Raw genomic sequence first — 108,483 nt, 5'->3', positions numbered from 1 at the left:
GGCTGATTATCTAATTAGTAATCTAGTGTAGAGAAAAACACCCACATCTCTCTCCTTTTCTCTCTCTCTCTTTCTCACCCTCCCAAATGAATGGACTGGAAAGTCAAAGAAATTCACCCACACAACTGTAAAGACATATATTCAGAAAAACTGAAACATTGGTTGTGCTTGCCTAACACAGCATGTGTTGTTATGAAAAACAACTCTGCAGAAATTAAATTAGAAATTTGATTACAGCCATGTTGAAAGTGTTACAAAGGATTGGATAACCAACCAGCAACATAACTTCCTGTCCCATTGAAGTTCAAAGAGTAAAAAGGCAACCTTTGTTGCTATAAAGGTGATGTTGGATCAGCACAGTGTTGGTCATTGTTATTTGAAGCAGAAAAGAAAGGAGTGGAATGAACTAGAAACTTGATCACACTGAAGCTTATCATACAAAAGCAAATACAGTGTTTGAGAAAGTTTTAGAGTTAATGTTTAGTCAAAGGCAGCTGTGCTTCTTGGGATTTGAACAAAGATTAGCTGCTTGTACTGTTACATAAAACGTGTGATATTTGATACCAGCATTGTTGACAAGAATGCTGCTTGACAATTGTGTCCTCGGCATTTCCAAACCAATGAACAGGAATCAATAAAGAGCAGCAGCCTATTACAAAACAACTATAAAACCACAGACACCATGGCTGTGATGCAGATCTTGTTAAGTTATCCTCTGCAAAGCGTTTAAGAGCAGATTTTCTCAGCAACAGTGGAAGCATGTGGGCCTGCACTTAATGTTGCCAAAGCCGTTGAAGTGTGTGAAGCGTGTGAAGCGTGTCTTTGCTTGGCTCCGGGTCCTGTGGACTACTTTCTCCCTCTCAATATCACTAGAAAAGTTTTTGTTCCCACAGTGAATCACCTTCCAGATCCAGGTCAAGACTTTAGCAGGAAGGCAGGCATACTAAAGCCAAAACATCAGTGTCCTTGCTATAGTTCTGCTGTGCTGAAATGTGATCACTCAGATCAATTGCTGCCCACTGGTGGCTAAAAAGTGCAATCCGTGAAATTTTCCAGCCCCAGTGTTAACATCTGGTGCTATCTTTTTAGTTTAAGTTTAATTTCGTTTTAAATACAACTCTCAAAAATAATGAATAATGTTTAACAAAACACTTACATAATTTTATTCTCTTTCCTTCCAAAATTACCCATCAGCTCTATTTTATTGATTTCTAGCCATGCTGGTATTAAAACAAATGCTAAAAATGTTCACTTATATCCAGTGGAATATCTTAACAGCTACTAGAACAAACCACATCTGCATTCTTGGGAATTTATTTGACTTTTTTCCTTTTTCTGTCGTACAGGACTACGAGTACCCCAACCACCCCCAGTCCACACAGCACCAGAAGAACGACAGGTGTCCACCGCCACCCCAGATGCTGCCAGAGAGAGCCTGTGAGGTGCCAGGCTGCCGCTCAGACTCAGAGTGTGAGCGCCATAAACGCTGCTGCTACAATGGATGCATCTACGCCTGCCTGGAGTCTGTCCAGCCTCCACCAGGTCAGCAGAACCAGCAGACAGATTGTTACACACAGTTGTGTTTGGGCCTCAAACTACTTGGAAATGAGTCCGTTTTTGTTTCTCTCTTAAAAACATTTATTAAGCATGGCTGTGGATCTGTTTGCGTTCTGAACAGTGTTGGACTGGCTCGTGCAGCCTAAGCCTCGGTGGTTGGGGGGCAACGGATGGCTGTTAGATGGCCCTGAGGAGGTTCTGCAGGGTGAGTACACACAAACACCTGAGTCACTGAGGTCAGCGGAAACACTGGCAGCTCCAGATGGTCAGCTTACATGACTAGAAAAAAAAACTCACCTTACTGAAATTCTCACTGATCACAGTGTATCTTAGCCTTCACGAAAATCCTTCAAATGCTAATGAAATCCTGACTTTGCTTAGTGAGAACGACACCAGGTTTCGTTCAGCCCATTTTGGTTTGATTTCACCATAGCTTTACGCTCCTGTTGTATTGACGATCAACCGGGTGGTAACAACTTAATAGGAAGGGGCAAAGAGACCATTTTACACTATCAATATTCTCCGTAGACTCAAATTAAATGCATTCACAAGATCCATCACAGATGGACATTATTATAAAACATTCTGCTATTCATCAATGAATATAAAAAGTTCCTGGAGGTTTTCTGTAGTTTACGTGGTAGGTTGAGGGAGGACAAGTAAACAAAAAACAAAACAGCCTAACAATATTTCATGTTTTTGAGTTCTTCTCATGCAAAGTATGTTTTCTACCCACTAGCTGAGGCCTGCAGCACAACTGAGGATGGAGACGAGCCTCTTCACTGTCCTACGGGCTACGAGTGCCACATCATCAATCAAGGAAACCCTGCTGCTGGCATCCCAAACCGGGGACAGTGCATCAAGCAACGTGGCAACTCTGGTATGGCTAGGATACTTCCGTTCACTAATATCCAGGCCTTGGACATAAATCATCTTCCATCTTATTCCTATATTTAAAACTTTTTTCTTGCTTGTTTGATTTAATGGAACTTCTCTGCAAAGTCTGGTTCCTTTAAATGTGCCAACAGCTGACTTTGAGTGTGGCCTGGTATCTCTTGGCACATCACATGCTGTTAGGTTCCAAGTTTCTCATATTAAATAGATCTAAAAATATACAAATTGGAGTGCTCAGTCAACAGAGAAGATTGCCTCAACATATGAACTGTGGCTAGAGCGGTTGGCAGAAATATTAAACTAATGATCTAATCAAAAGAACGTAATGTTTTTACTTTATGGATCATATAATTGCATTACAAGCCATAATTCAAAGTGCAATGTGGTGATATGGAGATCAGATGTCAGTCTTCATTATTTTAGTCTTTTACATCTTGGCAATTTTATTTACAGAAGGACGTCTGAGGCACAAACACTTCAAGGACTACAAGGACTACTTAGGTAAGTGAGGTAATGTGGACAACCTGAAAACCTGCACCATTACTGAATCAGAAATCAGTGCCAATCTGCCTGACACGTTGATGGCTTTTTCACTGACAGGTACCAGTTCCAACAATGCAGTGGGCTACGAAAAAAATCATCAAAAGGTCCTGGGATGAAGTACGTTTTTAGTCACGTTGAATTTTCATGTCGTATTAAAAACCAAAAGACCTCTGCGCCTTTACCTCCTTTTAGACAAAGCCTTATGTTTTCTGTTCTGCTCTCAGATCAGCCTGACCTCAGCCTCAGTGACGACCATAACACAACCTCAGACATCAGCCCAGTCTTGTTTGATCTGCTCTCATCACCACTGAACCAGGATCAGATCTGACATTTTTACCAGAACTTCAGCTGCTACCTCCTCTTGCAAAGCCCCGTAGTGCAGATTGTCCTCACAATTTTTTTTAATCTCTCTATCTGAGTGTTGATGGTGAAGCAGGAGTGTGCACCAAAGCTGTTCATCATATGTCTCAAAAGGAAATATTTTTTATTTCTTTACAACCCTCTCCTTCCCTGCAGCTCATTGTTATTCTCACAAACACACTCTCTAACCTTAAGGCTGGTCAGCAGAGAAAAGCAAGACCATGTGGCCGTGAAATGCATTTTGTCTCTCTTGTTCTGTGAAGGACGGCGCTCAAATTTCTGAAATCTGGAAAGTTTTACAGACAAATTTGAGAAATTCCAACTCCAGTGGTTCTCATCTTTGAATCAAATCCAAATGTGGTTTTATGTTCAAATGTATAACTCTGACTAAAAGAAATGAATGCCATATGAGTGTGTGGATTGTGTCAGTTTTTAAATATTTGGAACAGCTGTATATTAGTTCTAGCCAACAGATGCTGACCGTGATTTCAACGCTATGAAAGCAAAAGCAAATTAAAATTTGCTTTATTTGAGAGAAATTAAGATTTAAAGAGATACTCCACCTGTGGAAATATAGACAATTCGATACTGTAAAGATTGATTTACAGTGGATTATCCTTTCAAAATCAAACTCTGTACAAATTATATCTGTAATTAACTTCCTGAAAAAAATTTAATGAAACAAGTCAATTATCTACCAGTGCAGTATGATTGTTCAAACATTTCATAATTTTCAATAATCATACTGCCTAATTTTAAAATAATGGTCTTTCTGGTGGACTTCACACTATCACGTCCCCTGTTGCAGTGCAGACATGAAAATAAAAAAGGGCTTTTGCACAAATCAGATAAATTAAACTGGTCAAAAGATCTTCTGTGTCGTTCTCCATTTTAGCTTGCTTCGGTCAAACTTAGGTTGTCTTTGTTGTCAATTCAAATGGTGCTCAGTGTCATTACTGCCTATAATAACAGGAGAATAAGCTGGTCACATGATAAGCTGAAGGTGTCAAACAAAAAGCTGTAACCATTCTCTAAGCGCAGAGCTAAAGTGGTGTCTGAATGTCACTATCTGACTGGTGCTGCAATGTTGCCTTGTTGATTCCATATAAACTACATTGTTGAAATAAATTTGAGTTTTGTGCTGTTTTTTTTCTGTTTTGGTGATCTTAAATCTCAGGACAAAGTTAGAAATCATTTTGAAAAAACATTGACAAGTCAGGTACATATCATTATGCAATTGCAAAGGCTACACCACAGACATGTGTTCTCTCTGATAATATCTGTTTTGTCAACTTCGTTAGTAGTAGATTTAGGCGAAACAAATCCAAAATGAATACAGGGGTTTGTCTACATTTGCAGTAACTTCTAAATAAGGCCTAGAGAGTTTTCTCTAGTTTTTCTGACAGTTTTAGGATATCATCAGTAAAATTATTAATTGATTCATTTAACTGCCTAGAAGTGAGCACAAAGGAAATATGACTCTTTTAATTGTTTTTTCCATCCTTTGCTTGTTATATCTTAATTGTATTTCATATGGGTCCATTTATATTTCTTATCTTTTGTCAAAAGCACCTTTGAGTGTCTTGAATGGTGATCTACAGTATAAATAACAATAAATGGAATAAATAGTTAGTACTAACTAAATAGTTAGTTAAGAAATATATACGAATGGATACATTCACATGTACATAATCATAAATGCAGCATCCCAGCATATCAGACGTGCACTTTTTGCTCAACCAAATAAATTATTTACAGTATAAGTAGAAGATAATGGGAGACAGATGGTTCACATTAGGGTCGGAATAAAGCACTACACCAGGTGCTAATGAGCGAATCAACGATAGAGAGAACAGGTGTTTATCTCCACTTATCATTGGGATGAGATTTGTCCACCATAGCCTACAGGAAATACATTCAAAAACAAAAGATACAATTGCACTTATTTCAGAACAGCTTACAACATTTAACATCTGCATTTACTTCTTTTTTTTTTTTTTTTTTTTTTTTTTACAGATTTTAACTTTTTAAGAGAACTTCTTATTCATCTTATCATAATGTATTTAAGCATCTATATCTAGAAGTTTGCATTCCTGATGTAAAACGAATATTTGTGCTGTTAATGGTTTGTTAATGCAATGCTACACCTATGAGGAGAATGTATAGCCCAGTGGGTGGCTGTCCCTCCCTTTGTCTCTCGCCCTCTCTCCCTCACCCCTCTTTCATACACGCGCGCGCGCCCAAGCACGCACGTAATCACCTGCCTTAAAGCTGCGTCAGAGCAAAAAAAAAAAGGCAGAATCAAATTGTCAGTGAGCACTTAGTGTGGCGAATGGAACAGCCATTGTGTTTTGGATAAGCCGGTGGTGGTAACGCTCCGCGGCACACAGGCTTGGAGACCTCCAGCTCACTGTTGGGCATGTCGCGCATGACCGCTTCATCACTGCCGCCCTGTTGATGGGTTTCACCATGAGCGCGCCGAACAAATCCTCAGTGAAAAGGTTAGTGCGTGCTTGTGGACAATAAGTTACTGTTTGTTGCTTATATTATGTTTCACATAATACATTTGCATACTTTCTAGTCTTCGTCGAGAGGCCTGTCTATAGATTTAAAGGGTCAGCCTAACTCTTCTACAGTATCTGGTTTTCGTCAGGTACTATCATCACGTGATTAGGTTAGGGATCTTGTTTAGAAACTTAACTCTTTTGGTAGTTTAGCACCGGAAACTTTCTGAGTGACTTGACACCTCCATAAAACAGGCAGAGCTTGATGTGCTGAATATAAGACAAACCAAATATTATATGCCCAGAAGGTGTCAGTGTAGTTTAATGCAAAAGGCTGCCGCAATGGAAAAGGCTCTTGATCTTTCAGCTCTGACTATCAATAAGAGATATCAGCTCATGGATTCATGCTCTTTTAATATATGGGTCTATATATTTTGTTGTTGAAACATGGACCAATAGGTATTGGCTTCCATGAATATTAGTTTCCATGCTTATGCAGGATGTGCAGTTATATTAAGCTCAGGTTTTTCCATTGGACAGAATCGGCTCCAAAAATAAGCTGGAAAAGCTATTAAAGGAGAGAAAAGGCACCTTTCCACTTCTGATCAAGGTAAGAGGATAGTTTTGTTTATTCCATGTGTATACTAATTCGTTTTGTTTTTTGTTGCTTCAGAATATTACCATAATTCATAGCGGTGGCCATTTTTTTGAGTGCTTCCAAGCAACTCTACACCCCGTGTTGATCTGCAGGCCATTAAATAAATGTTATTTAGGTGATTGTGTGCGCTCAGCAGAAGTGATTTATTAGGGAACATACTCTGCCTGTTGATGTTCTTGGCCTGGACCAGTGAACCATCTGAGAGAGGTGCCCTGCTGTGCCTTATTGCAAATCTTTGGAGAGCAAAACTACCCGATCCTGAGCCTTAATGAGGTCACATACTGTATCGGAAGTGTTCCAGGACATCACTGCTTCATGGAAAGTTCCACGATAAATACGTCAAATTCATGTAGCATTGGACCCCCGCCCTTCCCGAGTGGAGGGATTAGACTGTTTCAAAGCCCTCACTGAGCACCTAGAGTACACTTTTCTACTTACAGTTGTGTGAACTTTAACAGCTTTAACAGTTTTAAGTGGGTAAAGGCAAATTATAGAACAGCTAAAACAGTCTTGTTAATTCAGAAATAAGCCTTTAAAAATCAGAAAAGTCACTTATGCGATTCTACCATTCCCAGCCTTAGTGCAGGGTGTGTTGGCCAAACTCTTTAATGCATAATTCCATAACGGTACTTTTATTTGCTTTGCTTTCAGTGTTTTAAAAACGGCCCCTCACACAGATATTCTTAGAAGAAGATAAGAACGCTGAAAATCTTTGAACATCAGTGAGAAATTGGAAAGAGCTGCATCAGAGGCATCGTTTGAAGCTGTTTGGGTTTATACTGTTTGGGTTTATACTTTATACAGGGTGTCAGTTCAAAAGATGCTCTCTTTTTCAAAGTTAGTCTATCAATAGAGAGCATTTGCGTCATTACAAATAAAAGCAGCTGCTCTCAGCAGATGCACTGTACCCTTTCAAGATGTGAACTGCCCTGAGACTGTAGCAGGCAGCGTGTTTGTAGCTTTGACATGATATGAGTCATTACTGCATTTTAGCCCTCTGTTCATATAATAAAATGCTTTCAGGTCCTTCCAATAAAGTGGCACAATATACTGCATGGCCATACATGACTTACTTTTAGATATACTTCCCCTCATTGAAGACTAATCATGACATATTGGATTCTGAATGCCAGATATAATATTCTGTCCAGGGATTTTAGAATATTCTAACTTCAGAGTTCCTGAACCTTTTTTAATCTGATGATTATTTTCTCAATTTATATATATATAGTTGGTCAAATGTTATCAAAAAGTGGAAAATGTCTGTCGCAGTTTTCAAGAACCAAGTTGATGTCTTCCAAAGTCCAAAACCCCAAAGTTATTCAGTTTATAATTATATAAAACAGAGGAAAAACAGGAAATCCTCTCTATGGAGAAGCCGGAGACAGAGAATGGTGTCTTTTTGTTTAAAACAAATGATATTAACAATTAACTGATAATCACAAATAGTTGTAGATTAACTCTCTATCGACTAATCTTTATAAAAAAAATATGTCCCCACACTTCATCATTTGTTATGCTCTACAAGACCTGCTTCAGAGTTTTAGAGCAGAGCCATGCACCCAGCCAATGACTGCGGAATAGGGAGTGTGCATCCCCATTATTCTGATGAACCCTGCCCCTGATAGGGTTTCTCATCACAGCTTTGTCCTTTGTTGACACCTGACCCCCTGAAATAAAAGTGGCCATTAAGAGAGAGAGCTCACCTCTGCTGATATCAGTGTCACCGAGCAGAGTATTATAGCCTCTTTAATGCTATCCTTTCTAATAGCCTCTCTGCTTATTTCTACTTCTGAATGTTTGTGCATACGATTGTGCATAAGAAGTTAAGTCCATGTTTTTGTGTGTTTGCAAGAATTTGTGTTTGCTAACCGAAACAAACCTCTGGCTTGCTATCAGGGCCATCACATGGCCAATGCTTATCAACATGTGAATGCATTTAGCAGTATCAACTCTGCTGTGGATGACTGTTATCCCTCCCACTGGTTGTGCACACAGGACTGTGAAAGCCTGATCTGCCTTTGGCCTTATACTGCCAAGGCTGAGCCTGTTTATTTTTTTTGCTGCCACAGCTGCAGGCTTCAATGGTGAGGAGGGGCTCCAGAGAGGACAACCTGACTGAGAAACTCCTCAAGTCTGATAAACATTAATAAGATTTATAAAGAATGCTGGGTAAACAGCCACCCTGGGAGTTTTGTTAATGAGTGCCTGGCTTGGTTGCATGAAGCGTCTGTTTTCCTTTAACGGTGAGTCATGCAATGCAGAGCAGCTAAATAGGGTATGCCAACGTCCTCCCCCGTCGCACCCTCTCCTTCCATCTCCTTAGGCTCAGGAGCATTGTTGCGTAATAATGTGTGAGGTCTTATCTAAAGTATTGTTATATAAGAGGATCGGTTGTTGTCACCTTGTCAGGCGCACTTATTCCATCATGCATGAAAATATCATAATAATATTTTCATTTTTGTGGTCAGTTTGCACACATTACAACCGCTGTGTCTAAACAAGCAAATGCTGCAGCTTATAAAACAGGATAATTAAACCGTTAGAGTCTAAGACAGGATCTTCTTTTCAAACTGTCTCTCCACTGTGTTTTGATGACACCCTGTGGCACGCTATAGCCTCTTGTATTTGGCACCCAGAGACAACAAGCGTTCCAATCCTCATTGTCCACATCTGCCAAACATGTCATCGGATTAATCCCTGCAATTTGCGCTAATTGTTGGAAGGCAGTGTATTGTCTGTGTCAGTCTAGCTCGAACATCGGGTCTTTTGTATCCAGGTGCCGACAAAAGGGGGATCGCCTTGCGAGGTTGTTGTGGAAGGTGACAGGAGAGTCCGTGCTTATGGGGTCAAAAGAAGAGCGGACAATGCTCATCTTACCAGGGTGACAAAAGCTCACTTTTGCCCATCACCCCTGTAAGAGCAAGGTGTCAGGCAAAAGGTTGCAGAGGGCAGGATGGTGGGATAAAGGCAGTGACTCAGCGTTTCTTGGCTGGTTTTAGCAATGGCAAGAAGATTTGAAGAAAGTAAAAGAGAGAGGGGAAAATTCCTGGAAAATTAAAAATGGATAATGAGATATAGTGGCTTGTGTTGCCTGGAGGTGAGCAACATCAGAGTCATTTGAGGACGAGGTGCGTGGCCCCCGAGATGCCAGGCCATCATCACTCACACAGACCTGGCTGCACGAGTGCAACTGCTCCATCCTCAGGTTCTCAGAGCTGGCAGTGCAGTCTGGGGCATCCAGGTCAACACGCGCACTGCACATGATAGGAGGCGCAAGCCTGTAGTGTTGTAAGAATATATAGCACCGAAACCTGTGACACACACGTTATGATTATGGAGGTAAACTAGCAGGCTTGAGAAATCTCACACACACCTGCACTTGTCCAAGTTTTACGCTACACCTGCCTCAGCTGTCCGGCAAGTGGGCCAACTTTTTATTTTAAACGGCCTTATTGAAATAACAGTCAGGTTCGGAGGCACGAGCAGATCCAGACATGGGTCCCTGGGTCGGGTCGCATTCCAGGGATGGGAAGGAGCCGAACTTAGATGACAGAGGGATTACTGAGGTAAGGCTTCCATAGCTGAGCAATTGTGAGAGAAAGACTGATTATGTTGCTCTGAAAGGTATAGATGATTAAAGTTGTAGTTGTATTTGGAGCAGTTGAAGAAGCATTCTGCCTGTTAATCGGTGTGAGTATTGATATTTAATATTTAGGAGAAATGATGAAATAGCAAATGTAGGAAGACAGTTTTTGTAGTGACTGATTTGAGGACAGAACTATAGATATGGTATGGCTGTGTGAAAAAGGTTTGTTTTTGGTGATACCGTAGTAGCTGACTAGAGTACAGGAAACGTCGCTTGTGGCTTAATTCTGATGAAGGTTGACACAAATATGAAGTAGTAGGTCAACCTCCATCTCCATTTACCACCCCCAACAATAGCACTTGCAAATACAAAAAACTGGTTATAAATGAAGGTAAAAAATGTGCCTATGACAATGTATGTGACAGATGTTATTGTAGACAAAGGATCTCAATAAGAATCACAAACAAACAAAAAACTATTTAAATTAGCCAAGTGTGAAGTAGATCAGATGATGATTCTCGAGATATGCAGAGGAGATACACATACACACAGATGGAGATTCCTTGCTTTATAGTTAGATGAAGACTGAGAAATGATTCTGTGTTGCTTATTGAGTCTTTTATTGATAGCAGAATTCAATTGTGATAATGGATGATTTTATTGATCTGCAAATTTTTGTTATCCAAGTTATTATTTTCATTAATATATCATCCTTTATAGTCAAGCACTACTTGGTTGGCTCAAAATGACTATAGAGGTAATAATTATATGATTTTATGAAGGCATTTTGACTGTTTGTGATCTATATTTTCAAGGGGTGTAGTGAGCCACCATTTTTACCATGAAGTTACAGCATGTAATATCAAAACACAACTTGCCGTCACCCTCTGCTCTAAAACACAGTCGCTGCATGTACATAACACTCAAGAGCCATATGTATATATATATATATATACATCTAACACCAGTACAGAATGTTCCTGACTGAAGCTACGCAGAAAACATATAATGTTACTGATGCAATAGCTCATTTAGACTTTGACAGGGCTTTAATACAATCAGATATTTGCTTATTTTAGCTGTTGCTGGACACAAAATGCATTAAGGAGATTGTTGTTTTTTTGTTTCACCGCCCTGCTTAATTTTTACATGTGTCAACTACAATCACACACAAACACAGAGACAAACACACATTGATTTACTTGAACAAAGAAACACACAAAATCATTAACGATTCCTTACTTTGCAATAATAACAGCTTATTGGATGTTATATTAATACACTGACTGTGTGCTGGTTGTTCATCAGCTAGCATAGTTACAGTAGTTGTAGTAATGGGATTTACATTCTCTAATGCCTGTCAACGCTCCAGTTTTCCGGTGATTCTCTGGTATTTTACCTGTGACACGTCATTTTTTTTTTGGGCGGGACAGGGAATTTTTAGGGGGATATAGCAGGTCAACAGTGTATGCAACATAGAAGAAGAAGTTTGTACATTTGGAGATTTCTGCAAGAATTGCATTTATTTGGTGATTGGATGGCGAGCACATTTTTTCTTTTCTCACAACTGCTCAGAACCCCTTAATTGTCCATAAACCTACAAAAGCCATACACCCTCTGAATGCCATAGGTCTCTGGTTTTGTGGTTGTAACGTTCCATGAAGCGGCAGTTATCCTAGAGATGACAACAGGTAATTTTATATAGTGACATCAAGTTTCAAAAAATGGTTTCACTACAAAGAAATGGCTACAATCAGGAAATAACATCATCACACATGAATAGAATTCGGCTCATTGGTTCCACAAGAGTCTCAGCTTTCCACGATTGTTTAGGAACCCCAGCATGCAGAAATAGTCAAATTCACCATTTTAAGAATATGCAAGAAATAATTTGCATGCAAAAAACAGCATGGTGTTGCCCAAAAATGTATGGGATTACCATACAGTTGGTATGCCTGTAAAGGGGTAGTTTGTGGGTAGCAATAGATCCCATTTTCATTCAGATTTCTTCAGGTGAAAGGGCTTGAAAATGTCCCCCTTCTCTTCAAGCTAGCATGACATGGCTGGTACCAATGGATTCATTAGGTTGTCTTGTTTCATATGAAAGCTTTAAGACTAAGCCCGCTACAGCCTCTTAAAGACAGTAATGTGGGCCAGGTTCACCGGGGTCACTCAGAGGGTTAAAGAGCAGTGTCCTTTAAGTCTTTGTTCACTGAATTTCCATTCATAGATGGATGAAAGACTGAGGGAATCACCTGAAAATGCTATACTTTTGTTAATCTGTACCAATATCTATTGCCAAGTCCCATTAACGTGTCATACATAAGCCACAGTTGAGCCTATAATTGTCTGTATGTCTCTGAGTGTGTCTATGTGTATGCACTCGCGTCAATCTGGGAACTCGACCCACATGTTGCAGAGAAGCCTGCTCCCCGTCCAAAACTGCAGATGATGCAGTCCACCTGCCAGCCAGGTCAAACTACCCTCACTGTTCTCTGCCAAATGGAAAGAGATTCTGATACTGTCTGTTTTGGCAGGCAGCTCACCTTGCTTCAGTTTGCCACGCCTGGCACCTGGCACAATTAGCCAGGGCCTAAAAGCATGTAGGGCACCGGGTTGTGATCCTCTAAGAGGAGGTCATTTGGCCTGGTGTAGCTTGTCCAACCATCTGCTGTTCACTCTATCCAGATCTGGCCTGATGGTTCAAACAGGTGGACAAGGTGTGTCCCTGGAAGGCCAACAGTCGGTCAAATGACTGTTATCACTGGGATTAGAGCAAATTAAATCAGATTAAAAATTAAACCCCAAAGAAGTGCAGGAAGAAAAGAGATACAGCAGCCAGCTAACACTCTGTGTCATATAAGCATGAGGAATGGCTGACAGGGCAGTAATGAAATACAGTAGTCTCATGCTACAGAAATAGCAAATATTTTCCTGTCACTAAAACAAGGTGATGTATGGATTTTATTTTTGGAAGAGGGACAGAATTTACCTAACATATGTGTGGTTATTAAAAGGACGTGTCCTTTGGTATAATAACATTTAAAAATGGTTTGCTGCACTCTAACTTGAGATAGAGAGCTGGCATTTACTCACTTTGTAGTCTCTTACAGTAAATCATTTAATCATCAAAAATGAAAAAATGAAAAAAGAGATACAGGAAAGTAATTGCAACACTTTGTTCCCCCATGACTATCTGCAGTATAAAGCTCATACTCACTCACTGTGTCCTGTCCTGCTGCGGACTCTGCAGTTCCCTGCCGATGTGTGCAGCAGGCAGGAGGCCAGGGGCAGCCAGGGTGTGGTGGGATAAGCTTTCACCTACGTGCTATTTGTCAGCAAGACTGTAGCGTCCCGCAGGGGTTTGTGCTAGCAGCAAAGCAGGTTGAGAACGGTAGAGGAGTTCGAGAGGGAGGGGGGGATTGGAGCCCATCTGGCGTTGTCTCCAAGATACAGTGGCAAATGTGAAGGCAGAGGAAAGTTGCGGATGTCTGTTGAACCACATGGGAGGCCCATTAGAGCTGCACCACCTCCCTGTCTGACTTCCTCAGCCCCATGAAGAGAGCCACCAGGGAAGATGATGTGCTTCTGTATCTACTGTAACCCCCCCCACCTCCATGGACCTGCACTCCCACAGGCCTCCTTTACAGGAAGCAAAGTGCCAGGCCCCTGCTGATGTGTCTCCGGCTCAGGATGGGTCCCTTGTTGAGTCGCATCCATACGTCACTGGCAGCGGCAAAGACAGAGAGCACTCCCCTCACCGACTATAGCAACAGCACAAAGCATCAGCATCCTCTCATTGTCTGTCTTCAGCCTGCCTCTCTCCTCTGTCTGTATCCCGGAGCAAAGAAATATAGTTTGGATGAACCTGACGCCGAAGAAAACGAAGGGGCCTCGAGGTCTTAAACAACCAGAATGTAAGCATATATGAATATATGATGCGGAGTCCAGAGTGTAGGGGGACCACAGAAAGTGACGTCAATCATATTTTCAGGATCCACCTCTAAAGACGACAATGGAAAGTCAGCGGAACTGAACTTAGTAGCATTAAAGCTCTGTTAAGTTCAAGAAGAATTTGATTTCGTCATATGGAGACGAGGAGCAACACCATGACTGACAGTTTCTAGACTACAAGCAGGAGGAAATGCATGCCTGATATTATCATCATCATCATCACCATCCTTCATTTTGCTTCTGAGGGCATCTATCTGATCTCTGACTTGCAGAGTGACTCCCCCCCCCTCTAAATTGATATGTTTAGAGGCTGAGGTGGGCTTCAGGGTGTGTTTGTTGCAGCATGGGGGAGATTTGCTATGTGGGAAGACGGGACCTCGCCTGCCTGCTGTGGTTTTAGCCTCCTCCAGGGCTGTTGCTGGGGCAGGAGTAGGAGGGTCCAACCTGAGGTATGTTTGGACGCAACAGAGGCAAGACAACTAATTGTTTCAACACTATCACACTCTTTCTTTCTCAATCCTTTGTTTTTTATATCCTGTTCAGTCTCTATTTTCACAATCGCTCACTGGTATCACAGTCCTCCTTCTTTATGTTTCGTCTATTTTTGGTTGCCATGGTGAGATATACTGTATCTGCATTGTTTTGCTCACCAATGCGTTGTCACCTGGGTGACAAAATGCACACAGCCTAATGAATCTCCCAGGTGAACTGTTGGAAGGTTTACGGTGGCTGACTTGCCAGCAGTTTGATGATGTACTATTTGGGGGGGGGTCTATGGGCGTGTCAAAGATGAACTCCTTGGTCTTGGTGACCTTGAGGAGGAGCTGAGTACTGTTGGTGGGCTGTGGTTGGGCCTCTGTCTGTAAGGAAGGCCATTATAGCTGTGTCAGGAGAATATTTAAAGTTTGTTGCGATGGGGGCGGGGATGAGACAGTCATTTATGTAGAGTTTGTGTAGAAAGGGACTCAGAACAGAGCCCTGTGGGGTTCCAGTGTTAACAGTGGAGATTCTGTATCAAACAGATGAAGAGAGTGTTACGGGAAGATGGTAGAGTTTGCTGATTATCATATTTATAAATGTATATATATATATATATATATATATATATATATTTAAAAAATTCAAACTGTGCTTTATGTCATTTGGGTGGCACAGTGGTGTAATGGTTAGCATGTCGCCTCAATGTTCGGACCTCTGTGTGGAGTTTGCATGTTTTCCCTGTGTATTCTCCGGCTTCAATGTCAAACATTAATCTATTCTTTTAAAGTCACATCTTAAGGATCTCCGTTTTCTTCCTTTTTTGCAGCAGCCAAGGCAATATGCAGTAATTACAAGTGTGTCTTTGGATCCCCCTACCTGGAGACCCAAACACTGTTCATAAAACTGTGTTTGCAAGAGCTTTCAGAAGTGGGTCATTCATCTCTTTAAATGAAAAGCTTTAGATTAAACTAAATATTTCTGTGTTTCTATAATCATTTAATTAATCATAGTCACTATAATTTGATTGATTGATAAATTGATCTGATTATGTTTTTTCCTATCATGCTGCAGAGTAGATATAAAATTAGATGCAAATGAATGTGTGATTCCGTCTAGAATTGTACTACAAAAGCAAATATAGCCTACAGTCTGGTCTGTTCTACTCTGGTTGTAGTTTGTATAAGATGAAGGCCTCCTGCTGCAGCCCTTGTCTTTATAAATCAGGCCAGATTTAAAGGAGCCTCCAACCTCTAGGAGTGGCCCCTGTTCCCCCCTTGTCGTCCCTCTGTTTCTCCTGAAGGGTCACTCCACAAGCAGGGGCCGATCACAGCATGAGTACTGAAATTGTGTGCCAGTTCTTGCATGCATGTTAGATCTGTCTGATCCAGCTCCAGTGATTTAACCTTGTGGTTACTTAGTGTTTTATTGTAGCTATAATTAACTTCTTAAAAACAACAGAAGATTAGGGAATAGGGGAATCGATAGGAGAGTGGAATAAGGAGGGCAGGTGCAGATTGCTCGATGGCTGCTCATCCTGTTCTGAGGCTGATTACTAAAGTGGCCACTGCTGTTGCATAACAACTGCCAACTAATCATACTCATCTCCTGCAGCTTACTTGTTGTGCGCTCCTTGTTACGTGGAGCAACTGAGTTGTTTCTTGCAGTGGGGATTTGTAATGGGAAAACAATTGTCTTCTTACATATGCACCGTGACAGCAACCCAGTGTTAAAACTGTAGTGTCTGTTCTCTTGTTACAAGTTTCAGCTCTGAAACAAATCCGCACGCCTTGGCCGTCTATTAACTACTAAATGATGCATGTCAAGAAATTATAGTTGTCAGTTTAAAAGAAAAAAGAAAACAGGTTTCTTTATGTGTTTCTGACAGTTTAACATTTCAGAGATGCCTTGGCAGAGATGTCTAATGTTCTTTTTTCATCACCCTTCTTGTGGTGGTTGTTGACTCTGTGTTAGCTCTTGTACCAATAATGAAAACAGACTTTTGATCTCAGGAGACCATCCTTGGTTAAATAAAAGCTTCCTGCAGGTTGAGAATTTGTTTGCAGGGCCCCAAACCTCCAATTTGACATGGGAAGCTGCCATCTCACTGGCTGTTTTTGCATTTTAATACTTCGAAGTTATGGAGGGTTTCATAACATTTAGAAACTCAATTTCATGATTATTGCCCACCACGATACAGTAGATGACTAAACATGTCAAATGGAGCTAAGAGACAGGGAGCCTGTTACTCAAAAGCTTTTATACAGCTACATTTTATTTGATCTGGTAGTAGGATATTATTTGTTTCCAATGCATTTAAAAGAAGTCTTCGATATTTGCTTGAGACCTCGTATGTTCTGTTTTCGCTCGTTCGAGAGTTAAGACTTAATTGATGGACGAGATAATAGATTTCCAGAATGACCGTGAGACTGCAAGGCACGATTTTTACGGGTAGGTTGAGAGAGAGAGAGAGAGAGAGAGAGAGAGAGAGAGAGAGAGAGAGAGAGCGAGATCAGTCTACATAACAGTTACTGTAAAATAAGTGTAGCCACGACGTGCGTGCGTCGGTGTGAACCCTCGCTCTAAAGCGTCGGTGTTCGAGAGCGCATCAGTCACACAGCATGGTGTAGGTGGACGACAGCAAAGGGATAAAAAAGGCATCTATATCGGGAAAGCCCCAGCTGTCAGGTGGCTCCCTCGGTGTCTTAGGAGCACGCGCCAAGGAGCAGAGACCCTCGACAGCTTGTCTAATCGCCTCTCTGACGACAGCGCATTTACCCCGTGCGTAACGCCAGGAGTACGGCAGGGTTTTGGGTCGGTGGATGCGATCAGTCATCAGGATTGGACTCGTCAGTGTTGATCCAGTCCTCCTCACCAAGTTGTGGAACGTGCGTCTTGGTTTTTGAGGCTGGGGCTGACGGAGTTGGATACAATGACTCTTTGTTGGATTTTATAAACTCTCTTCCGTGTTTGGATTGTCCAGCCGCTGTAAAGACAGACACCGATTACACACAGCATGTTGCCAGAGATAAATAACAAGGTGAGGCACTTTTTGTGAGCTACTTGGATGTTTAGTAAATAGTAGTTTCCTGTGGTTTATTATAGGGTGACTGTGGTACTCTGGTTTATATTATGGTCGATTTGAAAGCAATTTATGGCCCATCAGAGTGTGACTATTCTTTTTTTTTATAATGGTATGGCTGGCCTGCTTATGGAATCAGTAACAGTTTTTATATTGGTATAACCATACTTTATCTCCCATATTATCACTTTAGCATTCATCTATAGTAAACTAACACATTTCCTATTTTTGCTTTTCCATGGAATAAGAATTTCCTTTGCCCAGATACAGGGCTTTGTTCCAGGCTAATTCCATTTTGGGAGAAACCCTCCACAGGTATCCTTTTACAATTATGAACTCAAATAAAAGTCAACCATTCACTGTGCATTATCTAATTACCTCTTTTGATTCATGCCAGGAATGTGGAGTTATTCTCAATTTGGAATTATTTGCATTTCTCCTCTACAATTTATCCCACTTGATTACTTTTTTTGTAGTCCGCCCCCCGGCGCACATGCCAAGTTATGATGAAAAATCTGATCCATTTCTATTTCAGTCGTTTAGCCTATTTATTTCAGTGTTTGTTGTGCTGACAGAATTCTATATGCGTTCTGGTGTATTTTACACACCTAACATGGAAACTGTTGCAAATTTAAACCTTGCCATTTAGGGAATTTCAGCTTTTTATTGTTTTTAATAACAAAAGTTAGATATAATGGAATGTTTGCATTAACAAACTAATTATCCTAAAGCCTAACCTTAATTCTGTGGTCACATTTGATGCCAACATGAAACAGCCTGTTGTGTGCAATAAACACAACAGAGCTGTGTGATTACATTACATTACAGTCATTTAGCAGACGCTTTTATCCAAAGTGACTTACAATCAGTAGTATATTACATATCATTCACCCATTCACACACTGATGACAGGCTGATCAACTGCCGAAGCCGGGTATCGAACCACCGACCCTCTGATTGGAGAACTACCTTGCTCTCCACTACGCCACAGCATTGCAAAACGACTTGCTGGCTTGTCTGACAGCTAGCTGATAGTGCGAGTGAGCCAAGTTTCACAGCTTGTTGACGTTACTCCTGGTTTTATTGCTTTGGTGACCCTCTGACCAACTGACCCTTGAAGAACCAAAGCTGCTCTCAAAACCCTGCTGGGATGATCCTACCTCCAGTTAAGACCCCCCTTTCACACAGAGCTGAGTCTGCATTGCTACTGACATCTGTCTCTCAGTCTTCGCCTCCATTCATCTATTCATGTATCTTTATTTATACTCGTTGGCACATTGAGAGCAAATGCCCGCTTTCATATGTGTTTCATTGTGTGTAAATGGACTGTATTCATGGCTACACAGGAATGAATTTGTATCCGACCGCTTTCTTGTGCAATCCTGGATTTTAGGCACAAATCTTGACAATGATAGATATTTCTATATATTGCTGTTTTAGATCTTAAATTATCTCATTATTTCAGGTATCAAGGACAGGAGTGAGACATACAGAAATGTGTGTACTTGGGCATATGTTATGATGTCAGTGTGTTTCCACTGGCTAAGTGCTCATTAGCCAGACTTACAGCAGATATTAACAGGTGATGTTTTAGAAGCCAAACTGCCAAAGTGACCTACATGGCTCCTGCTGTCACTCACTGTGCTCCTGAGATTGTAACATGACTACGTTGTTGTTTAAAACCTTTCTTTGTGTTCATTAGGGCCGTCCATAACTAAAGAAATTCTTAGTCAAAAACATATGATTTTGTCGACTAATCGGTTAGTTGATTTAATCAATAGATCGGTAAAACCGAGTTTCTCAACACAGAATCCCCATTTTAAATATTGTGTTTGCCAGAGATTGATTCATACATTTCTTGAAATAAGTCATTCAATATGTAAAATGCATAAAAGACGACTAACCAGCTAGAGAAGCTGAGATGGGGCAACCCTAGACTATATGTTGTTTTCTTGTCTTACTGAAGGATTAAATCAATTTTAATGTGAAGAGCAAAGCCAATGAGTGTTTGCAGGATCGTTTACTTGTATCCAGTGAACCAGTAAGATTCAGAAGGTGAGAAGTCAGTTCAGTGTCTCATCCTCTTCCTCTGGTCGATACATCCGTGACAGTTTACTGTAAGATTATGATCGGGAAGACATTAATCATCTAGCACCTGTGAACCAAACCACACCCATCTTGTCATCCCCCTCATTCCCTCCCTCCCCAAATGCAGGCTGGCAGAGTGAGTTTAACACGTATCCCCATATGGGGTGCATCTTTATTTCACCCATATGGTGTCGCCCAACACAGCTGCACACTCACCCGCAGATTAATAAGGCACGTGTAAACTTGCTTGGTGTCAGAGAGAATCACACCGAATCATTCCAAATGCGTATGCTACATGAGTTTATCCAAAACTCTGATGCTGTGGCACACAAGGTGGAGCGCTCGTCCCGTAACCACAAGGTTGGTGGTTCAAACCCCTCTCCAGTCAACATGCCGAGGTGTCCTTGAGCAAGACACCTAACCCCAAGTTGCTCCCCGGGCGCTTCTTAGCAGCCCACTGCTCCTCTGGGATGGGTTAAATGCAGAGAATTGTAATTTCCCCATTGTGGGACTAATAAAGGATTGATTATTATTTATGTATCACTTCCTCTTAACACAGTTAGGAATATGGATGTGCAGTAGGCACAGGCTTGGTGGCACGTGTACACCCACAGCCAGTCACATGGACATGCACATGTTCACACACCTGCACAAACCAGCAGGTACACAGAGAACACTGGATAGCGAGAGGGTTGTGGTTGCTGGGTTTTTGCAGAAGTAATCTATTTTAGGATCATAGTGCATTATTTTTGCTCTTCTCGCTGCAAATCTCGCTCAGCTGCCCACAGGCTGTGTGTTTCTGAAGAGACTGGAGAATCCAGGAAGCATGAACACAAGAAGCAATGACTTATTATCATTTATTAAGATTCATGACTGCTTTAGTTTCCCTCTTGGCTTAAAAGAATTCCCAAGCATCATTTCTGACTTCAGAAATGATGCTGTTGTGCATTGTGCTGTATGGAAATCATTGCAGAAGAAACATATAGTTGACATGGTTTTTAATGAATTGCTCTCATTCCTCCCACAGACGTCACGACCGGAGGCCTTCCCTCACCCTCACAGACTCCCAACAGAAGGCAACCGTCTTGGAACAAACCGACCCTGCTCACAGGTCAGCGCTTCTCCCCAGCAGGAGGCTGTAGCAGCTGAACGCTTATCCAGAACATAAATCAAACACTTTCCATTAAGTGTTTGATTTACGTGAGGTTTAAACATTCACAAAGTTTAAGAAATCAACATTGCATGAGATATAGTATTCCCCTTTTCTTATTATTTTATTTCATACACATACAGCTAGCTACTCAAGAATGCTCTCTCTACTATTAGAAATAAAAGGCTTAGATATGCATCATAGATGCTTGCAATGTTGTTTTGATCAATAACCGAGCAGCTCATTAAAAAAGAGGAGCCCCACTAAACATTTGTTCATTGTGATAGTCACAATTTATGTCATCTTTATTGGCATACAAAACATAAATGTGGCTATAGACATCTGTCTGCACGTATGTGGTTATGTGGCGTAACGCATCACAGATTTCCATTGATACGAGTGCAGCTTTTTTTTAAGGAGCATGCCCCTGGTTATGTACAGGCACGTAACTGTGTTTACTTCCTTTGCCTGTTGTGGCAGGTGCTTGCAACTATATTTAGCCCTATCTCTATGCGTCATAACCAAGTTGGCAGATCCTGCAGCAGCCCCTTACACGTGAAATGTACAAACGACCTACTGTATGGAGGGGAAAGCTTTTTTCCCTGGAATTCTGTTAATAATTAATATGAAACAATTTATTATGTTGCTAATACAGCACATTGCTGAAGGCTACATGATAGGACGCAGGTTGTAGACGCAGCTCTGTTTTGAATTATTTCACCTGAAATTTCAGTGGAATTGCAGCTCAATAAGGAAAAACATGTATGATAATATACTGCATAATGCTCCTCTTGACATAGATACTTGTCCGGGATAACTCATTTTTCCCAGAAAACTTGGCACAGGACAGAGGTCTAATTTTGTACATCATTGCCAGGGCTGAGCCTTCAAGGCTGTGACACATGTAATCATGCTCTCAGAGCAAGCAGCATGGCAGCCAGTGAAAAGCAGGTTGCTGCTCTTCACCTCCCCCGCAGAGCCACTACAGACAGACTCTTTCAGGACCCAGCCTCACAGGCTTTGTCCCCATTTCACTCTCAACCTGACCAGTAATTCCAGCCGCCGCACGCTGGGGGTCCTGGTCACCTGAGCCTCCGCAGACGATGTAGATTGCGAGCTGGAGCCCAACACATACACATACACTTGTAAAAAACGATAGGGCCCTGTAACAAGCTCGTAGCTACAGTGTAAAAAGAATAATTAATTTAGTCTTCACACTTGCTGACCCACTATTTCTAGATGCCTTTGTTTTGTGTAGATGTGCTGTTCAGTATTTGTTATTATGTTCCAGTGAAACACAGTGGGCTATTCCCTACAGGAAAATATCTGAAAAGCCTTCTAGCTGTGGAAATTGGCCATTTCTTTGTTGATTGTCCTGATTATTCATTTTTTTTGTGAATTAGACTGAGTCTGCATTCATCTAAGTCTTTAGACACTGCTTGACATTTTAGGTTGTCGGAGTGACTGAAAGATCTTGTTTCCCCCATCATCTGTCCCTATTTTAGCTGTGTCTCTGTTAAGTGTTTTCATTTAACTTTATGTATTGTTTCTAATGTGCATTTCTTTATTCAAGGCAGTTAAATTAAAACAATCCCTCTGCTTTACAGAAATTCGGCCCTGGTGTAGGGACCCTGCCTCAGCTTGAGCCACCGGTGGTCCAGGTGGTGGTCAGCAATGCCAAAAACCAACATCAGCAGTCGGAAAACATCCTGCCCCAAATTGCCAACAAAGGGGGCCAAAACAACTACCAGACACACCCGGTGAGGCTCTTATTCATCAGCATTCTGTAATATCCTACAGTGGCAGCTAGGTTTGCATTAAAGTGCCTCATGAAGTTTCTGATGGAAAGAAAACAATTGAGCATCAATATTTCTCCACAGTAGCTTATATAACTCAAAATTGCGAAACAACATAGTAGATGCATGGACTGTGAAATGTTGTTACTTTATCCCTTCTCTGCTTCTAATTACAAAGGGAATCTGCTGTCTCTGTGTGTGTTTATTGTACAGGATGAGAGATCGAAGCCCACCCAGCAGTTCAGCATGCGTATTGGTGCAGCAATGGATAAAGTGTCGATCTCCCGCAACAGCAAGATTTCCAGTAACAAGCTGGAGAAAGAGAAGGCATATGAGGGACAAAAGTTACCCATGTCCCCCATAGGTATGATATTGTTGATAAGAATACATTACAAGAGAATAACAGAAAGGTTATCTCAAATTTTCTGAATATTCGGGGGTGTTCCAAGAAAGGCTTGTAACTAAGTCACATTTAGTTTTGATACCGTATAAATAGCATGCCAGCATTGGAGTCGATTGTTCACAATCCTCTGCTCTTGGCAGAGGTGTAATCGATAAGATAGTGACTCATCTCACCCTCCTCCTCTTACTTCCGGTTGCAGAGGCACTGAAGAACTTCAAGGACCGGCTGACAGAGTTTGAGCAGGAGGAAATCATGGACTATGCAGAGATCTGGTTCCTTGGTCTGGGTTCTCAGAAGATCGAGGGTTCCCAAGGCACACCGCAGAACTCTGGATATGATGACGAGCATGGAAGCTACGTCAGGGTAAGATTGGTGGTCTGTCACAAAACATTAAGTTTGTTTTTTTCTTTCAAGTTCTGTTATTATTCTGTGGTTAAACAGTTACAAACCATTGTTAAATGTCAAAAGGCAGTACATTTAGAAATGTTGTGGCTGAAACTCAAGCCTGGCACGCAAACTTCCAAGACACATCATGTAAAAGATACATTTAACCATCTTGGACTAAAAATGTTTAACTTTCTTGCATCTCCCAAGTCTAACATGATAACATTTCCCAGAGGCACTTGAATGCACCGCCAAAGAGCTTGCTAATAACAGTGACTAAACGTTCACAATGTGTAATTTTGTACTGTATCTTTCTAGCAAATTTGAAGAAAGCTAGAACTGAGAGTCATACTGTTGTTGATTTTAAAACCACCAGTATATATTGATACATGGCCCCATGGTTATTCACAAAAGTACATACATGTGTCAATTGTGCAGAAAGATGAAATTTATATTATTAAAAAATAAGAAGATTATCTGAAAATGTGAATTCCAATCATTTCACACGCTCACACACACACACACACACACACACACACACACACACACACACACACACACACACACACACACACACACACACACATATATACTTTTAACCTGCATAAGATGAGCTGCACATGACCAGACGCCTTCGTTTGACCTTAATCCAGCAGAGGCAGACAGTCTGTTGGTCTGACTTCATTGTTTAATTCCGTACACAATAAACTGAACTGAGGTCATCCAGCACCGTGACAACAGGCTGAACTGTCTTGTATAAATCAGGTGACTGACAGGCAGTTATTTGTTAGACAATATGTAATGAATGATCTGTTTAAAGCTGAGCGACTTGACCATTGTTTAGACTTGTATGTCTCTATTGAGGCTAACCTCACTGTCGCAAGCTTGAACTGACAGTTACAGCAAAGTACAGTTGAAACTGTAGCACACAGCAGATCAGTGTGAGTGAGCATGATGTACAGCCCATCAACGGTATTGTCATCAAGTAAATAACATGTATATTCATGTTATTATTTTTAAGTGATGGATATTTTTTATTTCAGTAAAGCATGCAGTGCATAATGCTCATTTATTCACAGTGCTCTTCCTTTTGCTTTTTCAGGTGCTGCATGACCATATTGGATACAGGTTTGAAGTGCTTGAAGTGATTGGGAAAGGCTCCTTTGGGCAGGTCCTGAAATGCCTGGACCACAAGAACGGTGAACTCGTAGCCATTAAGATGATACGCAATAAGAAAAGGTATGAGTACACTCACATATTTCATTTTGATTTATTTCATTTTATTCTGATATTATTCTGAAGTCGCCTTTGATTGGCTCTTTCCTAGAAAAGATCTTTAAATTATTCATCCAGAATATTTTGATAAGTGTTTAATAAATAGATACTCCATAGAATAAGCTATTTATCACAGTCTAGTAGTCAATTTGTGGCATTCACCTGAGATCTGATACCCTGTTGTGAGGTTTTCCCAAATGCCTTAGCTGCGATCACTTTACATTTTAGGTGTCAAATTGTTGAGCTCTTGATAACATGATAGAAGTCAGAACCTGTGGCGTTATTTTACCTTTCCTCATTCACAGAGGATCACAGTGGTAGCGACTGCCTGTGAGTCCTGCGGGTTAGATGCAGGAGTCATCGGTCTTACCGCCACTTCAATAATGCAGAAAACAAAATGGTGCAAACTGTTTGCCTCAGGAGAATTCTGCTTATCTCTCCATGGAGTGGATTTTGCATGGGTGACATAAGGACATAAGGGATTGATGTGAAGGGACAAACCTCTTTGAGATAATCAACACGGGAGATGTCCATGTAGTATACCAAACATTTCCAACAAGTGCTACAATATATCACTATGTTGCATTTCAGAACTTAAATGCAAACATGAATTCATTCTGGCCCTGCAATACCTGAATTCTGAAATAACTGGTATTTAAATCTCAGGTAATATTTTTGTATTCCATTAATCTAACACCTTCTGTAAATGTGTCTGTAGGTTTCATCACCAAGCTCTGGTTGAGCTGAAGATCCTGGATGTGATAAAAAGGAAAGACAAAGACAACCTCCACAACGTCATCCACATGAAGGAGTACTTTTACTTCCGAAATCACCTCTGCATCTCCTTCGAGCTTCTCGGGTTAGTACGCGCCTGGTGACTGTGGACTTCTTCATTTTTTGATGTATTCTGCATGCAAGCAATCATCCCTGCATGTTCATAAATTAGTTTCACAGGAGAATATATAGACATTAGTGTTAATCGAAGGTACAACAGCTCGGTTAGATCACTGTACTGTCCTAACAAAGGCACTTCTAACGTGTCTCTATTCATTAATTCTAACACTACGTGACCACAGTCAATCAGGAGTTAAGTGATCACCTGTGTACCTTTAGCCATCTGTGTTTTAGCGAGGGACGCAACTGATATCTATTTGAAGGGAGATAGTTCTGTGTATCACTCAGGCTCAATGACCTTTAGAGGACGTCTGGGACTGCCACCATGTCTAACATTACTGTCACCGAATCCTTTAGTTAAGGCCTTGATTAGGGCCCTATCTCTTTCCCCTTCTTGCTTCATGGTGTGAAGGCTCAAGTTACACAGTCTGAAGAAGTATATGCTTATTACAAGTAGAAATAAATATTAGGTGGACACATTCTGTGTGTCTGCCTCCCTCTAAATGAGAGCACAATCAAGGATTATTTAAGTATGCGCCTCTCAGTCAGTGGATGTTTTATTACGGGGGATGTAAAGTGTAGAGTGACACCAAACTTAGCGACCTTCTTTTCTCGGAGCGTTTATTTTAAGGAACATGTAGAAGTTCTTCATGTGGTGCATCTTTATATCACTCTGCTATGTAAGGAACAAAGTACTTAGATAGAGATTATTGTAAAGAAAATAAATCCTATCAGTGTTTTTATGTTTTAACAGCAATATGAATGTTGTTTTTCTCATCAGAGTGAACTTGTACGAGCTCATCAAAAAAAACAACTTCCAGGGCTTCAGCATCGCTCTCATCCGTCGGTTCACCCATGCGCTTCTCAGGTGCCTGCAGATGCTGCACAGGGAAAAGATAATCCACTGTGACCTCAAACCGGTACTGACTTCCGTGTTTCTGTAATACCTGAACCTTTTTTTGAGATATAGATCATAAGACACAATTTAGAATATAGTCAACAAAACCTGCCATGGACCACTCCTTTGCACTGAATCATTTTACCGCTGTTGATGATCGATACCCCAGAACAATAGTGGGAATTTTGCTCCATCTTGTGGAACAGTATTATATTGCAGCTGCATTATTTAAAAGCAACTTGTTTGAAGGTTTTTGCTTCAACTTTTCAACAGGAGAACATCCTTCTGTCTCAGAGAGGGCCAGGGAACATCAAGGTGGTTGACTTTGGATCAAGCTGTTATGAACAACAAAGAGGTAAGAGCATAAAACTCAGATGAGAGAATATGTAATAATACTTACCATGTCGGGATATTCAAACAAATGGTCTGCAGAACGTCTATCCTATATCCCTCACAGTCTCTTCTGTCTTTTCCATTAGTGTACACCTACATCCAGAGTCGCTTCTACCGCTCTCCAGAGGTCATCCTTGGTCACCCATACAGCATGGCCATTGACATGTGGAGTCTGGGTTGCATCCTTGCTGAGCTCTACACAGGCTATCCTATCTTCCCAGGAGAGAGCGAAGTGGAGCAGATAGCCTGCATAATGGAGGTACGACATGGAAATAATTGTTTGTCCACATTTATTACATTAATTTTGAAATGGAAATGCATAATAACGTTCTAATATGGTTGTTGAGTTGCTTCAGTTTGTTAAGGTGTCCTGATATTTTGACTTACAGGTTATTGGGATGCCTCCAAATGATTTTGTTCAGTCAGCTGCGAGGAGGAGGCTTTTCTTTGGTGAGAAATTATTCGGTTTCAGATATTTTTAATATCTTATTTCTGCATTATAGCAAACAATGTAGACTATAGGATTACTAAATGTTATCAGAAGATAAATGAATAACTAGGTTAGTGTTTTCTAAAAGGTGTGAGTCTACTCTATAGGGACAATATACCAAGATAATAAATCAGTGTTGTGTTTGATAATTGTGTGCAGACTCAAAAGGAAACCCCAGAAACATCACCAATAGCAAGGGGAAGAAGAGGAGACCCAACACTAAGGAGCTGTCAGCTGCGTTGAAAACAAATGACGTTTTGTTCTTAGACTTCATCAAACGCTGCCTCACGTATGTTCACTCTCAACATCTGCTTGACTTTCTACCAGAAAAGGCTTTTCTTATAACTGTAATGGTCTCCAAAAAAATTGGATGTGACTTATTTTATTACTTCTTTAAAGATGAAATAACAATCTGTACAAGCAGACTTAAAATATTTTTCTGTGTCTGTTTTCAGTTGGGACCCAACTAAACGTATGAGTCCAGACGAGGGGCTTCAGCACGAGTGGATCCTGGAGGGGAATTTCAACAAAGTCCGACCAAGAACCAAGCAAACAGTGAAGAAGGTCTCAGACAGTTCGACCAGCAAGCCTGGTATGAGTACAGTTCATTTTATCATCCATACTATAAACTTACGATAATACCCATATTTAGAGGACATTTTAAGTAAAAGTAAAAAATGATAGATACAACAAACAGCTAAAATAGAGCAGAGACCTGTCTTACATAATATAATACATAATGAAATCTGTACAGTTCAGGTTAAATGGGTACATGCTGCTCACTCCCCTCAACTTTAAGCTACTGCCATAGCAGCGGACAGACCAACATAGTTATTTTGTGTTCACCTTTAGCTGGCATTTAATGTCTTTTGTTTCCATGGCACAGTGGAGAAGGGCAGCTCAGAAAGCAGCACTACTGACAAGCTGAAGAAAGACAGCACAGCAACAGCAACAAAGATGGCCCCTGCCGAGCGTCTGCGGCCCATTGGGGCCTCAGCGGAGGAGGAGGTGTGTGAGAATGAGAGAAAGCTGTCCACGGATACCAAGCAGCAAGAAGGAGGTGGAGAGAGGCCCGTTCACATCATCATCAAGCCTCAAGAGGAAGTGGGCCCAGAGAGAAAAGATAGCCACGAGCTGTCTCAGTATTTGCCCCCTATCATGTAACAGTCAGAGGGAATCGTGCTGCGTTCATGACATGTGGGAACTGTTGTTTAGGCTCACTGTCCAACTCAATCACTCCGACGTGTGAGTGATTGAGTTGGTGAAGTGGAAGTAAATGGACAGCTAAGAGAAAGTGCCATTTGTTTGGCCCTGCCCACACAGAACATTTAGATATCCTTTAAATCCAGTTACTACGAACACTGCCATGTTGTTTCAGTGTCTACATGATGTCATAAAACAACATGTTAGAGACGTCCAAGCCAGAGGAAAGTCTCAGTGTCTGAATTTCAAATCGGAAAGCAGTAGATGTTTCAACTGAAAGGTAGGAAGCAAACCAGTTCCCACATGCCATGAACAAAATAAAGATGTATGGAGAGGTCACACTGATCATCAGCAAAGAGGGTCATCCTCTATTTATTGTTTTAAGTATACAGTCGTAGTGTATTCTTCTATTCTGTGAAACTTTGAGTTTGTATGACCGTGAAGTCAATCAACCAGTTTAAATTTTTTTTATAAAGGACTTAAGGTGCAGTTGCAGGCATTTTGTTTAAGTGTCACAATTGAGATATCAAGCTGTCTGCCACATAATAATGCACATGTTGAATTTAGTTGGATTAAAACCAAGTTAATAGTACAGCATCAGCTTTTCAACTGTCTCCTGTATTATTTATTGAACCCAATCTTTGCTGGGCATTGAAATCTTTGATAAACAGGTTAGACCATAACACTTTTACTTTTTTCAGTTTCCATGTTAAAAAACAAAGTAGTACACACTGCATGGGTATAAAATGTATCAAATATTTGGTTTTGCATTTTATTCTTTTTTCTTTTACACATAACTTTCATAATGGTTAAAATATTTTATGAAGTGTGTGCAATAAAGGCTGAGCCAAAAAATGTTTTTTTTTTTTTAATCATGTTAACAAAGATAGAATTGTCATATACTTTTTAATTGTAGATTGCAGTTTATGACATATTGATAATAAATGATTTCACATATTTATTATGGAATATGTTTGATCCTTTGTTTCATATTTGTTTAACAATTTAATTTAACAATCACAAAATATGTAACTGTAATAGAATTTATTGTATATATTTCTGCTGTAATTTACTGTTTATGTGTAATACAGAACACATGTTGAGAAAATATTTCAGATATTTGTGGAGGGTTTAGACAAGGTTTTACTTGTTGTGTTGTTACTGTATGAAAATATTTTGTATGTTATTCATAACATTTTTTTATATTAGAAACAAAAAGACAATCCTGTTATTGATAGTTTGTGCCTTGCAGTATTAGAAATCTTGCACTTTACTATTGTTTATGTACACCTGGATTAGAAACCGTTGGATTCTTACCTGTCAACAAGGGTTCATACTACTCTGCCAGTATCCCTTTTATCTGACAAAATGATGTCTTGTCTAATGTTATAGAACATACTATCTTTTTACAAAGGAGTTATATCTTAAGTCGTCAACAGAGATTCAATTAAAATTTAGATCCGGGCCCTCACTATCTATTAGCTAAGCAACAAGAGATCCCAAGAGAGTGGATTGCAGCTGAAATAAGAAAAGTTAAGTTATACTCATAAACATTTGTATGTCTTTTTGTCTTTTATGATGAAATAAAAGGTTGTTTCAAAGAGCCTATGCTTTCTTATTTTTTCATATTTATCATCATTTTTGTGTTTATGTTTCCATGCTTTAACTTGAAATGATAATTACGGCACTGTTGGCATATTGTTCTAATGCAATATAAAGCTGTCTCTTGTAGTTTTAAGATGTAGTTCTAGTTTTCATAGCCTGTTGCTAAATAAGTAACTGATAAACAAAAAAAAATGTTTCATAAATAAGAATTTTATAATCAGGATTCAATTTTGATTATTATTTTGTTTCCCCATTTACGGATTTCTCTTTATCATATTCCGTCCTAATTACTTGTTTATCTCTTACTACATTCACTAACATTTGCAGTTTTCTCTTTGCTCTCTACTATATTCAAGCAGAGTGCCGCCTACAAATAGGAAAAACAGCAACAGGAGCTCTGATTGGTTGGCTGTTACATACGTGTGAAGCACAGGGCTGCCATCTGCTGCTAAGAGCAGGAACTAGTGGTGGCAAATTGCATGGACCCTTTTTACTTTGAGTCATTCAATAGCGTTTGAAGTATTATTAATAGGCCTAGTAATTATAATTAGAGATTGAAAATATATATTTATTCTTGGGGCACACTCCAGACCAGACTCCATAGTTTGGGACCATTTATTAACGATGTTGGCTGAAGAAGAGATGGGACTATAGCAGCTACATATAAATGTTGATGGATGGCCAAGGACGATTTAATCTAATATAATTGCCTACCGCTATCACAATGCCAGAAACGCGTCGATTTCATGTAAAGTTATTTGAAAGATCTAAAATAAAACCATGCGTCACCTTAAATGTATTAGTTCTATTTTAAAAAGCTATTGTTTATTAATTAAAGGCTAACACAACATGTAAAAACCCTCTCACGGTCACTTGAATTGTTTTTAGTGCTTATTAATGTGCCAATCGAAACAGACACAGTCAGAGAGTCAAACAGCAGTGAAACATCATGCAAACAGGACATATCGTCATTTTTTATTATGAAAACAGCGGAATAAAGTTAGATGTGTCTCTGCCATGAGAAATATATTTTGTGATCACAATAAATTATTTTCACGTTTCTAAGACTGTTGTCTGCACGCCGGGATAAACACTTGTTTCATGCGTTTTGTGGGACATCTTTCAGCTTTCGCCTTTGGTGTGCTCTACGCTTTGGCTATAACTCGGTTTGCCACTGTTGTGAATTGACTTGGGCTTCTTGGCCCATGCGGTGTGCCGTAGTCGGAAACATGGCGACCGTAGCGCTGGTTAGCCGTCCTGCGAGTGTCCTTCCAAGGATTTCAAGTGAGTAATGTTAAAACAGTATACATCTGATGCTCGCGTTGACTTCTAGGGACATATTGTTGTTATTTCAGATAATCACACGTAATCCACGTTTACCCACACTCACAGTTAGACCACACACTCGGCTCGAGTGACCTTGCTAACCGGCTCGGCTAGTCACCTGCTAGCAAGGGCTTTAGCTTGCTAGTAGCTCACAATTTGATTTTTGAAAAACTCTAATATTATCAGCTTACTGATTATATAAAGACCCGCATCACTATGTGCGTTAGTAAATGAACATTGAGTTCAGTTAGAGCTGAGCTATAGCCATGGTCCTGCCCAGTGGCCTCCTTATAGTGGCCCACTTGCTGTTTTTATTGACATAACATCAGTTACATTGACGTCACGATGGGTTTTTATATAGGTCCTGACTGTTAGATGGTTCACATCAACTCATTTTCTGTTTTGCTTAATGCATATTTTTCCACTCGCCCAGTCTATAAGGTTCCTGTCATTGATTATTTGTAATGAAGCATGCAGCCTTTAAGATGCCTTCTTGCTCATGTGTGTTTTCCTCTGTCATATTTCGTCGCCATCTTTTAACAGCTAATTTGTAGTATGTTGACAGAGAGTAAAACACATTGTGATCAAAGCCTGAAATAGAAAAAAATGATGGCATCCAATACCGCTCCAGAAGCTCAGTGTCACACTGTCTCCCTTTATAAATCTTCAGTTTTGTATGATTCAGCTATGTAGTTAGTGATGATGTTGAACTGTATTGTGTTGTACTGAAGTGTGTTTTCTGTCCACCCCATTTAAGGTTAAATCACAATAAGTATCAGTAACACCTCTCAGTATAATGCCATAGAAATGATGAGCACCACAAACCTCTATACTGTGGATCCAACACTGCCTATGTTTCTTTCCTCTCCATAGGTAGCTGCTCCCCTGCTGTACTGTCAGCTGCCTCTGTCAGCAAAGTCCAGCAGAGGAAGCTGCACCATGCTGTCGTCCCCAAAGGTAAAGGAGGACGCTCCTCCTCCAGTGGAATAGCGGCAACAGTGTTTGGTGCTACAGGTTTTATTGGTCGATACGTGGTCAACAGGCTGGGTGAGTTAAAAATATAGTGTAAATAATAACTGATGTTAAGTTAAATGCACACTGATATTTACTATATATTCTGCAAACTTGTGTATTTTGAGCTTGTGCTTGTAAACATCACATCATGTGTCCAATATCCCAGGTAAGATCTCATCTCAGCTATGAGCACAATCAGGGTAAACGTCCCTATTAAGCCCACTAAATCAGTATTTCATGCATTTTAATATGTACTTCCCCAATTTAGGTGATTTAATTTATTTGAGATATCAAAAATACGTAAACATGTATAACAGATCACACATAAAATACAAATTAATTGAAAAATATGGAGAATAACACAATCAAGTTAAGTTTTTTTTTTTTGTTTTTTTTCATTGTGGTTCATTTAAGTTTAAAAGAAATTTGAAGTGTTAATAATTAATTCATACCAATTTAGAATGTTTTATTCTTCATTATTTCCAAATATGTCCATGTCTGGCATGGGTTTATTGGGTACCTAATTTACAATTCATGCCCATGGGGGTTCTAAATAATCCCACCTAAGGATTTTTTTGATAAATATATAAAACATCTTCAAGACAAAGATGTGATTGTATGTTTATTAACTTATGATTTCCAGGTCGCATGGGCTCTCAGATTGTAGTCCCTCACCGCTGTGATCAGTATGACATCATGTACTTGAGGCCCATGGGTGATCTTGGACAGATCATTTTCATGGTAAGATGCATACAGACACACTCTTGAAGAAATCTTGCCACACTCTTGGATGGTGGATTCTTTGATCTGCATGTACTTATTTTAATGATTGATAAATTTCGAGCTTTAAATGAAATGCAAATGGTTTATCTCTGTCTTGTCGCAGGATTGGGATGCCAGGAACAAAGACTCCATCAAACGGGCCTTGGAGAATTCTAATGTTGTCATCAACCTTGTCGGAAGAGAGTGGGAGACAAGGTATGTGTATGCTGGGAAAAAAATGCTTAAAGTATCTGCTTTATGTGTTATGTTGTAGACATGAAATATAGTTTTAAGCTGGTTTAGAGATGAGGTATAGGTGAATGTTAAAGGAAATTGCTGAATGGGCGTGTAAATTGTGGTTAAGCATTCACATGCATGTATTTCTCCTCTTTTTGTGCACAGCAACTATCACTATGAGGACGTCTTTGTGACCATCCCTCAGCAGATTGCCAAGGCAGCCAGAGAGGCCGGCATCACAAAGTTCGTCCACATGTCTCACCTCAACGCTGACATACGCAGCCAGTCCAAATACCTGAGGAACAAGGTAAAGGGCTGTTTTGGCTCATTCAAACTAGTGTTTCTGTGCTTTTTGTTGAACAGTATCAACATGTTAAAGCCAGAGAAAGTTAACCTGTATATATGTAGTTAGTCATTGTATAATGTTCTTTTACCAATAGGCCGTAGGAGAGACAGCAGTGAGAGATGAGTTTCCCGAAGCGATCATCATGAAGCCCTCTGAGATCTTTGGGAGGGAGGACAGATTCTTCAACTATTATGCAAGTAAGACAGTTGTATGTGTGAGTGAAAGAGACTGTGAAATCAGTCTTTAACGATAATCGTCTATTAGGCCAACACGTCAGTTTCTGAGTGATGGGAGTGTCACTCGTGTTGGTGAACATTGCTGCGTTGCTTTTCAGTGATTTGGTTGTTGTACATTTAGTGCTCTTTCATGGACGCTCTGTACATTAATTGCACTGTGGTCTCTGCATCAACTTCTACATGCACAAGTGGAGCTATCGCTAAAACAATTTCACAACTTGTTCCACAGTATGAAAATGTTAACCAGTGAAAATGTAATGTGTGGGTTTATTCCTTTTCCAGACATGCGCTGGTTTGGCAATGCTGTTCCACTCATATCTATGGGGAAGAAGACTGTGAAGCAGCCTGTTCATGTAAGTTTGCTAAAAGGGGGCAGCTTTTCTGATATTTCCCTTATAATGAATAAAAATAATTATGATCAAATGAACCCAAATAACCCATCTCCTTTCTCCCTCAGGTGGTGGATGTGGCCAAGGCCATCATCAATGCTGTCAGAGACCCCGATGCTAATGGAAAGACCTATGCATTAGTTGGGTAGGTGGTCCGCACTCAAATAGCTGTGCCTATGATCGAAGCAAATACTGAAATTTGATAACTGTGTTTCATGCCCTGTATTTGTATCACTTGTGAGCTCAGATTTACATGACGGGGGCTCTCCTTCATGGATTGTTTTTGTCCTGTTTTCTCTTGTCGTCTAGTCCCAACCGTTACCTCCTCCATGACCTGGTGGAGTACATCTACGCCGTGGCACACAGACCCTTTGTGCCCTACCCCTTGCCACGCCCACTCTATCAGTATGTGCTTTAAAAATGTTTTTCAGCATTTTCCAGAAAAAAAGGCATCTTTTATGTAACTAACTGATGCATTCAACCACACCTAAGGCATGTTGCAAAAACAAAACAAAGGAGATGGTTTATTGTAGGTTGTGAAGTGTATACCCATGCCTTTACAATATTTATACACATGAGCAGTTTCTAGAGCTTATTCTCACTGATCCGATTTCACTTTTTGCAAAAATGTTTAACATGTTACCTCATGTTTGTAGTGTTCATGTGCTGCTTGAACACATTATACAAACAAAACACCTGCTTATCAAAATAATTTCCTACAGAGCCACTAGTCTAAACCTCAATAGGGGTATTTTGGGTGCAGGTGTTTTGTTCCCCTGTACAATCATGTGATGGTTTCTGTTCTCTACTTTCAGCCTTGGTGCTCGTTTTTTTGCAATGAACCCATTTGAGCCCTGGACAACCGCAGACAAGGTGGACAGGGTAAGACGACCAAGATCTTGGTATAACTTGAAACTATAAGTTTTGAGATCACTAGCCATTTTGATGTGCTACTGTGAAAATGGCATATTGTGCCACCAACTGTGGAGGCTCTATAGCCAACACTAATTATGTACTGCGCTTTCATTTTCCAGTTTCACGCAACAGACATGAAGTACCCAGGACTTCCTGGTCTGGAGGATCTCGGCATCACTCCTTCCACTGTAGAACAAAAAGCAATTGAGATTCTGCGTCGACATCGCCGATTCCGTTACCTGGAAGCTGACCTGGATGAGACAAGGCCAGCCAAGACTGTCAGCTATTAAACGACCAACAACTCTAGGGCAGTAACTCTGATTGTTCGGTCTTTAACTATATTGTGTACATAAATAAATAAAATTATCCTCTAAGGGTTGTCTTGTTTTTAGTGTTTTTATTAGATGTGACTTTTTACCAATACAGTGCCTCTATAGAGTTTTCACCCATTCTTCATGTTCACTCCATTTGACTTCTATTGGGCGTTTGATTGTTGTACTCCAGATCACGCAGAAACACGCAATTTTGGTAAAATCTTTATTCTGCAAAACTATTATATCTCATATTTATAAAGTTAAGCGAATAAATGTGGAAACACTGGCTCTAATGGCAGAGTAGAATTAACAGAGATGGTACTAATTTACAAAACATTGTAACTTATTCTGAAAAAACATTATTTAATTAACTCAAAAAATTAGTGCAGTATGGTGTCGTTTTAAAACAAATGTTTTATACTTATTTTACCCCACTGAGGAGAGTATGATGTGTGTAAAATTTTTGAAAATCCCGTTAAGGATTTTGCGAGTTATGGAAGTTTTTCGAGTGAGAGCAAAAGAAAGCCATCAAGTTAAATTGTTTACATGTTCATGCTTGTTGAACAGGTGTATTGATAAAGTATTGGCTTTTTACTCAAGAATGTTTATTGCCCTAACGGTGATGAACGTAGTTGTAGTGTAGTCATCTTCACTTCACCTGATTCACTTCAGAGTTTCCATCGCGTCAGCTCCGCTCACTGACTTCACTTGGTGTTTGTAGTTGGAGGAGCTCAGCCCGGACCATAGACTGAGAGCGGAGGAGATGCTCGCTGCATAACACCAAAACATTAAAAAGCACCAGTAAAATCACTGCTTATCAAAAGTCCTTTAATATCATAGCACTGGGGCCTGCTTAATAACGGGTTTCGATATGCATCCCTACCTTCAGATGACGGTGCAACATTGCGGACTCACTGGAGGTGTCCCGCTCCCTATATAAATATTATTGCTATTTCTCAGCTAACAAAAATGCAACGATTCTTTGATTCAGGCCATTATACACTAATTAAAATATAGTTAGGAATGTTATATTCCATTTCTGCCAATAAATCCCCCTAAATGTTACACGCGGTCCTTTAAGTAGTAGTGTTCATTTCAAAATGCCTGTTTATTTGTGACTGTGTGGTGGGAGTGTGTCTCTGAAACCAATATAAGAGAAAAAAAAAACAGTTAGGGGAGGCAGGATGATTTGGGATGATGGGGAAAAGACAGAGTTAACTAGAAAAAACATTTTATGAAGAAATTGGGCGTGAATTCAGATGGACGAAAGGAATTGCAAAGCATTGCTAAAAATACAGAAATCTTATCGTGCAAATGATTGCACTGCACTGCTGAAAAAACTGGATTCTGAAAAATAAAATAAGAATTCATTATATAAAGAACCTAAGAGCTGAATATATTTCTAGAAAAGCTGGAAGCTAAACTGTAATACTGTCAAAAAGTGGAAATTGAAATAATTTAACTGAAAAGGCTGAAAGAAGAAATGCTTAGCACTTTAAAAGGCCTACAAATGAAAAAAGTTAAATACAAGGATACATTTCCTCAAAGAGCTGAACGCTTTGACATTTCAATGGTTTCTTTAGCTGAAAGTATGCAGTAGCAGAGTAGTAGTCAATCACAAATTGTACGAAAGAAGTAAATGTACCAGGAAAAAAGACTCCATCAAACAGGCCTTGGAGCCTAGTGGAGAGAGAGTGGGATAATTTATGATGCAAAATAAACTCTGAAGGTGCAATAAAACAATAAAAATGTGCTCAAACCAAGGTAGTTAAACGGCTAAATAAACTGAAGTGTACTTTGAAACCTTCTTTATATTTATAGCTTGTTAGATTGTGTTAGTCCACCTCTCCACCCTCAAGTCCTCATGGTACTATCAGGCTATAGATATTAGAGTTTCCTTTAAAAGCAGTGCGTTGACTCAGTATTCTTATGCTGGCCTCATTAATCCAAGCTCCGTTGTTGATTTATCAGCATTAAACAAATGTATAAGGAAAGTCATTTATCTTTAAGATAATATTTGCTTTATTGTGCAATTTGAGCTTTAAAGTGGCTGGCATAGAGCTACAGTATGACATTGAGTTGATCCTTCGTGAGAAACGACCATGAAGACATATATTCGAAGAGCTGGAATAGTTGGAGCCTTTTTACTCTTAATTTACTTCATCATTTACATGATCGCGACTTGGAGAACAGGCAAGTCTTTTCTAGAGGGAGTCACAGATCAAGAGGTTGTGAGGAGGAAACTGGACCGTATTGAAAAGACCCTAAACAAGCTGGGTGAGTACCAATTCAGAGGCAACCATAAAAAAGCTGTAGTGTAAAGCTCTGACTTTCTAATTATGTCATATATTATTTTAAAGATCTGTTATCTAAAGTAAATGAACAAGATGACATTTTCATTTCCAACTCCTGTACAAGCAAGCGAGCGAGGTGTGTGGCTGAAAGAGATTCCAGAGAAAGTCCATCCATGCTGTAACTTTAGTTAACTGCAAGTAAATCCCCTTAAAATTTTAATAAAGCACATCTTTGCCATCTAGGTTATTTCTAAAGCCTTAGGTGGAGATACTCACATGGGGGGCTTGTTAGATCACATGTTTTCTGGATTGGTTGTGTATTTGTTGGCACTCCACACACCCAAATGTTTGTGTGCAAGCACTGACAAGTTATTTTGGACAGCCAATAAGAATGGTGGGAATTCTCCATGTTATAAATATAGTGATCTGCTATCACTACGATGTTAATGAATGTCCTCATGCCCTGTCACAGACAAACCCCGCTCTGAAACCTACCCCCTCATTCCCCTTCTTTTAATATGGTGACAAAGCCGGAATACAGGTTGGCATTACAGATAGATCTGTGTTTGAGCGGTACTCAGACCTTGGACTTACCTGCTACGGCCGTTGTAAATAGCTTTTACCTGTAGTAAGACCTGGACTGTACTTCTCTGGACTGAACTCACGTGACTCTCATCCACTTTCCGGTATTTGTTATTTTTTTCCTCCTTATGTTTGTTGAACTGAATTTAGTTGAACAGAACTGTGGTTTCAACAAAACTGAGCTGAACTGAAAATAATATTATTTTGTTTACTGATTGAGTGGAGAGGAAAACACGGACCGTGTTTCGGGGGATTTTCTTGAAAGTTCACTATGTGTAATATTTTTGCCTGAACGTGAATTACTAATGCATTGCATTTACATTGAGAGATATCTTTTGTGGTGTTTAATTGTTTGGTGGCTTGTTCTAAATATTTACCTTTGGGGATGTACTTTGGAGGGATACTTACATACTTCAAGATATGAGTACTGTGTTTATGTGTTTATTGTGCTCTATACTTGAGTCTTTTGTGCGGTTGACTTATTTAAAAATATTGACTCACAAACCTTACGGAAATATTGTTAGGTGCTGACCTAACTGGTACCCCAAGCAACCAGTCCTACTATTACAAACTACAATGGAGTTTTGTTTTTTTAAATGAACGCAAAATTATGTGTACACAAATATAAGTGAAATCCCAAGATGTTCTGTCAGCCTGAGTTTACAATGTTTCAACTTTGGTGAAAGATGTGTGCATATCCTAAGGCTTTATTTATTTTTTGCACTTTAAAAACAGACGTAAACAAGAAAGTTTTGAAATGTAACTGTCACAAAGGCAGAGACAGACAGTCGTTAACTAAATAATATTAATGTCGATCCATATAGTTGTTGTATTGTGTCTAATGTTCAAAGATTTCAACAGTTCAGCAGTCAAATCTGTGGTGGGTCTGGAGCTGGACAGTCTGGAGTCAGTGGGTGAGAGGAGGATGAAGGCCAAACTCGGAGCCATCCTGGACAATCCCTCTCACCCTCTCCATGAGGAACTGTGGCAGCTGGGCAGCTCTTTCAGCCATCGGCTGATTCTGCCAAAGAGCAGGACGGAGCGCTTCAGACGCTCATTTGTGCCCACTGCCATCAGACTGTACAACAACAGCAGAGACCACAGTCTGTCATCATGCTGACCAGCCCCCCCCCATGTGGATATACTGTACATTTTTTTTATTTGTATTCTTATTTTTTATTTTATTCTATTTTTATTTTTATTTTATTGTATAATATGTGTATTTATTATCTGTTTCTGTGTAGTTGAGCTGCTGCAACACTTGAATTTCCCCCATGGGGATCAATAAAGGAATATATAATATAAATTGTTGAGGAAAAACACCAGGTGAAAACTTTGGTGAAAATGTATGGATGTACTGTAGGTCTGTAACAGATGGGAGAGAAAACTAGGTTGTAAGATGTTTTGGACTACATTTGATTTTACTGAGGAAATGTTAGAAGAGTTTGCAGCATTGATACGCTTTCCATTTCTTCCAACTGCCAAACACATTTATACTTCTACTGTCGTCCCGTTTTACTGACAATGTTAATCATTTCTTTCTTTCATGAACACAATCAAAATCAAAACCAAATCCAATCCAAACCCAAACCCAAACCAAAGCAAAGCTGATAGAAGTATCTGGTCGAAAGCACTTCACCAATGACACTTTACCAAATGTGGATCAAGTTAAAGAGAAGATTGTGATGCCAAAGTTATATCCAAACTCCATCCTGTTCGCCCAGTGGGGCGATGACCTGTCAGAAGAGGAACAGAAGGAGGCGGAGGGTCTGTTTCAGATTTATGGATACAATGCCTTCCTAAGTAACCAGTTGCCAACAGACAGGAAGCTTTCAGATACAAGAGACAGAAGGTAACTTTTATTCATACTGGTTCTAACAATTTAAAAGGGAGTTAGAATTTTTTGTGTCCTGACCTTTGCTATAACTTGCTATGCATAGTAATCTGATGTCTTCTCCGTTTTGTGGGTGTTACTATAAACCGACTACCAGTGTTTTTATGCATCTGATCTAACAAATCATACAATATAAAGTGAAATTGGAATTTAGTTGCAGTATATTAACTGTGCCCAAGCAATATTTAGCCGGAAATACATGCACCCAAAATGGCATGACATGTAACTGTGACATAATTGGACCCTTTATCCAGAATAAGACACAGATCCACCAACCATACTTCTGCAGAGTTTATTAGGGATTTCAGTCTCTTTTCCCTTTTGTTGTCAAGCCAGATCAAACAATTACTCCTGATATCCTACAGTCCATGATGCAGGATGGAGAACATCTACGCAACATAAGCTACATGAAATATTGAGACACACTTTCAATCCGTTTCTCTGCAGTTCAGTTCTGCTAGAGAACCGATTGACCGAAACATTAACCAAATCATTTACACCTGTCTCTACATCTTACACCATTTAGGTGTCTGATGAAGAAGTATCCCAGTGACCTGCCGACAATCAGCGTGGTACTGATCTACTTAAACGAGGCTCTTTCGGTGATTAAAAGGGCCGTAAGAAGCATCATCACCCACACTCCAAAGCACCTGCTGAGGGAAATCATTCTAGTGGATGACTATAGCACTTACAGTAAGTGTAACTGTGCACTTGGAATAAAGCATGATGATGTTTCTCTCAAATGTCTCAATACATCAGCCATGTCAGTCTCATAACCCCAGCTAAGGAAATTAGGGTAAATAGCTTTCGTCAGGTAGGTTTTTGTATGTAATTTGTAAAGCAGTTGTAGTCATCTGTGCTTGTTTATTTATAGATGTAACTGCTGAATTTATTTTTAGATGACCTCGGAAAACATTTACAAGACTACATTGATCAGATTCACAAAGAGAGGCCTGGACTCATAAAGAAAGTGTGGCACAAGCAACAAATGGGGCTGTCCCAGTCCCGGATCTCAGGTTGGGAGCACGCCACAGCAGATGTTGTGGCCATTTTGGATGCCCATATTGAAACCACAGAGGGATGGTATGTACATGTTTTAAATGAAGCGGTACTGTTCAGGGAAACAACAGAATATTAACTGCTATGAAGTTCAATTCCTTCTCTAAGTTCCTGTCATAGTCCTACATAAATACTGTGGAGAATTAGTTATTTCACCTCCCTCCCTTGAGGTTATTGTACTTTTTAATTTTGGTGTCCTTACCAGGGCAGAACCTCTGCTGGACAGGATCAAAGCTGACAGGACAGTGGTGGTGTCCCCTGTGTTTGATAAGGTGCATTTTGACGATCTACAAGTGGAAAGATATAACCCGTTCGCTCATGGCTTCGACTGGGCTTTGTGGTGTATGTACGAGTCCTTTAGGCCAGACTGGCTGAAGATGGGGGATGAATCGCAGCCTGGGAAGTACGTGGAACACACAAATTTAGTCAGATCACTGTGAGTGGGATGATTAAATTAGACCCTCTCCTAGTTTTTGGAGTTTTGGAGAATTCTTCCAAGGGATTGGCCGGTCACTTTGACTTAGATTGCTAAAATTCGACTTTAAATATATGTTCTTCATTAAGTTATATTTACCACCAGTGTTCACATTCAGTTCACAGTAAAATTACCCTATGTGCCATTGTCTTCTTTCTATAAAGCAGAAATAGTGATATAAATCTGTTGACCTTTTTTGTTTCACTCACTGAATACCTTTTTAAACAGTACAAATTTTAAGCAGTTTCCTAATATAACAGACAGTAAAAGTAAAAAAATCAGGCAGTATTCATTTTGGGACAAGACTGGTGTCACTGTTTGTTTGTTTCGGACAGGAGTCCCTCTGTTATGGGAATCTTTGCAGCAGACAGATTCTTCCTTGGAGAAATTGGTGGGCTCGATGGTGGAATGACGGTTTACGGAGGAGAAAATGTTGAACTTGGGATTCGTGTGAGTAGCCAAAACTGTTTCAGTAAGAAGAATTAAACAAGGGACAGAATTTAAATCACCAACGATTTGTCTGATCTGTGTCTTGACTGCTCAGGTGTGGCTGTGTGGAGGCAGCGTAGAGGTTGTGCCTTGCTCAAGGGTAGCTCACATTGAGAGGGCACACAAACCGTATGCACTTGATCTCAACCCTGTCATGAAGAGAAATGCATTGAGGGTTGCAGATATCTGGTTGGATGAGTACAAGCGGAACGTGCTCATTGCCTGGAACATTCCTTTTAAGGTCGGCACAGTGATTTTGTTTTTAGAGATGATTTTTAGAATCTGTAGGGTATAGTATTTTAATACAGAATAGCTACCTCAATTTGTAAAACATTACATTCATAAAATGCGGATGAAAGTTGGCGTCTATAATGTTACACTGAATAACTCAAAAAACTTCCATAACTTGAACAATCCTTAAAGGGATTTTTATTTATCTTACACACATCATACTCTCCTCGTATTCATCACAATTTTGCAATCCAATGATATCCAGTTGTCACAGTGGTGAGAAAAATATTAAAACAAAAACTTCTAAAATGACACCATTCTGCACTAATGTTTTTATTTAATGCATCAATGTTTTTTAGAATAAGTAATAAGTGTAATAAGAGTTTTGTTAATAAGTAACACTTGTGTTTATCCTACTATGACAAGTCACAATGTTGTAAAAAGGCTAATTGAAAGTGGTAAAAAGACACACTGCAGCATCTTTTATCAACACTGCATTTCAGTGTTCGTTACACTTTCTCACTTTCATAAGAATTACATTTAAATCTGCCATGAGAACCAGTGTTTTCACAAGTATTTGCCTAGATTTATACATTTTAGATTTAATTGTTCTGAACAATATAGATTTTACCAAAATTTTGCATTGTTCATGCACCTTTTGATATTGCTCATGATATACAGAATCATGGAATCGATACTGGCGACGTGTCCGAGAGGAAGAAGCTCAGAGAAAAGCTGAAATGTAAACCTTTTAAGTGGTACCTGGACAATGTTTATCCAAGTCTGGACACATGGGATAACCTCTTGGGGTATGGTGTGGTAAGTGACATTTTCAGTCATGCATTTGCTGATGTAGCATGACATATTTTAGTGTGAGTACTATATTAGTAAGCCTGAAATACTTAGACTGAATTCAAGATCTGAAATCTGTATTTAATTAGCTCTTTTTTCAACGAAAACTTGAATTTTGTGATTGGACATGATTGGACATTTTTAAACGTATAAAACACAATCAATGAAGGCTCACGTAGAGGTCAAAGCAAATAAATAACTATCTTGAAATGACACTGACCTGTACAGCTGCAGAACACCCGTCTTCAGAGCTATTGTGTTGACCAGGGAGTCGTTCCAGGAAACATCCCTATCCTGTATGAATGCCACTCCCAGCAGCCACAGGTTATTTAAGAAGATGAACAGAAATACTGGTACTGAGATGTTAATAAAAAATCTGGATATTTAATCACTACCCTTTCTTTTCACCAGCATTGCTTCTACAACACAGATGGTGAAATCATCATCGGGGGGATTAAATCTCACAAATATAACAGTAACCGCTGCCTGGTTGATCCAGGCTCTGGCAGCACTCCCATCCTGCAGGAGTGTCAGCTGGCTAAACTAAACGAACTACACATGCACTGGGACTTCAAACAAGTAAGAACTCAGCTGATACCAGTATGGTAGCATTTTGTTCTGACTTCTGTACAGTGACTTCTTGAACGATCCAGCACAGCCTTTTCAGATACTACCAGTAGGAGGTGTCAAAGTCATAAATGTCCAATCCTTCACAAAGGTGCTTAAAAATATCATTGTGTTAGATGTATTCATGCTACCATCTGACTAAATTCTATTTCTTGATTAAACTTTTGCAGGGCCAATCGATCAGAAACAAAGCAACAAAGAGATGTCTTGAGGTCGCCCAGGGAGAAAGTTTTTACTTTGAGGTCATCATACAACAGTGCAGTGGACAGAGCTGGACGATTGAGAATCTTATCACAAGTTTTTAGTTTAGGGCTTGAACTGAATTTGCTAGTGTATTAACAAAGGATAACAAAAAACTGGATGTTAGTGACATTTTTTTTACTGATTAATACAATATTAAAAACAAATCTGCTTCATTTTTTTAACATGACTTTAAAAGGGTCACAGTTGCTAGCATTTGAAAATGAGCAACCACACTTTATGTTGGCAGCACACAATGTGTCATATTATGTGCAATTATCCAGAACCTTAAGAACCTTAAAGCCACGCCCATTGTTTGGGGTGTCGATGAATTCTTCAGCTGTGAGCAAATTCATTATGCAGACTCTGTTTCTGTCTTTTGTTCCTAATCAGAACAATGCATTTTTTTATTTTTTGATAGTCTCTTCCTTTAAAAGCAAAAGAAACAGGTGTTTGTTGATCTCCCTGAGATGTTTTACCACATGCCAATGACTATTCACACACTACGGACAACCCTGACATGAGGCCAAATGCATTGAGGGATGCAGATATGTGGCTTAATGAGTACAAGAAGACCATGCTCAATGCCTGGAACTTTACTCTGAGGGCGGGTCAGTGAGACCGCACACATTACAGCAAAGCCCTGGCACAATAGAGGGTAGCTTAAGTGTTAGTTTGCATTTTGAAAGGCATGCTCAGGTGAGGCTGTGTGACATGATACAATTAACATCAGTAGGAATCGTGGTTGATGGGTAAAAAGATGAAGTTAAATATCTGAAAATACCTGCAGGAAATGCGGGTGAATGCTGTTGGCTGAAATGAATTGAAATCTGTATTGCTTAAAATACAGAAATATTGAAGCGCAAATGAATTGCCCCGCACTGCTGAAAAACCTGGAAACTGAAATGTAAAATGGAAGAACTAGTTTCTGAGCTTCATTACATAAACAAGCTAAGAGCTGAATATATTGCTAGAAAAGCTGGAAGCTAAACTGTAATACTGTCAAAAAGTGCTGGAAAGGCTGAAAGAAGAAATGCTTAGCACTTTAAAAGGCCTACAAATGAAAAAAGTTAAATACAAGGATACATTTCCTCAAAGAGCAAGAAAATATTCTCTGAAGGTGCAATAAAACAATAGAAATGTGCTTAAACCAAGATAGTTAAACTGCTTAGTAGGCTAAATAAACTGAAGTGTACTTTGAAACCTTCCTTATATTTATAGCTTGTTAGATTGTGTTAGTCCACCTCTCCACCCTCAAGTCCTCATGGTCCTATCAGGCTATAGATATTAGAGTTTCCTTTAAAAGCAGTGCGTTGACTCAGTATTCTTATGCTTGCCTCATTAATCCAAGCTCCGTTGTTGATTTATCAGCATTAAACAAATGTATAAGGAAAGTAATTTATCTTTAAGATAACATTTGCTTTATTGTGCAATTTGAGCTTTAAAGTGGCTGGCATAGAGCTACAGTATGACATTGAGTTGATCCTTTGTGAGAAACGACCATGAAGACATATATCCGAAGAGCTGGAATAGTTGGAGCCTCTTTACTCTTAATTTACTTCATCATTTACATGATCGCGACTTGGAGAACAGGCAAGTCTTTTCTAGAGGGAGTCACAGATCAAGAGGTTGTGAGGAGGAAACTGGACCGTATTGAAAAGACCCTAAACAAGCTGGGTGAGTACCAATTCAGAGGCAACCATAAAAAAGCTGTAGTGTAAAGCTCTGACTTTCTAATTATGTCATATATTATTTTAAAGATCTGTTATCTAAAGTAAATGAACAAGATGACATTTTCATTTCCAACTCCTGTACAAGCAAGCGAGCGAGGTGTGCGGCTGAAAGAGATTGCAGAGAAAGTCCATCCATGCTGTAACTTTAGTTAACTGCAAGTAAATCCCCTTAAAATTTTAATAAAGCACAGCCTACATCTTTGCCATCTAGGTTCTGCTGTTTTAGAGGGTGTTTCTGTGTGTACCCCTCCTGCAAAAAAGCACAGTTTGCTCTGATTGGCTTGTGAGAAAATGATGGTGCACCTTTGCAAAGTTATTTCAAAAGACGTTTAAAAGTGAAAGTTTATTCAACGTGTATTTGTAGACGTCTATAGACCACATTTAGACGTGATTTGTAATATTGGCTTTCAACTGAGAAACGTGGATGTGGTTTCACAGTAAGCCTCTAAAATGATAATATAACATTATTAGCACCACGTAGAGGATTACAAATGCACTATATCAAATCACGTCTAAATGTGGTCTAAACGTGAACGTCTAATAGACGTCTACAAAGAGACGTTGATTAAACTTTCACTTTTGAACCATTTTTAGACGTCTTTTAGACGGAAGAATGCTCACTGGGGTGTTAATTCATGTCCTCATGCCCTGTCACAGACAAACCCCCTCATTACCCTTAATCCGGAATCCGGGTTGGCACAGCAGTACAATGAGAATTTATTGTCATCCATTATCTTTGTTTTTATAGTTAAGTCGGCATTACAGATGGATCCGTGTTTGAGCGGTACTCGGACCTCGGAACTGAACTGTGGTTTCAACAAAACTACGCTTTCCAGTTCCTCCTGCTAAGTTGCCAAACACATTTATACTTCTACTGTCGTCCCGTTTTACTGACAATGTTAATAATTTCTTTCTTTTTATGAACACAATCAAAACCAAATCCAATCCAATCCAATCCAATCCAATCCAATCCAATCCAATCCAAACCCAAACCCAAACCAAAGCAAAGCTGATAGAAGTATCTGGTCGAAAGAACTTCATCAATGACGCTTTACCAAATGTGGATCAAGTTAAAGAGAAGATTGTGATGCCAAAGTTATATCCAAACTCCATCCTGTTCGCCCAGTGGGGCGATGACCTGTCAGAAGAGGAACAGAAGGAGGCGGAGGGTCTGTTTCAGATTTATGGATACAATGCCTTCCTAAGTAACCAGAATGCAGAATTTAGAACAGAAATGATGTATGAAGACTGATGTCCCCCACTAAGAAGTGCAATACACACCCATAATAAACACAGAAAAGGTCTGAGAACAACATTAAATGTAAACTGTAATAATTCAAAAAGCTGACCTATATTTTAATAGTGCAAAGTCTTATAACCCATTGAAAGTTTAAATTAAGTCCAGCTGAAGGTATTCTGAGGAATTTCAAAGTGTAGTAGGTTTAAGAATAGAGAATATTATCTCCATTGTATTACACAGTTTAACAGAAATGAAATAAGCTTAATATTTTAGTATGCAGAAGTAGATTTAAAAAAAACAAAACGTACTGAAGAAATAGAGAAATAAAGATTTTGATAGCAATTACAGGTAGACTAAATTTCGTACAACAAAATGATGTGAGAGTTTTGACTTTAAATTCGGGACTGGAAGACCATAACACACGAAGAAGAATGGCTCCCAACAAACTATTCATAACTGGAGATAAAAGTCTACCTTTTGTTCTCACAGTTTCCTCCCAATATTTGTTCTGTATGACCGTTTTTTTTTTTTTTCAAACAGGTGACTTTACGACGTCAGCGCTGTAATTAGGAACACCTGCGCCTAACGCAGACAAACAGCAAAAAGGAGGAAGGACATGTCACGCCCATGCGTGGTCTCACGCCTTTAAACGACAGAAGTTATCACCCGGGCCGTAAAGCAGTATCATGCATGGTCTTGTTCATCATCCCAGCCTTCTGATGAAGCCCGTCAGTCGAGTCATCTAAGCTCACTGTGCGCGGTTATCTTCGGAGGGTTTTTTTTATGCTCTCACCGGGGGGATCGGTCGGTGTGTTTTCGGTATGAAACGCGCGGGGTTAAGGGGGGTCCTCCTCATTTTGGGGGGGTTAGGGCTCGCGGGCACGTTTCTTAAGATGCTCTATGAGCGCTCAGCGGGGACTGACAAAGAGGTGGACCTACCGCAAATTATCAGACGTTTTTCAGACCTGGAGACAAGCATCAGCAAGCTCTGTGAGTTGAAGCAACGGTTAATCTCTCACAGTTATTTCCAATTTCTATTTTGTTTTTTTATTGGGTTGAATATCACCTGTTCACTTCAAATGAAGATGGGAAATGGAGAAGAAAGTTTGGTTCAGTTTGAATGGGGAGGATTAAATGTCAGGTCACTCCACAACAAAAGTATTTTATGCTTAGCCTTTATCATGTGCATGTTTTGTAGACAAAATTATTACACATGCAAATAATATTGAATGTAGTAGGCCTAGGACACATAAAAATGCTCCCCTGGGGTGTTTATTCTAATGTGAAATTGCTTCTAATGGGACTTTTCTTTTCTTGCAGTTTGCTGATTATTAATGATACATTTGTTCAAATTTAAACAGAAGTGCACTATTTATGGGTTGATAAATGAAACAACACTCCATTCTTTAAATTATTGTGTTTTATGTTGTTTTTTCCCCCCCTGATGTCTTTATCTAGTCTCTTTTAATGTGCTGATGTATAGATGTAAATCTATAGTCTACTATTTTCTACAAAGGGGATCATGCCTCTAGCTCATTCTGCTCTCCCTGTCATCCTTTTATCAAGTCGATGTACTCAAAGCTTTTGAGAAAAAGCAGGACACCGTGCAGAAAATGCTTGAAGAGGACCGAGGCAGACAGAGAAAAGCTGCAGGGGTCGAAGAGCAACCTGAAGCAAAGGTTCAAGACCAACAGAAGGCCCCCGAGAAAACAAAGTCCAATAAACTGTTCCCAGATTCTGCCCTGTTTAAGGAGTGGGGGGGAAATCTGTCTGAGGACGAACAAAGAGAGGCAGAAGGTTTGTATTTGAAGTACGGCTACAACGTCTTCCTCAGTGATCGCCTTCCTCTAGATCGAGCTCTCCCAGATACCAGGGATAAAAGGTGGGCTACAACTTATCACTGTCATTTCCTATGATGCCAAACCTGCCACTTCACACACAAAAGCTTTAGATTCATTGTTGTTTGCTGATGGACGGATGGTGTTTTTTGTTTGTGAATAGGTGTCTTAAAAAGAGTTACCCAAAGGACCTGCCAAACCTTGGAGTGGTGTTGATCTACCTGAATGAGGCCCTGTCCATCATCAAGAGAGCTATGCGCAGCATCATCGACCGCACCTCTAAAGACCTGCTGAAGGAAATCATATTGGTGGATGACAATAGCTCCAATGGTTGGTTGGTTGGCTGAAAATGACTGTGCAAACACGTTTGACAACAAAAGTTAATTGACTGTTTATAGTCTACAAACATTGCTTGGAAGAAAGGATTTGCTGATAAAACATGCTACTGGTGCTCAGATTGCCACATGAAGTCTTCTAATCTATGGTGGTGTTTGTGTTCAAGGTGTGACTTTGAGATTGTAATTTAGGTTTTTAATATATCTACTTTTCTTTCAGCAGTCTTGTAAATGCTGCAGACTGCGGTTTGTCAAATGGATTTTCAGCTTTTAAGCTTTTTTTTTGTTTGGGAAATGGCTCATTTGCTTTCTTACTGAGATTTAGATGAGAAGATTGATAACACTGTTGTATCTGCACTGTAAAATGTGAAATTACAGTCAGCAGCTGTTTAGCTTATCTAAGCATAAGGACTGGACAAAGCTTCAGAAATGTCTGTCCTCTAGCACGTCAAGCTCACCAATTAAAGCTGGAGTGCAGAACTTTTGTGTCCCTCTCCAGCATTGAGGGTAATTACCATATTGGAAAGACCATAGCAACAGAATGCTACCTGCATTGGATGCTCAAAATGTAAAGGAAGACAAGCCATTTACAGGAAGGATTAAAGTAAAAATGAGTTACAAAAATAGCTGTAATTGTTAAAGCTCTAGCACATAAGCCCCGGTAAAACCACAAATGTATTAATGTGTGCAATAACCTAAAAGAAAAAAAGTCTAAAAGCGGCGAACAAGATATGTGTTAGTTAATTAGTTGGCTTTAGAGTTTCTGCTACAGGTGGACTTTGTGACCTTTGGACAGAGCAAAGCTAAGCTAATTAGGAGCTGGTGCTAGCCCTATATTTACCAGAGGGACAACATTGTTGTATAGACTTTCTTATCTAGCTCTTGGCAGGAAACCAAATAAAATAAAAAAATCAAGATAAGATAAGATGGTTTGTTTTGTCATTGTAGTGATTCAACAAAATTCAGTTTGGTAGCTCTCAGCTAGCCAGCAGCAGCGAATAACAACAATAATGATAATAACAATATACAAGATAAAAATATACAAAAGGAATAAAAAAATGTTGAACCATCCCTTCAGGTGCACATAAACCCCTATAGGATGTAACACAATGGCCCTGCATTTAGTCAATTCAAGGCTTTGGATGTGTGGCACTCGATTGCAATATATTGAATGGTTTTTCTCTTTTTTTTTTTTTTTTTTATCCATCCTAACTTGCTTGGAGACAAGGAGTACAATACAACATCTGAAACCATTACAACATCAATAACCACAACTTAAAGTCAGACATAATGTCCGACATAAACGTTAACATTTTTTTTTTTAATTGCTTACTGAAGTTTGTGAGCATGTGAGGCATGTCTATGATAACAAACTGTTAACTCTGCCTTGTCTGAACTTGCTAGGAACTGCATAACATATGCCCATATTCTCCTCTCAATTCAGACGACTTAAAGGGGGACCTTGACGCATACGTGACTATGATCAAGAAGCAGAACCCGAGTCTCCATATTATAAGAGTGAGGCACAATGAGCAGCAAGGACTTGCATATGCCAGGGTTTCTGGCTGGAGGGCTGCTACTGCTGACGTGGTGGCCATCCTGGACGCCCACATTGAAGTCCATGAGATGTGGTAAGAATGTGGCAAAAAACAATTCCTTTTATAATACGATTTATGTGTAAAAAAAAAAGTCTTGAACATTATACATTAGTTGCATCTGTGCTTAAAAAAATTAATTCTCAAGCTTTTCACCAGTACTGACAACATCACAATGTTCATTATATCTAGACAGGTACAAACAGACTCTGGTGAGGTGATGCCAAAGTTGGCTTGCCTCACATCTTAGCTCACTGTTTTGGTGTAATTACCAACCGCAGAGCAGCCCCACTGTGGCAATCAGGGCTTACCCAAGGGTGTGCTGCTCAGACATGGTAGTAGTCACAGACTCATTAGTAGTGTAATAGTATGACGAGCAGATTTTTGCAAATGTGATTGAGCAAAAACATAAACCGCTTGACCTCTGCATCAGTTTTGAATATTTTCCAGTCTTAAACTCTCTCCACCTTTCAAGTGCTGCACCAATGTTCACTTTGTTGGAAAGGAGAAACGTTCACTGGAGATCCAACGATTAAAAATAAAAACTAAAGGAGTGGCTGGCTCTTTACAACAAACGTCCCCTCACAGTCCTTTGTTACGGTCCTTTTGAGGAAAGAGACAAATAAATCTTGAACCAGCAGTTTAACTAGTTGCTCAGTAAATGTCCGATAGTTGCAGTGATGTGGGGACGTCCTCTCTTCCATTCCCCTCATGCAGGGCTGAACCCCTGCTGACACAGATCAAAGGTGATCGAACGGTGGTGACGTCCCCCGTGTTTGACAGAGTCAACTTCGATGACCTCAAGGTTAATGAATACCTTCCAGCAGCACACGCCTTCGACTGGGCTTTATGGTGCATGTATGAGGGGTTTACAGAGGACTATTACAACCTCAAAGATGGATCATTGCCTGGAAAGTAAGTTCACGTGAAATCAGTCAGTCTTGTTCCAATTTACGCTATGTGACAAACAAATATAACACCTTATTAACTGTATCTTGGATGAGGCATTCTTGATTATCTAAAAGCTTGACTTATGGTTATATTGATGAATATTATACAGTTATGACAGTTCCCTTCTTTCACCTCAGAAGTCCATCCGTCATGGGGATCCTAGTTGCCGACAGGAAGTTTCTAGGAGAAATTGGAGTCCTCGATGAAGGCATGAAAGTGTACGGTGGAGAAAATGTCGAGCTGGGAATTCGTGTAAGTAAAAATCACCTATCTAACATGCACATCTAACAAATCTTACAGCTTTAGATGGACTCCAGGCCACCGATGTTGTGGAGCTAAATTGATCCCAGATTTTTTTTTAAATTATCGGAGAGGAACAACATCAACCAAGACTGTCAACCAGGAGACCGGTGTTCGACACCTTGTTGTTGCCTTAACCTAACTGTTTGTGGATTTCTTGCCTGAACATAACCGTTCATGGATTTCTTGCCTAAACCTAAGCCCAACCATGATGTTTTTCCTTAACGTAACAAAGTGGTATTGTTGCCTAAACCTAAGTCGCCACGAAAAGAATGTTGTGTCGAGCGACATGAAAAAAAACCTGCAATTCGTGTCCCTGAGCACGAAACCAATACTTTGACGAATTGCTGTGAGAGAGTACACACTGAATGTCAAACACTTTCTTGCTGACAGTTAGATTAGAAGACTGATGCCACTTTCATGTCTGTATGGTAAGAATAACGCTTCAGCTAGCATCCACTTTGCTTTGCTTACTTGTCCACAGTTTTTAAACTTTTAAGTAGCTCTTATTTACTCTTGACTTTTGTTTTACTCCATGCTCAAACACTTTCTTGCTGACAGTTAGATTAGAAGACTGATGCCACTTTCATGTCTGTATGGTAAGAATAACGCTTCAGCTAGCATCCACTTTGCTTTGCTTACTTGTCCACAGTTTTTAAACTTTTAAGTAGCTCTTATTTACTCTTGACTTTTGTTTTACTCCATGCTTTGCATTTACACAGTTATCACTGTTGAATGATCAATGATTCAGTTATTTTGCATGAGCTTTTTCTTTGCTCATACAGGTGTGGACCTGTGGAGGCAGTATTGAAGTAGTTCCATGCTCCAAGATCGCCCACATCGAGAGGGCCCACAAGCCCTACATGCCTGACCTGGGCCCATCCATGAAGAGAAACGCCCTGAGGGTGGCAGAAATCTGGATGGATGAATACAAACACAACGTCAACTTGGCTTGGAACTTGCCATTCGAGGTAGAATGAAAATGATGATGCCCCTTTTTGGCAAACTGCATGCTTCTACACAAAGGATGCCAGATGAACATCCAAGAGTCCATATATTATTAGTTATGAGTACATTTGATTTTCTTCAGTTACAATATCACAAACCTCTCACTCCATATTCTGTGCAGAATCATGGAATTGACATCGGAGATACCTCAGAGAGGAAAAAACTCAGGGAAAGGTTGAAATGTAAACCTTTCAAATGGTACCTGGAAAATGTGTATCCCAAGTTGGATCCCTGGGACAACATTGTTGCTTATGGAGGAGTAAGTTAAGTTTAATCTCATGCTTTGTTTGTGTAGTAGAGGCAGTACAGGGGTGTGCAGGATGTGTCAAAGCCACATTAATTTATTTTTTAATGATTCACTCCCACGAGCAATAGTGTTCGATACATTTTTCGCTGGGTTTGACAAAATAATGAACTTCCTTATTTATAGGTGAAGAATCTAGATGCTGATATGTGCTTAGACCAAGGCCCAGTACCAGGCCACACACCCATCGCCTACCACTGCTACTACTATGGACCTCAAGTAAGTAAAGCAGCTTAAAAGGCTTGTCAAAATCAATGATCAATAAAGTCTCTCTAAAGATAAAAGTGGCAATAGTGTCTGTTTGCAGCTGTTGTCTTATTTGAACACCCAATCTGCCTGCTGCTTAATTTTTAATAAATATTTTTCAGATAACCTATTACCGCTCAAACGGTGAGCTTTATATCGGCGGCCTCAAGTCCCATAAGTACAATGACAACCGCTGTATAACTGACGTTGGGGAAAAAAATACAGAGCCTGGCCTTTACAACTGCAAAGAGGCTATGCAGAAAGGAATGGGGATTTATTGGGACTTCATTCAGGTAATACAAGTTCAACTATTATCAAAATATAAAGCAAAGTATATAAAAATTCAAGGATGAGGAAGATGTATCTCAGTGAAATAGTTATTAAAAACCAGTGTGTATAACCCTTCAAAATTAGCCACCTGACACCTGTCTTTTCTAGGGCAAAGAAATGAAGAACAGGGAGACAAAAAGATGTCTGGAGATTAAAAACGGCAATCTCCTAATACAGGAATGCACTGGCCAAAGATGGGAAATCCAAAACATAATCAAGCCCTTTTAAAAGTGTGTGTTTTGCCAACAAGAAGTGCACTTCTCTGCTCATAGGTCATTGGATAATATCCCCTGTATGTGTTAAATGTAAAAGAAAGTCAGTGGAATGTGATTACCGCTTTGACTCCTGTAATAATTTAAAGCTTTTCTTTACATGAAATGATTTTTGGCTAAAAACTGAACTTTGGTTATTTCCTCAACGTCTTATGAATGGACGTTAAGACAGCACGTTATTTTTGGTTTGACAATACCAAACTGAAGTGGTGTTACAAATGTCTTATTGGACCAGTGGTGTTCAGATGCCATTGGCTTTCAAAGTACAAGATTAAAAATAGATATAGTTATATTCCTTTCATGTTTCAAGATCCAAATTTATTACTACCGATTAAATTAGTATGTCTGTTGCTCCTACTGTTGTGATCGGATAAAGTGCAAGCTGCTTCCCAGTAGGTCTATATTACAAATACTGTGTGGAAAAGCACATTACTGGGACCACATGGACTACTAGCATCTTACCTCAGGCTACTTTTAAAGGACATGCCTATCATTACGCAACTTCGAGATGCACGTTAATCCTTTTTTCCTCCCTACAATTACTCCACTTCAGGACACCTATTATATTCTATTCAAGCATACAGGCTTATGGTAATGTTATTGGTTTTGTTCTTATTACAACATAGAGCAAAGCAAGAGATCAGAGTTTAATCCTTGTTTGTTTTGCTTTTTAAATCCATTTTGGGCTGTAGCCTCCCTCCATGGCAGACGTGGTCAGAAAACAATAAATGGTATTAGAAAGATGCATCATTGCTATGAAGAAATGTAACTATGGTTTTTAGTTCTATAACAATTGGCCAATTATTACAAAGGCAACATCTGGAAGCATTTTTATGCACTATTTTGTTGATATTTGGTGAATATCAGGTTTGAAAATATAATGTATATGATTTTCTTAGTAATCTTACAACTATTCTATACAAAGGTTTTTCATTTAGACATTCTATATGATGAATTTGCTACATTTTTGACATGTTATACAGTTACTTTGAACCTTTACTTTGCGATACATTATATCATGTTTCTTTTTTACATAAGATACCGTAACTCTTCTCATGAAATTTTCCCACATACCATACTTTCACTTTTGTTCCCGAAATTTTTACAACATACCGTACTTTAGTTTTTTTCTTGAAAATGTTTTGACATACTATACAATTACTTTTTATTATATACTTACAATTTTTATGACATTTTTTTACTATTATACTTTTTTCATGCCAATTTAAAACATACATATGTAAAACATACACCTTTAAAAAAAAAAAATGACATGTTTTTTTCTGACCTTCTATGCTATTATATTTTTTGACAAACTACACTATGATTTTTTTTTTATGACATTTTATGACATACAATACTCATGTCAATTTTAATTACATTTTTTATATACAATACTATGACTTTTCCCATGACATTTTATGATACACCATGACTTTTTATGACATATTTTTCATTGTACTGTACTATGACATATTTAATGACATGCAACACTGACTTAATGGTGACTTTTTTTGACAGTCACTTTCGTAACATTTAATATACATACTATACTATGAGTTTTTTATGACACTTTTTTAATAACATTTTAAAAGCATACTATACTATTAGATTTTGTGACTTTTCTTGACATACTATAAAAAGGACTTTTCCACAAGGATACAAGGTTTTGACTTTTTATTACAAGACATGTATTACTTTATGACTTTATTATTTTATGACATTTTTAGGGCATACTGTACTATGACTTGTAGAATACATTTTTCAAAACACTTTTCTCGACTTACTATACCATGCCTTTTTTTTTTCATTGTGACATACTATGACTTCATATGTCATTTTTTTTTTTTTTTTACATACAATAAGATGACTGTTTTAATGACATCTTCATGATATACTATACTATGACTTTTGTGGCTTTTTTCAACATTTCCCTATTCACTACGCATAATAAAAATGTTTCTGCTGTATTGTACTTTCTTGTCTTCTGACAACTCAAAAAGTTTTACTCTTACATGTAATTTTCAACAAATTCACACACATTCATACACTGATGGCAGGGGGTACTATGCCTCACAAGACTATCACGTACACACCCATTCACACGCCGTTTGAATAGTCTTGCCCAAGGACATCGACTGGAGGAGCCGGCCGAGTACATCGAACCGCCCATCATCCAATTGGATCAGCTCTAGCTCTGAGTCAAAGCCGACCTATATTATCTGGTATAGATAATGTCATACTACATGACAAATATTTGGCGAACAATAAAGTTGTTTTTTTATGACATAGTACACTGACTTTGATAAACTATATTAATGATTATTATTTTTCTGGACATATTATATTACTTTTTCTTAACATACAATACTGGATATTTTTGTGGCTTTTTTATAACATACTATACTGTGACATTTTATGACATTTGCATGTCATACTATACTATTACTTTTTTAATGGCATATTATATTATAACTTATAGGAACTTAGAAAGATAAGATGAATTAATACGCGAAGACATTTTTTTGAGATAACATACTGTGACTTTTTCCACAACATTTTTATGGCATATCTTTGCTATGGCTTTTTATGCCATGATTCACTTATCATTTTGTATGAAATTTTCTGGACATTCTAACATCACTTTGACTTTTTTATAACATACTATACTCCTGCATTTTTGTGGCTTACTATACTGTAATTGTTTATGTAATTTTGATGACTTACTTTACTTGACTTTTTATCTATTTTTTTATAATATACTTTGTGACATTTTAATGGCATGCTATACTATGAGTTTTTTTGCCATACTATATTTTGATATATTATATTATTTTATACTTTCTTTTCATTTCTATGGACTTTTTTGATAACATTCAATTCTTTTTATTACATTTTACGACATACTATAGTTTGACTTTTTTATGATTTTTAAATTACATACTAAACTGACATTTTCATGACATTTTTATGGCATACTATATTGTGACATTTTTATGGCACACTATACTTACTGAAAAATAATCAAAGTATCAAGGTAATATTTTGCTTTACTGGTGCTACCTCACTCAGAGATTGTCCCGCATCCTCTGCTTGTCTTAGACCACAGAGGGTTTAAATAGTAACATAAAGTGTTTTAGTATGTAGGCAGTCTTGCCTGATATAGATAGATATAAATAAAGGTATCGAAGTTGGAATGGTGTTTTTATCTCATTCAACCTTTATTTTTATGTATTTATTTCTTATTCTTCTTATCTTATAAGTTATAGAAAATTATTTTAAAAAATGATAACTGGTAACATGACTAGTGGAGCTTAGAGTATCTTGTTTTAACATTGTAAGAGGAGAAACTTTTTGAAATCCAAAGGGTATGATGGAGTTACATTTTATTTATCTTATCTCTTTGTTTGATTTTATTTTTTTATATTGCCAACGTATAAAAGCAATGAAACAGTTATTATTACTTATTTTGTTAGAATGTAACATGTAATGTATGGTTATCTATCTATGGTTACTTATTGTTCATGTTTCTGTGCAATTTTTATAATGTTGCTTTGATGCACCACTTTTGTTGTTTTTCTGTGCAAACACACCATGTTACCTTAAGTAAAAGTAACTTACTTTTAAAAATGCTACCTGTGGTGCCAATGAAAACTTTGTATTTACACCATCTTCAGAGTGGTTTTATTAAAATAGAAAATAAATTAAATTTATATTAAATAGAAATGTGGTATGATGATAGCTCTCTATATTAAAAAAAAGGTCAGGTGTCACAAAGATGCACTGTCAATAAAATTGGCAATTTTTCATGTACCTCCACTTGACTGTGAAGTTACATGAAAGATCAGGGTTTCATCAAAATCACCTACCACATACCAATTTAGTTAGAACAGTCTTGATTGTAGATCCTAACCAGCACACAAGCATGGTGGATAATATTGACTAATTTCAACTTATCACATATACAGTACTGGTCAAAAGTTTGGACACACCTTCTCATTCAACTACTCTGAAGAATCTAAAATATAAAACATATTCTGGTTTGTTGAGCATTTGTTTGTTTACCACATAATTCCATATGCGTTCCTTCATATTTTGGATGTCTTCAATATTAATCTACAATGTAGAAAAAATAATAATAATAAAGAAAGAAAAAACATTGAATGAGAAGGTGTGTCCAAACTTTTGACCAGTACTGTACATCGATGTCTGCCAATAAATAACAAGTTGCACATCGGAAATGCCAATTATATGTTTGAGGTTGCAAATCTTTGATAACCAAACTTAAGAGATGCTTTTCAAAAATGTTATAATCAAAATGTATAGGTATTCATGTAAAAAAAATATATATATATATATATATATATATATATATCATCATTGGATCTGATTAGACCACAATATAAAGTGTTTTTCAGTTACACCGGAAAAAACCGACTTCATACGAATGATCACGAACTCTGGTTTCTTAGCAACCAGTGTGTTTAAAAAAGAAGCTACGCCTGTTGTGTCTTACAGGAGATACTTTTCAAGTTTAACACCGCAACAAACTATATTCCAGTCGAAATGTTTAACGTTGATTTACTCTCAGACCCCATACATCTGCAGAGGTGTCGCGACAGAGAGACTGGAAGACAAGAAAGGGTTTTCAATGACAAAGTGAGGACCATCGGGGTAAGCTAACGCTAAGCTAGCTAGGTGTGTGTGTCTGTAGCAGGTGGATGCTAACCACATACATGATGCTAACGCGTCATGCTACTTTGTTCATGATTGGGTCTGTTTAATAGGTTGACAAGGAAGCCTTAAACACACAGATGAAAGAAAAAGAGAGACAAAAACAGGCAGCTAAAGACGAACTAAGCGCTCAAGGTAAGTTTGATGAATGTTGTTACTTAGTTATGTTATTGTTACCTGACTTCAATGATTGTGTCAATTAATATCATGTGTTTTGGTGGGACAATTTATAACAGGTAAATAACTTTTGTCAGTATCACTCATTGATTAAACTGATCATTAACATCCACACATTATTGCCAGTATGTTTTTTTATTATGATACTTTTAGACAGTCAATCAATTAACACTCACAATTACTAATGAAGTATATTGTGATGTGTGTTTGACATTTGGACAAATTCCCTGATTTCGAATTTATAAATGTGAAAATGTTGGACATAATACAGTACCAGTCAAAAGTTTGGACACACCTTCTCATTCAATGGTTTTTCTTTATTTTTGTCTACATTGTAGATTAATATTGAAGACATCCAAGCTATGAAGGAACACATATGGAATTATGTGGTAAACAAACAAATGCTCAACAGACCAGAATATGTTTTATATTTTAGATTCTTCAAAGTAGTTGAATGAGAAGGTGTGTCCAAACTTTTAACTGGTACTGTATCTGGATAAAGAATTGTTTTTTTTGCTTCTTTTGACGTTCCTCCTGTCACATTTTCTCTTGTGTAGCAAACAGGCTACAACTGCATTTCCTTGTGCGACCCGGTGTTTGCATAATGACAATAAGTTATCCTGGAATCCTTGAACGTGTACTCCATACAGATGCTGGGATGCTCCATAACAGCAAAGTAGCCTGCCTCCTCCATAGCAGAGAAGTAAAGGAGAAGCGTGCGATGGAAAAGGCCACTGCCGACTACCGACATCCGTATCAGCAGCCTCGGTGCCAGCGGGAGTTTGACCTAAAAGAACCAGACCGCAGTAGAGGAACAGACCTAGGTGATGCACAGATGATGCTCCCTGGCCTGGTGGGCGAAGACCCCGACCGTGAGAGCAGACAGCAGAGACAGAAGGAGCAGCTCAGAGAGTGGCTCATTCAGCAGCAAAGTGAGCGAGCAGCAGAGAGGCACCAACGAAAGCTGGAGGGTAGGTTTGTCTGATCCCATCCAGGACACATACACTCAGTTCACAGTCACACACGCAAAACATAACCTCACCTCGTCATCTTTGCTGTTCTTCAGAGCAGCACTGTGACCAAAGCAGAGTAGACATGGACAACAAAGCTCTGCAGCTTCAGAGCATTGAGATGGAGAGGAAAAAAGCAGCAACTATTGCCACTAAGGAGTACAATCTGGCCAAGGTGAGTCACTCTGGTAACCGCTCAGACTGTCAGGTGGAGGTGGTTAAACTTGCTATGAAAACACTGACATTGATACATCTTCTATTAACAAATCCCTAAAGCAACATGGGAGGCTTAACGCTTGGAAACACACTGAAATGCATTTGTTTGAATTGCATGTACCTTGATAGGCATACAAGATCATACAAAGGAATTTCAATCTAAAGAAAACCATTTGGTAGTCTTCGGTTGTACCAGTTTTTGATGATAGTAATGACACCATGCTTGTTTTTTTTTTTTGTTTATATGTTGCGTGCTGTGGTCTTTTTTTCAGTTTTTATATTTAAAAAAAGTTGGAGATACTTTGGCTAATTTTAGACACTGAAATGGAAGTGAAGGTGCAGTAACTACACTTTCATTCTAACCTTTTTGCTATCTCTGGATGGGCAAAGATTGAAGAGAAGGGTACTTTGAACCAGCTGCGAGGTGAGCTAACAGGCATAGGTGCTGAACCCACCCTGGGCATGCTGGGAGTGCCTGGTCTTTGTCCCAGCAGTGATAGGAGAGTCCCTCCGGAGAGCCTGCAGCAGCTCATCCAGTTCCAGAAATATCAGATAGAGGAGAAAAAGGTAAAAGCGGAACAAATGATACTCAAAACACATGCTCTTTGTTGATCATTCAAACAACTGTTCACTCTTCCTATGTGTCTGGGTTATCTGTGCATCCGCAGAGGGCAGAACTAGAGAAAAAGCAAGAGGAGGAACAACATGATCGTGTCCGTTTGGTCTCGGGTCGGACAGCTCTGTTAATAGAGAGGCAGCAGGCAAAACTGAACAAGCAGCTGAGACGACAACTGGACAACACCAATGTCAAGCTGGCAGAAATACACAAACAACAGTTAGTGGCATTATTTACTCAGTTATACATAGACCGTATATTCAAGCACATCCAAAAATAGTGTCTCACTCTGTTTCTAAACACTCTGTGTCATTTTTAAGGAAACCGGACATTGAAAGAGGAAGCATTGACGACAGCTTCTTCTCCAAATTCAACACCTGCAGCAGATGATCGATGACTGGTGATGCATCAGAAGAACATGAAATAAACTACGCAAACCGTAAATCAACAGTTGTTTTTAATGATGTCAATTTTTTATTTCAGTAGTTTTTCACATTTGAATATGTCTGGATGATGCAGACAGTTCTTCATTTAAAATAATATACCCTTAAACAGACATAATATTGTTTTTTTGCTTAGTGAGTTTTTAGTCAGCGATTATATCAAATGTGCCTTCATGAGCAAATGGTCAGCTATGCCCTTTTATATGTCCACAACAGCTAAATATCAAATTAATTACATTCATGTAAAAATACAGTAAAATTAAGTAAAAATGACACTGTCTTTCAAGAAGTGTTTCAAAGCGCACAGGATTTAACAACCATTTTAACAAGCTACGCATTACACTCTTATAAAGCACAAGCAAACCACAAACACACTTGAAAAAGAAACCTACCAACATTTAGCACCTCAACAAGTTAGCAATCCGTTACAAACATTTGCAAACCTGAATCTTAAAGTGCAAATACATTAAAATCCCCCATAGACATAACAAGATGCCTTTGATTGAAGCTATTTCATACTTTATGTGATGTAGCTCAGGCCTGTTACACACTGGCCAGTTTATTTACAGTATACAGCCAAACTCCACATTGTGGCAACGTGGAAATGGCCTTTTTCACAGCAGATATGACTTGATGTAGAAGGAAAAGCACAGGTGTTACTAATAACATTAAGAAAGGCTCTGTTCTAGGACACTCAGTGAGCATTCATTTCCCGTTTGTGACGAACCACAAATCTGCTTATCTGTGGAGCACTGTTACATTTCGCATTACCATTCAATATTCTTTGCTAAAAGCTTTCTCGAATAAGCATGAAGGCACTTGAAAATGGTCCGACAGACAAAAAAAAAAACGTTGTATTTTTCTAAAAAGCATTTTCGGAGACATACTTATCCCATCTTCTTTGCCAAAACACCAGGGCTTTCTCCTTTTGCTCTGAAGTCAAAGAACTATACCTGAAAGACAGACAGAGAGATGTCAGTGAAGGGTGTGCTGAGGCATTGGAGTACTCACGCACAGTTCAACTGTCATTTGTAAATCACCTCTCTTGTCTCCTCAGCTTAACCTTACCTAATAGAGTTTGTAGCCAGCTCTTTGAGGGAGCCTAAATCGGATCTCATCCCACCAAAGCCCACAAACGCTTCATAGAAGTCATAAGAGAGTCCAGAGGAACCGAACATGGCCGGGTCATCAGAACTAATGACCAGTGGGTGGTTTTCTGACATCAGTGCCGCTGCTGGGTGGTTTCGCATATCACTTACTAGCTTCAGCACCTGAACGAGGATGGGAAAGGAGATATTTGTTTAAAGAGGCACGATAAATTAAGTTACGGCCTTGTTGGTTCATATTCATTTATTAAACTATAGAAGCTAGGAAAAGTACGTATTTTTAGTGTACAGTATGGTTCACAAGATGATAGTGTACCTGGTTGGAGATAGGGCACACTTCCAGAGCCACCCCTCTCTTTCTGGATAGATCCTTGGCCACTGGGTGGCGTAGCAGAGCAAATCCATGGCCAATGCGGGAAGTGTTGAACAAAAGAGCATCCAACAAGTTCTGGTCCACATCTGTGCCCTCGAGGTCTATATTTAGTAAAGAGAAATTAAATTGCATGCTATTTTGGGATGTTTTTATGACGCAAAATGTGATCTTAAAAGAGTTATATTTCCTCTCCCTGAATTCCACTCTTGGACCCAAAATATTAAGTTCTTCACCCAAATCAAGAAAACATCAAATGTATGACACTACAGTCAACAAATATTCAGCTCTGATAAGGTTGTGAGTGAAGATCATTTTGTTTGATAACATGCAACAGATTAAGACAAAGTAATACAAAGAGTAGCATAGGTTGTGGTGTGTTGAGGATTAATTGAAAAGAAAAAAAAAAAAATGTTAAAAGGTAGAAGAAAAAAAAAAAAAACTGTCTAGCCCATTTACAGGCATATATATATATATATACACATATATATATATATATATATATATATATATATATATATATATATATATATATATAAAGTAGAAGAAATCAATGCAGAAGCTAGAAGTCACAACTGAACCACATATATGCATACTTTATTATCAGGTATTTGTGAAGCTAATGACCATGACTTTTCCCAAACTTTCCCACACCTGGAAATTGCTTTTTTTTCTTCCAAGTGGTACTTCAGCAGGCTTACACGCATGTATCTGGATAAAGTTGATTAACCCTAGACCTCATGTACGGATTAACCTCTGAGCCACATGGTGCAGTATATGCTGTGTAATACTGTAGTTGGTCAAACTGAATGCTTATGAGCTCACCGGTCTCTCCAGCGTGGAAAAAGAAAGGAAGCGTCACCCCTCTCTCTGCTGGCAGTGACAAGGCCTCTCTGAAGTACCACAGGGGTCTCCCTTTGTCCTCGCGGCCCACCTGTACACGAAGACAAAAAAATAAACCTTTTTTTTTTTTTTTTTTTTTTTTTTCAACGAATAGAGAAGTCATGCTTTTACATTAGACATGTTTGAGTAATGCTTGCTTTCACAGAATCAAAACGGTTAACTGAAACCTAACATCCGACAATACGTCATGCTCACCAGGTCAAAACCAGCCATGATATCTGGGAAGTCTCTCTGCAGCTTCATAGCCTCCTCCACAACTCCGGCCATCACTGATGCATTAACTCCCCTGATACAGCACAGTGTGTGATCAATGGTTATATCAGCATCCTCGTAGGTCTGATAGTGAGCAGTAAGCCATTCATACTAATAAGCAGCATCCAATGTTGGGGTAAACACCTATTGATTGTGAAGATGATCCTTGCTCCAAAGAAGTCTGGGTGGTCTGCTGTGAACTGTCTGGTGACCTCCCGGTAGGTCTTTAGAGTCCAGGCTGTGTCGTGAGTGCTGCCGTCCAACTCGTATATCTGAGTAACAAAACAACAAAGCACTTACTAACAATGATAGAATAGCGGACAAGTGAATGCATTGGGCATGACTGTAGTGTACCTCTGGGAGTAAAGCTCGCAGTTCCAGGTACATGATGTTGTCCACGTAGAACTCGCTGAGACCTTGGTAGTAATAGTCTCTGAACACAGGAGCATAAGTGACCAGGCCCCACAATGCAAGGAAGGCCTGTTCAAACTTATCCCACACTACATCCTGACTGGGGTACACCATTTCCGGATCCTGATCAGTGAAGAGCGTCATGTTGCCCATGATGCTGTAAACATGAAGACATGGTTGTGATCAGATCATCAGATGATTTTGGGGTCCATTTACCACCGTTGATGACATTTATATCCTAACATTTCTATGTGGAAGACCTTAAACTACCTGGGAAACACATTGCATAGTGCATCTGCTGTGGTGACCTCTAGCTGCTCTTGAGGGTTTAACCAAAATGCACAACCAATAAGTAATAATAATAAAATGTTTTGCTCATGATTAATAGCCTATCTGTTTACTGAATATTTGGAGATTCCTGTCTTTGATAGCCCATTCTAGCATCTTGTTCCAAAAAGGAAATACATCTCATTAAGAAAGTAATTCAATAATTGTATGGGACCTTTAAATAAAAACTGTATCATGATAAACTTAGCTGCAATTTAAAGCTACCATCCATACTAACATAGGTTTTCCAAACAGAGATTAATATACCACTAAAGTCTGCCTGGAGTCATGTGTTAATGGGCTTATTTCTTGTTAGATACTCCTTATTTTCCACGAGGGTTTTAAAGTAACTGACAGTCATATCAGAGTGTAATGATGATGTGATCAATGATATGCAGGCTTCAGTAGCCATAAATGACTTCCTCAGAATGGAGTAAACAAGCCCCGATATCTCTAATTACATACCGTTGTGTTAAGACAATGAAAATTAGAGGTTGCATTTAAGGCTCATTGGCACACACAGTGGAAAAGTGCACACTGCTACATTTCATAGTGCAATAAATTCATAACTTCACGCAACACAGAAAAAAAAGTTAAGGAAGACTCAGAGATGTCATTATATAAAATATGCTGTTTTCTGTGGCTTGTTTATAAATATGTGATATTATTTCAAATTAAATATTTGAAGCTCATCCAGAAAAAAAAACTCACCTGTTGTCGAGATCCGTGGTATTGATCATCTTGGCCCTGAGGTTTTCCAGCAGGGTCCAGGGAGAGCAATGTGGTAGAGCTTTGGGCCATCGGGACGAGAAGACGAATCTGATGGACTGTTTGTCAGTGAAGCACATGTAGCAGTGGGGACGATAGGTCACGTTCTTCACCAGCCACTCCACGTCTACCATGGACAAGTCATGGACATGGAGAGCTCCACCTGAAACAGTGAATTACAAAACTATTAAGAACCTGGATTATAAATGCAAGTCTGATTCTGGGTTTATTGAGAAATCGTAAATAAACCTGTCCTCAACACATCCTTCTCCAGTGAAAAAAATCTTTGCTAGTAACTTTAAAAAGTTATTTCATAATTTTCTTCATTAACTAATTCATTGTTTCGCCAATAGAATGTCATGAAATAATGCAAAAAATGTCCATCCTTGAGTCCTGGGTCACATCTTCAAATATCTTGTTTTGTCTGACTGTCCAAAACCCCAAAATATTCAGTTTACTATGAAGGAAGTCAGATAGTATTAACAACTGAGAACCAATAGCTATGGCTCTTGGAATTAATCAATTATCATAATAGCCACTATATTTCCGTCAATCCATTTATCCACTAATTGACTAATTGTTTCAACTCTTAACAAGATACAATGTACTGCCAGTTCATTTGGAGGAGGAATACTCTTTTGAAAAAGATTTTTGATTGATGAGAAAAGCCACCAAATCTGCAGCAATTTGATACTGATAACAGACCATTTTCTTTTTTCCCTAATGTTTTTAGTGATTGACATCATAACCAGGTCATAAGTCTCATCTGTGTCCTTTTATTTAGCTAGAATTTAGGCTTAATGCTTTCAGAGGTAATTCAATAAGATACCCATGGCAACCCACATCTTACATGCATTGACAGAAGTGCAAGATGTGTTTTAATATGCTATAAAAAAAGCTTTGAGGTGTCTGACTGAACATACCTTTAGGCATCTTCTGGAGCAGGTTGAAGATGGGACTGGTCCTGATAAGGTCCCTGGCCTTGAAGAAGTGCATGGCGGGAGGAAAGTCTGCTTTCGCCATCTCCTGCTGCTTCATTTTACACAGGAGCGCGTCCAGCCCCTTCTCAGCATCAGTCAGCACCACCTGCCCTCCTGTCTGCATGGAGGCCTCCAGCTGTATGAGGGCCTCTCTCTGCCTCGGGTCCGGGACGGCCAGGACACCGGCCATGTGGTACAAGAGCAAACAGGCCGCCGCCGCCACCAGGGGGCGCTGTAGCAACACTGCCATGGCTCCGGAGAGTGTGCAGAGCTTTGAGAGAATAAACACAACCTGGGTTAGACAGGAAAGCTAGTTTTGAAAACCAAAACAGTTGTTCTAAAGTATCTAAAATAAAAATAAACATTTTAAACTCCAACATCAGCCGAAAAAGAGGAAAAATGACGAGGTGTTTGTCCCTCTTTACCGCCATGTTTACATGCCAATACTAGGGTTACCGAGTGAAAGGTGAAGCAGTGTGATACTCGTGTACACAATGAGAGGATAAATAACCAACAACAGTAAACTCGGTTAACTTATGAAGGTCACCGTGTACATTTGGGAAAAAGCTATTTTGACTTGTTTTGTTTTTAATATGTTGAACAGACACAAGACACAAGGCAACCGGGGTGACTGTTACACCGCCGCACCACACAGCCTGCACAGCGTAAGACATTACGGCTTAACGGAGGGCTCGTGCTTTAGCAGCTTAGCTGGTGCCTCGAGAGCTGGCGACGGTTTAAGTCACGTTAAAACAGAGAACCACGACTAAACGTGTCCGACGGTGTCAGCCAGATATACGTGAATGCTTTGGTCAAATATCTTACTTTACTGTTTGAGTGTCACAAAAGAAACAACCTCGTAGATAAGCAGAGGTAAAGCTACGTTAGGGTCTTTGTCTGACTACTCTGTGATTGACTAGCAGGGTTTCTCCAAGCATGACTTAGATTGCATCTAAGTCCCGCCTCCTCCCCGATATGATTGGCTTAAACTCAACCCTGATAATAATTTGATTGGTTGAATGTATGGGAACGTGCTTCATATTGCGCATGTTTCTATATGTGACGTGCATACATAATAAACTAAACAAATTAGATAAAGCATGATCTGTAAAATGTAAAACAGACCAAATAGGCCTAATTTCTCCATCCAGCCCTGGCAATGCAAAGATGAGACACACTTGTTACCCATCGTTACTTGTTGAAGGGACACTACTAAGTATTCCACTCATAAAAGGACCAGCCATTAAAATGGAGATTTGAATGGAATAAAACTTCATCTCAACAGATAAAATATGGGAGATGGGATAACTGAAGTCACTGTTTTTTTGTTTGTTTTCAAGAGATTCATATTATGGAAGGAATGACCATTTCAAAAGACTCAAAACACAATACTCCACAGAGACTCAATTGCAGACATCCATCAATGAGTATTTTCAAAGTTGTTGGAGAAGATGTACCGAAAATATTAGCTCCTGAAAAATATTCAGGTTAAATATTTCTCTTTAGTTTGATTTTGTTTCACCGAAATCATTCTAATACCTTTATCAAATACAAACATATTTTTTGAGACAAAAGGGACAACGTTTACTCCATAATGTTTACAATTAACTTAAGCTGTTTGTATACAGTAATACTGTATATTGTCTCGTTTCCCCCACTTTCATAATACAACCTTTCTTACTAAGCATCTTAATGGCATGCCTGATTTGAATTTTTACTTCTTCTAAGTTTGTCCTCATTAGGTTTGAACCAAATAATGTACTTGTTTGCTTACAAATAGCCCTTGAAGGAAGCCTGAGGAGCCATGCTGCATCCTCTTGACGTCACAGCACATCTCCTGCAGACATAAGAAGGGTCAAACAAAGCAGCATACAATCTGTGGAGGGTGTTCGTCAAGAGGATAAGCACTAATTGAAGGCGATGGCGTGAGGTGCTCCAATAGATTAATGCATTGTCTTGCATTGGCCCTCTTGTTTTGTCTGTTTGCATTTCATTACTTTTGGCCTTTCAGTTTCTTTAACGGATTATTTTCACAGCAATGATAATGTAAGTCCAAACCCCCAGATATACTGTTAGTGATGTGCCTAGTAGTGAAAAGTAAATTTATTTACTAGTATGATTTTTTTTTTTAATTGACAAAGATTAAACTGACTCTTGTTTGAGAAAAAGTGATTTATTTCTAAGAAATGTACAGTATAGAAAATACTCTGCTCCATTTCCAAAATAATCTATGTCAATCAGATAAGAACTTGTAAACGTCACTGAAAATTAAACGTACAGTTCTCTATTTGCAATGCCACCATGCTACTGAGGTAAAATACAACTTTAAAAAAAAAAACAAGAAATATCAAGAAAAAATAGAAACATACACCACATTTATATTAAAACAAGTCCAAAAATGTACAAAAATGCTTAAAAGAAAAAATAAATATGATTCACATTTAATCACGTCTAAATGGTTTTCACTAGTGCAGAGAGATGACAGCAGAGTAAAAGTGAGAGACGAATGCACACTTCCGATCATCTGGTGCCGATTCTACACACCAGAAACACACACACACACACACACACACACACACACACACACACACACACACACACACACACACACACACACACACACACACACACACACACACACACACACACACACACACACACACACACACACACACACACACACACACACACACACACACACATATGTACAGCATAAGACAGTATCACAACCTCAGACCTTTAAAATAAACACTGTCTTTCATACATTAGACAGCGCGAGTGAACACACGACCTCCAAAGTGGCCCTATTATTGGGACAATTCCCCATTTAAACTAAATAGTCTTGTGTGACACATTTAGGAAATTGTCTCACAGCTTCTAGCACTTTCCTATTCCATCATCCTCCCTCAAATATTTCCTTACAATGCCTTAGGTACCTACTACTAAGGAACAAGTAAAAAGTAAACCCATAATGTTGCCAAGCTCTATGCAGTCTATTACAGACCCTAGACTGGAAGACCGCCTACTTTTTCTAGTTCCAACAACCTTTAGTCAGAAAGGCATGCAATCTGTACAACTTGAGACCAATTTACAGACTCCTATTTCAGACATGTGATGTTATATAGTCCATCATACTCCTTTTAAAAACTGATAATGAAGGTGCTGTCCCATTAAAAAGATTCAAGGATTGCTTCATTTACAGAATGCCTGTCAATGTCAGTGTCAGTCGGCACCGTAACTTGACACAGCAACCTTTTCCAAGATGGTCATGTATTGTAAGGCCATTTCATACATTTCAGTTCTGTAAGACTACAAACTAATAGTGGTGCTTCAAAATCACCAGCTGGTCATAAAAGTTTTGACCCACAGGACTCTGGCAGAGCAGGGAAAGAAGTGGAGGGACTCAGTGAATGCCAATGAGGTAGATTAATTTACTGTCATCACTAAACTGCACAAGTGGGGTTCATAGATGCAACATGGATATAAGGTGTAGGGTGCATGAAAAAAAACTCCAAAGACCACATCAGTTATGAGAAATAGCACTGGTGGCTCTTCAGAAGCAATCCCAAATGAATTGTGATGAAAAACTAAAAAGATATCAAATCATCAGGAATGTGGAATAACTCAAATTTGAGTCAATTCATGTCAAATCAACTTTGATGAAAATTAAAAAAAGACAGGTGGTGGTGAGGTGGAACGATTCGCCAACAGTTGCAGTCCCATTTCCCTTATGCTGCTCCTCCTTCAAATAATGCAGAAAAATACCCGTATATAGAAACTGTACACCCTGAGGATACATTTAGTATTGACATGGGGAAAAGGAAGCACTCAAAGAAGCAACCATGCAAAGGGCAGGGCCGTGAATGAACAAAGAAAGTACACACTTTTAGGTGGAATGCAACCAATGTCACAATAAAAAATAAAAAGCAGGATTTGATGCATATGTTCTGTGTATGTGCATTTACCAGCAAGCAGAACATGTCATTTTAGAATTCCACCTGTCTGAGACAAGAGAGTAAATATTTTCGTACATATATATGGGTTTGACAAAAAATAAGGCTATCCAAGGCCACTCAATTCCAGGATGTCCTGACTAAAATCCATAGTGCACAACAGAGTTGTGTAAAGTCGGATATAAATTGCGGCATCTTTTCCAGTCACTCTCTGCTAGTCAAAGACATTGTTGACATTGAAGGCAGCTTTGAAAGATGCATATACTGCGTGTTAACTCCAGAACTAGAGAGACACGGTTAGAGTTGGGGTGGAAATAGACAGTAATTGGGCCTTTTTTTAGAACGGTTTAGGCTTAAGACAAATGATCAGTGTTTGTGTACTTTCACTTGCAGCTAATCTGCTGTACACAATTTATTGTCTACACATTCACTCATACATTCACAAAGGTTATCAAGGCAATTGCAAGGGGCCTGTGAGTTGACTGGGTAAGGGTGACAGTCTCATAGTACCTCCTTTTCTACACCTGAGTTTAAAGATATGGTTGGAACAGAAAATATCAGTGAAAACAACAGACCCTCTGGTATTCATCAGAGCCCTCCTCAGCTCTGTCAGTAGATCAACAGCTCCATCAAGTACTACAGTCAATGGAAAAGATAGGCAGGCTGTGTTCAGTGTCCTTTAATCCGCTCATATTTCCATTGCTTGACGAGGACAGGGGTTTTCCAGTGTTCGTGAAGGCAGGGTCCTCTCTGTTGGGCAGGTTGGCCTGGTGGGTAAAAAGCTGCCCTTCTGCTGGAGGACCCCAGTTCCACAGAGCTCCATGTGAAGGATTGCAAGCAAGAAGAGGATTCGTCTAAAGGGCTCAGTACCATTTCACATTATTATCATCTTGGTTATTCCAGCTGCCTGGTTGGATCTTCAAGTTCAGCGGTGGGTGAAACAGAGCCAAAAGGTTCTTGTCCAGTGTAAGAAAATCATTAAGAGAGTGTATGTGGAGCAAAGTGTCCATCTACAGTCTCAGTCAGCAGACCCACATATTCTTCCTTTTGGCTCACTACTCCCTCCATATTGATAATAACGTGCCTGAAAGGAGAAGAACAATCAGTAAAACATCCAACATTTGATCACATTTAGGGCTGATACAGAACACGGACATAGCTTGACAGCATCATGATAGTATCTCTGTGTTTTGGTCCCTTTGGAATCTTACGAATGCCTTTTGGCAGCGTGTTTATGTTCTTAGGAAATACACACCTTAGGCACTTAGGAAAAACTTAATATTTAAGGAAAGATGATAAAATAGGAAATTGCTAAAGGCTGTGAGACAGAGTTTAACATACAGTGTAATGTGTCAAATGTTATCTTTACTCACTCTGATACGGTACTCGTCACACTCCTTGTTTACTGCTGGGGCCGCCTGGAGCAGCCATCATATGTTGCCTGTGACCACAAAAAAAGAAAAATGATGTCAACATTGTTAATGTTACTAAAAAGGTCAACTTGCGACTACTAGATTAATCACATCAACAGTACTTGGGTTGAAGAGGAAACTACAATCAATCACATAACTGCAGGTCACAGGGTATAAGCGGTGTTATTGAAAGAGGCAGTTCAAAAAGTCTGAAACTTAAAGCCACCTTAAAGGGAAAATTTGCCGATTTTCAAACTTCTCTCTACCTATCCGAGTTAGGTATATAGCAAGCAGAAACCTTACCTTTGTTAAAATGCCCAAATTTACAACAGAAATAAACATAAACAAAAGAGACGGTTTGGTTCTTAGGAACGAATATTCATCCTCCAATTAGAATCGCTGTACAGAGGGTGATTTTTTTTTTTTTACATTACTAGTAAATAGCGTGGAACAACTTTTATTGGCTGTTTCTCGGCACAGCTGCAAATCTGTTGTTCCTCCGTATCGCAATGATTCACTCGGTATCTGGAAGAACTACAGCGTGCCATATGGTAGCTATGAGGTGCAATGCAGCTCAAAAACTTCCTTGTATTTGTTGCTTTTGTTACAGCAAAAATGGCAGCAGAAATATAAATGCAAAGGATGTTTTAGACAAGGTTTTTTTTTTTTAAAGTGTAGATTTTACAGCGTTTTGGCTGCCTACTAGGCAACAGAGAGGCCACTTGAGGGTCCAGCTGCAGAGGTGGTAGGGTCCTATTTTTCTTCTTATTTTCTGGTGTAGTTGTAAGAGTATTTTCTTCATTGACGTATTGGTAGTTGTTTTTCTTTATTAAGACAAATAGCGAAACGGACGCTCTTGCGCAATGCATCCTGGTACATGGAGGCACATGGTACAATTACACCTTGAGGTGGACGGCCAGTATAAATATAAATATAAATATATATATATATATATATATATATAATAGCTCAACAGAAATATTTGCTTTCAGACAAAGACCACAGCTACAGTGAAAATCTGAATATAAGACTCCAAACTATAAACTACGACTGAATAATCATTTTACCCTTGGTGTAGGAAGTGTTCTGGCACCATGCCTCTCTGCTGAATCATCATGCCCTGGAAATTCCCCGCAGGCCGGGGGTGTCCGTACATGGCCATGCGTGTCTGACCCGGCGAGTATGGCAGCTGCTGGGGCCGCTGCAGAGCCTCCATCAGATGAGGGTGGGGTCTTTGGGCGGCATAGCGTCCTGGATCTGGGTATGGCTGGCCAGGGTAAGGAGCTCTGTTGCCATTTCCAAGAGTCTGAAACATCATGTGGGGTGGAGGAACACCACCTCGCTGCATCCCAGGGTGCACGGCACGAGGGTCGAACATGAAGCCAGACACCATGTGTGCAGCAGAGGCAGGAGGGTGCTGTTGACTTAGCTGGGTGCTACGGCGGCGGGCAGCAGCATTATGGCTGTCGAGGTCCAGGATTTCTTTAGGGCTCTCAGGTCGCTCTGAGCTCTCCTCATGAGCTTGCTCTGCAGGGCTGCCACCACTGGCCTGCTCCCTGCTTTCACACTTCCTCCCTTCTTGGCCTCCAGGGTGTGGTACTACTTCAGGCACAGGGCCGGGGGACACCAAACTGGAGCCCTCAGAACCCAGTGGTGACACACTGCTCTCCTTCAACTGACCGTTGCCTCTCGCACTAGTTACAGGGAGGTAGGCATTGGCCGGCATTGGTTGGCGAGGCGGATAATGAGGCCGATGCCACTCCTCTGGAGAATAACTCCCTCTACTGTTGGCCTGGTTATGGATCTGATCTTGGGGATGGGGTTGTGGGAAGTAGTGCTGTTGCTGGTACGGGTGAGTTTGGTACATGTTGGGGTGGGCCTGAGGGTGCTGTTGGCCTGGCGTGTGGTAGGAGTAGGCAGTCCCTCCCTGCTGGTGGTAGGTGGGGTGCTGAGCAGGATTGTGGAGGGGGTTAATGGCCTGGTTGTGATAAGGGTGGTGAGCAGATGGAGGCATGGGCCTGGTCATGTTTGTCTGACTGTAGTGTGGATGTAGATGGTGCCCCATGGCATATGGACCCATGGCTCCATTTACCTGGCCTTGGGAGTGAGGAGGCATGGCTGGATTATGAGCAGGGGCTGGCCCTCTCTGAGCCTGCATACCTGGGTTACTACCTAACACCTGGGTTTGATGGTGATTGGGGCTAAAAGCCTGGTCTTTATAAATACCATTTGGAGGCCCTGTTTTTAGCATGTGCTGTGGAGGAACGGCAGTGCCGTCTGCGTCCGGTCTACTTGTAGGCTCACTAGGTCTTTGATCTCCATGGTCTGCTGGACTAGGCTGGGAAGGTAGTAGTGGGGTAGGATGACTGGGTGGCAGCGAGGTAAGAGGAACTGGCTGAGGGGGTCCAGGCTGGGCTCCTTGTGTGGCACTCTGTGGCATCCCATGCATGGGGCTGCTCTGTGAAGGACGTTGTGGAGAGATGTTTTGTGGGACGTGATTAGGGGGTAGAAGAGAATTCTGTTGCTGTGTGCTCTGGGTCATCGGCTGGGGAGAGCTCTGAGGGTAGCATTGGGGTGGTGTACTCTGGGTTGCCTGAGGTTGCTGCTCATTTTGGCTGTTCTGCTGCTCACTTTGCTGAAGTGACTTCTGCATGTGTGACAAGTTGCTCTCTGACATTTGCTTAGTGGAATTCTGAGATGCTGCAACTTGTGGTGGCGGTATGTTCTGGTGAAGTGGTGCGGGGCTTTGAGCTTTTTGCTGTGGATTGTTATGTGTATGTTGAGGGTGGTTGGGGTGGGTGGTGTCAGTGGAGCTGTTGTTACTTGAGTTGATATGGGATGAAACAGTAGTGGCACTTGTGTGTTGAATGAGACAGTGGCTGGCCGATTGTCTTTGGCCATCTACCTCCTGCTTGTGGCTCTCTGTTAAACTCTGTGAGAGCCCTGGTCCGGAGGGATTCTCCTTTAATCTGCCCGAGTTAGAGGCTGGGGGGCTCTGAATTCCCTCTGATGGCCCAGGGGGGTGTTCTGTGGGGCTACGAATGGATGGGTGCTCTTGGTTAATTAAAACCGTGATTTTGTGTGATGAAGCTTCATCCGAAATGTTGGCATCCATTTTGTTCTCTGACGTGAAGTCTGTTAAAATACAGAATAATGAAATTAACGTTAGCATTGAAAGAAGAATGATGGGGAGGTTAGCATTGAACATTGATCATCTATTATGACAAGACCAGATAGTTAAGTCAATACCATTGCATTATGCTGTGTACTGTGTAAAATAATATGAAAAAAGATCAAATATGTGTAATCATCTACCCAAACCTACCCACATTTTAAGCTTGCGTGTGAAGCTTAAATGACAACATAACATCTCTTTTGTACCCGATAAGCAACCAGGAAGACATTTCCGAAAAAGAATGATTAAATGTTCCACTTAAAAACAAATTGTAAAAATCACACAGAGCAAGGAAAAGGATTTGGATTGTGCAGATAAAAATGTTTTAGCCACTACAGTCTTCTGAGAACACTGGTATAGAAAGGTTAAACTGTACTTGGGCTCCTTCATGCAGAATATAGATGGTGAAATACTGAGAGAGAAGGTCAGGTCTACCTTTGGGCAGCATGTCTGTCTGTTGAGAAGGCTGGCTGTCTGGCCCATTGTCTCTAGCAGGACGCAGCAGCTGAACCTCAGGCGCAGGGGGAGGCTGCTGAGAGGGGTGAGCTGGGATGCTGCCAATTCCTGATGGGGGCCCATGCTGCTGAAAGTTGCCCATGTGTGGATGAGGGTTACCAGCAGGGGGTCTTGAAGAGGCTGACAGCTGCTGCAGGGCCAGCATCTCTGGGCTTTCCAGCATGGAAGCCAAGCGTGTCCTGCCAGAGGAGTCTGGGTGGGGAACAGGGGGGCGTGACGGCATGGGCCCCGGGGAGCTGACCGCTGCAGACATTTGATACTGGGCATTGGGAGAAGGGTGGGGGTATCCAGCAGCTTCTGGCCATGGTTTATGCCCCACTGGAGGGGGGACTCCGCCGTAACTAAAGTTGCGCTGGTTCAACATGTTGGGATCTTGCATTCGCATCCCATTGGGTCTCTCCTGGTGATTCATACCAGTCCACATGTTAGATAGGCCCATACCGGGAGGCCTCATGCCTGGGTAGTTGTGCTGAGGTGGTCCTTCTGGCCCTAGGAATCTGTTGCCCAAAGAGTGCATGGTGTGTCCCTCTGGACGGTGGTGGGATGGATACATGCTGGCTTCAGGAGGAGGGCCGGGCTGGAGGCCCAACGGACGTGGGCCCAGAGACGGGCCATGAGTCGGACCCATGTAAGGGTGCTGCTGCTGGTGTGGAGGCTGCTGCTGGTTAGGATCTGTGACCATGGGATACCTAGGACCCATGTGACGTCCCTCAACCATGCGATGCTAGGAAAATAAAGAAAAAAAGAAATCAAGGTAGAGATTTTGATTAGTATAAGTGCACATCAGTCCGTTTTACCAGCATAAAGTTGACCATACACAGAATAAGGTGGTTCCCTTGATTTTTTGTTATAGTTAAGTTTATAAATGTGTAATTGGGTCTGTTTACCTGCATGTTAAAGTTGTGGGGCAAGCGGTTCAAACTGGGGTCTCCGTGCCTGGGAATGTGAGCTGGATAAGAGAAGCGGGGATCCATGGCCATTCTTTGGCCATACATGTGTGGGCCATGAGGACCAGGTGGGCGAAGAAGCTGGTAAGATAATAGAAAGATTCACTATTGAAGTTTTTCTCCAAAATTTCAGACAGAATTAGGTGCAAGCAACGTTTTTCTGTGGTTACCTGTTGCCCTGGGTGGTACATGCCCCTGATGTCTCTTTGATGAATGTGCTGCTGGCTGGGAGGCAGACTGTAGTGGTGAGGGGGGCCATTGGCCCAGTGGAGGGGAGGAGGTGGACGTGTTGCTTTGCTGTCCTCTTCCTCTGAATGCGAGCTGCCCTTGCCCCCTTGGGAATTTCTCTTACGTTGGACTTGCTCAGTGGCTCTGATCAGACTTTCAGGTCCCAAATGTTTACTGCTGCCACGGCTGCGCTTCTTGTCCTTGCGCTCCTTGTCTTCACTGTTGATGTGGAATTCCTCATCTGTGTCGCAATCCTCCGATGGAAAGTGTTTTAATAAGGCCCGGCTAAAACACCGTTCAAGAGACTCTGCCATGATGCTGTACTCTGAGGAAAGGCATAAACATTAGTTTTAACATGATTATATGATAAAACACATAAAAGTTCTTACAAACCACCACATTCTGCACCCCCATAAACAGCCAAACACAGAAAACAATTACCTGTAGCTCATCCAGTCATATATACTAAAATAATAGCTTGAATCTGCACGCTGCAAGTCCCTCCCCCTCCCTACCACATACCACACATCACCTACAAACAACACCTCGCTCCATCTCTCATTCATTCCCTTACACTCAAACACTACAGACCAATATGCATGCCATGTACCCATGGACACACACTTGCGCCTCTGTTCTCATTCGGGCGCTGGCCGACTGACCAGGTCAGAGGGCGTAGGTTGACCCCTGCCCCTGCCCCTCCTCCTCCTCCTCCTGCTGCTGCTGCTGCTCCACCCTGGGCCCCCTTACCACTCTCCTCCCCCTGTCCCTGGGGAGAGTATTCAGTTGGATGGATGGCTCCAGACAGGGGGCTTAGAGGCTGGAATGTTTCTCTGGCACTGCAGGGCTCAGATCCCCCTGAGCACTGGAGCACAGCTCAATCACTCCTCATTAATCACTGTCAGGGCTGCCCTGGACCCGGCCCCAACACGGCACTAAGTCCGGCCCCCTTTCTTTTGCTCTCTCTCCCACCGTCACCAACAGACTGTCACCCCAAAAATTCATATATGCACTTCTTTCTCACAACACACATCAACTGATATTGACCTTCATTAGTCTTAATACAAGTCTTAATTGGGGAAGCTGTACTGTAAAACTGGATGTGTTTGTGTAAATGTGTTAATTTACCACTGTCTTCTCCATTGTACTCAATGCAGTTCTCAAACATGAGCTTCACGTCAGCAACAAACTCCTCCTTAGCAACGTACTCCCCATCATTGAGCTTCTTTTCAATGGTGGACAGGTCCATGGGTGTCTGAGGGGATTGGAAGAACAATTAAGTTCAAACATTTAAAAATCCTAAGTGATACATTAGTTGGGATGTGAACCACACAGAAACAAAAACAACATCACTAACTACTGTTACATGACCGCTATCTTTGTCTTGTATTTAGTACCTGGATGATCTCATGGTAATTGGGGGCGTAAGAATCATCCACAGGCTCCAAGAAAGGCCAAGCATCTTTTTGGGCTTTCAAGACCTCAAGCACTATAGAGGAGAGATTAGATCATATCAGAGATTAGAACAAATATTAGTGCAGGTTGAGATAAAGCAACATCCTTGAGTAACTGCTCAGAAGCATACCTTTGTATAGAGCAGTGTAGTCGTCATCAATTTCATAGCTGAAATGTGGAACGTACAACATGTTAGAAAACAATCAACCATGAGTCATTTAAGTAGAAAGTCAAATATGGTGTCATATGAACAAAGCCTCTTACAATGCTTTATTCCTGCGTGTTCTGTGGACAGGAGAAGACGGTTCCAAATTCAAGAGTTCCGGTGGCAGGTCTTTTCCTTGAGACAGTAACCAGGCCTTTTCCTCTCGCATCTTCCGTCTCTTTGCTCGCTCTGAGAGAGGACGAACGAACACAGGGGGCAATTAGAGGCACAAACAATAAAAAACACCAGTCTCAGGAGGATGCAGGCACATTTGAATTGGGTTTTTTCCAGGCTCTTGAGTTACAGTTTAAATTGCACTTGCTGTCCATTGAGGCTGTCAGGAGAGTCAATGAAAACCAGGCCATGGCCATCAGAGACAGCTGCAGCTCAGATAAGTAGAAAGAAAGCCATTCGTCAGCCATCTTTTCTTCGGCCCCATTGATCAAAAGAGCATAGCAAGGCAGAGAGGATATGTATCTCTGCTTTATCTTTAAACATGAGAGGCCTGCCGCCCCTGCCGTGTGAAATAAAGAGGTTTGATGAAGGATTCCACATATGCAATCAACACAGAGAGCTGGCCGGGTCCTGCTGTTCATCTATAATACATTAATGAGGCTCCTCCACTGAAGCACAATCAGCAGTTCATTAACCCTTGACAGATGACATCAGAGGGGGGAGTGATCCTGTGATTAAAGGCCCTGAACATTCCCTCTCACAGTCTCTGTGTACTATACATAAATCACAAGGCTTCGAGCGCTGCTATTCTACTGCAGATTTTTAAACCGTTATGAGCCATATCACGGCAATGGAGATGGGAAAGTCTGTGGGTGGGTGGGGTGGGGTGCCCTTCACAATCCATTCTGCCCTTGATCCATGAGTCGTAAGAAGAAGGTGAAAGCCCCCTACCTGCTGCTGACAGGTTGCTGATGAAAGAATGTGAAATTATTGATGCTCCTTTGATATTTCCCTTTTGGCTTCATTTTTATTTTTGAACCCTTCTGCATATACTAGTAGACCTATAAGTATGTGGGCTTGCTGCAGTACCTCAGGGCTATTATTTAGATCTCAAGATCAAGGTACTATTTGCAAAAACAAAAGTTTTCCATTTATGTTCCATCCATCTTACCCTCCACAGCTTTGATCTTCTCCATCTTTTCTCTCTGTTGTTCCTCCTGCTGAAGCCTTTCCTCTTCTTGTCGTTGCTCGGCCAGCAGGACCTGCCTGTCCAGCTCTTCATCTTTCCTCTTCTCCTCTTCCTCCGATATGGCCTTCAGATTGTCCTGAATACATATAAGCCCATTAGTCTACACTGAACTCTGTAACTATATCAGTCTTAAATCATGCAACGCCAGGAATAATTTGCAATGGCAAACTAGACAACTGGCAAAAAACTAAAATTAGTGCTTAAAAAACACCTCATTGAACCTGTCCAGCTCTGCAAAACTGCAGTCAGTCATTCTATGAAAAACATGTACATAGACAAAAACACACCTCGTCCTCTTGGTAAAAGTGTTTTTCAGAGAACCGTTGTGATGTGCGAACTGGGGTTGGATCCAGTAGCTTCTGTTTCTGCTCCCGCTCCTGAAAAAAAGAAAAAGAAATGAAGAACAACTCTACTGCTACTTATAGTTGTTAAGGAACAATCCATAATGCAAATGTAAACAAGAGGCTAATAATGGACTGGAACGTCTTATCGCTCCAAAACTGATTAATTGTTTATTAATAGGCCAAGTGGCAACAGATGAAAACCTGAGTTATTTGTTTTCCTAATAATAAGAATTACATTTTAAATGATGCTCCATTTTAATATATCGTTCCAGGTTTTTTTTTGTAATGTCTGAATTACACATGTGGACATGTCTGTATCAGTTTCAGTATATGGTCAACAAATGACTGGTTGAGTCTTCAAAACAGAACGTCAGATAGCCACACACAAGCCAGGCCCTGGGGAGTTGTTGAGGAGCCGTGAGCATAGAGAGGTCACTGGCTCCTCACCTCCCCCAAGTCACCCTCTCTCCTCTCCTACCTGCAGACCCCCACCTTTTCTGGGTGTGACAGCCTAGCTTAGTCTTGTTGACATTTACACTATGAAGTGATATAGCACCAGATAGCCAATCCAGCTAATTATGAGCACGGTATTTTTGAATTCTTCTCTATGCCTGATACATAGAAATACTCTCTAATCCACATTTCAATCCCCATCAATCAGTGATCCAAATATAGCACACATGAGGGGAGAAACACCAGCCAACAGAGAGCTCTCAACAGATCCCTTGAAAGCCGGTCTTTATCAGGGACCGGCCTCTGCAGCTCATGTCAGAGTTCATCAGGGAAGATGGACTGTGAATAACTGTCAGCCTGGGGCGGCCAACAGCACTGAGAGGTGTCACACTCAGGCTTCTGGTCATCCATAAAACAATCATGAGAGGGCTAAAGAATGCATTAGCAGCTGTATAAAACCTGTTTGTGTGCAGGTGATGAGGCAAAAGAAGGGAGACATGGTTGGCCGAGAGGAGAAAGACAGAAAAGGTTAAAAAAAGAAAGATAATTGTTCATGATCTGATCTATGGTGCTCTCTACAACTCTTCTGTCCCCACTCCATCTCTGCCTTGTCTTAATGTGAAACACTGACATATCCTGGGGCTCCACAATTCCTCCCTACATTACCACCAGCACTAAATCCCTCCTCCACCCAACACACACAAGATCGAGTGCCTCTGGTGTCAACACTTAGAGAGGTCGAGAGAATCCTGCAGCGCAGCAGAGCTGTCATTCAAGAGGCTCCATCCTGCCTCAAGGTGAGCTCCCGCCTGCTGTCAGTGCCCCATGAAATGGCTGGTGACAGCAGTCTGAGACATGTGGAGGAAAGAATTCAAGAGGCTACACACACTCTGTATTTGACATGCTTGTATGCACAAACACGCAAATGAAGACCAATATATGTATGTCAATTAATGCCAAAACATCTGATGGTTACACCTGCTTTTATCTAGGAAGTGGCTGCTTTTATCATTCCCTAAGTTGTAAATTTAATAGTTTGGGATTTTGTACTAATGGTGAAACAAAACCAGTTATTTGAATACATTACTTTGGGCTCTGGGAAATCCCATCAAATTCCATCTTCGTGGTAACTAGAGGATTAAGGGAGATTTAAAGTAATTTAAATATGTATTTGTATTAATGAGACAACGTTCAATAACGACCAAAAAAAAAAGATAGCTATGTTTTATAGACCATTTCAGCGTTGTAAACGTAAACATTCCAAATGTGTCCCAGTTTATTATCTGTTGTCTGTATGTGAATGACATAAGCTGACAGGAAGTAAACACGGACCCCAGCTGTTGCCTGCAATGCCATTCCGTTGAAGAGATAATGATAAAGTCAGAGCAGCCTCTATACAGTACCGTATGTGGGGATGTGATGTACATTTAATTGATATACATGATATTTTGATGTGATCACCTGCTGTGTGACAGCAGTGGAATTTATTTTCAGATAAGAACATCAGGGGAATGCACTTCCCTTTAATTGAGACAGTTATTTGAGCAAAGTAAAATTAATGAGGGTATTTTTATTCCCACTGTGATCAAGTCTGATATAAACCATAATAAATTCTCTTTTCTTTTAAACATGAAACTGTCTCTTTAAGCATAACGCCCTGTAGTGGAATTTTATGCTTTCAAAAATGTATGCAGATTTAACACAAGAGCAAATTAGCACAGCAAGGCTTAAATATGCTCCTCTACTGACCAACCCATACCAAGTACATCATGTAGTACTGGTAGGCAAACTGATTTCATTACAAAACCACGAGAATGCTTCAATAATATTCTGCATTCAGAAAAGCTATAGAAAGAAAGTCCTTTTAAATACCATACATTTAATGTGAGTATGAGTATTAGAGCTGAGTGTACAGTCGATAAAGGATAACACTACATTCATACACTGACCATCTAAGAAGTGACTGACCGCTGGGCTAACTTCAAACTTCATTCACTTTATTCTTTACTTCACTGCTGATGATGATGAAGAAAGGCTCTGGGGGTTTCTATAGCAACAGTCAGTGCTAGTTATATATCAAAAGGAGTGGAAAAAGCCTCACCACCATCTTAATACAAGCAGGTGGGATAAAAACATGGACCAACTTTAGCTTTGACTAGCTGTAGCATCCAATGACTGGAGTGTATTCCATTGCAAAAACTGAGTGTACTGTTGTCTTCGACCCATGTTTGCTATGAACATAAAAATCTCTTTAATCTCCCCCTGAGGTACTCAACAAACATTCCAAGGAAGATTTGATAGACAAATGAGCATGACCCAAGGTATGGCCAAGCCCAATGAACTACAGAAATTGCTCCATCATTCTACCAAACTAGCAGGAGAGCATAGATCTCCACTGTCAGGCCCAGGGCAAACTTCATAAGAAGCTGGTGTGCAGAATTAAAAGGCAAGCACAGACTGGCTTTCCTTCACTTCAGTTCTATCGCAGCTGGCCCAGCTAGTGTCCAGGATCATGAAAGAAACTCCTTGAGGGGGACAGTGATCTATCAGAACATGAAAGTAACTGAACAGAGATTGGTAGAGATTGCTCAATCTTTCAAGCTCCATTAGTCCCGATCCATTGGAACTGCCAATGTCAAAAAGTCGTACGCATAGGGACTAGAATTAACATTTTAATGAAATTCAAGTTATAAAAATGTATCAATGAAATAGACAAATGTTTTTTTTAATCTACCATGGCCCGTATATGATGCACACTTCCAAGTACAAGAATAGGTCAAGATTAAGTTAATATGAGAATCGCTAAGATTAAGTACTGTAATACAGATAAAAAATACTTCACTTCAGTGATTGGTTAAATTTGCCTTTTTAGATGTAAACACTGGCAACTACCATGGTTGGATTTGCTGTTTATGAGCTGGTATTCATTAATATTGCTCGAGGCAGAAGCTGACTAACTCGACCACGACCAAAATGAAGACAATATGAACTGCTGTAATGGGAGCTAACAGTAACAATGTCTCTATGGTGTCTGACCTTGTGCTCAATCATGCTGCTGATCTCAGGCAAGAAGTTCTGACTGATGACACGGTAGAGGTGGCGGTCCTGTGGGGAGGGTTTGTCCTTGATGCTCTCTACCAGACTCACCCATTGCTCCTCCGTATCACACACAAGTGACCAAGCGCCTCGCTTAAGGCCTAGTAAAAGCAAAGAAGAGGGACATTGACTAATTGATTCTAGGGAAAATGTAAAGAGACAATAAAATCAGTGAATCCGGTAGTCAAAAGTAAAAAAAATAAAATAAATAAAATACACAAACACACAGACACCTTGATGTAGTCAACATGAAAATAAATTTGCTTATATTCATGAGATCCATTTACCTGTGCTAGGGCGGAGATCTTCCAGTTCATTTTCTGTCTTCAGTTCTGTCACTTCACTCTCCAGCTCACTGAAGGTAAAAAAAATAAATGAATAATATATACATGAACATTTTCCAGAAATTAGAACTATTGCATGTTCAGCTAGTTTTAATCTTCAGTGACAGCCATGATTGTTCAAACCCTCACTATTATCTGTAGAGACAGCCATGGCATCTGTTTTGACAGTTAAATTAAGATATTCTTTTGACATAACTGCACATGTGAGCATTTCTCTGCTTTATGTGGTTTGCTCTGTAAACAAACTAAAACATTTTTTTTCTCACCATAGCTGAGGTTCTTCTAGTTTCATCTTCTTTGGTGGTCTTCCCCTTTTCTTTCTCTCTGGAAATGTCAGCTCAGTGGTTTCACTGAAACACAACATGGAGTAGAAAAGGAAGTCTTTATAATTATAGCCTTTAAACCCAGTAATGAGCAATATGAGACCTCTATAATTAACTTTTAACAGGCCTGTAAATGAGGGTCAAACTACTACTGCTATTACACATTTACCACATGCACTAGTTAACCACAGAAAACATGACCATTGACATAACATCCGTTCTTGGTGTACTGGACAGAGAAAGACGATACACAATAACCTGTGAAATTTACCTGATTTTCTCTGCTTTCCTCTTGACTGGCTCTTCTTTGTACATCCGAGTGCCATAAAAGTACCAGTAGAGGGCTCCATTTCCATCCTGCCCCAGCGGTTCCACTCTCAGGCTGTCTGCATCCAGTCCCTGATGGGGGGTGGGAACATAACATTTTTTAAACCATGTGTAGGACTGATTTTAAATCATCAGTCATTAGCAGGTGATGTCATTCAGCCCTTTGAGCCTACATAGCTGTGAATCATATGCAGACATTAAGCACTTTCAGTATCTTTCTGAGTGCATTCATAAATTGAATCTGCTGATTTATTTAGAAAGATCTTATCTCACGAGAAAACTGTAGACTATATTAGAGGGATATTATAAACTGACGGACAGGATGGAGTTAAAACGGTCAGGTTATTATTAGATGCACCATGGTTAATATCAGGATATGTGTTGAGCTGCTATTTTCTTTATCAGGTGTAATAAAAAGCTTCATTACTTATACATTCAGATAGACTGCAAGCATTCTGTTACAAATGTAGGTGTAAACGTAAATTTAAATCTTGGAGCTCTTCTTTCGCCCACAGTAAAACATCGCAGAGTTGATTAAAGAATGAAAATTTATGGTGCTTTAAAATTCACCGACCCGTTTTGTGTTAGAGGTGATCTCAGCTTGTACAAAAACCATCATGTTTTGAAATCAGGAACCCTTATGCATTTTATTAATCCACACAGTATCCATTCAAACTAATTCTACTGTTAAAAAGGTCGAAACAAATTAAAGTAGTCGCAGGTTTATCAATGTACTAACCATAAAGTAAATGGATTCAATGCTTACAGCCTATGTGGGTCATATTTCAGTGGTTTACGCATTAAGTAAAGTAGCTTTATTAGTGTTTTTGCACAACCATCAACCCCAGTATCATTGCACACAATTGCGTGGCTTTTACTTCAATCCAGTACCGCAGTATAATGCATTAAACCACGCATGCATGAAAACAAATATGTCTAGATTGTTTCAGCAGATCCTCGTGGACGTTTACCTTGAGCAGGTCAAAGACATCAGCAGCATCCAGACGGTAGTCACACAGCCGGTGCAGTAGTTCCACCTGTGTGCGAGGAGGGAGATTCTCGAAGGGACCCTCTCGAAGTGGGTTGGGCTTCCCTTCTTCCAGCTCCCACCGGTAGCTGATGATGTCGTCGAGGTAACTGCTAAACGCCTGGGGGCTAAAGGACAGAGCAAAAGAACAGATGAGAGACAGAGAGTGACAGAGATGCGTGCTATACGTTTCTCCAGACCACACAAAGTGCATAACTTTAAACAGTGTGAAAAACCTTTTCAACACAAGACAAAATCTCTCAAGATATAAACATTGACAGGTTATTTGGGCATGGATTTTTAGCATAGAAAATTCAACTTTACACACACACACACACACACTGATGTACCATTACACTATCAGAATAATGTTTTGTTTTTCTTGGTATTGTTGTCTCATTTTCTACACAATTAATCATTCCGGTGCAGTTCCCCCAACCTAAGATCTACCATTGTATTGTTAGTATGGAGAGTTGTGATGGAGTGGTGCCTTGCTTTCTGTGAGGATCTCAGGTTGGTGGTGATGGAAAAAGCAAGACTAGAAGGGTAATTCCTTATAACATTCCTTATTTCATGCCTTACTGTCCTACTTGTGACTTGTGTGATTTTGTTTGAAGTAGTTTTTGTTTCCCAAGTTTTTTTTGTAACTGATGATTAGGTCTTTTAAGGTATGCTCATCAACTTTTGGCACATTTGAAAACATGCTTGTTAGGCTGTATAAATAAAGCTGACTTTTTGATTATAATAATACTTAGGTTTCTATTAGTTGCAACTCCTTAAGTAATGGATTAATTTATGTTAGATTCATGAATCTGATTGTTGCAACTTGTTACAAATGTTTATTGGATCAAGCAACTTGATTATGTATGACTTATTATAACACATAATAAAAAGGAAATCAGACAGCAGGCTTTTTTTGGTCCATTGAGATCTGTCAGTATAGATAAATGCAACCAATTCAATTGCAAATGCTGTGTGCACATTGTTAGGCCAATACACCATGCCTCAAAATTACCGAGCGTCCTTTTAGAAGGCACAGCTTAGGAAACAAACAAAGTTCTAACTACCCTTTTGGCTATTTAGTCAGAGGAGACAGGGCTGAAAAAAAAGACTAGTTTCTTTGAATGCGAGTGGGGTTGTATCTCTGCTATGAGTGGAAGCTGGTAAATAAACGTTGGTTCCGGTTCAGGTCTTGCCGATTAATCTGTACCTTTCAGTTCCAACTCAGCTGAACAGAACAAGGGCTTGGGGCAGGGGTGAGCATCTATGCAACGGCACACAGAGAAAGAGGACCAGAAGAAAAAAAAAAAATGGCTTATCTTGAAAGAGCAGTGTGCGCTTTTCACACAGCTGCAGCCCGCCGCCCGCCACCCCCCCCCCCCCCACCCCCTCACTCTCCTAGGTTCTGTCCCTCGTTCTCCCCAACCCGCTCCCTCCCTTCTTTCCCCCGCTCCGGCAGAGCGTTTAACACGTGCGGATGAAAAGGGCAGCTCTGTGAAAGGCTAGTGCTGAGCAGCCGCCCCCAGGATGCCAGCGCCTGTCCACTCCAATAAAGCAGGTTGTCCTCCTGTTACCGGTTGCCTGGGTGGAAAAACTGGATCGTTCTTGCCTCTCTGCTTATCGGTTCACTGGGGCCAGTATGATAGGGTAGGGTAGGAGGTGTTTGAAGGGGGAAGCCCCATGAGAGATTTATGGATTTGAATAAGAACTCACTTTCTCCCATTATTTGTCACAAAGGAGAAACAAGTTGCTGTATACTTATATTGCTTTAGTAGGAGAGCACTATTTCACCACAGACCTTGAGTCACCGTGTGGTGAGTAAATTCTGACTCCGCAGCGAGTCATTGCGCCAGTGACTCAAACTTCCTATTAAGGCTCTGACTATGACTAATTTAAAGTAGAATACTGATTTTATCTTGGCAGCTACATGTCATACTGAAAAAACTTGTAGTGATTAATTTCCACTCTGCCTCTGATGTTTTGTTTAATAATCGCAGGAGATGCTTCTAGATTCTAGATTTGGCAAGAGTAAGACCTAGAGTGCAGGTGTACAACTTCTTTAAGCACTTTAAACATTAGGATGCAGATGGACTTGTACCGTATTCCCTTGCCCTTTTCCTTAAGAATGCATGATAACCAATAAGCCCTTCGTAGTCAAATGAAGTATTTTCTGAAAACACTCAACCAAAGCCAAAACATTACTGGACCACTTAGCAGTTGTTTTATGATAGAGTTAAGCACAATATGAAAAGATACAGTAAGAAACAGTATACAAGTACAACACCGTGGGAAACGGTTATGACTGAGATGATGCGTTTGAGTGTAGGACTGGACCTTCTCAACTTCTTTGTGCTGACTGAAATGTGTTCATGGCAGAGAGTATCAAAACTACTAAATACCAAAAGCTAGCATAATATTTCTTGTAAGATTTATAACTTTGCCTACTTATCATTGAATCAAATATTTTAAATTACATTTAAATTAAAGTTTTTTTTAAATCAGAAAGATTTTGTAGAGAATTTATATTTCTCAAAGCAAGATATTCAATTACTTTTTTTGCTATGGAAACCAAAACAAAGGTGTCATATACATTTGCTATTGTTATCTTATTAAAAAACGTTGAATGATTCCCAGCGCTCATGGAGAGAACGCTGGATCCTTGAATCCTGCTTTGTTAAGTTGACTTACTGAAGCTAGGCACCAATACAGTGCTGAAACCAGGCTGTGAACCAAAACTATGTACACAATGAATTGTGAACTGTGCGTACTTCTATACTGCTAGACTTCAGTGTCATTTGCTAGTCTACTAGTCAACTGTCAAAAGTGTTGTTATTATCTACACCAGTGATTCCAGTTAACTTCAACTTCTCCTTTAGCCCCGACTTAAAACCTCATCCGACTATTGCATTAATCTTCATCGACATACGTTTCAACAGACTTTGCTAATATACCAGATCCTTTTTTTTTTTTCCATTCTATACTCACGTGATGTCATTGCGCTGGTAGCAGCCTTGCAAAAGACAAGCAATGAGGTCCGTGAGGAAGTCCAAGTCCTGCTCTGACAGGGCTTTCTCCAGCTCCTGGATAAACACAACAAAGGAGACAGTAGGGTAAATACTCACGTGAAGAACTCTACTTTTGACCAACAGACCAGAGTTATAGAGTATAAATTTACATATAGAACATGTTTTTTGCCACAGCTCAGCTGCAAATTATGAAACCAGAGGAGTGTCAAAGGAAAACTCTTTCAATAAGGCAAAGGCATTATGAGCAAAACAGGTGATTTTTGACATATCAAAGAATGGTTTGTGACTATATGAGAAAAGAAAAGGCAACACGTCAGCTGTATATTGAAATAATTCATTAAGAATACGACATTATATTAGTGAGGCCTCAGTTTATGTTTTTGACAGAGTTGATACCAGTGTAAGGTTCGCTGGCAGAGGCCGACAGAAAGAGGGATTGTTGGAATTTCTAGTTGTCCGATTAGGGCTTCTTGGTTTGCCAGTGGTTGTTTGGCTGAAGCAGAGGTTCAAGTTCAGCCATGACCCCTCTCCTGGCATTGTGTTTCCGCCATTGAGGTTTTATGAAGCGGCAGTAACCGGCAGAGCAAACTCTTAAAGACCTGAAAGCACTGAGGAGAGATGGGAGGCAGCGGGGGCCTAGAGCTGCAACACAGCCGTGCCCCCTCCTCCCCTCTGCTGACCAACCAAGATGTAGCACCCCACACAGCTTCCCAGCATGCACTGCTTTCCTAAATGATACCCAAAAGCTCTGGAGTAGAACAAGAGGGGAGAGAGAGAGACAGAGGGAACAGGACGCTGAGGCTACATCCACACTAATACTTTTTCGTTTAAAACCGGGTTTTAAAATAAAAGCGATCTCAGTCCACATGAGCGTTTCAGCATTGTTTTTGAAATTATTTCCGTCCATACTAGCGCGCCTGAAAACAAATATCACATGACTATTAACGTACACTGGGCTTGTGGGTGCCAGTGTGAGCAGAAAGTAGATTGGTTGCTTAGTTACAGAAAATAAGAGCATTATAGTACTCTTTAATAACCAAAGGTTGAGCTTGATACTTAAGATCTTCCTCTATATACTAAAACAGACACATTTTTGGAAGTTTAATATTTCAAACTTAGTTAGAAGGCTGCAGGCCTGCTGTATCTCTCACACACACACACACACACACACACACACACACACACACACACACACACACACACACACACACACACACACACACACACACACACACACACACACACACACACACACACACACACACACACACACACACACACACACACACACACAATGTACTTTAAAGTAAACACGAACAAATCAGAGTTTACTAGACTATGGGTCAAAAAATTTGGTCAACACACGTCTCTCTCTTTGTTCACTTGGTTTTGTTGTTGTTGTCCATTTTCACACTGGACTTCAGCCAGGCAGTTGCTCTGCCTGGCTGAAGTCCCTGTCGTACTGAAGAGCATTTATTGTTGGGAGAGCAAGTTTTTTTTTAATTTTATTTTTTACTTCAAACGTCCTCTCCATATGGCTGATAACTTTTCGTACTCGCAGCTCGCTCCAATAACAGCTTTCTTCTTGCGCACGTCGGTGTTAGTAAAATTATAAAATGCAGAGCATAACTGCACATCTGCTAGTATAGAAAACAAGGTAAGCAATGCATAATAATAATCCATTACCCATGTTAAATGAAACACTGGTAGTCAATTCATAATCAAGGCTGTTGTTTGTCTTTTCTGGAAAAGGGTCATGTGATAGGGGCGTGAGGAATCAGGGAGTGACAAGTTGTGACTTGTCACTTGTACACCTAATGCAGGTGTATACGTCATCGTTATAAAATGTATTCAGTTCCACCTGTCCACACTACAAGGTTACCCCGGCGATTTCCAAACTCATTGTTTCTGCTTTAAACCTCCGGAGAAGTGTGGATGCCCAGTGTAAACGTAGCTAAAGATATGCGTTTTCAAATGAAAACCTAGTACAGTGGACGTAGCCTGAGAGGGCAGATATGCAAATGCAAAGTGCTCTTTCAGCCAAGTGTCCATTTCACTTAAAGGCCCCTTTTTGCAAGATGCAAACAAGCCCCTTGAGGCTGAAGCCAAACAGTCGCTCCTGAGAAAAAGACATGCCTGCCTACAATTGACCACGCCTTACCCCTCTTAGTCCAGGCTCTCACACTAGCAACAGATCTAAACTCTCTCTCTCTCTGTGTCACCCTTGCTCTCTCTTTCACAAAAAGTAACCCCGCAGTTCCAAGGGGTTCAAAAATGGTCCAAAATCATCTCAAGGACATTAATTATTGTGCACTCACTCGTCTCTTCTCAGTCTGCCTCTCTCTAGAGGAACTTGGTTGAGCTCAGGGGTCACCAAAGGTCATCCTACACACCTCCCGGCCATCGAGAACGACTGAAGCCAGGAGCCAAAAAGTCAGGACGATGAAAAACAGAGGAGGATGAGGAGGAGAGGCAGAAAGGAGGTTGAGAAATAAGTTGAAAAAGAGGATAAGATAAACGTTGCTACTTGAGGTTAGAAGAGGGGGAGACTCAACAGCCTGCTCTGGCATCTGACTGAAGTTAAAGAAAGATAACAGGAGAGCAACTTTGATGACATGAAATAAAAATCAACTACGTCTCAAGACTCAAAAGGAAGAACAGTTCATTAGGTTTGATGAGCACATTCTAATTACCAATTTGAAAGTCTACAAATCAACATGATCATAGTGGCAAATTAGACGCATTCTGAAGAATATTAATAATAATTCAACAACAGGATATAAGCAGGAAGAACTGGTGAGTCAGCGGATGTGAGTGTAAGGCAAAGGGCCCACAAGATGATATTTTAAGTCATAAAGGTAGCAGAACATCTCATATTTTTCAATAAATAAGATTTTTTTGCCATGGCAACTGAGGTCCTGTCAAACAATGTCACAGCAACTGGTCGGAAGATTTGTGCCTTCACACATTTACAGCGAACAACCAGAATTGTAAAGAAACGTAGAATTTTGGAATGCTGGTCGATACAGTAGCATCAGGAGGCAGACCTTTGACAACACACTTATTCAATGTTTGAACAATTGCTTCAGGCAGAGCATGTGTCAGGGCTTGTTCACACGTATCTACACTACTCAGCCCCAGAACAATGCCATAGCCATGAGTTATCATCAGTACAGGATAGAAGGATAGAATGCGTTTCACTGTGTGTACAAGCGCATGTGCATAGGATGCAGAGAGATCCTGTGTCACACTCCCTTCCACTTCCTGGTCCCCTGTCAGGCAGCCTCTGGGCCGGTGTGAGCCCATCCATCAGAGACAGACTGCACTTTGATCACACAACGCAAAAGCTGGGGGCCACAGCCAGGGGAAGGGGAAGGGTGGAGAGTGGAGTACAGCACAGCAGAGCGGAGGGCTCGCTACAGCCCCTGGATTAACACCACCCTGCTCCACCTTTGAAGTGTATCTCAGATGGCAGAGATGGGGGAATTAATGTAGTGTGCATGCCCTTTCTTCAGCCGTCCATCCAGCCGGCCAATCCCTCTGTGGCCTGGTGCTAACTAACACTCATCTTGATGACGGGCTGCAAGGGACACTCCGCTGCAGCTGAACCTTTACCCTCCATTATCACATACACACAAACAGTAGAGATCAAACGAACACACTAGAAGGACACAACCCGCAACCTTTGGCAGACATAGTCAACAACGGACAAAAAAAAACACACACTTTTACCGACATTCAAATCGTACACGTGTTTCAAATTAATGATCAATGGGACTCAAAGATAAGAGAAATGGATAAGTGATAAGCTTTAAAAGAGTATAAATCCTAGAGTTAAATTGCCCAATTTATCATTGAGTAAATCAGGCTATTCACACACACACACACACACACACACACACACACACACACACACACACACACACACACACACACACACACACACACACACACACACACACACACACACACACACACACACACACACACACACACACACACACACACACAGAGACAGAGAGAGAGAGAGAAGAAGAAGAGAGAGGACAAAAAACAGGACAAAGAATGGAGGGAGAGTCAAGGCTTGTCAAAAGGTGTGTCATCACCACAGCCCCTCTGTAAGCCTGGCTTGCAATCAGCAATTTGCCCTGAAGGTATTTTGCTAGTGCTCTCACCCGACTCCCCCGCTGTTTGTCTCTCTGCTTCTCTCGCTGGCGTAACCTCTTATTCCTCTCTTCCACACCTTTTTCCTCCCCCTGTCTTGCAGCAAAGCTTCTACAAGGGCCTCTGAGACATTCAATTATTCCCCTGACAACACCGTTGCTCCACCTCACTCTTTTCCTCTCTCTCTGTATTCCTTATCTCTCGACTCCCTCCACACATTGTCCCCACTCAACCTAGAGCCAGTGGCTGGCTGCACGGTAGCTGAGGACAGTAAGGCCTCCTGTTGTGATGATCCCTCCAAAAGTATTTCTTGGCAGCCTCTGGACAGAAAATCTCAAATCAAAACAGCTGTTCGAGGTGCTGTCTCACCTATCCATCTATCAACAGCATAGCAAACAGTGTGAGAAGTATCACCTGTCACCTGTGATCAGTTCTGATGCCTCAAATATTTTGCCGACATGGGCAAGCCTTCAAAAAAAAAAAAAAAAAAAAAAATAATATATAAATATATATAAATATATATATATATATATATATATATATATATATTTTTCACTCACCACACTTATAACTTGTAGGTAGCTACCCCTAAGAGTCCTTTGCTCTATGTAGGTTGCATTACCTATCCAGCAGTAAACAGTACAAATGTTTATAGAAAAAGATACATATATTGGTTCAATATTACATGTGTGTGTGGTGTGGGCTAATGTTTCAGTCATGGATAGATTTGGGTCAAAACAAACTTGTAGACAATGAAAAGGTGACGCTGTGCCGAGTCCCCTACTATGAAGTCCACAAAGAACATGCATGCAGTTTGTCAAAGTCAGGGAGGCTTGAATCTGTCAAAAGAACTTGATAATGTAAGTGCTAGTCTGCCTCCAATTTCCTCAAACTTAGCAAATCTTGAGTAGCCTTTGATCACACGCAATGATTCAGAGACAAGGCTAAAGGTTTCACTTTATTGCAGGATGTCAGAATCAGCATATCAACCAAATAACAACCGCCTGTGAAACAGGGCAGAGGTTGACATCCTCGGTAAAGCTAACGGGCTTTCCATAATCCTTCTCTTCTCTTTCTATGCTCTGCCACTCTACAATATTCTTGAAATATCTTTTAAACGTCTTTGTCCCCTACAGAGTTCATCTCAGAGTTCATCTTCATCTGCAGAGTTAAAGACCTGTCTTGTCCTTGTAGGCAACTCCTCGTCACAGCAGGGTGACTTGTGTTCTTTCTTTTAAGTTTAAGATTAGGTAGAGGATGGGTTGAACCAGTCAATTGTCAATTAGGACCCTCGTTTTAACCATAGTTTAACATGGGTTGGACAATTGATTGGATGTCTCTATTAGGGATAGAAATAATGAATGATATTGACATGTAAACTTCATTTAACAGAATCCCTAAAAAGAGAGAAAGAAAAATAGAGAGTGGGGAGAATAATAAAAGTGCATAGCAAGGAAGAGTAATACCGTGCTTATGGACAAAAGAGGGATGAAACTGAAACAGCTTTTGTATAGTACAGATCCAGTGTAATTCTGTGGGTATCAGTGAAATGTTTACCACTTAACTGCACACCGAAGTCTCTGCTTAGGGTCCAAACCAGAAATGAACCCATGACAACTATCTCATAAGAATGGGTCCTACATGGATTGAATGCGCATTTAGAACAACAGCGTCATACGCACATCTGCTGTATAAAATGGTTTAATGACGCCAAGCTAAAAGATGAGCCTCCACTAGGAGGAGAAAACTCTAGGTCTCTGCTTGACATGAGAACCAGGATGGTAAATGTTACAAGACATGTGACATAAATCATCCGGGGAAAAAAAAAAAAAAAGAGGAGCAGACTTTTCAAAAGAAAGGAGACATCAAGGCTAAACTGACTTCAAGGCAGAACACACCATCTGCATTTGCAGATAAAAGTGAAATGTGCTTGTCTCAGTGGACGCCAATGGCCCCATCATGTGTCCCATTCGTATCTGTAGAGAGAGAAAAACTGAGATAAGAGGTGTAAGAGAGTCTGGCCAATGCATGCAGTAAGTGAGACAGAGAGAGAGAAAGACAGAGAGAGACGGAGAGAGAGACATGAGGTTGTGATAAGCAGTGGAGCAGCATATGTATCAGCAGCTCCAAGGTTGTGGCAGGTCCACAAAGACCGTAGTATCGGGGGTTGGCCTCTCTGGCTGCCCTCACAGCAGATACTTTCCATGCCACTGCCGTTAACAGCTCCTCCGGGGTCTATATCACCAACAGTTGGAGGATGTGTGCACAGCTAGTTGGAGGGGGAAGGGATGCCTGTTTGTTGTGTAAAGGCCCCTCTCTTCCTCTCCTTTGCTTCTCTTTCTTTATTTCTTCCTCCCCCACTCCCCTCCCCACTTTCATCTCCCACATGGTTCCTCCAGGAGCCATCATCTGACAACACCCTCCACCCCCATACGTAACCACCTCCTGCCACATGACACATGCACACACAGCCTTAACACCGCAGGAAGACGCCCTCGCATCCTCAGGATGTACCGTCATCTGATCATCAGAGGAGAGCATCAACATCTTTGAGTTGCTACCAGACACATCTGACTTAGGCATCAGAACAAGATCTTGTTGGCCGATTTTTGCCCGCACAGTTAGTCTTGATTTACAACATGTCTGTTTGAGCCACAGGGAAAAGTTGTGTACTCTACACCTGTCTTAACTAGTATTGTTACACATTCAAAACAACTAGAGCCTCCGGGCAAGGACACGATTTGTTTATGAAAATATGTGAACAGGAAGAACGACTACAGGTTCATCTAACTGAGCTCCACTACCAGGTGGAAACAGTGACAAACACTGAATATGGCTCATACAATATACAACTGTAAAGCAACTGTAACGAAAACCCTTTTTTTCCTGGAAGGTCAGTTTCACCTTCCAACTTTTTATTCCAAGTTTTATTATAGTGTGTCAGGGCCAAGTGGGACAGGTGGCTAGGCTGTAAGAAGGGTATGTGGGTGGGTGGGGGTTGTGTTGAGGCATGGACGGTGGACAGGTCCTTCCTGAGACAGGCGAAGACCCTTTGCCTTGGCCTACCTGGCTTGCTATGTGGGTGAAACTCATTAAGCACAGGAGATGGGAGGCCACCTAGTGCAGCCCTGAGCCTCTCGTACTTCCACTGTCAGCTCTGAGGAAACCACATCATCAACTTCCTCATATAAAAATGGAGCTTCCTGCTTCGGCTGACATCCCAGCGGTCCCATTCGCTGACTGCATAAACATGCGCCGCCACATCCGTGCACACACACACACACACACACACACACACACACAAACCCGTTCGTTAACATTTCGCTTGCTGGCCCTGAGGAGGAAAAAAAAAATAGTCCCTGACCGGTGTGGTTGTAGACGGCATGGGGAGGAGTCTTGAAATGGAGAAAATCAACATCAAGCTGATGGCCTGCAGTCCTGGAGTTAAAGCACACAGACATGAGGAGACTGCTACTTGACAGGAGAGGAAAAAGTAACCTTAAGAGAAGACGTTTAATTCCAACATGTTAAGTGGCACACTGAGAACAGTGTATATCTTGTATCGCTTTCTAAAAATGTAAGTGAAATAAAAGAAAGAGAACCGGTTGGCAAAGCCACCTTAATATGTTTGGAAAACAGGTAGTGAAGGGGCAGCAACACCTCTGACTAAGTCATGCATTCAAACAAACCCAACTGGCTGTGTTTGCTAGTTGGAAACCTGTACTAGTGACCAATACATATAGATCTATTCAGTATGATGAATTTGTGTATCACAGGAAGGTTAAGATTAGATTAAGATTTACTTTATTGTCACGCAGCAAAATTTGTCTTGGGCTCTGAGGCGCTGTATTACATAACACACTTGGCAACAACAGCATTGCAATGTAAATATATTCATAGAACATAGATCACACATAAATACATACCCTTATTCATGGACATGCTTACATTTATATGTTGAGTGTGAGAAAATACTTCTTTAAAATAATAAATTACAATAGTTTCAATAAAGAAAATCAGGTATATCAACCCCCCCAAAAAAAGCTAATTAGTCCCAAGATAAAATCATTCATTACGAATACTAGTCACTATTTAATGACTTGATGGAGGATATAAATAATTCATTTTTGTACTTATTTGGCATTTTGAACTGTCGTCCTGAAGGCCACACATCGAGTGTGTTGTGTCATTCAGAATCTTCTACGCAAGCTGACAGGTAAAACAAAATCATGAGTTAACTATGCACACCATGAAGTCTACGCCTTCTCAAAAAGTGTAGGCTGTTTGAATCGCATACTGAGTCAGTAGGTTTTGGTATTTTCAGAACTAGTTGTAGTCCTTGAACTTTGTTAAAATGCAACATTTAACAGGAGACATGAGATGACGGTGTTGGGTCTTTTTGGCTCTAGTTAATTGAATTCAGCCTGGTGTGTCAAGGTCCTGACATTCCCAAACAATGGTGCAATAGCTCCAAAATCACTAAGGCCACCTTAAGACGGCATGAACCCTTTGTGAGAAAAACAGACATCTAATTCATTTCAGCCGGATCAGCCAGCAAAAAAAGTTGTACTACGATCAGATTTTGCATCAATGTTCTGGTGTCTGATAAGCCTTCAGTGGTTCCTACAACTGTACTTCTACGACCTTTATTAGTATTCGGTCTAAATCCCTGCTAATTCATTTGAATTAACGCCCCTCCATTGAAGCAATGAAGGTGCCATTGCAGAGGGCTTCGTAAAACCGTTGAACCTGGCTCAACGTTTTGCTGCAATGCAAACATCATCCAGTAAGGCGCTGCATTCCTGAATTGCATTTTATTGTGTCACCACTAGTGACTGAACAACAGTTGACAGTCTGAACGCCCATTTAGACCTAATGTTTTCAAATAACAGTGTTACGGGTCACTGGTTAATATTTTGACAACAAACTGTGTAAAGATCTGGGGGTTGAGAACATTCAACGCGTGCCAACCAGAAATCGTTACTTAAGCCGGTGGCCTCCAGCAATCCATGTAGTCGGCCAAGTGTGTGCCACTCTGCACCCCACTAAGGCCCCACAGATCCACACCCCTCCTCTGCATCCCCTTGTGCCAGCTCTCAGACAACTCTCTGGTTAGCATCGCTGTAAAAAAAAAAGTCAACCCAACCTTTCAGAATAATATTCCAAAAGTGTGGTTTTTTTTAATAGGAACAAACAGCATCACACACAGAAACAGACACAAACCAACACCAACACAACACACTGTTTCTAAGCACGCCAAACACGTTAACCAGTGACTCCTCTAAGTTTTTCCGGGCCTCCCACTGGATGAGACCTGGTTTGGCGAAGTCCTCATCACTTGGTTTCTCTCAGTCTTCTCGTCTCTGCTGCACAACCAGCCGCTAAGGCACAGAGTGAGACAGCATCACTGGAGGGATGCCGCCCCAGACTGGAGACAGACAGAGGGAACCATGGGGAGCTGCAACAATGGAGCTGGCTGAAGCAAACCCCGGTGTATGTGCCCCTCTACCTCCCCCTCTGTGCACACACTCCCCATGTGAAACCATCTGATGCATGTACTGCCGCTCTCCCTTGTCAATCACAACTGGGGGAGGGGCAGCAGCCTCTTACAAAGCTCCCCCCCTCACAGTGCATGTAAGGGAGGTTATTAAAAAAAAGACATGCAAAAAAGGTTCTTGATCTTCGAGGGGTACTCTCAGAGTGTGAAAAAGTCTCAAAAGCTTTATGGGTAGCCTGATCTGGAAAGGAAAGTGTCAGAGGTTGGAGGCTGTAACACGGGCTGAGCCTGGGGGTGTGTCAGTGGGTGGGACAGAAGGAAAGAAAGGGAAAGCGATGAGGGATGAGTGAACAGCGATGATCTGGGATGAGAATGGATCAGTGTTGTTGTGATAAAGGAGGTAAACATGTTATCTGTGATTTTACTCACCGACCACTGATCCCTGATGGTGGTGCAGATATCACAGAGAACTCCAGAAAAACCGCCAAAGTCCCACCTCTGCCTGCTTATGCTAATGATCTCCTGCCCAACATCTTCACCACAGCCACCCTTGGCCATCACTTCAAAACCAACAATTCAACGACAACCCTCATGATGAGAGAAGTCAGCCGCAGAGAGAGTGACATTGTGTCCTAACAGCGTGCGCTGCATTACCTCATGGATACACAACATCAGCTGTTCGCTTGAGATCAGACTAGAGACCAAAACACTTGAAATATGAGTGAGCAGGACTTGTTATCTTCCAATGCTTGCACCTTTTAAAACAGAAATCACACATTTAACATTGTGATCTATATTGGAAATGACCCCCAACTGCCACCGTATTAAGGTTTTTGTAGTGGATATCGTTTAGATAATTCTGTTCCCTAACCATTGCTGGGCTTTCAGAGGGAATTAATATAAACGTCATCTTTTGGCCAATTTTGATTACCAGATTTCCAGACAGGCAAGACACATTAAGTAACTGCTTTCTGCAGTCATAATCCACCAAAACTTGGACAAGTGGGGGCCATGATGGAGCAACACTTAAGCCTTGATCCTATTCCCTGTTAATCCATTTGCTTTCTAGACAACAGGAACAAGGATGTGCTCACAGGCTGCCCGCGCTTGCTTATTTACCAGATCTAATAGGACTAAATCTTCTTTTACAATCACACTGGGGGCTTTACGAAATTAGGACCCCCCCTCCCCAGAAGGGCTGCAGCAGCAGCAGCAGCTAGCACCCAGTCAGAGTGGAGAGCCTCCACCCTCCAGGGGGATGGGAAAGAAAGAATCACCATCTGGGGTTTAGTCATGGTGATGCCAGGGGCTGGGGCTCAGGGAAAGGGAGGCTGGTGGGGCTCGAGAAAGGGGACGGGGTAGAGGGACTGCTAATGGGTATGGGGTGGTGGGACAAGTGATGGCAAAGAGAATGGGACATGGGAAGAGGTAGACAGAGAGGCTAGTCCTTGGACATGCCAAACAACAGACTCTAAACATAAATTGTAGATGAAGCTGGGTCGCAGGAGTTTGTTAGTGAATTGTGAACGAGAAGATATTTAAAAAAAAAAAAAAAAAAAATCAAAAAAATCCATAAACAGGAGCAGAAATGAGAATAAATGCTAACAGAGATTTTCAGGGATCTGCAATTCGAAGCAGATATAAAATTAACCTGGCAGGTTATACATCTAAATCAGGCTGAAGTTGGGTGTAGCTCTGTGATGTCACCATCTTTATTAATTATTAACGATTATTGTAGAATTGTACAAATCCCAACAGGTGCAACAACGCTGGAGAGTGAGGGAGCTGCCAATCTGTACACAAACTAACGCTAATCAGGCAACGTAAGTGAACACATCTTTGTGGGACGACTATGGGGGGGGGAGAGGACGTTAGAGTTCAGGAGGTAATGAGGACCTGAGACTGTCGACAATGTTAACAGGCTGAACAATTAAACCCAGGTATGGTTTGGATTAAACAATCAAAACAAAAGAGAATAAAAAAAGAAATGGAAGTTAAAAAACAAACTCAAGCTGGCTGTTAAAAGTGGGTCCCATAGAGACCAATTAAAGTGTAAAATCACATTAAGAATAAATTCTTCATTAGTGGCCCCGTAATGACATGTTTTTGAGAATACATATCCATTGGGCTCTAAGCTGTTAGCATACCCTTTAAACTTTATCTAGAAGTCTTTTTTTATGCTACAAGAAGCAGTGTCTAAACAGCCTCTTGAATTACAGTCATTTCTGGTTCCAAAAAGAGAAAGTGTTTGAGATAAAAAGAGAGAGAGAAAGAGATAGTGGTCAAGAAAGCTAAACAGAAACATGAGTAAAATAAAAAAGCAGCACAAAAAATGATCAGGATCAGGACCAGGGTGACATCATATAAGCCAGAGGTACTGTAAGAGAACGACCGCAGTAAAGCCCATGACTTTGACATTAAAGCTCAAGTCTAGACACAGCCTTAACGTTTTCACATTTCAAACCCTTAAATTCATGAAAATATTAACCACAAAAAGATGGTCATAGGTCAGAGCACCGCAACATGAAGTGTTTAGATTAAAATGCTTATATTGTTCATGTTTAAAAAAAGAAATACATTTAGTAAATCAGCTTTACTTGATTGGCTTACTTTCCGCTAGAATCCACAAGTCCTAAGCCATGTTAGCAGCACTGTGAAGCTGTTCTTTTGGCACAGTGGTGCTTTGAGCTGAGTGATAACACCATGCTGATGTTTAGCATGTAAAATGTGTACCATAATTACCGAATTACTTATGAGTCTCAGCATGTTAACACTTGCTAATTAGCAGCAAACACAAACTACAGCTGTGAATGATTGGAATGTTCTGATTTTATTTACCTGCAGGTGATGCTAGAGGAAAGGTCATCACCACATTAATCAGGATACATCCTCAGGTAACCATGAATGTCTGTACAAATGTTTGTGCCAATCCATCAAGTAGACGTTAAGATATTTTACAGGATAAGTGAGAAATGTACCCGGCTGAGAACTGCCTGTAAAGTCAGAGGATCACATCTTTAGGATCCATCAGTTGCTGCGATATTTCAGACTAGATCAAAGTGGCAACAACGGCATCCATCGAGCCACGCCACCAATATATCTAAAAAGCTGTATGCTTCTTATGTCCATACCCCATGATTCTTCTCGAGCCAGCAATTTAAAAAAATGTCACTTCAGTATTAAGTGATAGTTTAGGTAAGAAAGTTTGTTTCATTAAGTGTCTCTTCATTTCTTGGCCCATACAAGGATGGTAACGGCTCTCATTAACGGAAAACATCCTGTTATGGAACAAGGAAAATTCTATTTCAAAAGATATCAAAACTGCTGGTTGGCTTTGTTTGCCCGCTGTGATGTAATTTCTGTTCATCTTATTATATCATTCTTGTCAAATTAAAAATACAAACCTTAAAAATGTCAAAGTCACAGTTATTTGTTCAAGGAAAAAAATGAAATGTGGACCAAAAGTCAGATTTGAAGGCCTATAAATTACTCATGTCTCTTAGCTAATCACTAATGATGGGTATCTCCTAAGAAGAGGCTAATTTAGGTACGAGTTCACCACATAGATTGTGACAGGCAGCTGATGAAGATATACGGAACAAATGCGCGACGATGTGCCAAACACGCTGCCAGCCGAGCACGGGGTGGGAAGATGACATGGACAGAGGTCGTTGGCAAATGACGGCTACGTCTGATGATAAAGGGCCCATCATTGAGAATCCAGAAACAGAGGCCCCCAGCGTCTGTTGGCTGTTGGATTTTAGGCATCATTTCATAGACACCAAGCCAAGAAATCAAGCATTCGCCACAGAGACAAAAAGCCAGGCAAAGGGGACCGGCATGTTGACCCTGGGCCTCCTTCCTACAGATCAGCCTCTCACTCTTTCATACTAATGTGCTTTCACTTTGCGGCTCTCTCGCTCTATCTCGAGGACGCTTTCCTCCACTTCCCCTCCCACTCATTCTTTCTTTCTTTCCTCTCCATCTCACCCACTCGACTGTCTCATCCACACACACACACACACACACACACACACACACACACCCCCACACACTGCTTCCCCAGCTCACTGCCCGCAGCCTGAGGAAAGTGGAAACCAGTGACAGTGAAGTGTATCAGCCAAGGAACAATGTGCAAGGGGGCTGTTCTGTAAAGCTAGCCAAGGAGATTGGGGGGGACGGACTCCATTATCACTGACCAGCACCTTACAAAGAAAAGAGCTGGCCTTACAGTACCACAGCAGTACTGTCAGACTCACTCACTGAGTTTGCCAATATCCCCCGTGGTAGCAGTTTCACAAAGTACAAAACAGTGTAATCTCAAATGTGCCATCCATTACAAAAGTCTCCATTATGAGAAAAAGAAACAGGTGTTTCAGTGACACTACATCAGACATTTAGTCAGTTGTCTCTGCCATTCTGAGTTGTCCATACTTATTACCAGGGGTGCATTTATGAGACTTTTATGTCCCGATACCGATATCTGGGCTTTGGGTTCCAGCCGATACCGAGTACCGATCTGATGCAAGTGCTTAATCATTAGGCTGTATGCCTCACCGCATGGAGGTGACAGATCATTTATTAATTGTTGATGTAGGGAAACATCAGTCTTGACTTAAAAATTGCTTTGTTAATTTTGTCAATAAAATTGAACCAATGAATAGAGAAATACTGAATAGTTTGTTATTAAAGTAATGGTTTGCATAACCAGAGCGGCCGATTGTCACAGATATCCAATCCAGTTATGAAGAGGCAGTAACGGACCCACCTTTCTGCTTATTAAACTTCAGCTCCAATAGAACAAACAATCTCAAAAAAAGTTTAGTGCGATCAAATAGGCAATAGGACCTCAGACTAGTGGAAGTATGCATCTCCATTCCCTTAAAACTCATCTCCCACAGGTGACAGAGGGGAAATCCAGAACAGGTGTCTAACATGGAATAGAATTGCTTAACCATGCAACGTTGGTAGAGGTAATTATCAGTCACAACATTGACCCCTGCCGTCTATAAAATAGGGACAGGGTGGCAAAGACTGACAAAAAGGACAACAGCAGCCAATATGCCGCTATGTCCACACAAAAAAAGGACTGACGGTATGTCAGAGTGTGTTGACACTAAAGCCCGGGACAGAGTGAAATCACTCGACGCCCCCCCCACTCCGTCATGACCAATGACAGCAACTTCCTGCACCATTTTCCGCCCCTGATTCTCGGGTAATTCAACTTACACATCCAGCTGACTGACATTCCCCAACCACATTCTTACATAAGTGCAGCTGAAAGCATTTCTAAGTGGAAGACGAAAGAAAATGAACATCGAGTTGAAAGACTTTGTTAATGTGTCAAATGAATATTGATTTAGAATTATGTATTCATTAACTTCCTCAACTTTATAAATGTATGACAGAGGCAAAGGTAACAGAGAGAGAGAGAGAGAGAGAGAGAGAGAGAGAGAGAGAGAGAGAGAGAGAGAGAGAGAGAGGAGAGAGAGAGACAGACACAGCCCAAAGTACTTCACTTGCGACAGTGACCAAGCCAGCTTGTCTTGTTGCTGGTATGTGGCATTAAGCAAAACAAACATGTCTGCCTGACAGTTTCCTCTTATGTCTATGAAGTCCTCACTAAGTAAACATGTTGGAACCAAATGTCCTCACTCTGGAACAAGCCGTTACTGACTTCTATTCTACATTACTCGAGTGTCAGAAGTTAATGTGAATATATGAGTTTACAAAGCCACAGAGGAGTCAGAACTGGACATGTAGGACGTGACTCATGAGCTGACGTTTTCATATTGTCATATCTTAAGTGCAGCTATTCGTGCAGTCTTTGTGGTATCTGTCTTGTGAAACACAGAAAGTCGGATTACGGTGGTTTGCGTCACTTTATTTTTATAACTTCCCGACACAACAGCTGACCAAAAGCCCATTTTACGCATCAAATGGGATGGTGCTCACATGGGTAAAAGCATAGCTCCAAGCTCAATCTAGCCTGAAAGACCACATTCAGATGGACAACAGCCCTAGGAACTGCACTGGGGACACTGTTTAACAAACAAACAACACTTAACTCGAGGTGACAAACATGTGCAAATGTAGATACTTCAAAAATGAAAAGCAAGAAACAAAATCCCTAGAAATAAAAACAGAGGAAAGAGAGCAAGAAAAAACACGATTTCTGGTTTTACACTCCGGAGAGCCATTCATAATAAGACAGAGTTTCCTCAAGTTGACAAAACATGCTTGACTTTGTGACAATATGTTACCTAAACATCAATCAGCTGAAATATATTGATACAACACTGGATCCGGGGATGCACCCCTTTGCAATTGAATATGAAAAACTTTATCAAGAGCTGCAAATAAATAGGCCAAGCTTGCAAACAAACCAAAATAATTATATATATTTGAGTAATTTTCACCACGTGTAGGCTTAACAGATAGTTTTTATACATTTTTAAAGTTCTTTCCCTGAGAACTGTGGGGCTTCTGCCTGGATTAACATCTATTATAATGGATCCCAATGGTGTTTTCAATGCTTGAAAGAAGTATTCCATCCACATGCTTAAGACATTTCACACACATGTTTATCAAAATACAGTAACTTTTCAGATGGTGGGAATCTGCCTTTGACAAAAAGTAAGAATCCAGGATTCTAAGAATGATATGATATGATATTGAGAAGCATGCCATGTCCCAGCAGAAGAATGTCAACATAAAACCAGGGATGCCATACCACAAATATGCAACAAGATGAGAACTCAGTAATATGTTTTCCCACCAAAAACGGTTTAAAGTATTTCCACTGATTTTCAATCAACGCACAAAAAGCAGTACGCTTCTATTACCGTTTATTAGCTATTATAAATCATATAAAAAAAGGTAGCTGCAGATAATGTTAGGCCTACTGGGAGCCCGAGGAGTAATGACCTTGAACACTGATGGAGATGTCAAAGTATACGACTACTACATTAATCTCAATATATCCTCAAAATCCATTGGGGGGGGGGGGGGTATATATCTGTATATGTCATGCTTAGTGATGCAGTTAAGGACGACTCGGTGGGCAGCAGCAGCAGAACGACCACTGAACGGTTCAAACCATGTTTGGTCTCCAGGAGCATTTGTAAAGTTAAAATCAAAAAAGCTTACTTGTAACGGTGAAAAAACACATGAACACAATGCGTTTTTCTCCTTTATTATCCAACACAATCTTAAGGAGAAACGCAACAGCACAAGCCCCCCTCAACTTCCATGTAAACTTGGCGCAATGCGACCCCCCCCCATCTGGCTCGCACCTCGTTTAATAACAAAGCGATGCCTACGTGCGTGTCTCCGCCGGAGGGGGTGGGGATGAATGAGTGATGGAGACTGTTGATGTGCGATGTGGATCGTAACAATTTCTCCAAAGTGAAACCATCCCTCGGTGTGTTAAAACAAGATGCAAATCTGTGACGTAAAAGGCTAAACGACTAAAAACATGTTGGAGTTAAGCTGTGAAGTGAAGTGGCGATACATTTGAAAGGAACAAGAGAGAGAGGGGGGGGGTCTAGTGGTAAAGTTGTATTATGTGATCGGTGTGTAATAAACCAGTTTATTATCTAACAGACCGGAGAGCGGCGGACGAACAGCTGATTGGACTCAATTGACGTCGGAAATAAACGTTCGCACCATCATCGCCTTTTTTGAAACAAAACAGTCCGTGAAGAGCAAACAATGCCCGACCAGCATCTGCGTCCCTGTGGCCACCGACACTGCGGCCAGATGGCTCGAGACCGCAAGACAATAAACTCGTCCCCCCTCGCGCTGTGAACTTAACTTTAACGTCAAAGAAACTCAAACACTAAAAACACAGTCTACTTTAGTGAGCAGGACAACAAGTCTCGTTTTTACACACACAAGACTGTTCCGCTCTAAAAGTCGCGTGAATATGATCTTATTATAATAATAATAATAATAAAAATAAAAAAATGTTATCGCTTAAATATGCACGTTTTGTCACACAAGGCTGCTCTTATCATCTTCTCTGGTTCGTGGGGGTTTGTCTGAGTGAGGGTCGTCCTCCGACACCAACATGCGGCTCCGGTCAGATGAAAACAAACGAGGAGCAGCACATGTTACAGGAGCAGCTCCCCGGGGGAGACGAGGCCACGCGGGACTCTGTTATGTGTGTGTATATATACATACATACATATATATATATATATACACACACATATATATATCGTGGCCGATATATATATATATCTCGGGACATGGCACAGCCTCGGGGAGCAGCTCGCCGCCTCCAGCGCCGCTGTGGGCGGACGAGGATCACAGGACGCCGCTAAGCTGCTGAACCAGACGGCAAGTCACACAAAGTGCTCTCCACGGGACCAGGAGGCCAAAAAGCTGACACAAACAACTTTTCATTTCCGTAGTTAAAGACATCCGTGTTAGTGGAAGCCACCACAGTTTGACTTTACCTCTATTTCAAAGTCTGGGAGGTTGAACGCGGTCCTGAACAGCGAGCAGAAGTGCGCTATGGCGGGGACTTCCCACCAGGACCGGAGCTCCTCCACAGAAACTGTACATCCCCGGGACATTGTCGGACTTGAGATACGTCGTCACGTGTGTTGTTCACATTAGCAGGTAGTTTCTTCAGCGTCTTGTTGAGTCTCCGTAACATTACAACTACGACAAAACTTGCTGGCGTCGTCCTTGTCGTGCAGTTGCCATTGCGACCCGAAGAGCGTTACAATCTGTTTCAATCAGAGCCTCCGCGGAGCCGAACAGATGGGAAGGGCGAGTCCACTGCGCGGCCAGGGGAGGGGGGGGCCATTACTGAGCACTGTACGTTGAGCTATATCTGGACGCAACTACTCTTTATAGTGTTGAACATGTTGATATTTCACAACAATAAAGTGTAATGTTTAAACATATCTGCACTTAGATGTGTCTACTCGTTGCAGTAGTTAAAGTCTACAGTCAGCGCTCCCCCATAGGCTTGGTAGTGCGGTCGCCGTTTAAAGGGAATTCCTGTGAATGGTGATTGTATATTTATAAAAAAAAAGGAACCAGGTATGAGTCAGGTAACTTTCTATAAGTTACATCCGTGTAGTTTTCGTGTGCACGGAGATACGTTTTTAGATCAAATCGCTTGGCATATTTGCTATGTTTTCGTTTATTTCCTATTGTCAATGGGTTTTTTTTTTTGTTCACCAACCACCCTTTTGGATTTGACTTACAAAATCAACAACAGTCTTCAAACAATCACAAATCCGAAAGGCTCGTTCGGCTGAATCTTATCGAGTAACTACAGTAAACTGCTAGAGCTACATTAAGGCTAGATTTAGTAAACAACATCGCGGTGGTAGTTGGCCCCTTACACTGCAGAGGGGCTCCCTCCATCGCAACATGTGGAAGGTGCATGCTATGAAGCAGCAGGGGCGCTCGGCGACAGTTAGTGACAGGGTGGCCGCTCTGCCCTGCACGGATGCTTTCAGAGTTAGATGCCCATTGCACATATCTCTTATTCTATGCCATTTTTATCATATATATATTTTTTTATTAAAAGAAAGGGCATGTCACACATTTCCCATGTTTTCTCGCTCAGGTGTTTGCCATGGGAATAAAAAATGCAAACTCCAATGTAGTCTTAACCTGTGGTTAAAAGCCAATACTTGAATGGCTGATTAAATCATTTTGAATCATTTTGAAAAACAACTCTTTCCTCATATAGCGTGTGTCATTAGTGTGTGCAAACTTGAAAGTATATTTAATGCATAATTATACAGTTAATCTACCAGATTAAATCAAAAAGTAACATTCTCATGCAAATATTGCATGTCCAAAACTTAAAGCCCA

At 40.6% G+C, this 108,483-nt stretch overlaps 8 protein-coding genes across 10 annotated transcripts in view; 6 read left to right on the top strand and 2 right to left on the bottom strand.

Moving 5' to 3' along the window:
- The window catches only part of wfdc1 (WAP four-disulfide core domain 1), an 11,724-nt gene extending 7,862 nt beyond the window's left edge, over nt 1–3,862 (top strand). Inside the window, exons 2-7 of one of the 2 annotated variants that reach the window (XM_054620506.1) lie at nt 1,347–1,542; nt 1,679–1,762; nt 2,297–2,437; nt 2,905–2,952; nt 3,052–3,111; nt 3,219–3,862. In XM_054620506.1, the coding sequence (XP_054476481.1) occupies nt 1,347–1,542; nt 1,679–1,762; nt 2,297–2,437; nt 2,905–2,952; nt 3,052–3,110 (528 nt within the window). In that variant the 3' untranslated portion in view covers nt 3,111; nt 3,219–3,862. Of the gene's footprint in view, nt 1–1,346; nt 1,543–1,678; nt 1,763–2,296; nt 2,438–2,904; nt 2,962–3,051; nt 3,112–3,218 lie in introns of those variants that run through there. The other variant, XM_054620508.1, reaches the window with a different exon arrangement.
- Nucleotides 3,863–5,795: 1,933 nt separating this feature from the next.
- dyrk4 (dual-specificity tyrosine-(Y)-phosphorylation regulated kinase 4) lies at nt 5,796–28,553 on the top strand. The gene is made up of 15 exons (XM_054620162.1): nt 5,796–5,855; nt 6,399–6,468; nt 20,734–20,817; nt 22,464–22,616; nt 22,866–23,016; nt 23,255–23,418; nt 24,542–24,678; nt 25,433–25,573; nt 26,390–26,528; nt 26,780–26,861; nt 26,986–27,158; nt 27,289–27,349; nt 27,549–27,678; nt 27,845–27,981; nt 28,276–28,553. The coding sequence occupies exons 1-15, from the start codon at nt 5,812–5,814 to the stop codon at nt 28,551–28,553; spliced, it is 1,944 nt and encodes a 647-aa protein (XP_054476137.1). The 5' UTR covers nt 5,796–5,811.
- A 2,822-nt stretch (nt 28,554–31,375) lies between these two features.
- On the top strand, nt 31,376–35,796 carry ndufa9a (NADH:ubiquinone oxidoreductase subunit A9a). Its single transcript, XM_054619897.1, has 11 exons — nt 31,376–31,481; nt 32,397–32,570; nt 33,181–33,278; nt 33,424–33,515; nt 33,702–33,843; nt 33,977–34,079; nt 34,401–34,471; nt 34,576–34,652; nt 34,817–34,912; nt 35,323–35,389; nt 35,542–35,796. Exons 1-11 carry the CDS (start codon nt 31,403–31,405, stop codon nt 35,710–35,712), a joined length of 1,170 nt encoding a protein of 389 aa, XP_054475872.1. The 5' UTR covers nt 31,376–31,402; the 3' UTR covers nt 35,713–35,796.
- A 2,111-nt stretch (nt 35,797–37,907) lies between these two features.
- LOC129107923 (probable polypeptide N-acetylgalactosaminyltransferase 8) lies at nt 37,908–44,544 on the top strand. The gene is made up of 11 exons (XM_054619533.1): nt 37,908–38,013; nt 40,215–40,464; nt 41,033–41,199; nt 41,406–41,589; nt 41,771–41,968; nt 42,376–42,490; nt 42,585–42,770; nt 43,442–43,579; nt 43,841–43,936; nt 44,024–44,191; nt 44,410–44,544. The coding sequence occupies exons 1-11, from the start codon at nt 37,908–37,910 to the stop codon at nt 44,542–44,544; spliced, it is 1,743 nt and encodes a 580-aa protein (XP_054475508.1).
- Nucleotides 44,545–48,069: 3,525 nt separating this feature from the next.
- Nucleotides 48,070–55,443, top strand: LOC129108233 (probable polypeptide N-acetylgalactosaminyltransferase 8). Its single transcript, XM_054619950.1, has 11 exons — nt 48,070–48,442; nt 49,019–49,334; nt 49,454–49,620; nt 51,070–51,256; nt 51,938–52,135; nt 52,309–52,423; nt 53,257–53,442; nt 53,601–53,738; nt 53,910–54,002; nt 54,152–54,322; nt 54,468–55,443. The coding sequence occupies exons 1-11, from the start codon at nt 48,274–48,276 to the stop codon at nt 54,585–54,587; spliced, it is 1,860 nt and encodes a 619-aa protein (XP_054475925.1). The 5' UTR covers nt 48,070–48,273; the 3' UTR covers nt 54,588–55,443.
- A 3,708-nt stretch (nt 55,444–59,151) lies between these two features.
- ribc2 (RIB43A domain with coiled-coils 2) lies at nt 59,152–61,817 on the top strand. Its single transcript, XM_054619977.1, has 7 exons — nt 59,152–59,305; nt 59,419–59,500; nt 60,193–60,513; nt 60,609–60,727; nt 61,159–61,335; nt 61,437–61,603; nt 61,705–61,817. Exons 1-7 carry the CDS (start codon nt 59,198–59,200, stop codon nt 61,772–61,774), a joined length of 1,044 nt encoding a protein of 347 aa, XP_054475952.1. The 5' UTR covers nt 59,152–59,197; the 3' UTR covers nt 61,775–61,817.
- A 23-nt stretch (nt 61,818–61,840) lies between these two features.
- On the bottom strand, nt 61,841–67,875 carry ada2a (adenosine deaminase 2a). 2 transcript variants are annotated; one of them, XM_054619975.1, is made up of 10 exons: nt 67,770–67,875; nt 66,888–67,215; nt 65,908–66,127; nt 64,813–65,026; nt 64,603–64,730; nt 64,402–64,492; nt 64,129–64,237; nt 63,250–63,407; nt 62,896–63,098; nt 61,841–62,780 (listed from the first exon to the last, which is right to left on the bottom strand). In XM_054619975.1, the coding sequence occupies exons 2-10, from the start codon at nt 67,192–67,194 to the stop codon at nt 62,690–62,692; spliced, it is 1,521 nt and encodes a 506-aa protein (XP_054475950.1). In that variant the 5' UTR covers nt 67,195–67,215; nt 67,770–67,875; the 3' UTR covers nt 61,841–62,689. The 2 variants fall into 2 exon arrangements, with proteins under 2 accessions (XP_054475950.1, XP_054475951.1); XM_054619976.1 differs by lacking the exon at nt 67,770–67,875 and adding an exon at nt 67,382–67,640.
- Nucleotides 67,876–69,645: 1,770 nt separating this feature from the next.
- On the bottom strand, nt 69,646–107,399 carry LOC129108572 (chromatin remodeling regulator CECR2). The gene is made up of 19 exons (XM_054620436.1): nt 107,103–107,399; nt 88,939–89,033; nt 85,898–86,081; nt 84,871–84,998; nt 84,543–84,626; nt 84,220–84,287; nt 83,873–84,033; nt 80,327–80,416; nt 79,962–80,115; nt 78,895–79,024; nt 78,761–78,798; nt 78,573–78,664; nt 78,304–78,430; nt 77,118–77,500; nt 76,888–77,028; nt 75,920–76,724; nt 73,377–75,444; nt 72,271–72,338; nt 69,646–71,981 (listed from the first exon to the last, which is right to left on the bottom strand). The coding sequence occupies exons 1-18, from the start codon at nt 107,220–107,222 to the stop codon at nt 72,287–72,289; spliced, it is 4,920 nt and encodes a 1,639-aa protein (XP_054476411.1). The 5' UTR covers nt 107,223–107,399; the 3' UTR covers nt 69,646–71,981; nt 72,271–72,286.
- Between the last annotated feature and the right edge of the window lie 1,084 nt (nt 107,400–108,483).

The sequence above is a fragment of the Anoplopoma fimbria genome, chromosome 19 (genome assembly GCF_027596085.1).
Source record: "Anoplopoma fimbria isolate UVic2021 breed Golden Eagle Sablefish chromosome 19, Afim_UVic_2022, whole genome shotgun sequence".
Taxonomy (NCBI): domain Eukaryota; kingdom Metazoa; phylum Chordata; class Actinopteri; order Perciformes; family Anoplopomatidae; genus Anoplopoma; species Anoplopoma fimbria.
The sequence above is the reverse complement of the archived record's forward strand: the minus strand, read 5'-3'. Positions and strand labels throughout refer to the sequence as shown.

Bases quoted from the DNA above. Each gene is read 5' to 3' on its own strand.
- ada2a (XM_054619975.1), bottom strand. From the start codon at position 67,194: ATGGCAGTGTTGCTACAGCGCCCCCTGGTGGCGGCGGCGGCCTGTTTG. The intron at 64,493-64,602 runs GTGTTTACCCCA...GTGCTGTATCAG, and splicing joins ATCATCTTCACAATCAATAG to GGGAGTTAATGCATCAGTGA. The intron at 62,781-62,895 runs GTAAGGTTAAGC...TCTGTCTTTCAG, and splicing joins CTGGCTACAAACTCTATTAG to GTATAGTTCTTTGACTTCAG.
- ribc2 (XM_054619977.1), top strand. From the start codon at position 59,198: ATGTTTAACGTTGATTTACTCTCAGACCCCATACATCTGCAGAGGTGT. The intron at 60,728-61,158 runs GTGAGTCACTCT...GGATGGGCAAAG, and splicing joins AGGAGTACAATCTGGCCAAG to ATTGAAGAGAAGGGTACTTT. The intron at 61,336-61,436 runs GTAAAAGCGGAA...GTGCATCCGCAG, and splicing joins ATCAGATAGAGGAGAAAAAG to AGGGCAGAACTAGAGAAAAA.
- LOC129107923 (XM_054619533.1), top strand. From the start codon at position 37,908: ATGATCGCGACTTGGAGAACAGGCAAGTCTTTTCTAGAGGGAGTCACA. The intron at 40,465-41,032 runs GTAACTTTTATT...TACACCATTTAG, and splicing joins TCAGATACAAGAGACAGAAG to GTGTCTGATGAAGAAGTATC. The intron at 44,192-44,409 runs GTAAGAACTCAG...AAACTTTTGCAG, and splicing joins TGCACTGGGACTTCAAACAA to GGCCAATCGATCAGAAACAA.
- LOC129108572 (XM_054620436.1), bottom strand. From the start codon at position 107,222: ATGTCCCGGGGATGTACAGTTTCTGTGGAGGAGCTCCGGTCCTGGTGG. The intron at 84,288-84,542 runs GTGAGAAAAAAA...TTTTACCTTCAG, and splicing joins CTAGAAGAACCTCAGCTATG to TGAGCTGGAGAGTGAAGTGA. The intron at 77,501-78,303 runs GTAAATTAACAC...GCCTTTCCTCAG, and splicing joins GTACAATGGAGAAGACAGTG to AGTACAGCATCATGGCAGAG.
- dyrk4 (XM_054620162.1), top strand. From the start codon at position 5,812: ATGGGTTTCACCATGAGCGCGCCGAACAAATCCTCAGTGAAAAG. The intron at 20,818-22,463 runs GTCAGCGCTTCT...TCTGCTTTACAG, and splicing joins CAAACCGACCCTGCTCACAG to AAATTCGGCCCTGGTGTAGG. The intron at 27,159-27,288 runs GTACGACATGGA...TTTGACTTACAG, and splicing joins AGATAGCCTGCATAATGGAG to GTTATTGGGATGCCTCCAAA.
- ndufa9a (XM_054619897.1), top strand. From the start codon at position 31,403: ATGCGGTGTGCCGTAGTCGGAAACATGGCGACCGTAGCGCTGGTTAGC. The intron at 33,516-33,701 runs GTATGTGTATGC...TTTTGTGCACAG, and splicing joins GGAAGAGAGTGGGAGACAAG to CAACTATCACTATGAGGACG. The intron at 34,080-34,400 runs GTAAGACAGTTG...TTCCTTTTCCAG, and splicing joins ATTCTTCAACTATTATGCAA to ACATGCGCTGGTTTGGCAAT.
- LOC129108233 (XM_054619950.1), top strand. From the start codon at position 48,274: ATGAAACGCGCGGGGTTAAGGGGGGTCCTCCTCATTTTGGGGGGGTTA. The intron at 51,257-51,937 runs GTAAGAATGTGG...CCCCTCATGCAG, and splicing joins ATTGAAGTCCATGAGATGTG to GGCTGAACCCCTGCTGACAC. The intron at 52,136-52,308 runs GTAAGTTCACGT...CTTTCACCTCAG, and splicing joins GATGGATCATTGCCTGGAAA to AAGTCCATCCGTCATGGGGA.